Here is a 138,375-nt window from a genome sequence, read left to right as displayed (position 1 = left end):
TTCTCAGTGTGTTCAGTGTAGTGCAGGCTGCCCTGAAGCCAAAAGTAATCAAGGGGGTTTATTGGAGCCATCGGTTATAGGAAGGAAAACACTGAGGTTAGAGGGGACGCTTGATGCTCACGTTACATCCAGGTGAACCGGCCGTGGAGCGAGCGGGGTGTGATTGAGTCCATGTAAAGCTGCTGCTCTAAAGAGTCAGAGGAAGCAACACGTTTTGGTTCAACTGTCACGTGTTATTGTGGGATGCTTTTTATCTTCTTCACTGAAAGAAGTGTCTATTGCTGAGCTGATAAAGTGAACAGTAACAGATTTGGTGGAGAGGAAGACAGAACTGGAGGAGAAGGAGGACCTAAAAGAGCAGAAGACAAAGACAGCATGGCCTCCATTACTCCTCTGGGAGTAACAGAGAGAACAGTGAGGAGTAGAATGTCTCATCTTCTCTCTCCTCTTTATGCTCATCCCTTTATTTCACCTAACATTCTTCAGTGTTTTAGACACATGCTAAACACGTCCTGTTAGCTCTGATTCTTCTGAGCAGTGACACTAACATCATCAATGTATTAAGAAGTTCAAATATTGTCAGTTTTGTCTGTTTATCCTTCAGGCTGAATGCATAACTAAGGCATTAAGCACAATGAGTATTTGAGCCTCTGCAGAGCTGTGAGCGGAGGCCAGTTCATTAGTGAGAGGAGACGAGAGATGAAGTGGCTGAAGGAGGGAGGTAATTATGTCATAAAAGATTTTGAAATCGTTGAGGGGCCTTTCTCAGCTTCATCAGCATATGATCTGTGCATGCATGACACAGACAGCTGTGTCAGCGCCGTGCTTTAATGGTGGTGAGTGCTGTATGTAGACAGTTTCGTCTCTCTCTCTCAAACTTTAGTGCACTTTTTCATAACACTCTATTAAGGCGTGCTGTCAGAGGCGAAGCAGTGAGGTGGCACCTGGGAGTCGGGCTGTTATGGAGCAATGTGATGAAGATTGTCTGATAAACTGTTGCAGCTCCATGCTGTGTTTTCAGCTGCACCTGTTCCTGAATCATGTTTTCTTCAGTGGGCTTGTAAAGAAACGTGTCATCAAAATACAGCTGAAGGTTTCTGTTTTTGTATTGTTCAGGTTGAGGTCAGAAGAATTAATTCAACACCACTTCAAAACTCTGCTGTGATGTGACACAAAGACAACATGACCGTGACAGGGAGCAGCTTATTCTGCGCAGCATCAAGTGGAATTTCTGTGGCTGATTCAAAGCTTTTACAGGCTCTTTACTTCTGGCTAACCCTCTGCTACCACATCTGTACTCGTCCTTATCAATCATGCAGATGCAACCTTTTAGAGCAGTGGTTGATGCGTCGATGTCAGGACTGTTTCCATGGATACACTCACATCCAATCCACCTCTCTGCTTTTCCCTATTGCTGGTCAAAAACCCAAACATGTAGAGACCAGAAGTGGCATGAAGAACATGCAGCACTCCCCTGAAGGGAGGAGGCCTGAACTCTCTTTTTATCCAGGTAATTTCAGTCCTCCCATTTCCCAATCTACTGGGTCAGACAGCCATCTAGGTGTCATGCACATTTCATTTAGAGAAGAAGATTGTCTCTTGCATAATGTATAATGAAATCTGAACTTATTGCCAGCAGAGAGATATTGCTGTGAGAGATGTGGCATCTTTTTTCATCTTGGGGCTCAGCTTGCATTTCTCCTGGAAGATTAAACGACAACCGCTCAATATCACAGCTATTACAGTGTGATGTTTGGAAGGAGGAGGCGGCAGGAGACGTGTACATGTGTGCACATGTGTTGTCTCCTGTGTGCATGTGCATGTCCTGCAGCCTGTGTGTGTGTTAGATGTGCAGGTTTCTAACAGATGAGATGTTTTGTTTTTCCCTTCGTCGCGGTGGACACGGTGCAGTTTTCGGGCCTGCTGATCATCCCCTGCTTGCAGCCAAACCGCTGCTTCTCATGTCACTATGGAGACACTGGTTGCTACACATCAGCCAATCAGTAGGGACGTTAAAAAGTTGTCAGTTTAAAGAGTGTCTGTGGGGTCTGTCTGTCTTTCCCTCTACTTTCAGTAATGATCTTATGAAACTTACATATGCTCTGTGACCAAAAGTATATGGACACCTGGTGTTTTGTTTTTGTTTCTGAAGGTGGAACCATCAGTAGAACATTCTCCTGGATCTGAAGCTGATGTTTGCATTATTGATTGATTGCCTATGCATAAGAAATCAATGTATTCTGAAATTTTACAGTCAAAGCACTGGAGAGAGTATTCCTTTATCCGGACCAACCTTCGAATCTTCCATTTCATATTTAGATTAGAGCGTATAATGGATGATTATTATTTTGTTTCAACGTGGTACAAAGAAGCTCAAAGGAATCATCTTCTGGGTTTAATGCAGAAACATCTGCCTGTCCTGACCTCCCGATGACCTCATCACTTTTCACAGACTTTACAAATGCTTAACAGGCAGGACAGGGGGAAAAGGAATGAGTTCCTGCCTGTCCACATCCTTTTGTCCATATGGTGTATCTGTCTTATTCCCCTTTTAAAGTCACTGAGAGATGAATTCAGATCACTTAAGGACAAGTTGACATAATCACAATCCCATCAAGAATTTAACCTGGCACCAGATTGGGACTTTTTTTCTCTCAGAATTTAAGCCATGAATTCACATTGTTTCTCAGAATTCTGACTTTAACAGCACCAGCTCTTCAAGGTACTTTGTTTTCTGTAGCACCTCTGGAGAGCATCAACACATTCTCAGTCCCAGACAAAGCCATGCACGACATACTGGGAACATTTAGGAAGGGTCTGTCTTCTCATATCTGTTTTATGGACAAGCAGCTGTGTTGCAATATATATATATATATATATATATATATATATATATATATATATATATATATATATATATATATATATATATATATATATATATATATATATATATATATATATATATAATTATGATATGAAAGAGAAAAGAAAAGGAGGGGGGGTGAAAAAGGAGGAGTGGGCAGCAGATGGAAAAGTTGAGTTAATGATCTTTTACATGGAGGCTAATGAGTTCATCCGAGGGCTCTAAGGTGCTGTCTAGACTGTGATGAAAGTCTCACACACACACACACACACACGCAGCTTCATTCTCACCTGTGGAGTGTGAACAAAGACACTTCATGAATTGATGATCTCCCCTATGCTGAGAAATATTTCACTTACAATGCATGCTTCTCTGCCTCACTTCCATCATATGTTTCCTTAGTGCCGTGTAGTGAGTTAATTTTCACACTGTAATTGATTTACAATGAAACAAAGTCTTAATTCTTGTGAATAGCAGATGAGGAAATGTTGTGATTCGCACCGCTGATCTTTCCTCTGCTTTCCAATTTGCCTCTGAAATTACATTTGCCAGTATGGAGCTGATGTTGCAGGCGAACGTGGGTGATGGTGTTGGGTGGTGCTCTGAAGTCACCCCCTCATTGTAAATGCTTTGTTTGTCTTTGATAGCCGGGCTCACTCACCTGAGTCAGGCCCGAATGTGGCAGATTAATAATGTAGGTGCTTAGATCTTAGATCCCCCAAGGAACAGCAGTGATTGAATGGAACTCACACACACACACACACACACACACACACACACACACACAGGCTGCCTTATTTGTAGTGGAGATCTATGAGTCTCTTACAAGTCTGATCATTCAGCTTGTCGCACATGTTAATGTTCTAAGTCTATAAAAAGGAATTTTATTGCAAACTTTCCTTTGACATTTAAAATAAGAAAAGATTCACTGGCACGGATTTTTTTTGAGGCTAGAGAGTTAAATTGCACAATAGTGAGTTAATAGACTCAACCTTTGAAATCACCTTGAATAGGCAACGAGACAGGTGGAATTAAAGACATGTTAAATAAGAACATGGGCTCATACAGCAGCGCTCAGATCTATGACGCACAAACCTAATGCAAATGAAGACAAAGTAAAAATAAACCAGTGTCCAAACAGGATTGATAGGTGGGCAGCATTAAGAAGCACAGCGGGACAGATTCACACTTTATTTACTGGACAGCAGCAACTTTTGTCAACCCTGAAACAACGATGCATGTTATGGAGGAAAAGCCCTTTAGCCATGGTTGTCGTGTCTCAATATGAGGAACCTGACGAGGCTGAAGGATGTCTAATAAACATGAGGGGAGCATGCCAAGCTGAATCAGCATCAGCTCCAATGAAACACACACACACACACCTCTGATCAGCTGATCGCAGGGAGAAGCTGCTGTGCTGAGTTTGTGGTTAAGTGAACATCTGTGTGTGTTTGGGTGGGTGGAGGTATCATTCCTACTCTCCGTCTGTTCACCGGCAACAAACAAACAAACAAACAACAAATGCAAAAACAATATTTCTCTACACACACACACACACACACCCAACAACAGCTCCTGCAGAAAGCCAGAGGTGACCCAGCTGTCGTCACAGGCCGCTGGCCGCTTGGCGTGAGCTGTTTCCTGTTCTGTCTTTCTTACTTCTTCTCTCTTGGTCACCATGGTGACTGTGAAGCTCAAACCAAAAAGCAAGTGTACACTGTTACGATGAGGGAAAAAATGGAATTAAGATTGAGAAAACTTTGGCTGTACTAATGTGCTCTCCTCCCACGTTGACCAGGAGTGAGTCACAGGGCTGCTTGATGGAGAGGAGAGCTTTTACAGAGCGTGTGAGAAAAATGGTCATTCTGCGTCATTCAAAGGTACAATTAGCTGTGAAGCACAGCGCGCAGCACCTGAACACTGCACGCCTGGTTCGTTTTGTTTTATTTTTTGTGTAAAATGTTATTTATATCTAATTTTACTTCTAAGACAATATGTAGGAGTGAACATGTATCCAAGAGCAATGAATATATTGACCATTAACAAAAATAAAAACACTCAGGGATGATTGTTGTTCTTTTTTTGGGTCGCATAAAACCTTCAAATTAAATGTACTGTTCACAAACTGTAGCAATGGTGGGGAGTGTTTTTGAGCTGATCTCTTGTTCTTGTTCAGAAATATTATGTTAGATAATTGAAATCATCATATGCCACAGTCAGAGCACATACAACCACATGTAAGCAAACGAATGTCAAGAAGCCTAATGTTTCAAATATTTAGGAACAAAAGAAAGTAAGAAAAAAGTAATGTGTGCATAATAAATTAAAAAACACATCAGTGCAATAAAATTAAAAACAGACAGAGAAATGACTGTTTGCCCAAATCTACTAATAAACACTTTCCCCAAACACATGTGGTCTGCGTGATTGCCCGGCGCTGCCGTCGTCATCCTGAGTACTATTCACTTCTTCTCTTCCTGTCACTGCTCCGCTCTTATATAACAGAAAAAACATAATGGCGGTGTTCAAATCTATTTTTCCACAGGGGCCGGACTGAACAACGCCTCCACCCTCATCAGTCTTAACAACTGTTTCCTGTGCGTGTGTCTGTGTGTTTTGGGCAATTACTGCCTGCCCTGTTCTTCCACCTCTCCTCCCTATTGATTGTAAAAAAAAACAGACTTGTATTAATAATTTAGAAAAACAGAAAAAAAAAACGGTGGGAGTTTTGATTACTCCCTGTTGCCCACGGCAGCAGCATCAGAGTGTCTGTTAGTGTGTCAGTGTCAGTGTGTACAGCTCGATGCAGCTTGTTTGTTGCAGGAAGCGTTAGCGTGCTAGCTGCTGGTGTTGCTGCTCTAATGCGTTCAATTCAAAGGCGATTTCCTTTGAACACTGTAAAATTAAGTATAACTGTTACCACATTTATTTTATTGACATGTCTCCAAAGGTATAAATGTAGTTTATTTTGAAAGAGTCTGCTGCGCACAACTTCCTGTGGAACTTAGCAGCCAGAAAACGTCAGGGATCATTTTGAAGTGACACACCACATTAGTTCATGCGTCTAAAAAATGTCCAGCAGACCCTGGAATAGTTTGTTTTTGGATGTGAGCATGTAATGCTTACATCTGCTTTACAAATCCACTGAACATCTCAGGCTGTCCTTGTTGTTTGATGACAGCCATTTTGTTCCACTCTCAGAACAGGTCACAGGTCACAGGTGTATGTAATCACCTTAATCCATTGATTGCAGGGTTCAAGTCACATATATCAACAGCTGTCAGATGCAATGAGCCAAATGACCGATTTTATAGACAGTGTGATCGGCCTGAGTGTTTGGCTTGGATTTTAGTGTAAGCTCATTTAATGTTACAACTTAGACCAGACTCCTCCTTCAATGAAATCATGCTGCTTTTCTTTTCACTGTGAGAGCAGAAAACATGTGATTCAGAGGACGCTTCATTTCTACATATATGCTCCGTCAGCTCCTCTTCCTCTGTGCTGCCTCCAGGCCAGAGAGCAGTGTCTGTTACGTACTGATGAAGCACTGGTGGTACTTTGCACTCTTGTGCTGGGTTGGATTGCCTTATTACAGGTCTATCTCCTCTCAACAGTCACTACCGATCCAAGTCATTAAACAGCAGAGTGCCTGCTTGAGAGAGCGCTGGAGCAGAAAGATAGAGAGAGGGAAGGATGTGAGGGGGGAGGAAGAGAGGAAAGGCAGATAAAAAGGAGGAGCAGATGAACCAATGCCTCACTGTCACTGTCTGCAGAGGACGGCGTCAAATAGGGCAAAACAAACAGAGGAAAAGGGGAAAAAGAGATTGAAGCCGACTCAGAATAAGGAAACACTGAACACTTACTGAAAGAAATACAGAGGAGAAGAGAGGAGCATGAACTCCGGCCAAGCAATAAACACAAAGAGATAAGGATGAAGACAATAGAGAAAAGGATCAGAAAACAAAGATGTGAGATGGGAAAATAGGACAATCATGGCCGAAGAGCAGGGTGGACAGATGAAAAAGACACCGGAACCTCATCAGGAAAGATGGCAAAAAAAACATCTTGAGAGAGAGAGAGGAGCGCTCAGGCTCAGCTGAGTGCTGCTGGGTGTGAAGGCACGTCCATGTCAGGGTAGATGGGGAAATCTTATGTCCCAGCATTTAGATAAAGATGTCAGAAAATGTAAGATGTTTTTACATCCTCAGCAAAAATAAGAAAAATCAGTTTGTTTTAGATTCAGTGTGGATCTTTGTGTAAACGTTCTGAACTTCCGCAGACGGTTGTGGTTCACCGTTAATGAGGTTAATGTCATTATATCTCTTTAGAGGGACAGAGGCTGTGTGGGAGTCTATAAGCTGCGTGGACATCTATCACTGGGACATGCGTGCATTAATAGGGACAGCCTGTCACTCCCACAAATACATATACTGTGTGTGAGTCATTGCAGCTCAGATGATTTGTCAGAACAAAGAATGATCCGCAGGAAGTCTGCAGAAAAACATGTCACCTAGAGCACAGAGTCTACTGGTGTCAGTCTGATGTCATGGATAATATAAGATAAATCATGGAATTAATTTAGTGCTGAAAGGTTCTAATGAAGGAGAAAACTCTAAGTGATGAATAATGGGAATGCATGTAAGTTGTGCATAAAGGTTCACCCACAACATCACAGCACCACAGCACCTCCTGCTCCATGAGTCTTTGATGAGGCTGACGTATTTCCCACAGGTGTGGAAATCTTTTTGAAGAGCTCTATAGAATGACATTCACATGTAGACACGTGGAGTGATGTGTTATTACCAACAATAAAATAAATATATTAGTTGTAAGAACAACTCCACTGACTTTAATCTCATTGTACTTGTGTATAGTGACAATAAAAGGCATTCTATTCTATTCTATTCTATTCCATTCTATTCTATTCTATTCCATGTTTTATTTTGTCATTTTGTCTAAATGGAGGTAGTACACTTCCAGGTCACTAGGTGGTGCTGTCTTTTATTGTTGTATCTTGTATTGTTGGGAAGAGCGCATGCGTTGGACGCTACCGGAAGGCCTGCGTAGCCCCAGACGTGCGTCATCGTCCGACAGGTACCATAAAACATAAAACAGAGTGAACTCGCTTTAAAGGACCACGACATGCAGCTTGTCTTTGTCATTTTTCTGTGGACCTCCTCATCCTCATCTTGACAGGAGTTGTTTACAGTTGTGCGCTGTTGGTTTACAACCACATTTACGTGTTACTACATACCCGCTATGTGATAAATAAATGTGTTTAAAGTAGTGTTAGTGGGTCGGTAGCAAGTCATTGTGCGAAGGGAAGTCCCGAGTTTTCACTGGTTTCATATTTCCCGCTGCTCGCGGACGCCATGTTGTTTCCGGTGGTGTGGTAATCAGCCGTGAACGTGAGAGCTGATTGTTGTGATTGTAAATGGTTGATAATCAGCTTGCTAGGGGGACGTAGCCTGCTTTAGCTGTTAGCTAAGCTACCTACGGGTCTTGTTTTCTGCACAGCAGCATTCAGGTGACTTTTCAACACTTGTGGTGTTGTCCGTGTGTAAACACTTCACTGGTGAGACGCTGGAGTTTCAGTGTGATCAAACATAGCTTTGGATTTTGTCTGGCAGAGCTTCACATCTCTGCAGAGTGTGCCAGTCAGTCTCCACAGCTTGAGCTAATCTTTCTTTTTCAGGTTGCTGTATGTTTCTCTGTGTCTTTCTTGTCTTTATATCTGTGTCTTTCTTGTCTTTATATCTGTGTCTTTCTTGTCTTTGTCAATGCTTAGTTAAATTCCATGTTATTTTATTCCATCCACTTGAATTTGTAAGAAGTCTAACATGGTGGTTATGAAGCTTTTTAAGCGTATTATATTTTCCTCAGAGGAACAAGGTTGAATGGAAAAAATGCTGTGACTGTATTGTGTGTAGAGAATAGTAACAGCTTTTGATAGCACTCAGTCAGAGGTCAGCAAAGGACCGACAGTTTACATTCATGGCAGTGACTCAAAGCATCGGATGACTCCTGGAAACTATCAGCTTCCTTTGTCATCAAAAGGATACAAAGGCGAGACAAACCAGGGGTATTTAGTACGTCATATATATATATATATATATATATATATATATATACACGTAAGGCACAACACATGTCTTATCCCTTTGATTGGCTGCTATTCACACATATGGATCATATGATTTGTTGTGTCAAAGCAGGTCCAACTGACGTTAAACAAAATGTGGGGATTCTAGGAGTCCAAACTGATGTAGGCTGTAGAAACACTGTCTCTGTGCCTGTGCTGTTCTCATGGCTCTAAGGTAAAGGTCTCATGAATGATTTAAGGAGCGCTCTGCATCTATTACATCCACTCCTGGAAAGCCTTGACTTGCAGCGTGTAAGGTCTCTGGAGCATTTCCAACAGGTTTATTGCTCAATTCAGCCACATTTTCTGGTCGAAAGGTTCCCTGGACTGAAGTGATTCTGTGAATATAACAGCATTAAACGATGGCATGAAGGCAGTCAGATTCATGGTAAAGAAAGGAGTTTTTATTTATAAATGAACAAGCATTCACATGTCGCTTCTATCAACATATTACCAAACATAATGCAGGACCCTGATTTGTTATTAGTTATGGGAAAATAACATGATGTTGGACAAGTGATAAGGAATGTGGCAAAATAGTAGAATAAACCATAGAATCAATAATAGTTCAAATTTATTGCAGTCATTTGAAAAAACGCACATATCTGAGCCATTAGAAATCCAGAATTGCAAACGTTATTTACACATATGCTGAACTTTGTGTGGGGCATGTATGCAGCCTACTACATAGGTCCTATTAATTCATTTCAGATAACATAAAATAGTCAGTAAAATATACAAATATAACTCTGTAAAATGGCCCAGAAGGAAAAATGGAAATGTTCCTTTCTAAGGACCACAGAGCTAAACATAATCATCTATTAGTGTGTTCCTTTGTGAAACGGCATCATTTAGGGATCTTTGATTTCGCTGCACCCTGGATGGCTCCAGGGCTCGAGCGACTCACTGAAAAATAACATGTTAGATGGATATGTCTGCCTAACAATGTGTTGCATTAAAGTGCATTTAAAAAATGACTAATGCTGCCAGATGAGATCTGATTGTTGTGGTACTACTACTGCTAAAAAAGGTCTTCGATGATTTTAGATTGAAAGTAAATATATTTGATTTTGAAAGCCAAGTAAAAAAGAATGTTCCTCTTACATAGGTTTTTAATATGACACCAACAATATGAGCTACAGGAAAAAAATCTAAGCTTTAAGGTTCTATTACAACCAAAAGCAATATGTAAGCTACGCTAATATTTTATGTCAAAACACCTAAATTTTTTTTAAAAATACGACACAAACAGAGTAAATAAACACACTTTTACAACCATGAATCACAACTTCTTATATTTTACATTTCGCTGCTAATTTTAGGGATAAATTCTTTGAGTACTGCTCCTGTCTAACATGCTGAGAAACCATTATCTTGTTACCTGGTACCATACTGCTAGGAAGTGATTGTACAATTGTTGTGAGGTGTTTAAAATCTTTAAAGGGTCACGTATTTTATTTGGAATATGTAAAGCCTAACAGTTTAAGTCCCCAGAGGTTTTGAATCAATACCCGATGTCAACCAGGGAGTAGCAGACAAGTGGTCTCTCTCTCTGAACGATCAATGGCAAGGATTGATTGTAGAGAGTTGGAAAAAAGAAAAGACTGAACCCCATAAAAGCGATTCACTACTCCAGTTCAAACTAAGCATGGCACTGTTGAAGTACCTTTAGCCTGTAATATTACTGGTCACTGTGCTTTCTTCAGTGTTTGGATTTTATCACGTCGTTTGCATCATAGCTATGGAGTGTTGGAGAAGTTTTCTTGTAGCTTCGTGAAAAGGCTGATCTTTGTTTTGGTGTCTAAATTAAACCAAACAGGGTCTGAAAACAAAAGACATGAGACCTGAACCCCAGGCTCCTCCACACGTCAGTTTGGAAATCAATGACAGTTGACAGGCTGAAAAATGGATTTTCTGTCAATCATTCAGCAGCAGGCACGAGTCACATTTGGGAGAACACTTGAAGGCTAGTGGTCATTCATTTTTAGGGTCTTTGGGGACAATATGCAGATATCAACATGAATACATGACAGATTTTGTGTGTGTAATACAATACACATATCGCCCTTGAGCTTGTATCTCTAAACTCATAAAGTATTTCCTTTCTGTAACACTTCAGCCTATTTTGTGTGTGTTTGTTTTTTCATTTATTGTCTTTGTTACATGGTTGGTAAGAGAGCCACTGGAAGGTAGTAGGTAACAATCAAGTCTGAGCTGTTACCTAATTATTCACCTTAAAATATTACCTGCTTCCAACTGCTACCACATGTATTTAATATAAACATCTCTCAATGGGAAGCTTAAAAGCTAATATTAATATTCTACTAACATAAGCAGACCAATGGGAGGTGGGTGTTTAATGCTTAGAAATAGGTTTCACTGATAATAGAATGCATATCATCAGCTGTAATTGGGTGCTGATGATGATTTAAAAAATGTTGAACTGTTCATTCTTTTTCTGGCTATATAAGAATTCATTAAAGGGTTAAAATAAGATTGTTTTTGTTTCCCCCAGACATTCCTGTGGCATCGTCTTTGGCTAATCTAAGGTCTCTGGCTCAGCATCCATGCAAGTCTCCCAGGGGTTACGTGGCATGTGCGGCATGGAGATGAGGAGCAGGGCGACTCCGCTGAGGATGAGCAAGGTGAAGGAGGCGCAGGCACAGGTAAAAGACCAGGAGTAGTAGTATTCAATCCAGATGGTCTCATCGCTGTCAATCATACGCTTGACAGACTGACGCATGACTTCAACAGAGATTATGATGCAAAGGCCTGTGTGCCAAAACAGACAAGAATGGGTTGTAAAAACAGATCCTTCATTTGCATTCGTGGCATTTGTGCTGTCAAAATAGTTTTATCAAAGGTGGTCGCAGTTCCACTGTGACGCTCCAAGACTGTCGGTTTGTATTTGAACTTCTTGGAAAGGAATTAACACCAATCTTAGGTGATTTAACACTTCGAATTTTTAAATTGCTACATTAACTTTGTCATCTCTTCACACCCAAAGAGAATGTGAAAAATCCCCTTTGTCAGCTTTACTAACTCAGTTATAAAAGTAATAATCATCACCAAAGAAAGAACTGATGACACTGACATCTTATTTTAAATTGAGGTGTGAAATAAGAGACAAAGGCTGACCCGCAAATCCCTTTATCTGACCTGCAAACGCAAAGAACATCCCAGCAGGCCGGAGCAGGTAGTCCCGCCCCTTCCCAAAGGAGAAGATGACACACAGGGTGCCCAGAATCATGAAGAACAAGCTGAAGATGGCTATGGCTGCTGCTGAGATATTGTACTCTGGGGACAGAGGGAAAAAAGAAAAAGGAGGAGGCAGACAGACACAGGGACATGAATAAGAAGGGATTAAAAGGAAGATAGAAAAGACTGAGATTAAACATTCAGACAGTGGGTTGAAACAGAAGGAGAGGAGCATTATTGTTTACATAACAATTATTTCAGTATCATACTCAGGCAAGTGATGACACGGATAATTAGCCCCACTTTAAAAACAACAGTCATTTATCCAAACCGGCAATAATTCCATTTGCATGACAGATAAGATGCTGCAGGCTTATAACAAGATGATTAGAGCATGTCTCCTCGTCCCATCCCCTCCCCCTGTGTCTGTTTCTCAGATAAAGATAATCTAGTCTTTCCTTCGCTGTAACACTCCAGCTGTGACAGAAATGATCCTTGGAGCATCGTATTTTATTTCAGCACTTCACTGTGGAATAACACCAAGTGTAAAATAACCCCACACCCAGTCTCTGGGTGCAGGTCGGCCTCATTCTGTGTCTGAGGACTTTTGGTTTGTGTGAAAGTGTCTTTTCATACATTTTACATGTGTGTGATTTTACTCAGCTCTCATCACTTATCTCCATGTCACGTCGAGCGTGGAATCTGTGTGGTTCTTTCTGCTGTTGTGCTTAGTTTTGTTGTGTCATGTAGTCTGGGTGGTTGTGAGAAGGCACCCACCTTTCTGGGTCTTGACTTCAAAAACTTCGGCTTCCTCCCCCGATGTAAAGTGTTTGAAGTAGGAACAGTTCTTTGCTGCAGTATAAGACAGGAAAGGTGACAGGGGGATAAGAAGGAGGGGAGTGACACTAAGACAGAGAAACAGGAGATCAAGCTGTTAGTCCAAGCTGAATCTGTGTGTGTGCTGTATGGACTGTTAAATCTCTTAGAGGATCCCAATAGACATCTAAGCTATATATATGGAGCTTCCCTTATTTTACCCCGAGTTAAGTTACGCCTAACATTGAACTTAATAAACCCTGTTCTTGATATGTCAGAAACTTCACGTCTCAAGTTCATAAATATCGTTTCCTCTTAAAACTTTATGTACCACACTCTTCCCTAAAACCAGTCTGTATTATCAGGCTACATGTCTTATTTATTTATTGACATATGAAAAGCCCAGAGCTTGAGTAGTGCCAGTTTGGTTAAAAGACACTTTTTGACTCACTATGCGTTACAGTCTGTGTGGGTTAAAACCACCAACTCCAGAGTTCTTGTTCAAGAATCAGCATGCACCACCGTTGCTGTTCTTCTTTGGCTGTTGGATCACAGTATTCTTGTCACCCTTTCCAAATCACAGCAGTGTTCTGTGACTTGGCATCATCTCCTAAACTAAAACCCTTTACTGTGCTCCATGCTGAGCTGTGTTTACACCTTTGGAAATCTGTTTGCACCCATTTCTACACAGGTATTCCTGCACTCTGCCTGCCCCAAGACAACAATCTTCAATATGCCCTCATAGCTGTAGAGAAATGATTTGTGGGTGCAGTCATTTCCCACACATCCATCTATCTATTTGCTGCCTCCAAAGGCAGCTAGATGGAGAGGGAGGGTTGGAGAGGACCTAAAGGCCAAGTGAATGTCCCCTCTTTCCTCCACTTGCCATCCTTTCTCGCTGAGATTAAACCCATGAAGCAGACGGGTGATCTCTGTCCACACAGAGATGGACAGTGTTTGTGTGTACGTGCTCATAATGGGTGTGTATGTGTGTACCAGGCAACCGAGGAGCTGTTTGTTACCCAGGATGAGAAATAATCACTAAAAGGGTAACCTAGCAACAGGCTGCTGCAGGTCTTGCTAGTCCTATCTATTTACACATGCTAAAGCATATCAAGAGCACAGTGTGCATGCATAAGTGTGTGCATGTGTATGAAATGTTTTTTTTTTTTTTGAAAGAATATTTTCAAACATTTTGGCTAAAGGGCTGTTTGGGGGTTCTGAGGTTTGAGAATAGATGGAGAAAGAGAAGTGCATTATGTCATCAAGTGCACTGACAGTTGTATAGGATGTCTGTGATTCCACTCCCTGTCACCTTTACCCTAATGATATGTTCATTTTGTGGCTATAATTGTATGATTCTTATTGAAAGTCATTAGCTCTGATTATTTGAATGGCCGGGGTCTTTGCTGTGAAAGGGCAGCGAATAATATCACCACTTTATGGTTATAGGTTGAGGTGCTGCTGAGGTCTAAGCTTGGGCTGTGCCCTGGAGTAACCTGTGGAGGTGGCTTTGTAGGCCTTTTTGCACAGATGCTGATTAAAATGATAAACGTAGCTTCCCGGGCCTCGGGACAGTAATGGAGCATTTTGAGCCTGGGGTTGTGGAGGTCTTGGAGGATTAAGAATGTATTTCAGGTTTAGCCTTAAAGGCATTTTGTTTGTCCGGGTAAGGGGGTAGAGAGTGTTCTATGAATGAAAATCCTCACAAGGAAAGCTATACAAATGTGTGTGTGTGTGTGTGTGTGTGTATTGAACACAATGGCCTGTAGAGAGAGAAAAGTGGATGGGCTCACAGTGCAGCTTACATCTGCAAATATATTATTTTCATTAGTCTTCTCTCATTAGGTGTCTTTACCTCTGGGGCAAAGCTGATCTGAGCTAATGTGTGTTTGGGTGCAGCAATAAGATTCTCTCCAGTCTTTATGAAGATCATTATCAGCCCATCACACAAAGATGACAAAGACGGTTTCAGGAGGCTATTACCGTCTGAATTTTGGAGTGATTTTTAAACACGTGGCCTTGGAGTTCACATACATAGAATATTGATATAGGGAGAATATTAATGGTGCATTCATTGTGTCTCATTTTTGTTCTGCTGACCATCGGATCAGTTTGTAAAGACTTGGCAAATTAGTAAGGAGAAATTAACTTTTCTTTCTGCCCTGCTTTGTCTTAGTAAATACATGGATGACAAGAAGAGCTGGCTTTGCAATGGTGATTCATCCAAATTAATTAATCAGGAAACTTTTTTATAATTACTATTATTATTTTTAACTGTATGACACACCGTACTCGTGGGATTACTTTTAGCCTGTTGTGGAACTGCAGTATGAATACATGTCACATGCTGCCAGGAAAAGGTTACTAACAAATCGTGCATGATTGTAACATTGGACTTCACTGTGCAGAAGAACATGTGGGTGCATATCATTGACCTTGCGGTCTGCCTAATTGGGAGATTTAGTTCCAGAAAGAGAGTGATTAGAACGAGGCATCGCCTGTCATTTTAGTTTCACCTCCATTTTAAACTCTGCTGCCGCCTTCTCTCTCTTTAATGTTTTACGTCTAGATTGCCTTTTCCTTTCAATCCTCCCTGTTCTTCTCTCTGCCCTTTACTTGAGTATTCTTGTTTCTGTTGCCTTTTACAGAACCTATGTTCATGTCCTCTTTCATTGACTCATGATTTCATTTGGAATCTTCTTGAGAATAAAAACTAACTTATTTTAGTTAAACTGTGATGATATTTGATGATGTTATAAAAGAATACAGAGCCTTTTTCTCTTGCAGGTGTGTTGTAGTAGATTTAGTTTATCTCAGTGTGGAGGAGACGGCTTTTTTCTAGCCTCACAGAGTGACCGACTAATTCTGGGTCAATGTGAGTAGGATGGTATTTGAATGGCTGTAAGAGCTCTGCTAACTGGGATGTACAGTCCTCGCTGCCTCTCCTGTCTGTACATGTATGTGTGTGACTTGACCTTTATCTTCAAATTCTAGTCAGTTCAGTTTGATGTGTTGAACACCTAATCCAAGCTGCACTTATTTTATTTATGTCTTTTTATATATTTTTAAATGTGCGTAATGTGGAGTGATTCATTTGAGTTTTTGAGCACACCTCCACAGTTTTGGCTGTACACCCAAAGTGGCAGACTAGAGAAAAATGACTGAAAATAGTGGCTCAAGGTGACATCAGTGCTTTTAAGTGTATGTATTTGGGGCAACAGCAAAAAGAGAAGCATGGGGAGGAAGGTAGTATATTCTGAGGTGTGCTCTGGGTGTAATTTCTTTCCACTGAAGATCTGGAAAACATCCTGCGTGACCACTTGGAAGCTCTGAAACATCTCTAATATTGGACTCCTTTCCCCTGCTTCTCTACACACATGTGCACACACACATATGGACACAAAAGCACCGTTTCTACTGTTTATTTCCCAGGCGAGCTGCTGAGATGCTATCCATAAAGGGTTTGTTAGAATTTTACAGCACTCAAGCTGTCATGCGTCATTTGTGGGAAGCTAATTTCAAAAGTCATTTGGGTTCAGTGCTTAGCTGCTGTTGTTATGCAACCACTTTCAAAAAGCAGTGTAGTTGTGTCTGAAAGGTGTTTGTGTGTGTTCCTCTTGACAAATAACTCACCCCCTCCCCAACCACCCCCCCTTATAGAAAATGCAGATTTGTGTTATTAAGTTAAATCACCGCTGCTTGCTTGGGTGTATAGTTCATCATGGATCTGTTCTAGTGCACTTATGATCAACATTTTTTTCCACACAGCACTGTGGTTTGCTTCCACAAATGGAAGATAAAGTTGTGTAGGGGTGTTAGTCAGTCTGTCACCATGTACGTCTCTAAAGCTGCATTAGACTTCTGGAGGAATTCAGTCACTTATAAATAAGTGTGGCCTAAAATATAAAATCTGTAAAAGCAAGGTGTCCATGTCTGTGGTTGGCTGCATTGCTGTTCATAAATCTAATCTCTGATTTTGAATTCTGAATTTATGCATTTTTCATGTAGCTTTTAAAAGAATGGAAAATGGAAAATAATATTTTTTGAGTGATCATAGGGAGCTCTTAGAATGCAGCCTGCTTCTTGTGCAGTAACACTTAACCATGTGTACTTTGATATAGTAAAAATCCCCAAGATGAAAGTGCTCACAGGGTCTTTGGATTTTGTGGTTCAAACACTGGCCCTCCTCCAAAAAAAAGCTCATTATCACAGGTGAACTGAAGGCACACATACATTGTGCAGTCTAACCAACCTCCTGATAGCACTCAATCAAAACTCAAGCACACTGCAGAAGGCAGCAAATGGCATCATTTCTCTCTTGTTCACTCTATTGTTGAACTACGCTGACCTGGCAGATTGACCTGCTGGATGCCAGGATCAGAAGCACGTCTGTGATTAGTAGGAGAAGAACTCTTTTCTGGACTGTCAGAGCAGGACAATCAGCCTCAGCTGGTGGGGACAGTTACTGAAACTGAGTTGTAAAGGGCACAGAATGAGCTGACCAATCAGTCTTTCAGTACATCGCATTAAATTTACCAGCACCTGGGTCACTAATGGGGAGAGATGGGCTTGTGTAACTAAAACCACTGAGCCTGGTGTGGGAGTAAAATGGCAGAGCAGCCACACACCAACATCCCTAGATCTTTGTAGATGATATGAGATAATGACTTTTTTTAGTAAGTAGCAGCAGACCGAAGAATAGAGAAACTAAACTCCCATTGCTGCACAGACAGGTGAAGTTCTGACACGTGGCTTCTTTGTCGGTTCCGTCCATTACAGGTTGTGTTGAGGTGTTACACAAGCTGTTAGGATTCTTCACAGATATTTGGCAGTTTCATTGCTTCTGTCAGATTGTGGAGGTTGTAACTGAATCATTTGTCATACTGGAGTTGGAGTCTGTCAGCTAGAATTCTCCCCTTGTAAATTCCACAGGTGACTGACTTGTCTGTGAGAAACATACCTTGAAATGTATCTCTATTTTTAAGTTGTTGCCTTTTATGACAGACAGTTTTTTACTTCTGTCATTTTTATGTGGTTTGCCAACATATGATACATAAAAAATAAAATCGCACAGTGTCTCAGTGTCATCTCACCTCACTGAAAGCCACTATCTCTCACAGAGGCATTCCTGCCTATGCACAACTGAGGCAAACATCTGCTTTCTTCCCTCAATCCCTTTCATTCCTCCTGAGTCTCCCAGGTGTACTCTAACTCATGAGCTGGAGCGGGAAGCCACACTTCATTAAGGCATGTGCTGATCCTGAGGTGCTGGAGCCGGAGGCAAAGTCAATGACAGAGCTAGAATGAAATCTCTGTGTTAAGCTGCAAGGCATGCACACACAGCCAGAGGCCAGCGAGACACTGCTTACCCCCTGTTCATAGAGAGCCTGTAATTAAAGCTATAAGGCCAGTTTTGAGAAACAGCCTTTTAAAGAAGCAATAACACATTTCTTTATTATGAATGAGTGTATGCAGGGTTGTGCAGGGGTAAGAGCTTTGCAAGGTTTACTGGTAGTGTTTCTTAGAATGGCTTTTTGTGGTCTGATCGAAGCCAGTCACAAACCTGCTTCAACACCAGGAAGCACGAAACTTATACAGCATCTTAAAAACTTAAATACCAACGCAGAGGAAATCACACAACATGCTGACACATTTGATAAAACCCTCAGAAATATGCTCTTTGCTCTGAGGCCAACAGGGTTTTATTTGCCTTTGTCATGTTAACTGTGAAGTATGGCTGGTAATACTTCACTTCAGCTGTTGGAGTGTGCTTAATCGGCTGTGTGTTCCATGGCTTCTTCTGTGATGATAATGATGGTTCATTGAGAAGATGGCCATAGAACTGTTAAACATTTCAAACACGTGTGTAAACGCACATGCCAACATATGTGTTGCCATGTGTGCTGTTGTGTATGTGTGTGTGTGCTTGCATAAAAGGAGGAGGGAAAAAAGAGGAAGGGACGGATACACAGTTAAATTCAGACCACGTTGAATGTTTTGTATTAAAACGCCAATATTTCATGTTCCAGAATAAATGAAAAATGAACTCTGCTCTTACAGCTAATGTTCTTTAAGGTGAACTAATTATTTTTACCAGCTCTAATCCATGTCTGTCTTTCTGAGAGTGCCAAGAACCCAGACTCTAAAGAACAAGATTATCACCTTGATGTGATTCTTAAACCTATAAAACAAAACAATCAATCAATAAAAAAACAAACGAAATAATAACTATAAGAACGTGCATACCTCCAGGTAGGCTGATGGGGCCGCACCCTTTGCCTTGGGGGTCCTCCTCCACTATGAAGATGCTCTTCTTGCAGAGCCTCCAGAGGCCGAAGTGGGCAGCCTCGCAGGTGGCATTGAGCTTCTCCACCCGGGGGCTGAGCACTGCCCAGTGGTCAGTCACCACCGCCGCCAGCATCGCAGACATGCCGACAATAATCACCACAGATGTAATCTTGACCTTGGTAGCCTGCTCCTCAAACATTTTTCCGAACGATGTGTGTGTGTGTGTGTGCAAAGGCTAAAGAGGTGTGTGTACACGTGTGTGTGTGTGTGTAGTAGTGTATAGGACTGTCCAGCTTCCTTTGTCTTGTTTGTCCTCAGGTCCTTGACGTCAGATGTTGACACCAGAGGTTCCCCCGTCTCCTGTCTTGTGTACAGCTTCAGTAGTGTCCTCTCCTCTCTCCTGCCTTACTGTCCAAGGCTCTTTCTTTCTCTTTCTGTGCCTTGTGCCTGGTGGTTGGTAAAACGGGGCCAGATAACAGTGCCCTAGTTTCTACCTCACTCGTTGCTTCCTCTCCCTCCCTGATTGCTTTTGGTGAGCTGAGAACATTTAGCTACACAACGAAGGTATTCCAGGAAGTGCTCGCACCTATTGACACTGATGGATCATTCTGATGATGTTTCTTTGTTATGTTTTGCCTCAGTATTAGACATGTCCCTTTAAAGTTTGACACATGCTATCAACGGCATGCTTTGTATGTGATGTATCCAAACCTTCGGCCAATTTTGACAAGACCATGCAACGTTTTGCTGCTATGCCAAAAGCAGATCAATCCATCATTTATCTAGAACATTCTGTCACATCTCTCTCATATTCTTATTCAGTCCAGTCCTTTTCTAGCTCTATTGTCTCAGGCGCTGTGTGCCAGGGGACTCCTGAGGGGGACGATTTCCTTTATTAGTTGCCATCTGAATGAGCTGATCTACTTACTCAGCCAATCAGAACTCACGGTTTGAGACAAGAGTCCCACCTGATACCAGCAGCTGATCCAGATTCAGAGTCAAAAAAGAGCTTAGATGTAGAAATGATCAAATTTGAAGTTAAGGTTTAAGTGTGCATTTCTTGGCTGGGCTTGTAAGATTTTGTCTTGTGAGCTTTTCCAGTGTTGGAAGTCTACAGGTGGCTGTGACTGCCTTAACACAGCTCATCAATTTCGCTTTTCTTTTTAAATACAAATCCAATTTAGCACACACATGATTGCACACATTTACAAATGACGCCATTCAAGGAGGACAAAATGCTAAAATGTGGAGCATCTCAAAGGCACAATCAACCTTTTTCCCTATGAAAAGCATAAGTAAATGGACATGCTTTTTATAAACCACTGTGCCCCACTTTAGACAGGGCTCTGGCCCATTTTCAGCCCTGATAACAGCTCACACTGCTCTGGGTTTTAAATGGCAAAAAAGCAAGAGCAAGAGGTCTTTAAAGAGGATACAGGACACAAAGACCAGAACGTGTTAGGACTTTTTTTATGAAAACCATCAAAAACTAAATGAACCAAGAAATTGATCATCAAAGATAAAAGCATCAAACACTGTTTAAAGAAAGAACCCCCACAGTGGGGGCTCGTTCATTATCACATTCCATCTTGATGCATTTTCAACAAAAACTGCTGTCTTCTTCCAGAGGGCGGGTCCTTGCCAGAGAGCAACCACTTGTCTTTGTTATGTAAAAAAAAAATGTCGTTTAGTGCTGTCTGTCTTACTGGGTAACCCTCTGACCTGCTTCATTTGCTCAGGATCCCCTGGTGACAGTGGAGAGACCAGGCACCTCACAGCTGCATAATCTCTAAGCAACAGCCAGCATGGACGACCGTGGCAACACGTCACCCACAGGGGAGTGTGTCATGCTGGGGGGGATCACAACTGACCAGGGAGGAGGGACACTGAAAGAGACAGACAGCATCTGGCAAGAAGGCATCTCTGACTCACCTGTGAGTGCCACTCAGTGGGTTGTTATAAAGATTATCAAGCATAGTAGTAGCAGCGGTTTAGTGTAGGACACGTATAACATCGTTTCTGCTGAAATCAGGATTGACGTTTCTAAACACAGCAGTGATTAACTGCGGCTGCCAGCTTCCCTGTTAGGATTTTTATTCCGGGATGAAAAACAACCTTAATTGGTGGCTAATTTTACCCATAGCAGACTAGATTGCATATCCTTCAGAGGGACTCAACTGTATTCATTTGCTAATGACAGGCAGCATTACTCAAGCTAAATTAGATTACCCATGCCCCGAGGCCATTTCTATGAGGGTCATGTTAATATTCTTTTCTAAAACAACAGGATCAGTTACAATACATGTGGCGTCGTCCTCTGTCATTTGACCCAGGCTAGCAAACACTCTGGCCATCCATCTGTGTGACGTGGAGGTCGGGTGATGTGGGATGGTAATTTGTGAGGTAATGAGCATAAATGAAAGAAAAATTAAATTAGATGGAAATTACGTTGGCATGTAGCTGTTGTAGATATTACATCATGTATTGCTATGAAAACATAATTTCCCCAGTTAAATAAACAGCTCTGATATCCCATGTGTAAAAGATTATAGGTATGCAAACAGCAGCTGCAGTACCTGGGGTGTTGTGCTTTTCTTTAGTACTAAGGTCTCCTAAACTCTCTATTCCCGTCTGTTTTTCACACACTGAGGCTCACAGATTGAATCGTCAGGGTGTCTTTAGAGATAAAAGATGGCCTCATTTGGCAAGGTGGTATCTGTCTGAGTGAAAGTGACATTTTTTTAACATTTTGATCTATGAGCTTTTCTATTAGTGTGATGCCCACTGATTTATTTCCTTTGCCAAACAATGTGGAGACTTCAAGGCTGAAGTGGCTCATAGCTCATTCGGAGATGACAGTGATTCAGTCTTATGCTGCTGAAGCTGAAAGAGGCATTCAGGACTCTGAGAAGGTCAGCCACAGAAATGTGAATGAAGCGTTGCAACCAGAAGTCTTCAATGAATATCAAGCTACACTGACATAATTTCCAATACATTTTGTTGTGCACATGTGCATGTTGCATCTGCAGCACTAACAGGTAGACATCTTTAATTGATATATTTAAAAGTTGGCTTGCTATATGCTAATCTGAGATGGTAAATATGATAATATGGCCATGGTGTACAGTTCCAAATATAATAGAACTTGTCGCCATGGCAGCCTAGGAAAGAAAGCTTTGAACTTTTCATAACCAAGTAGGTTCGTTGCCTAAATATAAGCAAGCACTTAGTCATAGAAGACTGTAAAACAGTAAATGGCAATTGAAAACTAGGATAAATGTTTTGCTGGATCCCCCACTGTCCCCTGACAGCCCCTAATGCCAACTTTTGTCAGCCTTTGTATTTGCTGGCACTTAGGTCAACACATAAAAAAACGAGACAGACTGAAGATCCCACTAGTTCTAGGAATCCAGCTGCTTCGGAAAGTGTATCAGCATTACCACCGTGAAAAGGTTAGCACATTATCGTTAGCATTCAGCACACCACACGGCACGCTCTGATGCTGTGTCTGCTTCATCAAAGAAATCACCACTAAAAACAACTTTACCCTGCTTTTGTTTATTTGTCTATATGCAGTATTTTTGGGGTAGTGCCTAAAAAGGGATGAAAGACCATGGAAGTATATTCAAATGAAAAATAAATATGCTTTAAAGATTGATTTGAACAATAAAAGCAAGAATTACAGACCATAAACAGAACAAAGGCACTGAAAATACTTTTACAAGCTGTACGTTCGGTCTTCAACATACTACAACAGGACGTTGTGATACAATAAGAGGGTCTCCTCCACCTTGTGTTCAGGACATTCAGAGTCAAATGTTCTTCATGAATGTGCCTATTTTTAGAGTAAGTCATAAATCATAATAAGCACATACAGTAAAGTACAGCAACCACAAACACATCAAAGTAAAAATAATTCTGTATCATCGTAGCATATTTACTGCACTTTTCCAAACAGAATATTCAACAGATACACTTTTTTGGACGGAGAGAAACCAGAATGTGTTCACCTGAATATAAAAAGGTAAATTGAATTGAATGGCCTGATGGTCAAGGCGTTGTTATTGAGATATTCTTCAGTCAAATAATGCTTTCAGTTCTCTGTTCATGTCTTTTAACATTCAGCGTTTTTATTTTACTTTTATATACAATTTTACAGCTTTACATTACAAACAAACACTAATATAAAAGTGAAAGATCTACACTCAGAATTGATTATACTGATGGCTTTCTTTTATATGTGCTCAGCTGTACAATGTTTTTAATTGAATAATAATGGAATGTTAAACGCACTAAATGCAATTAAATACTATCCGGTAGTTGAGTGAGCTCACTCCTATACTCCCACAATATGTGGTTCTTAGAGAAGTCTCACACACTCACAGTATTTACTACATACAGCAATGGCCTTTTTCTCAGATTATGCTCACCAGATCTATCTTTGTCACTGGCCCATTTTCCTGCAACAAAGCAAGGAGAGAACCTCAAAAGTGCACAATAAAGGCGTGTTTCCTGAGAGGACTAAAGAAAGAGCAGTGATGGACTTGCAGACTGAAACAAACACACGATTCGTTATTAGACCCAAAATCTTTCAGGGAAGGGGGGGTGGGGGCGGCCAGATGGACTCACAGACTGTGTGACAGACAGACATGCGTTCCCTGCTTGGCTTTGATCCTTCTCTGTCGAACACTGAATGGCAAGGCTACATTCTGAAGAAAAGGATGTCCTGACCTATGGTGGATTTCACAGTTCTGAACACCCCACCCCCCTTTTTTTTGTCAGTGGCTCTTTTGTTGTGACAGGAACATCACAATGTCCCATACAGTACATCAGGGGCTGAGATGGATGACACACTGAGATGGAAGTGAATAAAAAGAGACCACTGAACTGACAAAAAGGACATTTTGTCCCTTCTGACAAATGTCAGAGAAGCATAGGATTAAGGAAGAGACAGCAAGTTAGACAAAACCTTTCATATTGTTTTAGGGATTTGATGACTATACAAAACATTCAAAACATTACAACTCTTCAACTCACTACCAACCACACTCTTTTGGGAAAGAAATGGTGAGATATAAAGATCGATAGTTTTAATTGACTCCACATTACAAATGTGGGCCTGTTGTCCCTTTCAAACCTATGATTAGTATAAGGCAAAACCAAATATGAGGTCACAACACAAATCTAAGAAAGAGGTCTGGACTTCAACACCACACACTAATGTCACACTTTCAAGTTTTCCATTTCATTTAGCACCTTTAAACTTTAGTGTAAAAAGAAAAACTGTTTTCTTTGTATTTTGACTCTTAGATTTAACTTGTCTTTTTTTAAACTCCTAATTCAGAGAAAGATATGAATTCTGATTTAAAATTCAGACCTTCAAGAAATATCTGAAGTCAAAAATCTTTTTCATTTTCTGTTACTTACAGGTAGCGTACCTGGCACATCTTAATGCTTCACTTATACATTCACTCACAAAGTGTAACCATTGCACAAACAAGGGTCCACACACTGCTCATTTAAGCACACTTCATCACACTTGAACGATAACACTAGTTTTGGACTGGCTACAGTCAACAGTAGCTGCTTTAAAGCAGATCATTAACTCAGGTTCTGTTGGCTTAGCTTCTGTCTAGCTTCTGGTCTTTTTTGGTCCTTTTAAAATGGACAGTGTCTGTCTTCAAGATGGCCATCACATCAACGAGTCAGCCCTCTGTTTCTTGTTCATCCTTGTGAACTTTAAGTTTAGCAACATTCCACTCACACTGGTGTGGTCCGGCGATTCACCCCATCCTTTAAATCATTGGGAAAACAGTTATGGACCTGGAGGAACTCAGCGGCCGACTCATGTTCTGGGCTGTACGTGTTCTCTGTCACACTGTCCCTTGCCAGGGCATACATGGACAACTCATCTAGCGGTGCACTGGATGAAGGTGCCCCCTTCAGACCGACCGGCGAGTTCTCTCTGGAAGCCTCTGTAGAATGAGAGCTAGCGTGCGATGTCCGCCGGCGGTAGCGGAAGCTTGGAATCCTTGAGTACGGGGAAGAGGAAGAGAGTGAGCGAATAAACTCACGCCGTGCCCTCCAGCGAACTTCCTTGTTTTTCTCAATGTAGATGTTGATGGCGAGGACAGCCACGGTTTCGGCTACTATGAAGGAGAGGGCACCAAAGTAAAAAGACCAGCCATAGGAATATGTGTACTTCCTGTCATCATCACGTTTGTCATTGGGGTCTCCTGCGTTGCTGGAAATGTAGACGATGATGCCAATAATGTTGCTTAGACCTGTTGAGTAAGAAGAAATGAGACTCAGAAATAAGGAAATATGAACAGGAATAAGTACAGAGGAAATGTGAAAAGGAAGAACCAAGACAATTCAATCCTTCATGACTTCACTGCCAACAATGATGAAACGCATGGACTCACGCTGTGTCCATCAGTCAATGATTACAGACCTACTGAGGTCCTCATCACTTGTGTGTGATGAATGGAGCTTCTGAAGAGAATGAAGTTTATGATTGCACCACTGATCAAGTATATTGTACAAGCTCCCGAACTACAAGCCACCTTTCTTCATCTTCCATATGTCTACATGATTACTCCTTGCTGGGAGCATGGCTGCTTCATCTGGCTCACCTGCAGCTACAAACAGAATGCCTGCACTGAGGAGGACGTTGTTTGTCTTGTTGTAGAGTCGTCCCACCCCGACACAAAGCCCGCCAAGCATTAACAGGATGGTGCTGAGGATGGGGAACACACTGGAGGCTCGAACAATACCTGAAGACACAGTTTAAGCACAGTTATAATACAATAATCTGGATGTCTTTTGTTTTTTTTTTAAATCATTAACCTTTTCAAGTCCTTGTCTGTCTAGTCCCTTATTCACTTTTCCCTTTTTGTGGAACTCCATTATCATTTATACCTCTGGTGCTTATTGTGACAAACCTCAGCTGTGGGTTGCAACAAAAGTTTTTCAAGTTTCGAAGCACGGATTAATTAAAGTTTCAGTCTTTTATCAAGCCAACGAATGGATTGAGTTTGAGGTTGTCCAAATGCTAATAATTCTTTTTTTGTTCTTCTGTACATGAATCAGCTGTACTTTAAATGTACTTTAAAGGAAGGTCTTTTGCTGGTTGAATGTTCATTGAGTCTAAGCCTAAGCTGTTTTTGGCCATTTCTAACAGAAACACACTTTGAAACTGAGAAAGAAAAGGCTGTTTTAGACTACCTTGAAATGGATTTTATACAGCTGCATGTTTTTATTTCATTGCAGATGAAAAGTAGCAGAGCAATAAGCTTAATAATAATAATAATAAAAAAAACTAGTAGAGGATTCATATGAGCTCCTGCTGGTAAACCAGACATGGTGAGAAATGAATAAACAATAATCTTCAAGTCAATGTCAACACATTTTTCAGACATTTGTAACTGTATTTATTTGATTGCAGTTTAATGATTCATTGGCTTTGTCCTGCACTTTATGTCTGTCTTTGTAAGAAAGAATGCTGTTTAGAGACTCCTTTCACGATCAAATAATAGGCTGTTGAAGGTCAGCGGATTTCCACTTGGCCTTGAAAAAATGAACGTTTTATCAATGATTGAAGAGACCACTGTGGAGCACTCACGTAGCAGGTATTCAGAGCTGTCTGTGTCGTAGTCATTGTCATCAGGGAAATGGTTGATTCTATAGCAGCTGCCTTGATTGATGCCTGTAGGACAAACAGAAGAGCAATGAGTTATTGTTCATATCTGCATTACATACTGTGGGATGTGGGAGTCTGACTGTTACCACCCTTTTTATTTACACAGTGGTGTTCATTAAGATTTTATGTATTGCTTAAACTGTTTTAAACTAAGAAACGACCTCGACCTAGATCATTAAAACCTAGGTAAAGTTTACTCATCTTTAACAAGCACTTTGCGCCACTGTTTTCCATTCAACTCTGGGCAGCCCACATTTTCCTGGATTACCTCATTAATTCCTCACTTTCAACCATTTTTCAGACTGGCCTATTGTTGAGAGCTCACTGATTCAGCTGTGGATACTGTAAAACAAAGACCACACTCCAGTGCACACATATGTGAAGAAGCAAACTGGCGGCGCTATACAGTGCTGTGATTAAGATCACATTTCCCGTAGGAATTTGATGGGTTGTGGTGCGTGTCCAAAATTCAGCCCAGATAAATGATTGAGCGACAGCAGAAACAAGAAGTCTATTTGAGCAGCACAAGATTGGGTGCTGGAAGCTTTTAATGCCAAGGTGAGAGAGCAGGAGAGAGGGAGAGATTGTAGCTGTAATTGAGCAGGAGCATAAACAACACTTTGTCTGGAGAGAAAGGGGTTTGGGGTCGGGTTAATGGATGTGCACAGGGCTGTGGTGGTAAAGCCGGGAGCTCTTTAGCCATTCATTCAGCGTTTGAGCTGTGAATGCCCTCCACACAATTTGCAAAAGTCATCCAAGGTATTAAAAATGGGTTTTCTGCTGTTAATTTGCATATTTTAAAATGAGTCATTACATTTTTCGGCACCAAAGTTTTATATAGACAAAAAGCAGATACAGTGGGGCTTCAAGTTACAATTTCATACAGTATGTGTCTTTTCCCAGCAGTCCAGTTAGTGTGCTGCCACCAGCACATTCCAAAAAGACGTGGTCTCACAGTATCAGAGGCCTTTAGACTTGTGAACACATTCACAACAGTTTTCAATTATAGTATTTCTTCAACTAAAGCGCAGTCTGCCCTGTAAGAAGTGTGAATGTTCAAGAATCCATGCCAGCAGGAAACAGCATCTCTTACAGTAGTCAAAAAGCCCACTAAGACCCTCTGGCATTCGGCTTTCAGCAATCAGCCTTCATTCCAAGGGCAAAAGACTCTCTCACAGGCACTGGTGTTTATGAGCTTAGGCTTTGATTGGCAGAGATTTTTTCTTTATGAGGTGATGATGCTCTTGTTTCCATCTGCAATTATACCCTTTAATCTTTTCCTTTTAACTTTGAAAGGCATAAAAACACTAGACTACCACTGCCTTACTGCAATTAGGTAATTACTGTAAGTATATGTGCCCATGTCTGTCCACTGTTCATCTCTAAAAGGTAGCGGAGATTAGAGCTGACCTGTTGTATAAACATCAACCTTCCCATTAACACAATACAGACAGATACCTGTCAACTCCATTCCCTGGGTGCCCAAGAGTGAGCCATACAGCCATCATTGTCTGTGGCACAGATTTTAAGGGCATGCTAGCTTCCATTAACTAGGTCTGCTGCTTAATAAGGGACATCAAATTAATTAGTGTCAAATCAGTCAGTGGAAATGGAGCACAAGTTTCTGTGTCTAGTCACTGATGGAAAAAAGGGCTTTGGACTATTTTAAGCAGCAATATGAGACGTGCCCTGTAGAGAAACAACACATCTGGCTCACGTGGTTAGATAACATAAAATACAGACACCTTTGCCATCCTGTTAATTGCTGTTTAAAACACCAACTTGTGCGATGTCAGGGCTTGTAGCAGATTTAGCACAGGATGTGTTTTCAGCTAAATGTCTGGTTGATTTTACATGCTTCTAATGATCCACACAAAACACACCTTTGACTATAAATCCAAAACTGTACTGGTAATATCTGCCACATTGTCCACCTTCTGGTCCAGTCAACCTCAGTCTGTCTGACATGTCTCTCCTGTTTGTCTCTGTACGAATGGAAGACATAAGAAAACACTGCAACTGTTTGGAAATCTGATTATAAGTGGACACCTTGAGGCTTGTGATCTTTAAGTGACAGTTATCAGCATTTAGTTTGTGTGTGTGTAGGAAGGCTGTGTGGCAAACCCCTCATGAAATGAAATGAATTTTGAATACTGACTAGGCTGGGAGGGAAGGAATGAGAGCCCTCTGAGGTGTGAGGAAATGGAATGGAAAAAAGCAAAGGGGGAGAGCAGAGGCCACAATAAAGAGGATCTGGCCAATGAATCATCAGAATTCATGAATAGGGTGTGTTACAGGACAACAAATACGGTATGATAAATCAAAGAAAAAGCTAATTACGGACGTTACCATGTGATTGTGTTGTGACAAACGGAATTAATCTTACACAGTCAACACATTACACAGAAAATAATAGGTTGCCTCCACTAGCCTGACTGGAGCTGCAAAGCCCCACGCTGAGCATCTCCTCTTCTTCTCCATGGCAACCCCTTGTAGTCTTTAATAAGCTCATTTACATAAACAATCTTCAAGGATGCTTTTGACATTTTCATTGTATTTTGATACCCATTAAATAATATACAACACTTCCCTGGCCCTCCCACTTCCCTTTTGCAGATCTGTGGTGATACATATACCCATATCACACAGGCAGCAGGCACAGCTGTAGCGCCATTGGCAACAACATGATGTACACTGTCATTATTTTGAATTACCGCAGCTCAGCCAGTGGCCAATAAGAGAGAAACCTCAGAGGAATACTTCAGTTGTGTTGTCGTTGCATCATGTCACCTCTTGCTCATTCTGGTGTCTGCAGGCCTACAGTGTGTAATAACACTTTACGTTCTTTTTTCCCAGCCCTGCCGAACAGATTGATGAATAAACCAATCCAAAGTGACATTAATGTTGCATTTCACTAGATCTGAGTAGCCTCCAGTGGTTGATTTACTTTGAATAATGCTTCACATAGCAACGCTACAGCAAACAGGGAGAAGCAGCACCCTGCCCTGCATTTACTGTTCTCCGTGTTTCTTACAGATCTGCGGTGGAGAGCGTGAACACTGATGACGGGGACCGCTCTGAGCTTTACAGGAGGTGGGATGATTACGTTTTATAAATGCAGACATGCACACACCCCTGAAACACAAGTATAAAAACAGTGCATATTACTCTGGAAGCTGGGCAGAAAATAAAAGCATCTGTTTAATCAAACACCCCCCCCCCCCAACTCTTTTTCATTTTTTCAGTCCAAGTGCAGATGAAAGAAAAGCAATTTGGCGAAGACATCAGTGATTCAGTGTTGATATGACTGACAGTTGTTTAATTAAATTGTCACCAGGCTGCAGTTTCTTCAAACGCAGCTCAGCTTGGGTTCGAATTTGCATGTGTGCCCAAGTTGTTGGAAAGAAAACTGAGATCTAACGCCACATGGAGTCAGCTTTGGCAGCTGTTATGCATTGTCACCTGCTTAAAAATCCATAATGGATTCTCAACATGATGCTTTAAAAAGTGCAGGAAAAAGGGAAAAATCTCTTTTTCTTTTTTTTTTAGCACTTAAGACTTAACAAACAGTCCTACACTCAATACATGCTCCGACCTCCAGGGGCAGTGTTATGACTACCAAAACAAAACCTCAGCTTTTTATGTGCTTCAAGTGATTAATGCAGGAAAACATTAAGATATCAGACCACAATTACTTTTCCTATCAAGAGATTGGACTGGGTGGTTTGGTGGGGCTGTGGATATCATTTGGAGTTATTGGTCTAAACCTGGCAGCTGGCTGCAGCCTTTTTGAGCTTACATATCTCTCTTTGTCTGCGTGAGTCTTCTTCAGGTACTTTAGTTTCCTCCCACATTCCAAAGATGTGGATTTTAGAGGTGATGTTAAACGGTGATCATCTTTGAGAGTTAACATCTAATGACATTAACCTGAACCCCACACGATACACCACCACCATGGAAAAGCACCTAATGAAAACACCACCAGCAGAGTGGAGTCTAGTTGCATAGATAGAAAGCCATGATGTAGAAAAGACTGACGTGTGTGTTTAATCTATAAAGAGAGTGCCGGAGCAGGGGATGGGGTGAGAAGGTGAAAGTTGTGGCCTGCTGGCTAATTAGTGCCCCCGCATGGCTCCTCAGTTGTTACACTTTAATTACAGACTTGTGGAGCATGGTGAGAAATGCCAGTTACCCCCCAGCCCCCACCAAAGCTAACGCCTACTCTCAAACACCCTAACATCTAGTGACCCTCCAAGAAAAACAGCTGCCTCCCTGTTCAACACCAGTCCAGCACCTCCAGCTGGGACATTTACTGTAAACATATACCTGCTAATTGGCCTGTTTATTTGGTTATATCTCAGTCTTAGGGCTGGTTTTATTTACTGGAGTTGCACAGAGTGCCTCTGATGCCGATTTTGATGCAAATTAGGTGCGCTCAGTGCACTCGTGGGTGCTGCCCATGGCCTCACAATATTCATGGGGAAAACAAACAATGATGTGAAATGCGTGACTCCATAAATGAGGGGAGTGCTGACCTCACTCTAAAGAGGCTTCATTTGATATATTCCTGTCAGCTCCTTAATTGTCATTCAGGCATGCTGGAAAAAAAGGGTGATGAGCAAGAGGCCCAGAAACACAAACACATTTGTTATCAGGCTCCACAAAGACAAATAAAGGGGCTGATAGTGCTGAGTGGCTGATAGAAAGACATGTCGCTGTGATCTGTTGAGCAGAACGTGGTGATGTTTTCCCCCTCTAGGTGTGATACACACCGAGCCAACCCCGTCAATAACCCAGTGTGTTTGTCGTTATGACCAGAGGGGTGCGTGTGGGTGTGTGGAGGGAGGGCTGGGGTGAGGCTTCCTCTCTTGTCTTCTCCTCTACACTTATGAGTCTCCATGACAACAGAGCCACAGAGCAGCAGCTTGTAGTTTAAGCTAGAAGCACAGAAGTGAAACTATGTACGACCGCAGGACGTTGTTCACATCTGCCTAAAGAACAGCAGGCCACAAAAAAAGAAAAAAAAAAACATGGACGCCTGTTTGACGAAATCTTTTACAAAGCTGTCTTGTCTCAATTCACATCCTAGAAGTCATTGTGCACCAGTAATGTTCAGGAAACGTTTGCTTTAACAACCAAAGAACACATTTCTATCAGCTGCAGCTGTCATGGAAATGCTGGTGTCAAGCAGCGCTTTGTCACAGAGGGTGATGTAAATAGGAAACTCCCCGTTTGTTTAGCGACACAGACACCTCTGTGTCTGTTTGTGGAAGGAGCCTTCAACATTGTTCATTGCGATCACGAAAATGTCTTCAATTGCAGCACCTAAATTGAGACGCCAACGGCTATGAACAACATAACCTTCAGACAAAAAACAATGTCCTAGTGCTGCAGCAAGGAAAACTAGAATTTATTTCCATTGTCGAGTAGCTGATGTTTAGCACACAGACCACTCAAGCATATATTTAAAAAATACTTTCAAAGTTATGATGTGTAACTGCATTACAACATAGGAGTGCACGATTGAGCGTTTCAAAGTGCATGCATTCCAGACCATGAGTAGGCTGCACAGGCCAGATTGTGATCATCTTGGAGAGTAAACCTCTCTCTCTCTCTCTCTCTCTCTCTTAGATCCCTTTAAAACTAATTAAAAAAATATTCCCTCATTTTTAATAATTACCTCTGCTACAGCATTGTGCTTCAGAAATGACACAGTGTGCTGTGTTTGGGGTGGACCCTGCTCCTGTAGCCTGTACATCTCTGTGAAGTGCCAGATCCTGCAATTTACTACAGATTTCTAAGATTACAAGAACTTTGAAAATTGTCTGTACAGATTGGTTTGAAAAGTGTGTGTGTAAATGCTAGCAGTGCATGTGGAGAGTACTCATTAACATTTATTTTATATATGAGTTATCTGCCTATGTGTTTTCATCTGGCTTTGCGTCATGACAGACCATGAACCAATCTATCCAGTTCCATCGACTTTCTCATTGATAGCTGAGGCGAGAAGTCAAGGGGTGGTCAGAAGGAAGATTGGTCAATGAATGAGTGTCTGTCTGCCTCTGAAATAAGACGTCACAGCCAGCGCACCTCCTATCTTCAGATCAAATCCGTAAAATCACTGAAAGACGCTTATTCCAAAATAAGGAGAATCATCACCTGACCTGTTGTTCCAGGAGAATATTTATTTTATTTTGCTTGGACATGACGTGAACTCAGAGTCATCTATTTTTAAATCGTCGGGCATGTTTCCATAGCAATTTCAGGGATGTTGCCAAGCAACAGCATCGGATACAATAAAGACATGAATGAAAGTAGACTAATCGCGCGCACATTTCCTGGCAGCGACCGGCTTAAAAGTGAATGGGTTCAGACGCGTCTTGGCATTCTTTTGCAGTTTATTGTGCTTGAGCCGTGTGTTAGTGGGACACCTGCATTTTAAATCTTGAGTATATCATCTCTGCCTTACACTGTCCCTTAGATATTGCTCTGCAACTCCGATCTTTTTCATGTTGTGCGCATATCGGTCAACAGAGCTGCTTGCCGTGCGTAAAAGGAGAGCGTCCTTTTGTGGTCTGTGCGCACTAGGGATCCAAAAAATAAATTTCTATGGACATATTAATGTGGCTCATTATTGATTGCACAGGGACCTCATATGTGTGTTCCATGCATTTAGGTTAGTAAAACTTGGGACAGGCTTACCTTCAATACAACAGATTCTCCACAGTCCGGAGTGGGTGAGATCTCCTTTCTTACTTTTGGGTTGTGGCTGGGTCTCGTCTGTGGTGGCATTGGTGCCGTTGCAGATGTATGCCCGTGAATAGAGCCAGTAGTCAGTGCCAATGGCAATGGTCATCAGGCTGAAGGCAGCGAACGCCCCCACTGTGGCCAGCAGCGTTTGAACCCCGCGGTCACACCAAGCCATGGCGCTTCATACTAGTCCACACGCTTTACCGGTCCAACATGCACGCACAGCGCGTCAGGGCGCGGAACCTTTGCTCATACTTCTTTGGGTGCGTCCACGCTCGCTGCTCCTTTAGTGAAAGTGGAAAGTGCGTCCCAAAAAAAAAGATGATGAATGGGGAACACACACTGAAGCGTTCACCTGATACTCAGAACCCACTGGTTGCTGCTTGCAACATGCAGCCTGGACACCAGTTGTGCCCACTCCTGATGCTCCACAAAATTTTGAAGCGCACTGGAGAGCACGAAAGCAGCATCATGCAATTCGAAACATTCACGTCTCACTCCCTTATATCTTTGCCAGACACTTTTTCTCTGTTCCTACACTGTCTGCGTCTCTGTTAAAACCTTCTGCCAACGAGGGCTACGTCAACAGGCTCTTAAGTGAGACCCCACCCTCATCAACTCGAACCAATAGAGGGGACGCGCTTTTGAATAAATACAGAAAAACTCTTAGTGGCATTATTTGCAATTGGAGCGCTCATTTTGTATGCACTTTGGACATGAATACTAAGTAACCGAGACATTTCAATGCAGTTCACTATTTATGGATATCAGCTCTAAACTCAGTGACAGCTGAGAAATACAGACAGACTTTAAACACAAGGGTCTTTGTCAAACATCAAAATCCCCGAGGAACAGACCATTCAAAAAGCAATTAGATGCTTGACGAACATTAATCACTCAGGTCTGTCAGCTGTAGAAAGGAGACCTGTTGCTCAGAACCAGAATTGTGTTTATTGCCATGTTAGTGAAAAGGTTTCACATCACTAGGAATCTGCCTTGGTGATGTGTTGCACACATGAAACATACAACCAGTAGCATATAATGGTCAGCTGTGATGCGACCTGCACGCCTCAGAGTCCAGGAGATGTACAGGTCACACTGTCTGTGCCTGCAGTGGCCCCTGCCTCCTCCATCACTGTGTGCACCAAAAATAAAATAGAAAATTGGAACCAGGAAGAATTGGATATACTAAACAAACCGGTTCCTCCTTGCTTCAGGCTTTTATCATGCAGACAAATTGGTATATTAAACAAACAAAAGGCATGTGAAATCCAGATTAAAGACATGCTGAATGCATCTCTGAGCCAGATGGAAGGGTTCATATCCGTTGGAGCATGCTGCTCGGATGGCTTAAACTGGGTAACAGCCTCATGCTTGTATATAAAACAAAGAAAACAAACTTCGGAAATCTGGACAGCAGAATATTTCACTTCTGATCTGACAAATTTACCGATCGAAGTCAGAAGAAACCAAAACAATTCAGGTCATATAACAAACCATTCACCAAACAAGGAACACAAGTACATTAAATACCAAAAAATGTCAAATGTTCAACTGCGACATTATCACCAATACAGCCAGCCAGCAACTTTTTACTTTATTGTTCATACAAGACAACATAAGCAACATAAAACCTTTATCTTTTTAATAGATGTATGTGTTGATTCTGCATTAATATATCTGTCTTTATGTGATTACATCATTGATGGTCTTTTAATGTTTTAATTAAATAAACATGTTTACTTCCGCTTCCTGGTGGCGGCGACTCTCTGTAACTTTGGAGAAATTGGATAAATGAGGAAAAGTGCTCTCCGCCAGTGTTAGTAAAACTTACAGGGGATCGACCGTGACGTCACAGAGCCAGTGCCCATGTCTGTTACACGCATGCGCATTGCTTCGCCCTGCTCATTTTAATCGGTACGGGCAGATCGCCTGTGCGCATGTACGGAAGTAAGCGGTGACGGCGTCGTCCACTCCTTCCTCGTTTCCTGAGCAACATCCGAACAAAGGCCTGCCCCTTTTTTTCATGAGGAGTTCTCTGCCGCCATCGTTACTTTACGTGTAATCACGATTACTAAATCGGATTACGATACTTTTATCATATTTCCAGAGGCTAATAACAGCAGACATGGCGTCCGAAATTGATGTGGATCCACACGAAACCAGCGGCGAGACTAAATCGGCCATTAATAGTTGGCGTTATCGCCACCATTTCACGTACAAGGCAGATCAAGGAAAAAATATCATCGTCCAGTGTAATCTGTGTTTGCCGAGGGTTAACCTGCTGTCCACATCGAAAACCTCCACATCAAACCTAAAGAAGCATTTAGACGTAAGTTCTAGAAAGTCCTGCACTGTAACGGTCTCCAGCACACCACACGTTAATGTTTGACAGTCACTGAATGAACAGCTACCCTCGTGATTGATATCGTTACATCCCAGCTGCATGCTGCCGCGGGCTCCTCCACGTCACTGAAAACCTGTTATTTTACATTTGTTTTATATTTCCCCTCAGTGCATATGCAAGTTTATAAAACTCCAAACATAACAAATGGTCTGTAGAGCAGACTGAAGCGAGGCGTCTGGACTTGTGGAGTTTTCTTGAAGACGTTTCTCTGCTCATCCAAGCAGCTTCATCAGCTCTAACTGTTGGTGGGAAACATGGTTTATATGTGGTTACAGACCTCAGTGGGTGGTCTGGGTAAAACTTACAAACAACAGCACTACATGTTTCTGTAAGTACCTGTGGTGATCTGGCTGCCTGGGCCAGGTCTGTCTAACAACTATGAGGCTGCCGGAGGGGGACTGGGTAACAGCCCTCGGTTCCAAACAGTTAGAGCTGATGAAGCTGCTTGGATGAGCAGAGAAACGTCTTCAAGAAAACTCCACAAGTCCAGACGCCTCGCTTCAATCTTCTCTAAGTGTTATGACCTGGATGACTGAGAATCTTCATCAACATAACAAACGGTACACCTCAGAGATCCCTTTGTCTTTCCAGAGAACACACTTGGGCTGTGATGCCAGGCCTGATGCCAGGAGGGGAAGAAAGAAGGAAGAGTACAACGGGGAGGAGAGCAGACACTTACAACTCAAAAAGCTCAAAGCAGAAATCATCTCCAAGTCCTTGACCCAGGCAAAGATAGATGAGCTGATCTTCAACTTCATTGTGGAAGACTGTCAGTCATTTTACGTGCTGGAGCAGCCTGGCTTCAAGAAGCTGATTGGGGGTTTAACTGATGGGCTCAAGTCCATGGACAGGGTGACCTTGTTTACCAAGGTGGACCAAGGTTTCTCTAAGATGCGGGAGGAGCTGATGACTAAGCTAAGCAACGTCCAATATGTGTGCACCACGGCTGACATCTGGACAGCCACCAGCAGAAGCTTCTTTGGAATGACCTGTCACTGGATTGATGCAGTTTCTTTGGAGAGGAAATCTGCTGCTCTGGGGTTTGCACGGCTGCAAGGCAGGATCACATATGACACCATAGCTGGCAGAATACATGACATACATGTGGCATACAATATTGAAAGCAAAGTTCAGACCACAGTTACTGACAATGGCAGCCCCTTCGTCAGTGTTTTCAGAGAGTTTGCGGTGGACAGCCAGGAAAACGATGATGACATTGGGTTCTATGAGAACGTGGGCTCCATTCTTGAGGGTGAGCCGGAGCAGGATATGCTCCTATTTCTGCCTACAGTACAGCGCTGTGCGTCACACACCCTGGAACAGATCGTTACTGAGGACTTTTGGCAGGCGGTGTCTCAGGGGCCCATGTGCCAGCTACATTACAGTGCAATGGCTAAAGTGTATGCCATATGGAGCAAATGCCACCATCTCCAGGTTGGGATGGACGCAGCAGAGGAGATAGGAAAGATGGCCCTTGTCGTCCCTGCCGTTATACGCTGGAATGTAGAGTTCTGTGCTGTGCAGAAGATCGTCTCCCTCACTGAGCGGGAGCTGACGGAGCTGTGCGCCCGCCTGGAGGTCCCACGCTTACAACCTGAAGAGATGGCCTTCCTGAAAGAATATGTGACTGTGTTCCACCCGCTTGCTTTTGCACTTGAACTTTTTCAAGCAGAACAGAAATGTTACCTGGGCCTGGTCATCCCAACTGTGCTCAGTCTTAAGAATAAGCTAGACGAGCAGAAAGACATGGCAAACTACTTTGGTGATGTCATCAATACAATTGTAATGGCTATTGATGTGAGGTTCCAGGAGCTCTTTTCCAGCACAGAAGCAAGGATTGCAACAGCGACAACTCCTCAGTTCCGCTTGTTCTGGATGGCTGCCTCTGAGAAGGAAGAAATGTGCTCCCTGCTGGCCACAGAGGCATCACAGATAGATCCATGCAGTGTAACTGAGGCAAATACAAGCCGCAATCCGTCCACCATTGAATCTGAGGATGACTTCTTCAGCTATGGGTCCCCGAAGCCAGCCACGCAGATGCAGCAACGGGGAGTGATGGAGGAGATTCGCAAGTACGTTGAAGGAACAGGAAAGAGCCTCGAGTGCCTGCAGGATTTCCCCCGGGTGAAGCAGCTCTTCCTCAAATACAACACCACCCTGCCGTCCACGGCCCCCGTTCAGCGCCTCTTCAGTCAGAAAGGCAACCTGGTCACGTCGCAGAGAAACTTTCTGACCGATGACTACTTCGAGCGCATTCAGCTTTTGAGATACAACAGCAACGTGTGCCCTTTGTTCACTGAGTGAACTCTTTCTTGATTCACTCTCAGCCTTTTAAGTGATGTAGAATCAAACTATTATGATATTGTGCTAAAACCACGACAAGAAAACCCAGAGTACTATCTGATATTAGGCACTTTATTTTACGTTTTCTAAAATCCCTCTACTACCTGTTTGATTGGCATGTATTCCCCACTCCAGAATAACCTGCTGAAATTATCTGACAATCATAAACAATGACATTGGGCCTGAATAGACTGATGAGGCATCTGTCTGTGCTGTTGTTGTGATTTGAAGTAGCCACAGGGTTAAGCTGAAGTGATGTGTGTCTTTCAGTTATGCTCGTCTGTTTTTTCTACAGCTGTTCGGTGAGACTGTTTCTCCTGTCTGTTCATTTTATAATATATAAAAAAGCCAAGAGACCTTATTTTTGTTCATGTCTGTCCTTCCTCCCCATGAAGTCAGGAGTAATTAGATTAGTGATGGGATAGGATGTGCATGCAGTCCTGACTGCATCAGCAGCCACTGACTGCTGTTTGAAAGGTGTCTGTGTGTGTTTGTGTGTAGGATGGAGAGTGAAGTGCCAGAATTCCATTGCAAGCCTGAGTCCCATGTGCATTACTTGCCATGTGCCCAGATGTCAGTGACGAGCTTTCATCTTGTCAGACAGCTGCCTGGAGACCAACGGAAGGCTGTCAGAGAATACAAACACACATTGATGCACGGGCTGTCTGGATCCGAGCTGTCCAGAAAAATGACGTTTGTGAAAATGTAAAACCGACCCAGAGAGCGCATGAAAAACCCAGGGGGTCACTGCTGCTTCTCTTCATTTTCATCTGTCTCTAAAGAGGAGTGCAGTATATTCTACTTAACTGATTCTTCTCTAAGGTTTCAGGGATCTACAGACACACAAACCTTACTGGCAGTTTGCTCCATGTGAGACTGAAGCGGGATTCAATGGTAAGAAAAAAAAAACCAGCCTGAACAACTGGAAATGAACATGTTAAACTTCTGCAGGTGAAGGATTGCTTGACTGTGTTCACATTTGCAATATTCAACCTATATTCAAGTTTGCAATTTCTACTTTTTCCCTAGATTAAAAAAGCATTTACTGAACTGATATTTAAAAACCCTGATCAATACAGGATGTTTGAAGACAAGTAACAGCACCGCTTAGTGTCTTGTTTAAAGGTGTGACTAATAACTTATCACACTCTGAATCTTGTTTCTTTGTAATTTAGCAGATGATTTTGCTAAATGTTGTTTAGTAGTACAACTGATAACTACACAATTCTCCCAAGCAGTGTGATTATGAGCCTGATAGACACAGAGGTCAGATCTCTCCGACTCTGGATAAAATCAAAAGCTGGAATTTATCCTAACCTGATAAGCAATCAATCCTGCCATCTGTTGGCTGCAGATGTGAACTACAGTAAATGACACTTGCTAGGTTGTCTAAGATAAGGAGCCAAAATTCAAAGTCTGATCCAAAGTTTTAATGATTTCAGAAAAACAAATGGTACAAAGTATTACTTCTGAAAACACCCAGTAATACCCATCACCACACAGTTACACAGGTTCAGAGCAGGATCGTGTTAGGCACAGAGTGGGTGAAATGTGTCAGTGTGTTTGTCGACCTCTGTCAGTATCACAATTTATCACCAAGCCGTAAAGTCTTCTCATGCTTCCTCCCGTACACAACAGGAACGCTTTAAGTTTTATGGGTACGCTTTATTATCTCTGTTATATTAAAACAACAGGGTAAGGACAAATTAGCAGTCAGCCACAGTGCTGCTTCTGAGTCTTCTTCAGTTTACTGTCAGTAAGGAGTGTAGCATCAGAAGGTGTTCCTGCCATGGCCGGGATATTTTATTATTCTAAAGCCCGTCTCTCACTTTGCCTTCGGCGTCTGGTCCCAGGAGTGCCTCGTCACTGCAGAAGTAACTTGGCGGGGCCAAAGTGGCCCAGGTTCTCACAGGACTTGATCCAGCGTTGAACGTTGGCGGGAGCAGAGGAAGTGGAGCCTCTTACCAGGATGCAGCAGTAGCAGGCAATATCAGCCAAGGAGAATTCTGGACCACACAGCCAGGGGCTCCGGCCCAAAGCAGAGTTGAAGGCCCGCAGGACGGCAGCTTGCTCCTTGGCACCGCCTTCTGCAAGCTGGAAGAAAGCGGTGTCCACCCAGCTGTCCACCAGCGTGGCTTGAGCAGGGTCACTGGGGTAGGGAGTCAGCAGCTTGAAGAGGAAGCGCGCTACATTGGCCTCGCCCTCAACGGGACACATGCTCTGCACACTGAACTTCATCTGCAGTTTGGGAACTGTGGAGAGGGCAGAGAGATATATTCCATATAGGTAATTTAACAACATTAAAAAGTGTATTTTGATCATTTAATTACTAACATTAGGAACAACAGTATAGTAGCAGAACACCTACTCAACTGGCTTTGCATTTGTTACTGTTTGTTGTGATTCCTTTGACATGCTAATTAGCTCTATAATATCTGAAAAGTAGCAGGCCGCCCACACACTTTAAGACGCAGGAAATTCCATTGAAAGTAAACTGCACAGTCAGTCTATTCTGATCTTTCACCAGCTTTCAGCGTGGTCTTTGCTTTACATTTATTTAGGGCGATCATAATCTAGTTTTGATATATATACACTTTGAGTTCTGTGTGTCAGTCTATTCATATTTTAGTCATTTTGAAAAGACAAACATTAAAAGTGTGTCTGTTTTTTTATAGTACAAACTGGATTATTATGATAACATGACAGTCCTGAAATCTTTGTAGTGTGGCTTAATAACAGTGCGTGACTATGAGTTCCTGTAATCTCACCATCTTTCCATATCAGGGTGAAGCCCAGCTGGAACAGGTGGCGGGCGTAGCTGTCTGCATGTCGAGGGCCAAGGCAGGACAAGAGCTGTGGTGGCACACTGGAAACTGAGGAGTGGACATGGACGGTGGAGAGCACCCTGTACCGCTGACACAGCAGGCTGTGGAGCACCAGCAGGGTCAGGGGTGGCTGTGCCGGGTTGGCATTTATGACGATGTCACGGAGAGCACCGAGATCCTGGAAACATAAAACAGGTAAGCACTGTATTACATTTATCTGCCGTTAGCTGCATCATGCACTGTCGGCAGGACCACATGCTCATACCTGCTTCAAGACATATTCATAGGTGCATAGGTTATACAGGACACCATGGTATTAACTGGCAATGACATCAGACAAACACATGCTGCTGCTACCAAAGGAAAACCAGTATAACTAAGTGTAGTTGTAGCAGTTACAGACTGCAGTGACAGTCATCAGTTCCACACCTTGCCCAGCAGTGTGTCCAGGTCTGTGGTGCCTCTGAATGCTGTGGAGCTTTGGGAGGAGAGGCTGCTGCTGACTGTCAGGTCCAAATCTGCATCTGGGGTTAATATGGTCTTGGCCAGGCCGTCCACCACTGCTTTCATCTCATACAGTTTTCTCATGATCTCATCCTGCCGGGCCTCCAAGGCTTTGACGGCTGGGTCCAGCTCACCATTCTGCAGTGACAGGGAGAAATGCAGAGTCTGGCTTTACTCTTCAAAAGAGCATCACAGTTCTCAACACATGCTGTCAGTCCACGCTTCAAACCACTTTACAAAACAAACATTTGGCATGTGCCATGCATAAAATATCCAAAATATTTAACAACAATGGTCGACAAAGGCTTTAAAATGAAAAATAATTCAAAAAACTGGTGTGCTCATAGTGTTTGTGTATAAGTAAGTAAGTAAAAGTATTTGTAACACAGTGATAACTATGGCTGATAATGATATTATAGTGTTATTCTGTCATATGTTTTAATAATCTTCCAATGATGCAGCGGGGACTTATAATAATTGTTGCATCAGCCAGAATTCAGATTGTCCTGTCAAGCTACGTTAGCTAGCTAGCTAGCTAGCTCCGGCTAAACACAGATCCGATCAGACACGCGCTGCTGTCGATGCGTGACCAAACAAAAACAAACTGCGACCTGGAGACAAACTGGAGACAAGCTGGAGACAAGCTGGAGACAAGCTGGAGACAAGCTGGAGACAAACTGGAGACACCTGCCGTGTGGAAGTGAAGTTAGTCCCAGTTACCTGCAGCGCGTGCTCGGCGGTGCAGCTGTTCCCCTGCTGCGCGTGGACATTTGGTAACTTGTACATGCAGGCTGGCAGATCGAGCTTTACGTCACCCCCACAGACCGGCTTCACCTGGTACATGGACATGATGGAGGGCGGGTGAAGCACTGGCGACAGACAAACGACTAAAAAAGAAAAACTCAAATCCCCGGACACAGAAATATGGCTGTGAATGTTGACAGGCAGCAGCAGCAGCGACAGCGGCTACCACAGAGCAGAGTCACACCGGAAGAGGCCTCGGTGATGTCACATCCGGTGAAAGTACCCACAAATAAAAGCCCATTTATTAGTTTGACTGCTGCTAGGCAACAATCGAACTCTTTCTTCTTCTTCTTCTTCTTCTGTAGGTTTTGTGGCGCACATTCAAAGCACACAGCCCGAGCTTCTTATAGTCTGATGGTCTCATTCCAGCCTCAGACCTTTCATATGGTTTATTCACAGGCTGTTCTTTCTGTTAAACTCAGAAGAGACCTCAAAAATCACTTCATCTTTAATCCCCTGCCATTTGAAGACGGTGCTGAATTTCCAAATTGTGTATACAAGTTTTGAAGACCAAGATGTTTGAAGTATTTTAAGCTTTCAATGGTTTCTCTAGGTTGAAATTTGTAGGAGAGCATTTTGCAGAAGACATGATTTGAAGGGCTCTCTCATTGACTCCCATGTTAATTTGAGGGTGGAAAATGTTTAATATTTTGAATATAATATTTGTAATTATTATTGATAATTACAAATATTGCTTTGCTTTGCAGCAATCAAACTAATAACTAGAAAAGGGCAAACTGGAGACATCTGCCGCGTGGAAGTGAAGTTAGTCCCAGTTACCTGTGCGTCTTCGGCGGTGCAGCTGTTCCCCTGCTGCGCGTGGATATTTGGTAACTTGTACATGCAGGTTGGCAGATCAATCTTTATGTCACCCCCACAGACTGGCTTCACCCGGTACATGGGCTTGATGGAGGGCGGGTTAAGCACTGGCAAGAGACACTAAAAAGGGCACAGACAAAGGGCATTTCCTGAAGCAAGTTGGATTGCTGCAGCTGAAGCATGGCTTTGATGTTAATGATTGCTCTGAACTGCTGGAGAATCAGAGCAATCCAGAGCTTTGTGTGCCTCTGTGTGTCAGCCTGTCACCATGGTAACAGCAGAGGGGACCTCAAAAACCACTCCAACTTTGAGAGCCTGGGGAACCCAGAGCCCAGAAACGATTCAGAATTAGAAAAGTCTGAATAACGGTTTGAAAGAGCAGCATCTAATGAGCGTTTTAAGACTAAACTGGAGTCTGTAGCTTGAAATTTGTAGGAGGAGATACATTTGGCAGATGACACCGAAATTGCTTAATATTTTAAAAACTATGATTTTTTGAGAAAGCATTTTGATAGTTGAATGGCTGAAATCGGTCAATGTATGCTGAAGATACGCTGCAACAAAAAAGAAGACTGACTCCTGTGATTCTTTGATGACTGACTCCTGTCTGCAGCACTTTGGTCAACGAAAGTTGTTTTTATAAATGTGCTTTATAAATAAACTTGACTTGACTTGACCTTATTTTATCTTATTTACCTTATTTTTATCTTATTTCCTGTTAATTATTATACATTTTATGTAGAGCTGCAGTTAGGGGCAGAAGATAAACATTCAGGTTGCCACGGATACAGGAAAACATTGGCAATCAAAGTCTTTGATTGTACATCACATTGTTGCCTAGCAGCAATCAAACTAAATATGACTACAAATATGGCTGCTTTGTGTGTCAGCCTGTCACCATGGTAACAACCTGAATGTTTATCAGAACTGCAGCTCTCTCTCCGTCCCCTCCTAATGTTTCCTATGTAAAAACCCTTTGAACAACTAAAAAATAAGGACACTGTGAGAATCACAAGAAATTGATCTACAACAGGGTATATATACGTCTTCAGCAGTGTCTCTTTCATATCTTCCTAATATTAAAATATTTTCTACTTTTCAAAATAAGAGCTTTTTTTTAATTCTTAACTGTGTTTCAGCAAATCAAATTCAGATTGCAGATTCCCCAATTCAGAGCAATCCTTCACATCAGCGTTCAAAGCTTCAGCTGCAGCAGTCAGACTTGCATTTTCTTCAGGAAATGCTTTTCTGGTTAGTTTGATTGCTGCTAGGCCTGAAAAAATCCTAGAAAATGTCTGTAAAACAGTCATTTTTAGTAGGATTGTTCTTATATTTGAACTGGAAGTAGGAAACGTGGTATACTTTTCATTCATAATGTTATTTAGTCCACGACACTTATGCAGCTAACAGATAACCTTATTTTCACGTAAAAAAATGTAGGCGAGGCAAGATTTCTGTGTGTTTAAACCTCACTATCTATGTACCAGTTACAGTCAACATGAAATCAGACACTTTTGTGTGCTCCAAAGGATCTAAGAACAGGATTTAATCAAATCTTTGACAGGCGTTTTTGGAAATAGAACCTGTGTACGTAAAAGGTTAAAGCCCGTTTAGCCTATTTATTTATTTATTTATTGTTTTCTGTAGTAGAGAATCCATCAAATACACTTGTTTCACAAAATGGCCTTTTGGTGAAACATGTCTGTATTGAAACGTCTCATTTATTGTGGAATTACACTAGAGGGCGCCACTGCACAAGTTCTCATTCAATCCTTGCATATCCATTGCAGGAGAAGAGAAGCCAATAGAGGAGTTCCTATGTAAACTTAAGCCAGAATGTCAGATAATCATGCAAACATTAGAAGTAGGCTGTTACCTATATCAAACTGAATGAAATGTATCAAGGTGCAGGAAGGCTTTGAGAGTGCACAGACACTTTTATTGATCAGATGTAACTTTTTAAATGTTTCTTCATCAACCAACTTTGTTTGGTGTAAGAGGAAATATATGGTGAGCAAGAGAGTTCGAGCTTAAGAAGATGCAAGCAAAACAAGCAAATGAACAAGTCCTAGCCACATTCATTACATTTTTGGGGGTTCCTTGCACACACAGCACACCGTCAGTTACTATTTGCAGCATGCCTGTATTTGCTTATGTGGTTGATATTGGCAAGCCATTTTATTTATATCCCAGCCTAATAGTAATAGAGTAAAAGTATTTTGACTAAATGTAACAACATTTTCCTCACAGAAATAAGGGACATGTTTACAAGTGTCGTGGCTTCTTTCCATGAGAGTATGTCTGATTGCAGTGGTGTTTTTTTTCTGTTTCACCTGACATCAACAACATTGGTTTCAAATATGCATTTCAGCTTTATTACTACAGCAGCCGACCTGCAACACCGATCAAAATCAATGACTTCAGTCTAGCTGGTGTTACTCAATCACAAGTGATCTTTGACTCAATCAAATCTAGCAATACAATCCGTTTCCAGGAAGAGGTTTGAAAGGCTGTGGCTCCAGATGACCTCATGCCTCTGCTCTGCTGTCACCTTCTCCTCTGTCACCTCTCTGTCAGAAGATTGGGCTTAGTACTGTTTCATGCTGTGGCCGCATCCTTTCCTACTTATCCACTGTAGCCGGAGAGTGTTAATGAAAAATTGCGCAATTGAGGTTAATGTTGCCACTGCTTGGGAATCCTGAATAATTCACTGTTTGCTGACATTTGCCAAGACACAGAAGGATGGAGGAGTTGGAGGTGATGGTGGTGGGGTGTTGAGGCCAACCTGGCAGGTCTGCTGAGGTAATAGTCGGATCTGATGGCCAGTAAGACCTAAACTAGAAACTGAGACTGCACTGCAGGGGGAGCTGAAACCTGACAGTTCACAGCATTTCTTTAAGTCATGTAGAACAAGGGAGTCTGTCAAGCTGTAGGGTACAGGCGTGAGGGTGCTACCTTACACAGGTTCAGTCTTACTGGGTTGCTGACACAGTTAAACAGCTTGTGAACTGAGACGGAAGGCAGTGAATACTTGGCTGTGCTTACAGTAGCAGGGTTAGAACACAACAGGGCGAAATAATATGAATAACTAGACTGTTCAAGTTACATAAAATGCAGTAGGATTACTGCTGTTTCAAACCATTATGGAGCACTGAAGGCTTTATGAAAAAGGAAAGTTTTTAGCTTAGATTTAATTATGGTCCGAGTCAGGGCTTGTCTAACATCATACAGAAGGTTATTCCAGGTCTTTCCTGCATGGAACTGAAGTACCGCTTCCCCATGTTACTCTTGGGATGAGCAGCAGGCCTGTCCCTGATGTCCTTAGGGTCATATGGCAGAAACAGAATTTCAAAGTCAGAATTTTATCTGGGTGCTGATTAGCAACGTTTGTAAGGTCAAGTTTTTAAGAAACAGGCAGCTGACGTTGGCAATACCTTTAGGCGGTAGAAAACCAGGAAGTTATGGATGTAATGAGGCAAATTTAAAGGAGAATTATCTCTGAGTCCATGATGATGTCTGGACTTACATGACTCTTAGTTTTCAAAGAGAGGGAGGCGAGGTGAGAGGTGAAGGGCTGCTCCACACTTTCATGACCAGCTTTATCCAAATGTGTCCCTAAATGTATACGGGTGACCAAATTCTTCCTAGACAGTTTGCCTCCATTATTCAGCTAGTCAAATTGAGTTTGTCCTAGATGACACTTGCCATCTTATCTGATGGCTTATCTGTGCCTTCTCATTTGGAAAAGTCTGCAAAGTACCCGTCTACCTCTTCATGACAGCCATTACTCAGTCTGTGGCTGCGTCAGCACAGCTGCTCCGGAGTGTAAAGCAGGGTGTGGCTTCTAGGTCAAATTGCAAACTTGCATTAGTTACTAGTTAATGGACAGCTCGAATTATATTTGAAAACCTATCAATTAGCGTCGATGTAAACAATAGGCTCAGGCCAGGGTGAGAATAGATTTCAAACAAGTCGCCTTCCACGGAATGACCATTGATATGTCCATGGCCTGCCTATCATTCATTAATGAAGGGAAGCTGCACACAGACATCGTACTGTAAGTAGAGGCTCCGGACTAAGGCTTGTTGGGGAACAGAGGCAGTGCTGTCATCCCCTGCATTATGGATAGAGTTCCTGCACAGAGCTCACAAAGCCCATTCAGTCATCCTAACACGGCAGTTAAATCTTTCAGGACGTTCCTCCCTCTTCAGACTATCATGTAGCAACATCACCAATACCGTTAGACTCCAAAAGACTGGGAATGAGTTCAAATATGATCGGCGTCCATCACAGTGTGGCCCCTGGACGTCCAGTCCTCTCTGGGTTTGACCGAGCACATCACTTTGTTATCAGTTGAAGATGGGGTCCACATTAAAGTTTCACACAGACTTAATCAGTAAGGTGAGCCTGACACTCCTTTCTTGATATGAGTTTTTGGTGACAATGAAGGCAGGGCATCAATTATTGAGGTGCCATACAGACAAGCAGGCTGGGGCTGTGTGTCCATCCCTGAGGGCTAATCTTCACATACTGCGTGACGCAGTCGTTCCAGTCACACAAAATGACGTTCGCTCGTTATTTCATGACTGTTTATCTTTTCTTTGGCACCTAATGCTTCTACTGAATTCAGCCCAATTAACATTTCCCATTTACAGTGTTTTGTTTTAAAAGTATACTAACATTTAAACAAGCTTTAAATTTAAATATGTTTTATGTGTTCAGCTGATGAAGCTGTCATTTAAGGGCAGTATTGTGAAATTACAAATAATTATCAAATACAACGTCCTCTGCAGTTTCCTGCAGTTTCACTTTTCCTTTTCGAGACGCGGAGCTGCAGCCCCTGTCTTTATATACAGGTAATCTGCTTGTCACGTTATCTTGTACCACTGTCCCACACCAGCACATCCAGCAGTTAGTGTCAACCTGTTGGCTCACATTTCCTTCCTGTTTACCACTCGCAGGCTCCTGACCCACAGGGGTCACAGCTCCATTGTGTGTCCCCTGGCTTGTGTTACCTACTGGCTTCCCCAACCTTGTCCCGCTTTCATCCATGTAGTCTGCCCCCACTCTGCCCCTGTGCTCATTCCTCCTCCACCACCCCGTGTCTGCACAGATGAAGATCAGAAACAGATAACAGCAGACGGATACATAATAATGTAATTAGTCCTGTCTCTCTGAGAGTTTGTGTCTTGCCTGTACAGTACAGCGTATGCATAAGCACATTTTAGGTTTAATTATGTGTTAAGAATTAATATCTAAGTGAGGAATAGCTGAGGAATGAGGAATGGCCTTAGTTTTCTCAGGTGGTAAAGCTGCACACTCTTAGGGCAGCAGTGGCTCAGTGGTAGAGCAGGGTTGTCCAATAACCGGAAGGTTGTTGGTTCAATCCCAACTCCTCCCTAGTCACTGTTGTGTGTCCTTGGGCAAGGCACTTTACCTGCATAGCCTCCAGTGTACTCACTGGTGGAGCTCTTTGCTGGGCTGCCTGAAGCAATTTCCCCATCGTGGGACTAATAAAGGTTTCTTTCTTCTTTCTTCTTTCTTCTTTCTTCTTCTTCTGGGAAGAAGTCTGTAGATTCTGTTGTCAGTGAACTTTTGAAAGTCTCAAGGATAATGAGGACTGATGGCTCACCTTCACTGATGTGTCTACTTGTGGCCTTGTGTCGTCATATAGTAAAGTCTAAGTGTGTATGCAGTTCTTTCATGTGCATTTTTAACTTTCAGGATCTGAATGGCTGAGCAGATACTTAACTGTAAAGAATTACTGACCTCACTTTATTTGACGATGACATTTCAAAATGAAAAAGTACCACACAGGTATATATGGGCCCAGCAAAGGAAGGAGAAGTTCTTAAATCAACCGAGTCAAGCAGCATTTGTGACCATGACCTCATCCTAATTCCAGGGTATGCCCCAAACACTGTAGTTCTGAGTAGCAGGTGTCTGCTGTAATAGCCAGGTTCTCCCTGTAATATGCAGATAATTAAAACGACACTAAAGTGGAAGCTCGGAAAAAACTCATCTTGATGCTACTCTGTATTTTGGCACTGCCTGTGGGTGTGCAGTGAGGTGGTTGTTAATGTTAATCCCAGGAATCCTGTAAGTGCAGAGAATGAGTGCTATTTAAAGTCTGCTGGTGTTGGGAGATGGTCGACTGTCTGAGAAAGTGTAGTGTACGCTGTGTTCTGAACAAACTCACATAGACTTAATAGAGAAAAATGACAAACGACAAAGGAACTAGTGGTGGATCTGAGGAGACCAAAAGGCTCCAGGTACCCCTACCAACATCAAAGGGGTCAGTGTGGAGGAGTACGAGTACTTGGGGGTGTACTTGGACCTTGGACTGGTGCAAGAACGTGGACACTGTCTACAGGAGGGCCAGAGTCGCCTCTACTTTCTGAAGCAGCTGAGGTCCTTCAACATCTGCAGGACGATGCTGAGGATGTTCTCTGAGTCTGTGGAGCCATCATGTATGCTGGTGTCTGCTGGGGCAGCAGTCTGAGGGTGAGGGACATCAACAGACACAACAGAACCTTCAGGAAGGCGGCCATGTTGGGAGAGGACCTGGACTCTCTGACAGAGGTGTCTGAGAGGAGGACGTGGTCCAAAGTAAAGACCATACTGGACTGTCCCTCTCACCCACTCCACACTGTGCTGACCAGCTACAGGAGCTCGTTCAGCAACAGACTCTGACTCCCACGATGCACCACTGAGAGACACAGGAAGTCATTCCTGCCTGTCTCAGTCAAACTACTGAACTCTGAACTGTAACAGTCACTCAGACACTGTACATGGGTAATACACACCTGCGTGTTCTTTATATCATGCTCTTTACTATGTAAAGGTGTGAAACCCAGGGATTCAGAGGTTACTTAGATTAGTTTCAGCTTTATGCCATGTGCCATGGGACTCTTCTGTAACCTGTCTGTAACAAAAAGAATCCCCCCCCCCCCCGAGGATAAATAAAGGAACTCTGACTCTGAGGCTCTCATGAGTGTTGTGTACGTTTTAGTGCAGATTTAAAATGTGTGTGTTTGCATGGTTTGCCCCCTGAGTCTGATTCCATATTTAATTTTTGCAAATGCATTGGTTTTTCTGTGTGTGTTTTATTTCCCAGGCCCGAGCGGCACCGAGGTTCAGCTGGGTTTATTTACAAAGCTGAGGTCAGGTGTCACTCGATCCAACCACAGTGACATTCAGGTGGTCATCAAGGTCACCTCCCCTCTAATACTTTCTACCTACACACACAGAGTCCGAAGCCCTGTGTTTGTCTCACCTCTTTTACCTGACACTGTCTGACATTCAATCTCATTTACCACTGTGCTGGATAAGGGTAAGTGAAGATTTAAGGACACTCCAGAACTGTAAAGGAACCTTTGTGTGTCTGTGTGTGTGTATACAAGTCCCCTTTGCATTAATCAGACCATTACTTTGTGCAATGCACTTTAAAATCTGATCTAATATTTGAGCTGTCCTGGTCTGGTAGAGCAGCACTCAGACTACATTTAGGTAAACACTTGAACAATAGACCGTACCACATGACATGGGTTTTTATTCTTTTATTTTCTCAGTAATTTGGTACATTTACTTTGGGCAATACAGTTACATGATCTGTCTAAAACATATGAAAAAGAAAAAAAAAGCATGTAGTTGTCTGTGGACCAGAGCGAGTCTTGCAAAATACAAAGAATCAAAAGGTGTTATCTACATGAAAAATGAACTGACTAAACTAAGAGCCCTTGATTCAATTGGGTATAAGGGTGGCCAGGGGGTGCAGACTGAGTCCTGCTGCTTAGGACAACACCATGGCCTGGAACTCTGTGGAACAAATGGAAAAAGAAAAATAGGCTTGTCATTGATTCTTAATAAATTAAACAAATAAAGTGCCTGCCTTCAGATTCAGGATGTATGTGTAGGAAGTGTCCAGAGACTTGGAGGTGAGTCACCTCTCTGTTTGGCATTACTTGCTGATGTATCAGTACTAGAGCTACTGTAACTCCACTCTAAAATCACAAGTGTTGTTTAAAACTTTAAAAGAATGGATCTTCTCACCCTCTGCTCCAATTCGGCCATCGCTGTCATCATCAGCAGCGCTTAGGAAAGCCTTGGTCTCCTTGTCTGTCAGGACGCGAGCCCCAGAAGAGAACCTCTGGAGGAAGAACCTGAAACACAGCAAGGCGCATACAGTTATCCTACCTCTTAGTAATAACTGGATAAGGCAGACATGCAGAAATCAGAAGATACCACTGAGTTCCAGGCAGTATGTGTGTGAAGCCTTTATCTTTGGTTGGGGTCTACAGCGTTTTAGATCTGTCATTTCCCGATGACTGATACTATCTACATGTGATAACTGTGGTGTTAGTTCTTCTAGTGTCACCTTTCCAAAGTTGGATAAACTAAAGTTGAATGAATTTTGTTTTTCAGAAAGACGCCTGTGTGTCTCCGGAACCCATATTGGAAGGACCAGCACTAAAACCAGGCACTATGAAGAGTCTCTGTCTCACTCACTTGAGCTCTTCCTCCTCAATGAAACCACTGGCATCGTTGTCCAAGATCCCAAACACCTTCTTCACATCCTGAGGGCTCTTCTTGGTGAGGCCACATATTTGGAAAAACTTCTTTGCGCAGAAGGAGTCAGGAGCTTGAGGAGAAATGAAGATCGCACACAGTGAGTGTCTCATGCATCTTTTTTACATTTCATGAGTCATGTGTGTTTGACTAAGGTGCATTTAAAGTAAACTATAATATCTGGAAAGGTATAAACAAGTTCAATTATAGAGGCAGGATAACACATAACTGACAGTATGTCATTAGGTGTGATGCAAGCCCCACAATCTTCATTCACAGGATATATATGAATGTTTTACAAATACATAGGCCAGTTTTATCTACATATAACCTCCAGAGAAATGGTTATAAGATCCAATCTGAATTAAAATGATTGATAAACAATTATTGCTCATAAACAGCAACAAAATGCCCTTTGTGGAGCATGTTGAGATATGTCACATTTCCAAAGTTTTGTCTGGCAGCTCCACGTTCTTATATAAAATAAAGAGCAATAATGATATTAGTGGAAAACGATACCTTGGCAGTCCTTGATAGCACTGTCGATGGCATCAGCAGAAAGGACAGATGAGAGCGCCATTTTATTCCTGTGGAAGGAACAGTCACTGTGAATTATTAACACATTTAGAAACCTTCTGACACAGAGAGCAGAAGCTGTCCACGTTCTAAAAGTCTTTCAATCTTGGTGTAATTCAGAGAAACTCCTGCCACAGATTCACACAACAGAAATAACTTTCCCCGTTCCTGTTCCGGCTTCTGGCGCCTATAGCAGCAGACAGTCTCACCAGGAGCCCACGGAAAGTCTAAAATCTCAAAGCAGTCAGCCTTCATCCACACGCACAGCAACTTACCGTGTTGGGGGGGTTCTCGTCCAGATCGCTGATCCAGCAGAGAGAGGTAAGGCTATGTGGTGACTGCTGTCCGTCAAGGCGGATTTATATAGGTCTGATTGCTGTGACAATGGGGATTGCTTGAGTTACCTGTCTATGGATCAAATTCTAACTGCCCGCCCCTGATCCAATTTCTCAGCTAACTAATTAACCTTTACTATTTATAACGCCCAGGGGCAGAGAGACCGGACCGTGGACATCTGTAACGCCCTTGTAAATAGCAAATTAAGTTCCAAAGCGCGTTCTTCTCCCATCCTCCACCCCCTCCTCCTCCTCCTCCGCTTCTCCCATCGAGAATTATATAGTGCAGTAAATGCAGGTATTGTAACTGCAGCATCTCTCTCTCTCTCTCTCTCCCACTCATGCTGCCCCCCCCCCCCCCTTTGATGCAGATCCTTTTACATGCAGCATTCAGCCACATATATCCACACATCCCTCTGAATGACGCTCTTATGCAGTTTAGTTCAAGTACTGGAGATGATGATGAGGCCAGTTTTATTGTATCTTGGAGGTGAACCGTGCACCGTTTATTTTCATAAATAACATTGGGTGATATCAGGGGGTCAGCCCACCTTCCCAAATCTACTACATCTGCGCAGTTGCAGCAGATGGGTCCCGGTTATATCTCAAATCTATCACACCCTCATCCCGGAGTGTCAGAGGTACCGGTGCGTTCTAACCTTCGCTCTCTGGTGCTGACAGGGGTCAGGACTCACTAAATTGCTTTGTCAACTGTGCTGATTAAGAGACACGAGGTCACCCTCTGCTGCCGGTGTCTGCTCCCGTCATGATGGTGATGATGATGCGTAATGTGCGCACCTTTAAAAGCAGGTAGAAGTCAACACATTTTTTGCATTTTTTGTGATGTGTCCCATCAGGACACTTCCGTTTTTCTAGAAAAAGTCAAACCTGAGTTTTTTCTGTCTAATTTGTCCGGTGGCAAAACGACCAGTTTCAGTCCAGGGTGTCTTTTCCGAGGGCGTTTGTGGCCCCCAGCGATTCTGACACACAAACAAATGAAGGGGTCATTAAGCGCGTTCCTGTGAGAGTGGTCACTGCAGCAGAACACGGAGAGAGAAGGTTGTTCCTCTCCATGGTGTAAGGGTACAGGCAGTGTTGTGGGAAGACAGGTGCACACAGAGGCTGCTTTATTTCATATAAAATGTTTCCATGAGAAAACATTAAAAACCAGAGCAGAGTGCACCCAGAGTGAAATTTGGACTTCCGAGTGCGACACCAAAGAACCGCACCTTTAAAATACCTGAAACCTGATACTCCGGGATATTCCTAATCATCGCCAAAGGAACACCATAATCAGCCACTCACTTCAGGCGTGTGCGTGTTTACAGGATACGCGGAGCAATCTTGGCACAGCAGCGTCCTCGCACGCGTCAGCTGGCGAACGTGAGCAGCAGGCGAGTGGCCCTGGAGCGGTGACGTGACCTGTGCGTAAAGCTCGATCCGAAGGCCTGAAGCGCGCGCGTGTTTTTTATTTTATATAGTTTTATTGGAGGAGATATGAGGATGTTTGTTCCTGTCGAAGCTGACAGACGTGCCTTGGATGTGAAGTTTACGCACGGGATGCGCTCAGCAGCGGTTCGGTTGAGTTCTCTGGCAGCACCTGCCTTCTTACATTATTGAATAAAACCTCAGTGGTTTGTCACCGTCAGCCTTTCCTAAACCCAACCCAGCTGCCAGCTTGTTAATGAGGCCCCTCAACAATTGATGTCCACCACTGTGCTGTGAAGGACCTGTGAACATATAGGCTGGCCTGGGGAGGTGAAGAGTAACTCAATCATCTCATGCAGACTGTGCGTGAAAAAGAGAATTAAGACACCGGATCAAGCGCAGTGGTGCGGCTTTACGCACACCCGGTGCATGATGGCATGCGCCATGTTGATACCGCGCAGACTATACAGTTACTGGGCGATCATTTATTTATTTACATTTGCTAATGCTTTACGAGCCTCACTCCTCCTGAACATTATAGAATAGGAGAGGTGCTGGTCTGAGGCGTTCTCACCACACTGGGGCGAGTGTCTTAGTTAATATTAAATAGACTAATGTGATCCTACAATCCAAAGAGGGATTTCATTTCAATACGGGTTTTGCACGTCACCTATAAAGAATGTGTAGTCACCTTTTAAATAGTTGGTCCAGAGTATATGTAAATTAAAACGAAACGACACAAAAACAAACAAACAACACACAGAGAACAGAAGCAAATAAAGTTTAACAGCGGCGTTATTGACCTCTGTATCATCTCCTTCAGATCTATATATGCTTGACAATATACATCGTGTCCAACTGCAACAGTTGATTTAATAGTTAGCTGGTTTGCTGCGTCCCATGTCTGGGCTGTAGGCGTTTGTTGCATTATACTCAATGAACATACCTCCATCTAGTGGCCAAAGCGTGGAACTGCATAACTGTACTCACAGCAAAGAACATACGTTTTTTTAATACCCTGACCCTTGATAAGCATCCAACAGCAGACTAGTGAAGCATGCAGAGCAGATACCTACTCATTCTAAATATTTAATAATTCTTTTAACCACTTGGAAGGAAGTGACCCTCGGCTCAGGCAGCCAGGGAAACACAATTAGACTCATAAGAAGCAACAAGACAACAATTTGCCAGGGAATTAAGTGTCATTTGGCACAAGAGAGAGAGAGAGAGGGAGAGAGGCAGATTGCCTGACCACGTTCATTAACAAGTTGGCAACTGTAACTAGAAGTCTACCCACAGACTACAACAACCCAAAAACCATGTTTTCACTGTTATATGTATTTATATATTTATTTATATTTACTAAACTAACTCTCTGTTTCTGACAGTTTTCCTGTTGATCTGCTGTTTTATTTTATCTTTGCTTTAAAGACCATTTCATTTGAATTAAGTGGAGCCCAGAGAGAAACAAAACGGGGGAAAACAACAATTAGACCGTAGCAAAAGAATATTTATTCTTTTTTCGTTCGTTCCTGGAAAGTGCATCATATAGATTTTACAGTAAGCAAAATTCATATTTAAGACATGAACACAACCGAGCGACATTCACAATCATCATGTTTGGACAGTGTTTTGCATATGAGGAAACGTCCCTTAAGCAAATGTATAAAAATTATTTATATTCAAATGAACAGATGGGAGGTCGATGTGGGCATTGTTGTTCCATCAGGGCAGGTGTTGGTCTGTTGCCATTTTTATGCCTTAACCAAGGCGGTGAACTCTGCAGAGGAGACAGACACACGTCAACAACACAGAAGACTGCAGTGCATGAGAAGCAGCGGGTCAGGGTCCTCACCATCAACGCCGATCTTGCCGTCACCGTCGGTGTCACCGGCCTTGAGGAAGGTCTTGGTCTCGGCGTCGGTCAGTGCGCGTGCACCTGCGCTGAAGTTCTGCAGAAACAGCCTGCGGACACACAGGGAGAGGCGGGGGCGCGCTTCATGTAGGGCTGGATATATGAATCAAAATAAGCTCAAACGCTGTTAACACCGTGAGGAAGCCCAGAATAAGCAGCGCGCCGGTTAATGACAGCCTGACCCTGGCTCCTTCATTCCTCCAGGTCTCATAGCCCGGGTAAACATATAGCCTATGTGATGATGATTTATGCATGTCAAAACAAAAGAAGGGAAATATCGTCGCGTCTTACTTCAGCTCATCCTCCTCAATGAAGCCACTCTTGTCCTGGTCGATGATGGCGAAGGCCTTCTTCACATCGTCGGCGCTCTTGCCGGACAGACCGCACTCCTTGAAGAACTTCTTGTGGTCGAATGTGTCAGCGCCTGATGTTTAAGGCGGGATGTTACTAAAATCCACACAAAGTAGCCAATGGACAAACAATGGGAATGGAGTGTGTGATCACCTTTGCACGCATCCAGGGCTGCAGTGATGTTTGCATCAGTCAGTACACCTGCGAAGGCCATTTCGAGCTGCACACATGAAGTCAGATCCATCATTAGAGTTTGAAATAGACCCACCTCTGAGCTGGGAAGTATCAGGTGACTCCCTTTGGCTTGAATGTGCATTAAATACCAGACACATTGTTATTAAGAAAGCCTGTGCTGCGGTTATTAATTCACCTCTATCCCTTTCCAAAAAAAATAAACCACATATTAGATAATAAAGCAGGTGAAAGCAGAAGGAGTCCGGTCCACCTCTCTCTGAAGGGCATGTGGAGCTGCATCCGAGTGGCTGAGCTGAGATTGACACATGTTCACCGCTGCAACTGTAAAGATGCTGAGCAGTGACCCAGCCTCCGTGCAGCTCCACAGGAAACAGACGCCAAACTCTGTCTTTAGATGCTGCACTGCAGTAAGAATCCTTATTATTATTATTATTATCATTATTTCCCTTAAAGATGCTACGCGTGATGCTGCGGCTCTGCCACGGCTTCTTTTCTCCTTTTGTTCACTCACCTCTGTCGTTGCTTTGTAGGGCACAGATGACACAGACAAGACTCCACAGTCCACTGCAGTGATCGTCCCGGGACTCCCGGTGACCTTTTATAGTTTCACTCCATCGAAATCTGAAGCATAAGGTAACTGACACCGAGAAGGGTGGAGGGCGGAGAGGGGGTGGCGAAAACTCGTCCTGTGGCCAGAGAGACGGTCTATTTTAAGTTTCACAAATGAAGACGCTTAAAAGGTGCGTTTGAAGAAGTCTTTAATATCTGCCCCCACCGCCTCTGCTAAGAATAGGCCTGTGCACTGCTGAGGAGGGCGAATTGGAAGTGCTGCTGGCAACACGCAACCATATCCAAGAGGGTGGATACTGAGCATGCATGCGCTATAGGTGGCGTAAGTCCGACTAATCGGTGGTTTCACCTCTTTTTGTGGGTTTAGCAGGCATGCAGCATACTTTATATGATGAGACACCTCCACATCGACTTAAAAAGGAGTTATTCTGGAGCATTTTTATACTTTTATAATCTGTGAAATGTGCAAGAATAAATGAAAACCTCTTTTGTAGGAAGTGTTTGCATTGTCTATCTGATATGTTGGCATAGCTGCATATTTGTAACAATGACTGAGCAAGAAAACAACTTTGGAACATTTTTAAAAGTCAGATTTACCAGTTTTTTCACCCAGATTTTACTGTTTAGTCCCATATTAAAAGAATTGTTGTTCGCAATAGTCAAAGTGGATCTTAGAGAGCTTTCCTCATTTTACTGGATCATTTAATCCGCCGTTTAATAGCCACGCATTCAGAAATCTCATTGGGTGTGCCATTAAAATGTCAGGCTCCAATCGCAGTGCTATGAAGTGTAGCTTTGGCCTGTAGGTGGCAGCACTATTCTACTGGGTGAGGAAGCGCCACTGTTCGGCGGTAACAAGCTCAGGGTGTCACTGAATAGCACTGAGACTTTCCATATTGCTGACTTGTTCTCTTCGCGTTCCAGACTCAAATTGTACTTTGACTTCAGCTGCTTCCATTCCCTTCTTGTCCGATGCATGCATATAGATCGTTTGGAAAATGTGATACTTTCCAAAGACTGCAAATTGAATAAATAATGTGTTAAGAAGCCCCTTTGACCGCTGCAGATCTGTGGGCTTAGCCTGCTCTGAGGTCCTGCTGATGCACCAGAGGCTGTTAATAGCTTTCCTGTTTCCACAGCACATCATCTAATTGACTATGCAGCAGTTGATGGAGGAAAAGACTTCGGAGCAGGCCATCTAATTACAGGAAGCGTGACAGCTATCCATTTGCACAAGTCTGAATTCAGGAAGCTTGTGAGCGATGGCTATTTCTACTGTGTTTCCTGGCCAGAGTCCAGCCATGCTCCCCCTTTTCTCATTAACCAATTATTAAAACAAGTGCCCTGGCAGACCAGTCCCCCCATCCCTCAGCACCTCCTGAGTATTCAAAAACCCTAGCAAGGGGAGACTCATGTGAGACCTCCACTTCCGCAGCCTATTGTGTTTACTTAGCTGCAGCCATGTGAATACTGAGGGGTGTTCACCGATGCAAAGACGACTGAGCGGGATGAGATGACTTTTACACCAAAAGAGTATTTATTGCTGGTTATTCACTCTTCCTCAAAAGTGCAGAGGGTGTTGTACAATTTGCACAAGTCATTTCTTCAGAACATATAACACATTTGAGTAACATTAAGCAGTAATGTATGCGTTTCATGTCGAGAAATATTCCGCAGGCAACTCATAAATAAGGTATAAAAAATATTCTTTCAGCTGATGATTACTGAATCTTGAACGGAGTTCGCAGTTCCATGAAAAGAAGTGGATCTTGGTCAATGGAAATTTATGCCTTTACAAGGGCAGCAAACTCTGTGAAAGTAGAATGAAACTGCCGTTAGTAGTGAACAAGTATGGAGGCAGGTTTTCAGGAAATGATGATGGAATGTCTGTGACCAAGGGTTCGAATTGTAATGTAGGTTCTGCTGGACGTTGCCTATGTTCTGCCAATTTCAAGGAGATGTAGCCATGAGAGTGTGCCATGCTCTGCAAAGAACTCTTACCATCAACTCCGATCTTGCCATCACCATCACTGTCACCAGCGGACAGGAAAGTCTTGGTCTCCTTGTCAGTGAGTGCTCTTGCACCAGCAGAGAAGTTCTGCAGGAACAGCCTGACAGGTGAAGAAAAACAGCAGCTTAGAAAACAGCAGTCCACGTCTAACGAGTAGAGCTTTGGAGCTTTGGGACAGCCGAACTGCACTACTGGGGGCTCCTCTTTTTTAAACATAGGATAGTAACATTAGATCTGCTGCATATTTTGGGCCTCTGAGGCCTAAGCAGTGTCAAGTGTCAAGCTTCAAGTGTGAGTTTCTGGAATGTCTTACTTCAGCTCATCCTCCTCAATGAAGCCGCTGTTGTCCTGGTCGATGATGGCGAAGGCCTTCTTGACATCATCTGCGGTCTTGGCAGCCAGGCCGCAGGTCTTGAAGAACGTCTTGTAGTCGAAGGAGTCAGCAGCTGGAATACACATTTTGAACACTATTAGCAGCCCGACAAGGCTGCATAAGCAACAACACAGGATTTCAGTGTTGATGTAATTTGAGATTCGGGTGTGGAAGCTTTATGTGACACATCCTGGAACTGAGAGTTAAGTACATTCTGATCTCAGCCAGCAATTTGTGTCAGTGGTTTAGTTTTTTTAAAACTTACATTTGCAGTGAAATTTTATCATGTGCAAACAATAATCAGCCCTGTAATTTTACTGTGTGGTAAACTGTAATTGAATCTGTAAACTGTGAGTGATGAGGCTTACCGGCACAGCCGTCCAGAGCTGCCTTAATTTCAGCTTCCTTGAGGACACTAGCGAAGGCCATTTTTTATTCTGACAGAGGGAAGAAGAGAGAAACAGCGTTAGTAATGCAGTGCATGTTGGGGAAGATTCTCTTTGACTCTATATTACTTATATTGCAGCGAGTCACTGAACCTGTCTGCACAGGGTTTGAGGCGCTTGTGTTCCCATCAGGCCAGAATCATGCACCAGTGGCCAGACCTAAAGTCTAAGAAGCTTTTCCTGTTCTAGATCAAATCAATATGAACAATACTGAACATTTATAATCTACCACTAGCCGCTCAGTTTTTGAATCCTGCCATGCAGCTTTACCCAGCATCAGCCTAAGGAGCTACTCTTTGTCTCCAGGTATTTGGTCACATCACTGTTTATCCCAAAGTGTTTTGCTGCTATGGCAGTAAATAGATGATGCTCCCACTGGGGAGACCAAATCACAGCAACACGAATCACAGCAGCAAATTGCTAAATAATGCCGCTGTGGAAACGCAGTGATGTCAAACGACTTGGTAGCTATAGCTTTTCATCCCATTTAAAAGACGTCATGTAAATAATGCAATTATCATCCACAAACGTTGATCCTCTGAAATCAGGTAGCAACATTTGGCCTCCTTTTCGCACTAATTCAATCATCTTGTGGTCCATGTTGGTTCCATTTCTCTCTATAGTTTATAGTCCACAGGGATCTCCTTGTCTAAGTCCTTTTTCCTCCCAGTCTGACCTGCAGTAGTCAGTCAGTGTAGCATTAGCAGGGCCCATATCCCACTCACCTTTGCGCTGCGTTGAGGCGAGTGAAAACCAAGGCGGACTCGGGTGAATGCCACAAGCCCCTTTCCCTCGCTCTTATATATCCTTGTGCAACACCATTTACAGAGCTTTGGGTCTCAGTATCAGGTACCAAGATGCATGGGTTTCAAAAAAAATGTGTCTAGTAGTCTAGACCTATTTTTAGGTGAACAAATGAGGATGCTACCATGTGTGCAGAGGCCTATAGCTTGACGTGTGGAAACCCGAGCAGACCTGCTGCTCCCCGACATGCTGCTCTCAGGATTTATAGCCAACATTTAAGATGCTGATTTCAATCTTACAAGTTTCCTCTGAGGATATAAATGAAATGAAATGAATGGTTATATGTGAGAGTGCAGGCCGTGGTAATACTTAGCCCTGGTTTGTGAGGTAAAACTTGAATGAGCACCAAGGACTCGCAGCCAATGTAGCAGCTGTTCATGTTATTACTTAACAAAGGAAGGGATTAATTTGTGGTCTCAAATGTGCATCAACACTCAAATGAAATAACCTGCTGGGCTTCTCAAAAGCTGTAAAGACATGTAGGGCTGCTTTTATCCCCCTTTGATACTGAATGTTGATTGTGCAAAATGCATTTTTATTCTGTCTTCTGTTCATATGTGTTGGATGAACCTATATGATGACCCTGCCCTACTTATTATATCATATATTATATATGTGAGCTTTATGCAACAGGATATTTTTAATGTTTTTCTCAATTTTATGATGAGTGCATCAAAAGTTTTAGCCATCAAGCTTTCTATTTTTGCACCTGAAGGTCTGGAGTTGCAACACCATCTGACATGGTCTCAGATGATAGATATGTGCAGCCACTGCCTATATGCTGGCCTGTAACATTAACTATCTATACCCAAAGCTTTGCAGCATTACCATGAACAGCACATGCAGTGTTGAGGTTCCAAACGAACCCTTCGCCCTAACAAGGGCAAGGATTTGGGGCATACATATACAGTAGCCATCCACCCATTAGCTATACCCGCTGTATCCTGTAGAGGGTTGCCCGGGGCTGGGGGGCCTATCTTGGCTGGCATTGGGCGATCTGGTACACCCTGGGCAGGTTGCCATGCTTACACTGAGGCGATTTAAAATGACCAGATAATTAAGATGTAAAACATTTGTGACAGGTAATGTGGCCTATATGACCCCATTATGACATGTAGACTTCAATCGCTCAGTCCTATAATCTGTTTAACACGCGTAATTACGGAAAACTTCTAACTGGATCAGCAGAAAATGTTTTAATTCTAATGTTTAAATAATACGTTTGACAGGGCTTTGTTGGGCCTTACTTTATCCTTTATGAGGCTTTATGCAGCAAATCAGCGGCCTGTTCAGAACCATCATCATTCAGGAATTTCAATAGTTTGACCTTGCACTAGTATATAAATTGACAAATACAAAAAAACACAAGGAGCCAGTGATGTCACATCATAAATACATTTATTGGTCCATTCCAGGTAACCGACTAAATACACACCCACATCTGAATATCCATCGCCATCCAGCTTATATGCACTATTCTATCACATCAACAGGGAGAGCTACAGGCAGGTATGGAAGTTTTTTTTGGTCTTTGCATCAAACAATCTGGAGAAGGATCTGCAAGACTCCTGTAATAAAACTATGATTCAAACATTGGGAAGGACAGCGCTGCTTGTTTATTCTTCTTATTTCAGGAGATCACAGAACTCTGCGGGAGAAAAAGACACATGAGTCACAACCAGCATTCAGCAGTCGGTGCCATGCAGCAGGATGGTTCAGCAGGATGACTGAACAGACAGCATGTTAGCTTCTTTCAGTGCAGGGGGCGATTGTCTCGTTTTTTATACAGTATGTTCTTTTTATAGTCTGCATTCAGCACTGAGTGGTGGACAGCTCCTCCTCCGGTTCTCGGCTGTCTTCAGGCTCTCACCTTCTATGCCGATCTTGCCATCACCGTCCTTATCTCCTGCGGCCAACAGGGACTTGGTCTCTGCCACAGTCAGCTCCCTGGCCCCTGGAGAGAAACTCTGGAGGAACAGTCTGAACGGAAGACAAAGAGTCAGTGAGGAGTTTTAAATGATCTAAGACTCGTATGATGTTTTTTTTCCTCCATGTTTTGACCTTTTTGAGCCGTCACCATCTGCCCCCCTGCTCCTTGTTTTTTTACACATCCCTCAGTGATTCCTAATGGACATTATGTTCCATTCATGCAGTGACTTGTGCCTCAGGGCACACAAACATCCTTACTTGAGCTCCTCCTTCTCGATGTATCCACTCTGGTCTTGGTCCAGGGCAGTGAACACTTTTTTCCTATCCTCCTCAGATGAGCCGATCAGCCCCACTTGTTCAAAGAACGACTCAAAGTTGAATGTGCCTGGAGCTGCGTTGGCACGAACAGAGAGAGAGGGCGAGGAGAATGGGACAGACACATGTGGAAGTGAGAGGTCAGTCGAACTGAAGTGTAGTAGGGAGGCTTGAATAGACATGTCGCATTTTCTCATTCGCTCAGATGACTTTCATTCTTCAACCAATGACATTTAACAACACACACCCTGTAGCGCATCACTGCCTTATAACATTATAGGCTGTGTCATAATGACATTGAATAAGTCAAGCACTCTGAGTACTGCTTATAGGTCTAATGTCAATGTGATGGTTAAAAAGCCTTTTCTTTATCAGGCTGTTCAGAGAGGGAATTCTTCAAATGAAAACTTTACACTAATAATAAAACTAATAATTATATTGCATGTAAAAGCAGAGTATGCAGGACAAAGTTTGTTTTGCCTCAAACAATGCTCAAAGGTATGCGTTCTTGTATAAAGGGCATATAAGCACTGACATTTGATTTCCATCAGAGCGCCTGAGCCGTGTCCTGCCCTGTCATGCAGACATAATTGGTAGAGATAAATAATTAAGTGCTATGGGATGTGCGAACTATAGCTTGTGTGATTCTGCGTGTGAACCCTCAACATAAACACTCCGGTATCCGGGTGGCGACTGCTCTCCTGCCACATGGCTGCCTGGATACCTGCATCACCCTGCCCCCACTGTAAACAACACATCACACAGGTACCCCCTGTGGGAGCCGGTTTAACGATGCCTCTCTGGTTCTGTGATACGGCTGATGTTCCCTTACTGTAAAGTATGTGGTCCTGAGTTTATAATACGATGCTGTGTTTCCTCCCGTCCGTGCAAGTTTGTGAGGTTTGGTCTGACTCACCTTGACAAGCCTGGACGGCAGCCTTGATGTCCTCAGTGCTCAACATCTCTGCAAATGCCATGGTCCTCTGTGATTGCCTGAGGGATACACACACACACACACACACACACACACACATGCAGGGAAGAAAATCAAAGTGACAGTAACTGAAACTGGTGCAGGTGTTTTCTGCTGTCAGATAATAGTAAGCATAATTTCTCCTCTGTGGGTAGTTTTCAGGATGTGCCTGGTGAACACAGAGCTGAGTTTTATCTGCAGGTTCCATTAAACATACGGTGCCACCACATAACTCTTACATCTACACATAATGTGCTTTTAGTCAGTAGGATGAATATTTCATTGTGACACTTACAATCATAAGAAAATCAAACCATTTCCGTTCCCACAGAGAAAAGTTGGTGGGACTTAAAAGAGGAATGTTGAATATTGATTGAAGATCTTTCTAAATTTTTATCATGCATCCCCCGTCTCAGAGCAAAGAAACACACAGCTACCATCACATAAACACAGCTGTGCAAGAAACGCGGCTCTACTCACTGTGCTCCGGGTGAGGTTCGCGCTCTGTCAGTAGTTGATGTGCAGATCTCTGCCTCCCTTGCTTTGTGCCTATAAGCCACCGACTCTGTCTTCAGCTTTGTGATCCAGAGTGCAAGAAAGCAACCTGACGTATCTGTCCTCAAACCCTGGAGACTTCCTCCACGCCACAGATTGCCTCCTCCCCCTTCATCAGTTAATCAGAGCAGATAATTTTCCCATTCATACTATTTTGTAAACTGGCAGACAAGAAAACAAGAAGAAGAAGAAAAAGCGCTTTAACATCTGGACACTACATTTATTCTCATTTAATTATTATTATTATTATTATCAATATTAAGAAGGATTGATACTTTATACTTATTAAATGCAAATGCTGATAACTGCTAATTATCTTTATATCTTTATTTACATATCCATGCCTTAAAAAATATAAAATAAAAAACACACAAATCAAATTGTTATGTGGGGTTAAACAACAGCAATGTGAGGAGCTTTGGTGTTAGTAAATTATATAGTTTTAGAGGGAAAAAACACATAAATAAGGTAATAGGTTGACAAATTGACACTATTCCAAAAACAAGTTAAAATAATTTATAGAGTTTGCTGTTTGCTTTGTGAGTTTGTCTTTTAATGTAACATTCGAATACTCTTATAAAAGTCCCAGGGGGGAAAAATCCACATAAAACAGATGATGCTGCATCAGTGGATCAGTCAGATGACCGCCTGTGTAGAAGGTGTAGAGTTTACGCTCAGGTGTAAATCCATAAACACAGATTTTGTAAACACGGTCCTTTTAGAGAGAGCTGTTCTCCAGCTTTGGAGCAAATCACGGGATTTACATGCCTGATAATAAAGCTCGAACCTGATTGGTTCCGTAAGGGGTAACATGAAGGTGTTCTACGCTGTGATTGGCTAAGGCGTCTGTCAGTCATCTGAAGCTTTACGCCTCGTTCCGCGACGTGACGTTAAACAGGAACATGGCGCTTTTGGATGAGAGGGGTTTCATGACAGTCGGGGCTATCGGTTAGATCATCAGTTGCTGTGTTCGTTTGAAATATCTTTGACTAAAAGCTGAAGATGCCAGGCCGCGAGAGGTGATCGCTGCTCCCGTCTCCATGGACACCGCAGCGCTGCGTTTCGTAGCTGTGTTTGCAGTCGTCAGCTGAAACTGGTAGCATTGATATGCTAGCTGAAGCTAGTTAGCTGTCGAATAGCAAGACGCAAAACAGACAAATAATGCGCTTCTATATAGTCTCCGCGGACGTTGAACAGACCGTCAATGATTAAACAGTTCATTCTTCAGCAAATCAGCTATTTATTTAGAACAACGAATTCGAACTGCTAACGGTTTGTTGGCTAATCTAGCAGGATGGAGAGCCGCCGTGGATATGTTTTGTTGCTGGCTAGTGGGATTTTTCTGTCGGCGTTTCCGCTGTCTGGATGTGCCCCCTTTCAGTACTCTCACAGATCAGGTAAGACAACTGACTACAACTTAGTTCAGCGCTATACAAATATTCGCTTACTCGCGTTTTTGTCTATATAGTATGTTTCTGTTCGCTAGCATCTGCTAAAGTGTGTAGCTGTTGCTAATGGCTGCTAAAAGCTAACAACAACAAGCTGTGTGTATACTCCCTGTGTAGATTGTTGTCATTATGTGTGTACTTTTAACCTGTTTGCGTGGACAATGACAGTAAGTCTCCCTGTCTAAATGGATGCTGATAATACTGGTTATTAATAATAACTTAGAGTATCTGCATCTTGCTGTCACGACTCGGCTAACTAGCCAACCGGTAAGCTAAACATAAACAGTTCCCCGAGAGCTCACCTCTCAGAAACACACCTATTAACGCTGATTCTGACTTCTATTCAACGCCAGGTCACATTTTCTGAGTTAATGTAGAACAGTTAATTTTAACTGTGAACATGTTGTTGTTTTCTGTGACGTTGCTCCAGGTTTTTACATAGAAAACACTTTTATGGCTGCTGGCCCCAGCATGGAAACACTGTCTGAGTCCTACGGTGAAGCTTTGATGTTGACTAAGTGCAGCATTTACAAAACATAAGAAGTCATGAAAGTGTCTTTAGACAAAGAGAAGTGTATCCACAACAGAAACTGGGACCAATCATGTCAACTGTTGGTTTGATTAAAAGTCCAAAGACTTTCATTCAGGACAGACTTTCACATCAGAAGGTGATTAGGTGACAATAATTAAACCCTAACAGTGATGGGACTGTTTTGGTGGATCATTTAACTAATGTATTGAGTGAAATGCTTTGGAGTTGAATGACTTCACAGTACAATGTTCAGCACATGGTTTCACTGTACAGACAGGATACAGGTAATGGTCTCCAGAAGGAAACGCTCGGCCTCCGTGGCTCCTCTTGGTACTTTATAGTTATATAGTTCTTCCTGGTAAGAAATGAATAGATGCAGACGTGAGACTGGTGAACATTGATAATGTATAACCATAACGCATTCCGATCTTATCAGTACCAGTCAATGATTAGCAACAAGGTTCGTAGCTTAATTATAACCCAGCATACAGGAGAGTGTGTTGCAATAAACACCCACATTTTATGTTTTTATTACATGGCAACCAGCACATTGCCCCACTTTCTTTTACAGTTCACCAATCATACAGATGTGGTTCCTTAAGTCTGGATTCAGGGATTGTCATTGTGGCCCACGCCTAAGAATGTCACACAGGCTTTGCTTGGTTTACACACATCAAACACTGGGGAAACAGTATTGTTTAGTCTTTCCAGAAATGTTGATGTGTCAAGATAATGGCCAGGTGATACTGGCATGTACTGGCAAGTCTGTTAGTCAAGGTGGACATTGGCCCTCACCTTCTATTCACAGTGATTGAGTGACTACCAACAACCTGCTGTCGGCCTGTGGTGAATGCTTGTTACAAACCAGTTTATCCTCTTCCTTGTGTTGCTATCAGAGCTGAGGCGCCATCTTTTATGTACATACCAGTGTTGTTTATTATTGTTTTAAATATGGACACTTCGAAGGGAAACATGGTCACAGCTTCTGGGCTTTCCCTTACCCAGTCTCCTCATTTGACTGATCAGAACTCTTACATGAGTCAGACAGCTCTCCATCCTGTATGTTACTCAGAGGGCAGACATCCACTGGTGGGTGAAATCTGCCAAAATGGGTCAGCTCCTCCTCTGTGTGAACGCCTACTGAAATATGCAGTGCACCCAAAATAAGACATGGCAGCTCCCTACGGTATTGGTCCCAAAAACTGGTTGACTCATTTGGAGGGGGGTTCCCTAGTCATAATATGAACCCATGATTCAAATAAGGCCCCACTCAGAACTGATCCCCGTGTACTGATGCTCGTCTGACTGCTGTTGCTCTGTGGATACACACAAAGGCTTCTATCACAAAGCTGCCAGCAATTACAGCCAAATGTAATTTCACAGTATTGTTGTGATTTAACTTTGGGATTAGTGTCATTTGAAGTCCTCTTTGAATTATTACTTCTGCCAATGACAGATAGCATTTGTAATCTAATTGAAGGAGGAGGAGGTGTATGATACTGGAACACATCAATATGTCTGGATGGTTCCTCCTCCTTCTCTTCCTTCATGTGGACTGTGCACAGTCATGTGTTGAAGCATGTTGTCTGCGATCATGACTTGTTCATTTTGATTGTACACTTTTCCTTACAACAAGCTTAGTATAGAATATTTATAATAACTGAGTCTGAAACCTTTTCTTTTCCCCGCTGGAGTTAAGCTTTGGTTTTATTGCATGATGTGACCTCGTTTTTAAAAAGAAATCCTTCTCATTTAAATTTTTATGCACTCAGTGGTTTTGATTTATCCTTGTTGCAGAGATTCTATCAAGTCAGACTGTGCTGCTCCTTTTAATAACATCCAAGACCACAAACCGTCAGACATAGCAAGGCCCCGTCACTGTTCTCCTGATGTTGATTATAAATTGTGAGGTAGGCACTTAAATTTAACATCTTCAAGCACACGTGGCCATTTATAACTACATCAACCGAGCCGGAGTCTGGACTGCGGGCCTGTTTAATCTTTAATTCCTCTTCTCAATATTTTACTACCGACTCCTTCTCTGTTGCAGTCTTTAGCACGGAGGAGAGGTTTGTGGAAGCAATCCTCCTGAAACAGCCATTAGTAAATAACAGTGTCCATAAAGGTGCTGCTAATATACTGTTTGGATTCACCAGAAATCTAAAAGATATATTAGGGGCAACAAAAAGTATCTGCAGGATGTTACTTCAGCTGTTCTGGAGCCACAGTTCAGTACAGCAGGGAAAACATATATGTTTTATTTTCATCATAAGTTAAAAGGAGAGGTTAGGCTCCCCTGTCTGTTATTGTCAGTGATGGCCGGGCTTTCTGTGGGAGACATGAAATGAATCTCGGTCATGGCTGACACTTCGGATCATATCTGTTGTTCCCCATGGACGTGAAGTGATTGCTGCTCAATCTCCTCTCCTCTCTGATGAGCTGTGCTGTCTGGATACAGAGCAGGCTGTTAGTGAGACCACCGCTCATGTCTTAGCTCAGGTGTTTTTGACCACACGTGTGCATGATTTTATCTTAGACAAGGTTGTTTATTTCTGTTCTTTTTTTCAACTTCTCACAACTCGGTCATACTTTACCTCCAGCCATCTGTTAAGCAGTATGACAGACTCGTTCTGTTTGAAACCTTCATTCTCTTCACTCCGACCCTTGGTATTTCTTCAGGGCATAATGTAGATCCTAGCATTTACGTTCAGATCAGTTCCTGTTTTTTTTACAGGGCATATGTAGGTAAAGATGCTGTAAATCTTGTGGCTGCTATAGGAACAGACCACAGCTGTTTGGTTGTAATAATCTAAACATACAGGGAGATTAAAAGTGGCACCTGTATTATGGGATGAGCTACATGTCATTCAAAGTATGTCATCACAGAGATGTTTGAAGATAACAGGGCACATTTTTTTTAATATCGTGAGACCAGACTTTAGTCTTGTTTCTCATCTGTTCCAAATGCAAGACTATGGTGTTTATCATTGAGGTTCTTATGCTGGTGTGTAAACATGAGGAAACTCGGCTGTGGGATTGGTAGTCTGAGTGTACTCGATGCAGTATTTCTTGTCAGAAATCTGTAGTTCAGCAGGAGACTTTGTTTACCTGGAAGCTACAACCAGCGGGAGACAGAAAAAACATGAGAAGGACCAGTGGTTCACATAAGTTTCCACTGTTCCTTCAGCACATGCTCTCCCCAGAGTTTCCCCTAGGTTTAAGTAGCATGTCATGAGCAACGGTGAGCAAAACAACACCTGTATGTGTGCGCATGTGTCTGTGTGCGTGCATCGGGTTTTGATTGACAGTAACTCCTTCTGACTGCTCACTTACAGTGGCGGACGATAACAACACGACATGCAGGGCCAGTACTCATACCTTTCAAATCAGCAGTTAGTAACGACCGGTGACCTTTGGGAAACAGGACACAAACATGGTGAGAGACTCACACTTCCAGTGAGTCAAGAAACACACTGTAGATGCAGAATGAACATGACATGGAGTTTATAGATACACGTGTATCGCTGTACTTTGGCAGGTGAATATACAGTATATCATTCTGAGGTACTGCATGTCAGCCTGGGATGTATTTTTATTTTGCTGTTTCCAAAATGCTTCAGTTTTTTGGATGAAAATATGATTGGATAAATTTGGCCCCTGTTCTATTATGTGTTTGGAGCCCAAAGATGTTACACTGCTTCTGTAATCTGTGCAGAAATAGAAAGCTCGTGGGCTAGCATTGGTGCAGTGAGTGAGCAGCAGCTGAGCAGCACAGTGGGTGGGTTGCAGTGCTGCTGTCAGCCCTCACACTTGAACTGCTGGACCAGCATCATCCTCACCAGAGCAGACCCACATCTGCTGTCACCGCTGCTGCACCATCAGCTGATAATTGACCAGCGGACACCCCTTCACAGCCGTCTCTCTGCAGGGCTGATGAGGGATGGGGGCACTGTTCAGAGGGAGACACAGCTATTGTCACATCATGTTTGCAAACTCTAAAAGATCACATTTCTTTTTTTATACCCACTGCTCTGGAGCTGCTGAGAAGTGAGCAGTGTGAGAAATGTTGTTGTAGGAGCTCTGTGCAGTTTATTTTTGTTGAGTACCTTTGTCGGAGGTGGATTTAGAGGATGAGCCAGTACACCCCCTGTGTTCTGTAACACTGTCAAACAGACTGGTGCTTCTAACTCGACACAGCTGTCAGATGTCCTCCTTACAATGATTGTAGAATCACAGTGTGAGTGATTAAGCACATTTTTCTCTCGTTCAGGTGGAAGAACAGGGGACGATATATCCGTGTCTCTTTACCTGACACTGGTGCTGTCCTTGACGGTGCTTGTGGCCTTGGTGGTGTTGCTGGTGAACTGTGTGACCTGCTGCAAGGAAAGGGAAATCAACTTCAAGGTGAGTTATGCCAGGCAGGCGGCTAAACGGATCCAGATCCAGCTTCCTCCATGCAGGTCTGACAGAACACGGTCACAATAATAATACCTCTGCTGATGTAGGAGTTCGAAGACCACTTTGATGATGAGATCGACTTCACTCCGCCAGCAGAGGACACGCCCTCTATGCAGTCCCCAGCTGAGGTGTACACCCTCGCTGTGTCCCCTGTGGCCCTTCCGGGACCCCCTCACCTCCAACCTCCCGCCCGAGTTGCAGGTTAGAAACACACGCACCCACAGACAAATGCAGCGTTTTCATTTTTCAAAATTAAAATCATGAAAAAATGTGAGCAGCCCGAGTACAGTGTTTGGTCTTGTTTTATTATTTAAAATCACAGAAGGACCTTCAGGCTTCCAGGTAGCACGCCACAGTCTGAGCTACATCCAGGAGATTGGCAATGGCTGGTTTGGCCAGGTAAGACAGGTTTCTGTAATGTGAAGGAGGAATATGCACAGATCCTACCTGCTCATTCCATCTCAGCTTGGAGTGCTTTCTTTGCTTCTTGGTTAGTCTAAAGCATTGTCTTGTGTCAGGTCCTTCTGAGTGAAATCTACACAGACCCTGGTGGAACCAGAGTGGTGGTGAAGGAGTTAAAAGCTAACGCAAGTGCAAAGGAGCAGAATGACTTCCTGCAGCAGGGGGATCCATACAGGTAGATACAGATGTTTCTGCTGTCTTTCATCTATAGAATTTGATTAGAGTTTTTTTAGCAGCACCCCCTACCTTTCCTCTAAGACATTACATCAGACGTTCAAAATTCATAGAGTTTTCTCTCTCTTTGCCTTTTGATGCCCTGATCGATATATAACCCAGTTTCTGTTATGTCATGTTGTCTTCAGAGTGCTGCAGCATCCAAACATCCTCCAGTGCCTCGGACAGTGTGTGGAAGCCATTCCCTTCCTGCTCGTTTTTGAATACTGTGAAATGGTGAGTGCACAAAAAAATGTGGTTAATGTTAATATGAAACTACTGTTGTGATCTTCAGGTCGGCGTACAGTCTCTTTGTGCTTGTGTTGTGTTAGGAAACGGCTCTGCTGCTATTTTCAGCACTTAGAAGGCTTCATTATCAGAGAGGGCTGAGAGTTAGCTCTTGTCAGTCTGTTAAGCTCACAAACCCATAGGGCAAGACCCCCCTTAAAAGCTGTCTGTCAAGCATGCGTTGGTGACCCGCCTTACTAAGCATGTAGACTGAAAGCTTACTCTCTCAGTCCCAAATTAGCCCTTCCATTTATCTACACATATTGAAGTGACTCAGACTCCATCACGGCAGCTGATTTATTCACTGTTCCTCTTTATCTATTCTGGATGGCCCAGTGGGCCCTGACTTGAGGGAGCTCCCACCCCTCCCCTCCTTCCTCCTCCTCTTCTACTCCCCCGCCGGAGCCCTAGTTACTCCAGGGCTGGGACTTCTCACATTCCCACCTCGCCCAGTAAAGCAACAGGCTCCATTTACACTCTTCTCCTGTCAGCTCCACCAGTTGCTGTGTTTGTGCATTTTTATGGCCTGCACCTTGTGTTTGTTGGTGGCCGTTCAGATACATACATACATAGATACGTATATATATATACGTATATATATAGATATATAGATACATAGATAGATACTTAATTGATCCCCGAGGGGAAATTCAGGTATCCAGTAGCAACAGCATAGGAGCAGACAGCATAGCATGCATAGGTTACTAATAAACATAGGGTGCAGTTTAAAGAATCCAAGCTGCTCCTAAAGAAACCTATAGAGTGGCCGAAGCAGTGAGACAACCGCCAAGGTGTCTAAAAGACCGATTAATGATTAGGACAGATCTATAGCGATAGTAACTATTCATCTGCTTGTTTATGGAAATCTTCCTGCTATGTGGGCTGTGTGCCTCTGTGCAAATATGTAGCCTGAGCCCTGGTATAGGATTGACATTGGTGCTTCTTGATGGGAGGGGAGGGTGAATACACTTCTGCTGACAAGAGGATGCAGGTACTGTCTACATGTCTCACTTCCCATTGTTCTGACTGTGCGGCACATCCAGCAGAGTTTGGTTGGTGTTTATTTTGCCAGAGCCGGGCCATGGTCAGCTGCTCAGACCTGGCAGATTTCCTGGCATTGTGGTCTTTCACTGCCAGCTCTGGAACCGTCTCTGACAGTACATGGAAATGAGTCAAGGTGAATGACTTATCGCAAGTGTGTGTGAGCCATTAGGGAGGATGGCGTGATGAAGAGTAGGGCCTGTTTGTTGAAGGTGATAATGTGTGAGGGTAGCACAACTGAGTGACATCTATGCTCGTTATCCTCGCCGGATAAAGGGTTTTAAGGCCTTCGTCCAAGTGGGGTCTGGTCTTCCCCAATATGATTTTTCCTTTCTGTCAGTGGCTGCAGGTCAGTTTGATCTTCTGTACGTACACATTGGCTTTCATAGTAACGCTGAACTCCATATGTCTGCATTTAAAGAAAAACACTCCTTGGCTGTGTCTTCTTACAACTTGATGCAATGTCAATCATCTACTGGATGTCGAAACATGAAACGTGACACTGCAGCTGTGCAGCGGACAAGGTGAATCCCAAAAAGCCAGTTTACTGTGACGTTCCCTCTGACAGTCTGTTGATTGATGGTAGTTTTTCCGTCCTGTATCACCCGTGCTGGGTAACCCTGACTCAAAGCATTTTAGACATCGAAATACATTCAGCAACTGGTGCAGAGGCCAGAGAATGTCACATACCATAGTGTGACTGACAGCTTCTAATGCACGGATCGGCCTGGTGCCTGCCCAAGATGTTAGTCAGACACTTCTCCGGTTCAGGGTCTCAGACGAGAGCTTGCTGACTTTTGGCTTTGGAAAGTCATTAATCTTTGTTTATTGCCGTCACTGCCAACACAATCGGCATGATTGCTTTTGCTTCTTGTTGTCATGCCATTTGGTGTTTGCATTGTAAATTACGCAGCGTGGCATGTTCCTCAGCACGCTGAGCGGTATGATTTCACCTTGTGTTGCCCTTATTTTTCACTTGTCTAAGCTAATGAGCCACTCGGATAATTGCCTTTATGCTATTTCACTGTTTTATTTTAAGTTCTTGAAAACAAGTGTAACAAAGGGACTCTGGTGACATTTGTTTTTGGCAGCTTTCAATATTTCTTTCACTGTGTTCAGCTTTAAATACGTACGCTGACGGTGATTATAAAGTTCTTTAGCTCCACTACTTGCATAGAACACAGCCACTTCAAATGTTGTTTTTCTTTTATGACTTGGTCATGTGGTCCCTGAGCACCGTTGGTGCTGTTAATCATGGGCCAGACAGAAAACCTAATTGTTTTGACCTTTCACAGTTAATGTTATTTTATTAACAGTACTGGATCCCCCTACCCGGAACCCAAACCTGATCACCTGCTGCAGAACCTTCACAGATAAAGACAGGCGCGCGGTGTCACTTACCATACATTGAATATAGCTCTTCAGTGAAGCCCACTTCTTAGAGCCCTGCATGTGTATTTGTTCTGTGTCAGTGTGCGCCTCGAGGTGAATGTGTATGAAGCAGATAAATAGTGCTTACATAAGACGACGGATCTAAGCTGCTTGTAGGGAAATTGCTCAGGGAGAGGAGAAGTAAAGCCCAACACACACAGGATCAGTAACTGTGTGCAAAAACACTACATGTCAGACTCCACCAACACACTGTGAAAGTCACAGTTAAATAAATCCGTCTACTTCAATGTTTAAAGCTGCTGAAAAATAACCAGAAGTAAGTTGTAGTGGGACATAATAACATTCAGTACAATGTGTAGTGTTCTTCTGACAGTGCGCCCACTTCATGCTGTTATGTTTCTTGGATTGATGACCACAGGTGTTGAGACGTTCCCAACCACCCCCGGTTTGTGAACTTACACACAGCTGAGTGCTGGTTGTAATTCAAATTTACAGTCCCTTCAGGATAGAGTCTAACCTGCAGGGACCCCTGTGGCTCTGTGAGCCGAGCAACTCTTTGTTCCAGATTTAATTACATGTATGAACTAGTACTCTGATCACTCTGATAAGCTAACTGCCTTCATCCACTTAATGCTTTCTCTATGTTTTCCACATACAGTCTCTAGTGTTTCAGTGTAGATCAGTGGCTCAGAGTCCGTTCCCTCACAGGACTCACTGCTTCCTTCTCCCCTCTACTCTTCGATTCCTTACTGACACTGTATATTTCTCTTATCTGGGCTGCTTTTTATTTATAAATCTCTGTGACACAGCATAGTGGTCTATTAAACAGTGTTATCCTTATTTGGTTCTCTCACACATCAGCAGTGAGACAGGAAGAGGGGAGTCTGCTGCCTCCCTGTGGCCATCTCTTCACATTGCACTTAATTAGGCCCGCTTGTTAAATACTTCCTATAACAGAAATAAATCACTTGAATGTTTATGGTCGATGTTGATGGGCTAATGAGTGTGTGTGTGTGTGTGTGTGTGTGTGCTTTTGCAGGGGGACTTGCGGGGCTATCTGTCTCAGCAGGATTGGATGTTCCGAAATGCTGAGTTGCTGCAGCTGCAGAAGATGGCCTGTGAAATTGCTGCCGGCGTCACTCACCTTCACAAACACAACTTCCTGCACAGGTAGCACTTCAAAACTGCAACACTTCAGAGATTTAATCCACTAAGCACTGCGCTTCTTTGACATGCCGGATACAGCTGCTGTTTAGGGCAGGAGCAGAGTGGGAACATGTCTGAATGTATATGTACTTTAATTTTTTTAATAGAAAAACATTGTTCCACATAACGAACATGGGAAGTTTAAAGCTTTTGAAAAGGTGGCTAACATATTTATATTCTAAATTTCAGGGGGTTGAAATGACACCTTCCATTGCCATTCTGTTAATTATCTGTCATATGATAACAAACAGTAACTTTACTGTGTATGTAAAATGTCAGTCGGTGAGTACACAGTCATAAATATCGTGTGATATCATTATAAAGATGTAAGTCTTTAGTGCTGATTGTCTGACCGGTTGTAGGAGTACCAGTGTTTTCCAAAAAAGGTGCGTGCAGCGGAGAGGCTCCGTGTCGTCTTCATGTTTACCCCGGCCTGTACGACCTGTCTGGCCGGCAGCCAGCAGGGGTACACGGGGCGCTGGGAACTCAGGGCCTGCGGGCAACATACGATGCTCAGCTCATCAGCTCTATTTTGCATGCTCAGAATAAGCTCAGAGGGTTCCAATTACACAGCTCCCATGCATTGCCACAGTGTCAGCTGTCCGCTGCCAGAGGGATATGATGATTCTGCTCCTTGCATGTAAAAGGATAGCCTCATATCGGGCGTTTTGTTTTAATCCTTGTTACAACCGAAGGAGAGTTCTACAGGCTTCCCCTCCTTGTAACTAAGTTAACTTATAATCGTAAAAATATTTGTGTGGCACTTTTGACCACAAAAATAAATTAAAAAAAAAAAAAAAAAAGTTAATGCAAACTGCAGCCACCTGCAGGCAAAAACATCTGAGGCCGATGATGGTGCAGCGTCATAGACACGAAACCCTCGGGGCAAGCGCTCTGCGGGATAATATCCAAAGCTGAAACCTCAGCTTTGCTGTGCAAGGGTGAGAGTAGGCCGGCAAAGGGCGAGCGCTTACTGTACTGTGCACTACAGGGTTTTTCTTGTAAATCTCACATATCGCATTAGAAATTAACGTGTTTAGTTTCATTCTACTTGTAAAAAATGAACACTTGGTCAAAGGATAACCACACAACATGGTCAAATATATTACATCTTGGCCTCATTATTACTGAAGATTCTGTTTCATTTTGAATATTGTTTTAAAAACCTCTCCTCTCTCTTTATTGGCTGTGTCTTAAATGTTTTGTCCTTGCTACCAAATGGTTTAATCTAAATTTACAACAATACAGTTCATTCAGTTTTTTTTAAAAATAAATGACGTTCTGAATGGCTGTTTTAATTTCCTCCAGTCATGTTAACAAATTAAGTCTATTAACTGCACAAATGTAAGTAATGGATCCCTGCCACGCCACGCCTTGTAGGGTTAAGGTGTTGGACATGTTTCCCCACTGCTGTGTAACTGTATGTTGGACCATCAGCCAGCAGCAGAGGACAGGGGACAGAGGACAGGGGAGTTTAAAATACATCTCCATTTATCTTACAGGGGTTTCATTGGGTCTGACAGTAGCTGTGCCGAGTGCACGCAAGAATATTTGTGTCAGCAGTGTTTGTCATTGGGTGGGTAAAAAGGACTCGCAGGCAGGGAATGCCGCTGGGCTAAAGGGAAACCAAAGCCCGTCTCTTCACTTACTCTGAATATACTACCATATGTCTGCTTTATGTGCAGACAGCACCTCGGAGCTCGTTACGCCCTCTCCTGGCAGACAGACAGAAAGTTTGCATAGTCCATTTCCCGCTAGAAACCATATCCTGCTGCTGTGTGCACGAGTCAGAAATAGCTCCTGTAATACTGTTGTTGCAGAGTGGACAGCAGAGGAAAATGAGCAGACTCCATCCCATCATTTCCTGTAGATTCCTAAATCACTTGTGATCCTTGTCAAACTCACTTCTGTCACGTGTTTCCTCTTTAACAGATGACAATGCAAGAGTACTGGTAGTTGTGAGGATGATGAACACGACCTTCCCCTGAGCCTCCGAGTTTAAGCATGCTGTTCAGTCTGTGTGTGACACTGATGTCTTTAATGTTCTCACAGTGACTTGGCTCTGAGGAACTGCTACCTGACGGCAGATCTTACAGTAAAGGTGGGGGACTATGGAATTGGACCGTACAGATACAAAGTAAGTAGAAAGTAGATGTTTAGGAACATAATAATTACCTTGTCATTTACACTGTTACACAAAGACACGGTACATTAAGTTACACATGATCTAATGGAAGCTGTAGGTCACAGTAGAGGTTTTGTCGTTGTGCAGTCAGCCCCAGATGACCTGACAGAAAATAAATCCTTTTTATCAGAAGCTGCTCAAGTGCTTCCTTTGATCCGCTGTATGTTTCACTGAAGAATTAAAATCATCCTCTGGTGTAACTCGACATGCTGCATATGTCCTATGGCGGTTCTGTCCGCTGCATTCCTCAAATACTGCTGATCTGTCAGTTTGGCTGTCTGAATTTAATACTCATAAGATAAGGTCACACAGCCAGTCTATTTCTGTGTAGAAAGGGGGAGGCGGTGTGAGAGTGCTCTGCCTCCATGAGAGCTAATGAACAGCCAGATATTTATTGTTGTAGTGGTTTCAATTAGGTCATGGAAAAATGCACGATCAATGTCTGACTGAGATTTTCTGTATGCTGTGTTACTATAGGAGGATTACATCATCACGGAGGATGATGTGTTTGCTCCCCTTCGCTGGCTGGCTCCTGAGCTGGTGGGTGAGCGCCATGGGGGTGTAATTACTATGGAGCAGACCAAGCCCAGCAATGTGTGGTGGGTACCAGATGTCACTTGAGGACATTTTTTAAAACTCTTAACACAGAACGAGTACAGGCGAACCTGGATCTAACCTCAGTATATTCGATGTCACTCTTGGAGCAGAGGAGAAGACTTTGAAGCTAATATCCCTGAGCCGTATAGGCCAGTGTGTAGACTGTGCTTCCACATAAAAAAATACATAAATAAATCTGTACCAGAAAATTGTGCTGTTGGTAAAGTCCTTGGAATTATGGAGCGATATTGACATAGCTGTCTTCCTCTAATTACTAGGTCCTTGGGGGTCACATTGTGGGAGCTTTTTGAAAATGCCTCTCAGCCCTATCCTCATCTGTCTGACCGGGAGGTTCTCAATCATGTGATCAAGGAGCAACAAGTAAAGCCGTTCAAGCCGCAGCTTGAGCTTCCTTATTCTGACAGATGGTGAGTCTTGTTAGAACAAATCAGCGTCGTCAGAAACATCCAGTTAGTAGCATTTGTAAAATTGATATTGCCTGAAAACTCTTGATTTTGCTGTGACTGCAGGTACGAGGTCTTGCAGTTCTGTTGGCTGTCCCCTGACAAGCGGGCCACAGCAGAGGAAGTGCACCGTTTGCTCATCTATCTACGCATGCAAGGCCAGAAGGACATAGAAGAAGATTTTGAGCAACGCTGGGATGCACTCAAGCCTAATCCCTCCACACGGCAGACCACCGTTAGCCATTCTTCTTTCCCTATCTTGGAACAGTTTGCCGATGATGCCCTACGACAAGAGATAGATGAAGTTCTCACGGTCACCGAAACGAGCAAAGGTCTCAGTTTTGAGTACGTCTGGGAGGCGGCTAAGCACGATCACTACGATGGTAACCATGGGCGTGCAGGCATGGACACGACATTGAACTACCACAGCATGTTTTTCCCCGTTTCCAGTGAAGACATCCAAGCCCATTTTCCAGAGCCTTTAACCAGAGCAGCAGGGGGAGAAAGTGGCCACACTCCCTCTGGAATTCCTGGCATCGTACCAGTGTTTGATGCACAGCAGCCATCTAATGGAAATGAATACTATATACAACTAGAAGAGCAAGGGGAGAGCACAGCTGGGGAAGATGCAAACAGAGAGCAAGACATGGGCTTCAATTCAAGCCGGCAAGACTTTGTGATTCTCCAAGATGTCCGTCTTGATGAGTCCAGCACTGATGCAGATTTTTTCCACCAAAGTATTGACTCAAAAGATTCATATTTACCAGACAGCCACATCTGGTCGTCTCTTGAAAACGATAGTCCATACCACACTAATATTTTCACAGAAGGGGGGGCCAAGCAGGACGACTCTCCTTCTTGGAGGGAGAGTTTTATGGAGCTTCCGGAGCGCAATGGGAACCCTTTCCATGACGGTACACCTTTACAGGTCCAAGAGTTGAACAGCGATATCAGCTACCAGGATTCTTTTTTAGGGGCCACACACCTGCCAGCTTCTATGGAAGTGGAGAACGCAGACGTGAAGAGGTTTCTGAACACTGAAAAACTGTCTGACAACTTTTTGTTTCTCAAAGACCAGGGCCTCATGAAAGAGCACTCTAGCTTCTCAAGTCCCCAGCAGAATTTTCTTTCGCCCGGCTTAGTCCACGAACCAGAAGAAGCATTTAAAATGAGTTCTTGGGACAACCTTGACTCTTTAGGCAGCTTAAACACAGCGGACTATTTAAAACCTGCAGCAAGTAGCACATCCTCAAGACACAAACCTTTAGACTCTCCGAGCACCAGCTTGGGGGAGTTGTGTCAGTCTCTGGTAGAAAATGAAACACTGGTGCCTTCCATAACAGTGGTCACAGAAGATAACACAAGCAGCCGGCTGCCAGTTAGAAGTAGTTCTTCCACAGAAGACCTTGGTCTGCTGCAAGCCTCTGATAGAGGTGTAGACTCTGGTTTTGATTCTACCTCAGAGAGGCTTACGGTTATCATTTGTGAAACTGAGGACCACACCCCCACTCTCTCTGACAGTGCCACTACAGACTCATTGTGCACAGATGCCAAAATTCCCAGCCTTGAAGATGACCTCGGAACCTCAAAAGATATTGCTCAGTCCATAGGAAATAAAATGCCTGAACACCTGCAAACTCAGGCATTGTCTTCAGACGATGGACACAGTGAGGATCTGACGAGTAACGATCTGTTGAGTGAGTTTATTGAGGATGCTGATATTGAACTGGAAACCACTCTGTCTGATCATGAAGAATCCTTCACAGATACCAACAGGCGTCCTCTTGGCAGGTCTTCTCTCCTGGTGTCTGGTCCATCTTTGGACCAAATCAGCCAGGACAGTTTGCTGGAAGACAGCATGTCCACCACTGTTCCGACTGTAGATACTTCAGCTGAAACACCCGACTCTTTAGACTCACTGGACATACACAGGCTGGGAGAACAGGGAGAGGAGCTGAGCGCTCAAACCGCCCAACACAAACTCCAGCCTCCATACAAAATATCCGACAGTGGGTATGAAACTGAGAACCTGGAGTCCCCTGAGTGGAATTCTCAGCCGGATGTCCAAGACAGCTCCCCTGTAAAAAATGGCACTCATGTTACCAAAGAGGAGGAAGAGCTCACAACAGCAGCAAATCTTGTTCCACCAACAATCATCATCTCAGAGGTGGAGGGTGTGCTGGAGACCCACGGTGAGGATGCCGGTGAGGGCCAGCAGCCAGATCATGTAGCTCCAGCTGAGGAACCACTCATTGGCAGTAATTACAGAGACTCTGCCTACTTCTCTGACAACGAATCAGAACCTGAAAAGAAGTTTGAAGAAACAGCAGCAGAAGGTTCTGTAGAAGTCTCTTGGCTGAGGAGCTCTACTGACAGTGGGGCCTCTGCAGGTCCATCCCTGGAGGTTTGCAGAGAGAGAGGTGTTGATTCTGCAGCAGAAGCTTCCGGTGGTGAAATACCTGATGCTCATGCTGTGGATGAACCTTCAGAGGCAGATATCACAGAGAGACCTGAGAGTGAGGTCACAGAGTCTAACAGCCTCAATGACAATGAAAATCAACCAGAGCATATGAAGGACTCATTAGCTCCTGACCAGCTGGGCCTATCAGAGGTTCCAGAAAATCCTTTCCTACCAGAGACTGCAGTCCATGCTAAATTAGTCCGAACGTATGCCAGTGATGGTAGTAAAATAAAAGAGCCAGATGTGGAGGGGCGATACTTAGGAAGGAGGGACGGCTCGGGGTTAAATGGACAGGAAGATGGCGTGGATGCAGACGAGGAAGATGAAAACAGCGACGACTCGGACGACGACATCCGTGCGTACCAGGTGCACAGTTCCAGCTCTGAAAGTGAGGACGAAGCCGTCCACACAGTGCCACTCATCGTCTCGGACGACAGCAGGGCGAAGAACCTGAAGAGTTTGTTGAAACCCACAACGCTCCACGTTCAGGCATCATCGCCCCAGGTTTCTGGGCGGAGCAGTGCAGATAGCAAAAGAGCGGTGTCTTTCTTCGATGATGTCACCGTCTACCTATTTGACCAGGTAAAATCATTATCACAGCTTAATAAGTCCAGGGAGACGTGTCTGTCTGGTCGTCTTCTAATCAAGTTCCAATGCATTGTATTTCAGGAGACTCCCACCAAGGAGCTGGGCGACCACTCCTCAGGCTCCAACAGTCAGGTACCAGAGTTCAGCAGTCCAGTGGCCACGGCCAGCTACCTGAACCGCTTCACAAACTCTGAAAGCTCCACAGATGAAGAAGGTAAATGAAAAAATCCACTAGACGAACACGGCGGCTGAATGTTCTCCTGACACAGTGTTCTTCTTACAGGCGGTGGTTTTGAGTGGGACGACGACTTCTCCTCCTCTGTGCCTGCCTTCCTGCCCAAGAAGGATCAAGACCCAGTGTCTAAGGTTCTGTCCTCTGCAGCATCACGCTTCTCCTCTCCGACCCCTGCGGTGGACCGCGTGCTGGAGCCCAGCTGGACCAGCACTTCAAACTACTCCCGTTTCTCCATCTCACCGGCCAGCATCGCCAGCTTTTCGCTTACTCATCTCACCGACTCTGACATCGAACAAGGAGGCAAGTTGAGCACGCAGTCACACCGCTTAGCGACACAGCCAGTTGACCTAGCTTAGCATAAGATGATGTTTCTGCTGGGTGCCCGTCGGCATCATTCTCTGTTACATCAGTCTGTGGGTGTGTTTACCTTTCAGTGTACAAGTATTTATACAGATTGAGTCTTATACCCTAAACACTTTTTTCTTGTCATGGCCATCAGGCCTGATGCTCTCAGTGTCACCATTACCAGATGTTATATTTTCACTGTGTCATTTCTCTTCTCTCTTTTGTTTTTCACCAGGAAGCAGCGAGGATGGAGAAAAAGACTAGTGTGATGAAAGAAAGGAGCGTTTATCATCACACTACTGAGAAATGAAGCTACACTCGCACTTTTCACAGGTGGCCAAATAAACAGTTTGTCATAAGCGGTTGTGGGAGAACTGTGGATGCTTCTCTCAGGCAGAACTGTTCTCTGTGGAGAACAATGACTTTCAGACAGGCCCAGTCTGAGCCACGTCGCCTCTCCAGCTCCTTCAGTGTGTGTGACTTTTTTTTTTTAGTTCAGTGCAATGGGAAGAAAAATAATAATAAAAAAATTGTAGCTTCTAAATGTTTGCTTTAAAGACTCATCATGCGCATTCCAGGTGTTTGGCTGCTTCTTTTCAACGTGTGTCAAAGTGCACTCCTTTTCCAGGACTTTTTGCTTCACCAAAAAAAAACAAAAAAAAAAAACACTTTATATTCTTAACAATGAATTCAACACACTCGGCTGGGGAACAGCCCAAAAGGAATAAGCTCTTCAGTTCCAGCTGTCCTGATCTGGTTCATTGTTAAATTTGCGCCTTCATGTTGTGCGATTATTTCAGTGATTGCCTATTTTTGAAAGATTTTATTTTTACTTCTCCTAAGTGGAGAGTGTGGTATCATTCTGTAGCAACATTTGAATATTAAAAAAAAAAAGATGGTGGAGGCACCATCCCAGACAAACCATCCCTCCTCTGTAGAGGTCACACACTGTATGTTCCTGTATGTGTAGGAAAGGAACGTCGACACTAAGCCAAGTTGTGTTGTTTTAAACATCTCATTGTGGGTGTTGTGGTAGACGAGCATCGTCGGCTGACCCAGCTGTGAAACAGTTGTTAGGAGGAAGTTGCTTTGAACTTGTACAGTCTCTGTTTTTTGTCCTCTGTAAAGTGCAGGAAGCTGCTTGGATGCTTTCGTCTGATTTGTCACTGGGTCTTATCGCAGTGCCTGTTGATGCTGCACTCCTCCATTTTTTATCACTACATGATTTCCAATCACATGTTTATTAGTGAGATTGTGCAAAAAAAAAAATATTTTATTTTAAAAATGTTAAGCGTGGTTTGTAAAGAAATGTGCAATGAATTTAATGATGTTGGAGTTGATGGGGCGGCCTGATGAACACGGAGGCGTTCCTTCAGTAATGTGCAGGGACTTTGTGCTTCACAACAATTCACTACTAGAACAAAAAAGAGACATTGCTGCTTTTCTAACCTGGAGTGTGACGGACAGAGTCGTTTGCCTTTATTTTATTTTGTGTCAAACTTCATTCACCTGTTCAGAAGGTGTTTTTCTCCACAGCTGCAGGTGAGGGCTCCGGGCTGCACTGGCCGGCCACATGCTGTCTCTGAGGCTGTACAGGATTGTTCGGGTATGTGTGTCAATAACAATTTCTGTTTCGAAGCCTAATGCAAACGGTTATAGATCAAGATATGCTTTCCCCATTGATGTTCTCATGTACAGCAGTGAAATTTGGAGGCGTACGCTACAGAGCTGCTTCCCTTTTAAAGACTCGAACACCTCTCTGTCACTGTTTTGACCGGCTGTACTTGTAGTGTATAACCTCACCTGCTCCATACAGAAGACACTGTACCTTTGTTAACCTCTGTTTGAAACCAGCAGCCTGTGCTTCAGTTAAACTTGAACATCTATTTAAGCAAACCGTATTTTATTTGACGACAGTATACATTTGCTTAATCTTGCACATTTGAGAAATGTAACTTAATGTTGAACTGTACTGATGTATATAAATGTTAATTTTTTTGTCTGTAAATGGGAAATGATGTAACTGAGTTGTAGGTATAAGGTTTCATTTTGTAACTTAAAGCGGACTTAAATCAGAGGAACATATCACAGTCATCAGCTACAAGCAGTTAAATTAAGACACACGAGCAGAGGTGGAATCATTCTGTCCTTTAAACTTGTAGATTTTAAGAAATATTTTTACTTCATATTGATCATGCTTAGTGTAATTGAATGAAATGTTTATAATTACACTGTTTAATATGAAAATAAATGCAAATGGACTTCTATGTTTGAGTTTATACATGGATGATTAACAGACCTGCCATGCTTGTACAGTACAGTATTTGTGTAATTACTCTCACTGCCAGAAGAGGGAGACAGAGCTGCACGCTGTGTCTTTAAAGTGTCTTATTTTGAAATGAATGTGAGGACGTATAAATGTATTTTTAGACTTTTATTTCACATTTCAATGCCCTTGTAAGAGGAATGTCCACGTGACATTCAGACCTGCTGCAGTGTCAACAGTCATGGTCATAGCAGTTGTGTGAATGGGTTTAATACTAACAGGAAGAACTTTTTTTTATTGCAGGATAGAGAGGGATTGTCTGGAGCCCAAGAGCAACATGAACTCACAGCAGTAGCTCAGAACTGTCTTTTTGAAGTGTCGCCGTAGCAACAAGGGCGGAAAAAAACACTCCATTGCAAACAAGGAATAGGCCAAAATAAATAAACAAAATCCAACGTATGCAAAGTAAATAAATTAAATCACATGCAAATGTGTGACAGGAAAATCAAAAACAAACATATTAAAGAGTCTACGAACCAATACAGTTAGGGTGTAGTGGGGGTGTGTTCATTTGGTAGCCAAGCCTTAGCCCTTCACCAAAAGCCCATCTTCTCAGGTCCTCACAGGATACTGTGTAGAAGAATTAAAGCTATTGCTAAATCCCTTGACACCCAGTAGCCAAAGACTTCGAGGAGCAAACACATGCACTCGATTATTGTAACTATTTGTCCACTATTGGTTTTTTTTCTGGCTCTGTTTTGTCATTGATTATTGACGTGATGATTCCTGCCAAGGAGTAACATTCGTCCATCGATCCAGCTTCAGATGCAGTCTGAACTCAGCATGATTGTGCATTCCCTTTACATGAAGGGATAAGAGCCTGTGGGAGTGGTCTGAGGAGACGGATGCAGATCCAGGCACAAACAGGGATGAGAGCTGGAACAGATGATGGGAGGGTACTACACACCCGTGGCGTTCCCGTTCACTTGAGTCGGAGGCCTTGCTGGGGGACCTGGGCTGCGGGAGGGTGCAGCAGCAGTAGCAGCAGCAGGCGTGGGGACACGAGGAGCCTCTGCTGAGTTCCCTCTCACACTGATGTGCTCCCATCCTCCCTGGAGGCCAAGCATGCATAAAGGATAAAAGAAATGATGAAACCTGCCACTTGCACTGCCTTTCTGTAGTTGACGATTTGGGCACTAGAGGGCACTGTAACAGCCCACTACTCATGTTTAGAGAGGCCTTGACCTGTCATTTATCCAGATTTTATTGATGGCAGCTGAATTCTCTTCTTCTGCAACCAGCAGGGATAGCCGGGGCTAAAATGATCAGGGACTCACCCCTATGCCATAGTCCCAGGACTGGCCCTTGGGTTGCATGGGTCCTACACCCAGCCTGTGGCAGACAGCTCCAGGAGTCTCAGTGGGGAAACCTGGAACACCGTCTGCTATGATCCACACCTGTAGAGATCAACAGTGTGAGCATCAGGTGATCTGACTGGTGTCTCTCACTGTGCTCACAGCTGCTAATGGCTTTGTTAGACACTGTGTTCCTGTCCTGACCTGATCCAGCGGTCCCACAGAAACCTTGGTGGCGTTGTTAGAGATGAGCTCCCAGGCGGAGCCCTGAGGGTAGCTGGGGGTGAGGCCCTGTCTGTACCACAGGTTACCTGAATGACATCATAGAAGATGAGCACCACATAAAACATGTTATGTGTACATATGTATATTATTACTCACTGTTTTCATCCACAGCAAACACAGACGTCCGGCCGACAGACAGCTGCCTGAGGGTCTGTCTCACTGGAGACGGGATGTGGTACCAGCATTCTCCTGCAGAGGAAACACAAGTCTGGCTCTGCTGGAACTCACAGATGAGACATTAAGAGTCCCACATCTTGAACTGACCTGCAGGGTTTTGTGGAGACACCGATCCTCTGTAAAACACTGCTCCATCCCTAGCGATGGCCCACACCTGATTGGCCCCGCCGATAGAGATGGACTTGAAGGGCTGGTCTGTGCCCACGTGGAGCCAGGAACTGCCCTGTGAGACCACATTTAGCAGAATCAGTGATGAGATGCAGAATCCAGACAGATGTCTCTAAGCGTCTTCATTTCTCACCGCAGGACTTTGGGAGCTGACCCCCAGCCTACACAGGACGTCCCCCTTGTCACTGATGGCCCAGACAGGGACCTGCTCCATCTGGCTCTGGGCCAGGCATGGCATCAAGGAGATGTCACTCAGACAGATGGGCGGGACCTGCTTCCACGGACCTCTGACTGTGATCTTACACTTCCTGTGCACAGGACATGTCATTGGAATGATGACTTTGCGAGTTGCAAACCGCAGAACGGTGAGTGCGTTTACCTCGTCCACCTTCTGCGCCTCACAAAGTCTTTCATGGTTTTGTGGCCATGAAACGTCCTGCGGGTTAGAGAAAAGAAGTCAGACCCAGCTGACACAACTCTAGTTCAAGACAACATCCTCAGAAGTACGTACATGGGAAAGTCTGCGGCGTACTGCCAGCCTTCTTTGTCTGTCCCCCCGGGGACGTTGCAGTCCACAGCCCACTCCGACACCTGGAACAGAAAGAAAACAGCAAAGTAAACACAGGAGTCCTGTTTAAGACTGATCTTCAGGATTCACTGTACCCAGGACCACTGAGGGGAGGGTGGGTGTGTGGTGCCTTTGGTGCACTCCTTGAGTCCACTCTCATCGCTCCACATAGGGCGGTCAGTAGGAAGTCCTCTGTGGGTCAGAAAAGTTAGAAAGACACAAACACAGTTTTATGGCGTGATTTTTTTTCTTTCCAAAAACTGCTAAAAAGTCTCTACTCACTTGTCGGTGTATCCTGTCATAGGGTTCCATCTTTGATTCTCATACACATGAACACTCCTCACATCGGTCTGCTGCTGCATCGGAGCGCCATTCCCTGCTGCACAGGGTGAGATGAGCAACTACACGTGCATTTTTTATGCATTTAAAGGGACAGTTCACACCAAAATCAATTATTTTTTGGTAAAGAGACGTCATGTATAGAAGTCTGCTATATAAGTGAAGCTAACCCTTGCACCCCCATGGTTACAGTCTACAGGACAGGCTTACCCTGGTCGGACTGCGGCCGCGTGTAGACCCAGGCTGTGCCGTCCCACCCGATGCCCCACACCAGCCCCAAACTGTTAGATTCAACACAGCGCAGGTGGCCGGGGATCTGCCGCCAAAACCTGCAGCACCGCAGAGCGGGAGCGTCAGGCGTCAGCAGACATTTTAACAAACACAAGCTGTACCTATGTTAACACGACAGTGCTTCATGTCAGCACGTTAGTGACATGTTAAGACACAGAAATAAGACGAAACAAACTTGATGGGAAACTATGAGAAGGTGGTGAAGAATCCACAGCTTATTATCAGTCTCACATGAGGTCACAGGCCATAGCGTGTGCAGGGGCCTCCAGGGAAAAGGACGGCTCATGAACCATGACGTCTCCCTTTGACGTGGCGGACCACAGGGCCTGTCTGGACGGGGGACCTGTGATCCCTCGACACTCACAGCAACAGTCAGACAACAGGCACAGCTGAGCAGACAGGAAACAAGTGACAAGGATGAAGAAGCGTCTACAGAACATGCAGTGGGACATTCACCTAAACGCCGGCTGTGTTCGCTTGTTACCCAATCATTCATGTCCTTTTCAGTTTGTGCGGCCAGGACCAGGGGCCACCTCTGCTTGGTCCTTTCTGCTGTGTACACAGCAAAGGCGTAGTGGCAGTCCATGGTGACCGGAACCAGCGCCGTCACTTCGCTTATGAACACATGAAGGTACTGAGAGGAGGAATGAGGACAGAGTGACCAGCAGACCAGCAGAAGCAGACATTTATGTGACTAAACCAACCTTTTTCTCGTCGTACTGTGTGTAGTAGACAAAGAAAATGCTGTCCTTCCTGCCATCGGACTTGGTGGACTGCTCCAGTGCGACACCAGCGTCGACCCAGCGCTGAGGCTTCCAGTCTCTCCACCATCGCAAAGCACCTTTACGCACCCACACCGACTGAAACAGACGTGAAGAGAAGGGAGGATGTAACCAAAACAGGAAGCAAGTGGAGAGCCGATCAGAGCCAGTCTTACGTTGCTTCTCTCCAGCGGTTTCTTGCTGATCTCCTCTCTGTGCTCCTGCTGCGGCGGCTGCTCGCTCCAGGCTGCCGACTGAACAGGGGTCAGGGACAGGGAGCTGGTGAGAGGACCTGACAGACAGACAGACAGACCCGCAGGACCTCATCAGCCACAGGACACCTCATCAGCCACAATCTCATCTACGCTTGCAGAGTTGATGTTCATCTACCTGTAGGACTAAGCCAGCTGATCTGTGAACCCGCATCCACATCACAACCTCCACCAGAAATCCAAGACCACACAGGCCAGTCCTCCTCACCGACACCCTGAGAGTTGTCCAGACTGCCAAGAGCGTAAGTGGCAGCTGCGCCGCTATCAGCCACTGAAGGCCCTGATGCCTGTGCACTCCGAGCCGCCTCTGCCCCCTCCAGGTCCACGTTCATCCAGGGGACGTCCCGTCCTAGGGCTTCTGGACTCGGAAGTATTGGGACTTCTGGCTTTTCCTCAAGTTCTTCTTGCGTTATCTCCATGATGGACTCCTGTGGCGTGGACGTTTTGCCGCGGTCAGACACCAGGCTGTTGATGAAGCTGTCACTTGCAGGAATGAAGGGTTTGGGGGCCTCCTGCTGGGGGGCTGAAGGAGCGTCCTCTGCTTCCTGGGAGGTTGGAGGTGAGTCGGTGCCTCCTAAGGGCACTACAGAGGGAGCTGCTGCCTCCACAACTGGGGTGTTGGTGGTGGTGGTGTTTCGAGGATCAGCTGGACCGAGGTCGGAGTCGGAGTCAGTGCAGCTCAGAACTGAAGCCTGTGAGGCCTCTGTCAGATGTCCACTGAACTCACCACCACCCCTGTGGAAACAACACGCGCACAAAGATCAGAGAGAACTTCACAAGAAGGAAACAACAGAGATTCATACAGACCTGGGCCGAATAACCTTCTCATTATGGCCCCATTGGGCAGAAACAGGGATCCAACCATTTCCACTGGGTTCAGATGGTGTCACGCCGATTCTGAAATACAGACCACGATCTTCACCTACTGCCCACACCTGGAAAAAGACAGTGACACACAACATGCAGCTGTTTAAGACGTTTTTCAGCCTCTGAGCACAGAGGACACTGGAGCTCCTCAAACCTTTAATCACACACATTTTCCTGCCGTTTCTGCCGAAATCATCTTTTGTCTTTTAGTCCTGTGGCATCAGGAAGCACGAGAGATACAACATACAAACACTGCAGTACTGGCACGATTCTAAGGATTCAGGAAATGCAAAGTTTACCCATGTTATCTCATTCGGAGGGGGGGTTAGCTAAGAAAGCAGACCATCACATTATTCATTATTCATTATGTATCTCACAGTGAGGTAACAAGTCATTGTTTTTATATATCTGATATATTACTACAGTGAGTCGTTTTGTACATTCATTGCAAAACCACATCTTTACACTAAAGCGGGGAGGGAGGCCCAGCTGATGGTGACCTGGCGCCGTAACTGTCGGACCAGGAAGTAAAGTTGATTGCTAGCTAGAAGCTGTTACGCTAGCTAATTGATGAAAGTTCTGTTGAATTGTTTGAGCACACAGCTCCAGCTTTTCAAGTCGTTCTGATGGTGTCCCCGGTTCCGGGTGCGTGTAGAAACATTTTTACGGCAGTTGTAGCGTTCATCAGACTGTAGGGGGACCCCGCGAGCAGTTCCTCCCAACCCGCCATTTAACACGTGATGTGTTTTATCAACACCGCTCAATATATTCATTTTCAGTAAGTCTGGCAGTATGATAAATGTAAACTAAACTACGATCAATCGTCTCTTTTTTCTTCAAAGACATATCTGAGCTACTACCAGGCCTGTTACTTTATAAGGCCATATACAGTAACAGTGGCTCCCACCACCTCACACTTCACCATGCCCATATTTACAACCTTGAAATATGAAATATGGGATATGATGACGACGGCTTGGCCAGCTTCTAATTAGGGAGTCTCCCATATGTCAGGCCAGTGGGAATCTATCTGGGGATATATAAGGCTGCTGCTGCTGCCGGGACATTGGCTGGAACGTCTGGCTGTACTCGTGTTACAGGGCAGCCGCGGGGCAGGACTGGAGGCTAGAGGGGGGAAATGGGTGAGAGACTGAAGGGGAGGAGGTGTGAGATATGGGTTTGCAGCGCTAAGCAAAGTCTTCAGCAGTGAGACACAGAGGGACGGGTTTCTACCTCCACCCCAGCTCTGATCTGGCTCGGCCTGAAACCAGATCCAGAAGTGAAGCAGCTAGAAGTGCTGAAGCTGTGAGAGAAACCGGTCACAGGAACGTTTAAACCAAAGGCTAGGAAGTGAAATGTATGCTGTAATGTGATTACATTTGAATCATATGGGGCTGTGAAGTGTCTGATGATGTGTAACTGTGTGAGTGTTTGTGCTGTCAGCTCTTCAGCTCTTGTTGGTCATCACGCTGATGTGTCTTTGAGGTGTGTTGCAGTGTCTTGGGATGGATCTTAAGGATGCACTGATTGTGGCTGAAGTATGGTCACAAACTATTTTTCCTGTTTAGAGATGGTCGTTTTGCTCCATTCTCTGGACAAACTATGGACACATTTGTCCTCAAGAGTGGCAATTTGTCCTTTATGTGTGTAGACAGCATCCTGAGCCCACCATGTTCTTACAGTGGCCCGTAAAGGACAAACCAGACACTTGCTTGTATGTGTATAGCTTTGGAAAAGGACAAGTGAGCATGGGGATATTCAGTTGGTTGTAATCTCAAACTTCACCACTAGAGGTCCCTAAAAAACCAAGAAACTACTTCTTCCTCACCTGGTCATTGAGTCCAACATCCACCATCATCATCTCCCCTCCAATGCTGATCCAGCCTGAGCCACAGGGGTTGTGGGAGTTCACACCACGCCTGAACCACACCTGGATGTCCACATGAATACAGATGTGTTAACCCCCACAGCACAATACAACACATCTATTTCTCTCTGTAGTATTGACTCGCCTTGAAGTCCTTAGTGACCACCCAGACCACACTGACTCCTACAGCCACAAGAAGCGCTTCCACCTCTTTTCCTGGTGATTCCACCTCAACCCACGATGTGCCTGATAGAACGAAAACATGAGAAAAAACATGTGTTTACTGACACAACACAAAAAGCTACACAAGATAAAAACATGTAAGAGAAAAATGTGGCGAGAGCTGATGGAAACATGCTGCATGCTGACCCGTCGGGCTGTCCAGGGTGAGGCCGGTACGAACCAGCAGGTTCCCATCCCACAGCACAGCCCACAGCAGGTCTCCAGGTCCAGCTGAAAGCTGCGCCACCTCTTTGGGCACGTCCACCTCCTCCCAGCCGGAGCCCTCTGGGACACGAGGATGGATGCCTTCCCTGAACCACACCTGCAGGGTTAGGATAACATTAGCACATCAGACAATAATATGCAAATATGTTATTGGTAAATGCATCAAGTCAGGATTGCTTCAGAAGGACTTTCAACTCTGCTAATGTAAAATATATGAAATCATGCTGCCCTCTTGTGGCCAAAATGAAAAGTGGAAACCTGTTTCTGCACCACGGTTATAAATTCTTAGTGGAACAAATGCTAACGAGGGAGGGGGATCTGGATCTTTACACAGACCTGTCCTTGTTGCGACACGCCCCACAGGTAGGGATACCTTCCGGACTGGTCGCTCATCTCCCAGCCGCCACAGCTGATGTCGCTCAGAGGCAGCGGCGGTTTCCTTGGATTGTCCAATGGGATCTGAAGAAGAAGAGAAATGGCTTGAATCATCAGAGTGAGTTGTAAACACATGTTCACCCCAGAGAAACAAGCAGGATTTTACAGATATGCAAAGATTTTCAAACCTTTGCCCAAGTGCCTTGTGCTGTGTATCTTCTATAGCGGATCCATCTTCTACGGCGAACACAGGAGTTCCACTTCTTGTCTGGAGAGAAGTTGGCAGGGAAATCGACAGCGTACTCCCAGCCCTGAAGGGTCCAAAGAGGCGACCAATGTGACATCACAGAAGTAGAAAACAGGAGACGGGAAGGGGGAAAGGTGATGTGGTTTGCTTCTCACCCCAGTCTGGCTGGGTTCTCCTCCACAGCTCTGATCCACATACCAGTCTCCCTCCCACTCCCAGCTGTGACAGGGCAGCTGGAAGCTGTGCAGTGGTTGAGGATTCATTCCGGTGACATCGCTCCATGGCCAGCGGTCGGTGGGCAGCAGTGTGTCAGTGAAGCCATCCACTGGGTTCCACCTCTGCACTCACACACAGAGCAGAGCTGTGAAGCATCTGTTTTTGTGGTGCAGCTCCTTACAGCTGGCTGACGCACTAACCTGGTTTTCATAGGTCTCCTCCCTGTAGCGGATGGGGGTCTCGCTGGGCATCATATTGAGGTAAATGTGGTTGTCGCATCCGACGCCCCAGCAGCGCCCCTTCCCCGCGCTGACGCGCTTCAGCTCCAGCAGCATGTCATCAGCACGCTCCCAGCGCTGGCCTGCTGTGGAGAGGCTGTACACCCGGCCGTACACGTCCACGGCCCACAGCAGCGTGATGGGCATGATGGCCACTGAGGAGGTAGGAGGACAAAATTACAAACTGCCTGATATGGTATCACTATAAAGAATGTGTCACTTATAGCTTGCATCACCATAATGTACAGAATCCTTATTAATTAATGAGTTGGGCTCAGTGGTAGAGCAGGGTTGTCCAATAACTGAAAGGTTGGTGGTTCGATCCCCGCTCCTCGGTCAGTGTTATGTGTCCTTGGGGCCTCCAGTGCACTCACTGGTGTGTGGCACTACTTGCTGGCAGCCTTAAGCAATTTCCCTTCTGGGATTATTAAAGTATTAAAAAATGTCACAGGTTTTTGGGTCAAATTTCTGCTGAAACAAAAACAAGTCAACAGAGTTTTAATTTGAAAGTCTGGGAGGAAGTCTCTGTTATGACCCGCTGACTTCACAGTGGCTTTATCGACTGGTACTAATCCGCTAGAATAAGGACTGTTACTGTGCCGTTTGGTGGAGGGCTTTATTCCCCTCCTAAAATAAATAAATGAATACATTAAATAATTCATAAGCAATTGATTTTATCCAAAGAAGCTACTGATACTTTATTTTGAAATAGAAATACACTGAGTCACAGCTGTTACAGAGGGAGAACAGGACCTGGAGGCATCTAGCCTGTCACATCAGATCCGTTTCTGTTAGACTGCAGCTTTCTGGATTGAAGGTACTATGGCTTTACGCACGGACCTTTACGCGCACACACACACACACACACACACGCTACAGTAAATCCAGGATCAGAAACACTGTCCTCTCAAACAGCAGCCTACCTGAATAGCCTACTGGTATCCGATCCGCGGTTGTCAAGGGAGTATCAACAGACGCGCCATGACATCAGGTGTAACAGCTGATACCTGCCATGTCCGAGGCCCATGCTACAGGACACATCCAAACCCCATGTTAAATACCCTCAAGTGTTCGGCATATCACACACAGGGCTCTGATGGTACCATATGCCGCAAAGTCGGCTCTAAGCTGTTTACATCTCCAGAGAACAGGCGTCAGTGCTGCAGCCCTCACTGAGGGAACACAGCGCGTACTTACGCATGAGGCGCTGTCACGAGCTGCACATCCGGCGGCAAAATAAAAAATAAGAAGTCCCTCATGTACACACAGAAGTATTAAATTCACATTCTGGACCAGTGGAACGCTCTGTGCAACTCCGAGTCCACACGACAGGAAATGGAGGAAGTGCGGCTCTGATTGGCTGAAACGCGCCAGGGCGTGTGGGATCTCCTCTTCCCATTGGTCCGACGCAGGAGCCCCTGATATTATTCTCCGACTGCTGCAGATTAACGCGCATATTTCAATAATTTATTCACCGTCACATGAATTATTGATGCGAGAGGTCAGCTGTGTGCGGATTATTTTACCACAAACCAGGATACAGACCGAGTTTGTCTTTCCTTTAACGCCTGACAGCACAGAGCGGAGAGAAATGAAAAGCCCGGAGTTTAGAACTGCAACAAGTCAGAGGGCGAAGGATCGCTGTCTCCTTACAGCCATGTTTTGTAATGTGATCAACCTGCAGGACAAAGGTGGTGACGCTGTACGCATGCACCGTAATCCAGACATCCAGACATCCAGAGACCGATTCCACTAATGGCTTCTTCTCCTCTGTTCGACCAGCAGGTGGAGTCCTTGTGTAACATGTAAACTATCGACACACAGAAGTAACACACTCACGCACAGCTGCAGTACACAGAGGTCCAGTGGTTCAAACAATCACAATCTAAGGGGGTCCCAGGATCATAAATGAATAATAATCTTTTAATCTCATTATTTTTCTGTATAAACAGCTGTGTTGTGTTTCAGACACAGACCTGAGGCATTGATGCTGATGTCCTGCAAAGCTGCAGGTTAAAGGTCAAAGGTTAAATCGAGGCAACTGGACTCAAGGATCAGAGCCTGAAGAAGGTGGTTCTAAAGCTTTAAAACATTTTATGTAATGAGCTCGGTCATCATATTACAATAACATTTCATAGCTCACTGTTTTGAAACGATGGCTTTAAGGGGAACTACTTTCCACTGTTGTCCTGTCATCCAAACAGATTATGTAACATTCAGGGTGACCTGTTGGTGTAAACAGGTCCGGCCTCTGTCCAAACCCAGAGGCTCTCCCATGACTGCGTGATGTCTTCTACAGTTATATCATTAGGTTCCGTCGGCCCAGTAGGTGAGTAACTGTGTCATCTGTGTGATGGCGCTGCAGCGGCACCGCATGCGGCAGCCGCAGCAGCGGCAGCCAGCGCCGCTCCAGCCGCTGTTTTTATGCACTGTCGCTTTAAGAAGCCTTCCACTGGCGCAGAGGCTCCAGCAGCTCATCACATGATTCTTCTCTTGTGACAATCCAGACAAAAAGGAAAACGCTGCTCTGACTTCCAGCTGAAGTCCGCGGCTGTGATGACAGATGTGTGTTGTTTTGGTGCCAGAGGACCAACTTTGAGGAGGGACATGGAGTTCAGTTAACTATTAACGGGCAGACGTGGACCATTCCTGTTGTTAGAGTGGACATTTTGGTCAATATTTTGGGTTGTTGCGCCGACGGGGACAAAGTTGGCGCATGGAGAGGGACGAAGTTTCATTTTTGCGCAGCGTATTTTGTTTGTTTCTTGTCGCCACTGCGTGTCAGACGACGGCGGGCAACAGCAGCTAAGTGGCCCGGATTCAGCTCGGACCCTTTTTACTGAAGAGCGAAGACTTCGCGGGCACAGAACGAGACAAGTTGAGGACGCGTTACGTCGGGTGAGATGGTGGACAGCAAACCTTTACTTCAGGACAGACCACCAGCCTACAACGCGGTCCCCGGGGCGTACGAGTACGGCCCGCAGCAGCAGCAGCCGCCGCCGCCGCACAGTTATGGTGCCATCCCGCCCGTGGCCCCGCCACCCTACCAGTACCCCGATGGCCAAGGTATGTGTGTCCCCTTCCTATCACACACTTGTGCACGTAGGCAGATGTCTCACTCCTGTCCACTTCCGTTTTCGCCTAAAGGAAAGCGCGTCATTTGTTTCAGGCCGGAGTGGACGCGTCATGGCGCATTTTCAACATGTGAAAGATTTAATCTGAGAAAAAACTAGTTTCGTTTATCGTGTGCTCTGAGGATGCGCATGCGCAGTAGGCCAATAAATTGTCGCGTTTTGCCCACCACATTTTTCTTTAAATAAATATTTTTAAATGGTAAAATATGCGCAGTGGGAGGAACGGTGCAGTAAGTGCGCACAAAAAGGCAAAAACAAACAAAAACCATCTTACAGTCAGAGGATTTACTGCGTCAGCAAATCATCAGCTGCTGTTTTTACAGTGAGTTGGTGTTGACAGCGTGGAGCCCGCAGCGGCCTCAGTCACCTGACTCAGGCTGTATAAGGAAGGAAGTTCTGCTTAAATCACGTCTCAGTTCTGATCGCTGCACTTCCTGTTTCCTGGGTGTTCGGTGAGGTGTGCACGCCGCCTGCAGTCAGGTGAGGCGCGCTCCTGTCAGGAGTACCCGCCGTGGCTGATCAGAGGCGCTGCTGAGCATTTCCAGGAAACGTGGTCTCAAAGTTCACTGTGCCGCACAAACATCCGCACACACGTGCGCAAGTGGAGAAAACAAGCCAACATGGCTGCTACGCGGCAGTCAGCACACTCCCGCCCTGCGTCAGTTATTGTTATGATTATCCTCACAATCATCTTTTATAATAAGAGGGTGTTGCTTGATGGGTCCTTGTCTTACAGGTCTGAACACACGTGACGTATTTACAAAGATTACACGTAGTGATACATCATCATCATCATCATCATCATCGTCATCATCATCACATTCTTCCAGATATCCTGGTTTTTGACGTGTTCCCTTCGTCTGACCCACAGGATTCCCCTCGGCCCAGATGGGCCCCGCTGTGTCCCAGCAGCCCTACGCTGGAACGTACACCATCATCCAGCCCTCAGTAGTGGTGGTGGGAGGCTGTCCTGCCTGCAGGTGAGGACACACACACACACACACACACACACACACACACACACACACACACACACACGCTGTACATGCTTAAGTGTAGAGAATGATCCATACATAAGGATGTGCATCAGCCTGCTCACTGTGAGTCGTCACGTGGTGTGTGTCCCGTGCTCGCTGTGATTGACCTGGTTTCTGAGAATAGTTCCCTTTCAGGGTAATGTTCTGTGTTTGTATTTATAAACGGTTGTTTTTTATATATAACTTCAGTGTATGTGCTGTACATGCTGACGCATGATGTGACTCTCGGCTTTGAAAGAAAGTTTCACATCAGTGATGACTTGAACATCCTGTTGGTCAGATGACTCAGCCCAGTGGACATGTGACGGGGCCAAAGGTGGCTGCACGCGTCACATCAGAGTGGAAACGAGACTGAGTTGAATTTTATTGTCTGTAACATGAAATGAAAGAAGTGAAGCAGACGTTTTATTGTGTGATAATGGCTGTGTCTACACAGTGAAACCTCGATGAGGGTCAGAGGCCGTCGCAGTGCTCTGATAAGTTGTTCTGTTACAAACACATGGCGCCACAGACCAAGCAGCTTCGTTTTAAGCTGAATAAAACGATGTTAGGTCACTTCAGCATGGCAGGACGTTGTTTTGATGAACATTAATAACGTTAAATTAACGTTAATTCCTGCCTGGGGCCTCCAGCAGATTTACCGGCCACGCTGGTTGGCGTGCTGCAGTCATGGGACCACTGTTAGCACTTTGTTTACTGTCACTCTGGATTAAAGCTGCCCTGAGACACGGCTACAATAGACCCCCTTCAAAATAAGCCGCTCATGTTCTGACAGTTATTCAGCTGTTTGTTGACATGTGTTATGTGTGTGACTGCTTTTTAGTGAAGAGTCAGGGCTGCTTCAATATTCTGACAAATAAAGTCTGAATTCTAACTTTATTATCATGAGAATAATAAAGACTTCAGCTTCAGAACCTGAGGGTCAGAGTTTCAATTTTTTTTTAACTTATAAAATGAAAATTAAGAAATCTTAGAAATTATTTCAGAATTTCTTAAAAAATATTTTGATTATTATTTTTAAAGTCAGAATTCTGAAGAAAAAAATTGTAATCTTGTCTTTAATCTCAGAATCTTAGGCTACTTTATACTTATTCTGCCTCAAAAATAAAAAGTAATGAAAACTTAAACCCCAGAAATCTCAGCAGTTCATTCTTCATCATGGTGAAGTTTGACAGACACTCAGCTTTTCTGTGTTCAAGTGACGTGACACCTGTGTTCTAGCAGTGGGAGAGACACACAGCCCTGTTTATACATTTTCAAGGCTCCCCTCTTTTTTTGTTTATTTGATTTATTTTTTTTTTTACAGTAAAAAAAAAATCTATTTTTCTTTCATGGCTTCCACATCATGTGACCGAGGGGCCCCAAACCTACTAAAACTGTTCCACTAAGAGACAAACACGACGCACCCTGTGTGTTTTCAACACTCCTTCTATTGCTTCTTTATAAATTTTATGAAACTATATATATATATATTTATATATATATACACACATGGGTCACATGATGTGGAAACTATTAAATTAATATAGATTTTATATAGATTTTATTATTGTAAAAAAATTTGTAGAAAGATTCTTCAAAACAAATAAAAAGGGGCGTGTCTTGTTTTTTTGGTCTCATGAAGCGGAAGCTGAGTGTCTGTCAAACATCCAGCATGGAGCGGGACGTGGGTTTAAAGCTTTAAAACGGCATGACGATAAAATTACATTCACATATTATTTTTTTTACCAATATATGCTATTTATATAACCTTAACTTTAGCCCTAACCCGAGTTTGAAGCCTTTCCATTGATGTCTCCAGTCATTTTCCGTGCTCTGTGTCCCACGGTTCTGACCGTCCCTCTTTCCTTTGTTAATGCCTCCTGTTGTGTTTCAGGGTGGGGGTCCTTGAGGACGACTTCACCTGTCTTGGCATCCTGTGCGCCATCTTCTTCTTCCCTTTGGGAATCCTCTTCTGCTTCGCACTGCGTCAGAGAAGGTGTCCCAACTGTGGCGCCACCTTTGGCTAGAGGGACCAAACTACAGCTCACGCACACACACACACACACACACACACACACATAATCCAGCATTTTTTTTGTCATTTATGTCGTTATCTTTTCTTAATATTGCACATTGCTGTTGCCATCATGTTATGTACAACAAATGATTTTTATTAGCTGCACATGTAGAACCTTCTGCTCATCTGCTAGTGTGGGATGTCGAGTGTTCTGTTGTCAGAGTGCCTTCACTACATGCTCATCACTAGATTCCACCAGTCACGGTCTCTTCTGTAGGTTCAGCTCCGTCATCAGAGGAGCTGAGCGGATTCCTTCCTGTTCTGTCCCGTTAGAGTCGCCTGAGGCGCCACAGGATTTATTTTGCCAGTTTGTTTTCCTCTCTCTCGTTTTGTATCGGCTGTGTTTGGTTAAGCATTGCACTCAGAGATCACTGAAATATTTTTAGGAAATCCAAACAATTTAGTTTCCAATGTTTTGTTTGGCTCATTGAATAACATGTGGACTCTGGAGTGGACGGATCCGCCTGAACAGATGGACTGCAGCCTGTGTTGTTATTATTTCTTGGGGCCATATTTGCACTGATGATTTTTCTGTTGGGTTGTGCTTTTTTTCTTTTGTTTTTTTTTAGGGCCAATGCAGACCTCAGGTAAATACAATCTGAAACGCCCTCAACTTTACAACCTCAACCACTGTTCGACTTCTTACGTTCAGAGGACTCCTAGTGTCAAACTGCAGCCTCCCTCTGTAAGATGAGGTTGAACTTCAAGGAAGCATGCTGAGTAAAAGCTGAAGAAAACTTTCAATAATGTGTGTAATCTCTGGATTTTTAATCTTAGGACTCTTATGACAAGTCAGCCTGCCCCTTCTTCCCAGACAGACAATCAGTCGAGAATGTCTTTGTCCCCGTGTCTCCATGTCTACGTCTTCCATCGCAGCGAGCTGTTGTGTCTGTGGCAGAGGAAAAGGATATATATCTGGGTGGGAGGGATTTTAAAAAAATAATATATAAATATATATATTCTTGCTTTAGAAAACACACTACGCACGCTGTTATGATTGAGGTTCTTACTTTTTATATGAGTTACTGTAATTAAAAGTGAATGCTGTTCATGTTTTTGGGCTTTTGCTTGTTTCGTTTCCCCTCAGACGTAGAAGTGGGCGTCACGGTTTCCTCCGGCCTTCTCCCACGTTCTAAGGACGTGCTCGTTAGGTTAATTGACTCTAAATTGTCTGAGTGTGAGTGTTTGTCTGCCTGTGATCGACGGATGACCCGATAAGACTCCAGTTCCCCGGCGACCCTCCACTAGAACGAGCATAGGTTATTATGTGTGCATGATAACATAAACTTGAAGAAATAAATCTTTATTTTTCATACAGCAAATTCTATGAAGGGTGAAAAACAGGTCTTACCATGTGTAGTGATTAAAGCAGAAATGATTGCACTGTAGGTTGCAGGTACATCATATTTTACAGTCGGTGTGTGTGTGTGTGTGTGTGTGTGTCTTTAAGGCGGAAGTCCTGTCTCTCACACTACAAAAAGTTACATTATATGATCTGATATACAAATATATATATTTATATACAGGATATATATACTTTGTGCCGTTTGGGTTGAAGCGCAGCGAGTCAGTGAGACATTGTCATAAGGACCTGAAGGTGAAATGCATAGGTCCCCTACAGTATTCTCTTCTTCTGTCCTATGGCAACAGAAAAGATTTCTAACAGTCAATCTGACAATGACAGCAACATTAACAGCATAAATATGTATAAATGTGTTCTTTGCCCATTTGTACTCGTCTTTTTCTCGGTGTGGCCGCAGGCAGAAGGACAAACACAGACGTAGAAAACATAGATACACTTATATAGATCATAAATATATGAGCATCTGTTCGGTAAATTCCAAAAATACTTCCTCATCAGAGTTTGTAGCAGTGAGAAGTCCCACATCACAATGGCATATTTTCCCTTAGTGCTAGCCAGCCGTGTTGGTTCTATCTGATCCACAGCGAGGACAGAAGCTGAACTGCACGTCCAGCGTAGGCGACACCAGAAGCTCGATGAGGGGCGGACGCGTGCACAGATCAGATGACCGGTGCAGAGCGGTCGTTCGTGACGGTTGGACGTAGCCGGACTGTGGCGAATGGGTTCCCTCCCCTGTGGAAACACGGCAGCAGACATGAGCGCACATCTGAGTTAAGAGGACAAGAAAAATCAGTGTGTGACTTACGCCAGATAAGCGGGCGGATGTCTTGAGACGCCGTTAGGTTGGGTCACCTGTGGGGAAAACACAGACGTGTATAATGTCACAAGGCCGTGTATGCAGTATGATTCACAGTACAGACAACGTGGCACATTTACTCTACGTCCATCATCCTTTTCTCTTTGGTTTAAAGTGAGTCTGATCAAATATAAACCAACGCACACACACACTGCTGATGGATCAGTACCCCCTGGGATGTGCCAAAACATGAGAAAAAGTGCTCTGTTATATCACGAGACAACGCGTGGGACCTGGACCGTCTGGAATTTCAAGTCTGCTTGAGTTTTCTTTTGATGAGCCACAGTGAGTCGTCAGAACAGGCATTCTGTGCAAGGCAGAGTTCAACAGTGAGGACGTCAGAGCGCCGTCTGTTCAAGACAGCTGCTATTTTTAACAGGAGAAGCTATTTTCATTGAATGTGGATTAAAGCAGGAGAAGAACACATTCACACAAGAGAAACCAGAAAACTGAGGAAAAGAAATGTTAAAAAAACACACACACAAAACTACACTACAAGTTTACACACACAGAACTTACAGCTCACGATCAAATATTTCGTGTGCATCATTAACACAGGCTGCAGGCCTGGCCACAAAGCGCTCAATGAAAAGCCACTGCCCTCAGGTTGAAGTGAGTTCAGCCTGCAGTACACCAAACATTCCACAAGAGGTCAGAAGTGGATTGAGTTGTCCAGTGTTCACAGCACAGCCCCTCTCCATGTGACCCTCCTCTGGTTTCCCCACATGATCCCAACAGTTGCACATCTGCCCGCCCCTGGCAGATGTTTGGATTACAGATCATGTAGCAATAATCATGGCTGGGAAAAGGGACATATTATAGCTTTATTTTAATAAGAAGTTCTCTTTTTTTCCTCCTAATCCAGGGCTGCTGAGTGTAAGGACAGACAGCCACGCCTCCTTTGAAAGGTTGTGCCTACTCTCCATTTATTTTGAATGTTGTGTATTTACAGAAATACTGATGTATTTCAGTTTGTGTCATTTTGCTCAAAGTCTTCATTGAGATTCATTTCTAGCTCTTCAGAGGAAAACAATGTGGAGACTCTGTTGACCCAGGCTGCAGATGAATATATACATAACCAGCATTCAGCTCGGTCGACACGCTCGCTCTCACACCTCTGATTCGCTCGGCTAGTGTTTGAGTCATTCCTGTTGATACAGGAATGACTTTTCTTCCCTCTGCACTGATACCTGAACCGTCTCTGCCCCTTCAGCTTTCTCTTTAGATCTCAATCTCTTCTTTCTTTGTCTGCTTCTAAATATATTCATTTCTCTGAGCTGTTATCTTATCCTACACACAATGCACCAAACCAGTGAGGGTGCATTTTTTCTGATGGTGACACAGCATTCCAAGCTAACGCCACCTCCCCCTGCTCGTCCTTCTCTGGACAAACTGCAAAAAGCCTTTGCTGATTTCCATCAGTTTCATGACACAGACACACACTGCACAACATGACACAACCTACTGCAACAACGGCTGAATATTCATAAAGACTGCAGCTACAAGTCACCAACATGCACGCTCCCACACAGAGGCCTCAGCTGCCCACTCACACACTGAGCCGAACACAAACCGGAGTATTATAATCTGACTGCAGCGGTAAAAAAACTTTCCCCACACGCAGCTCTATTCTTGGATCTGTGCATACAGCATGAAAGGAGTCATGGCAGCAGTTTGTGACTCACAGGAAGGAATAAACTGCGCTGAAAGTTATTTGTCGTGGAAATAAAAGAAAAGGAACGTGGAGGAGGCCGGAGAGACGAGAACAAGGAGGGGACGCAGGTTTCAGGTTCCCCCAGAGTGATATTCCACCACGATGCTGAGCCAGTGATTGGGAGATGTCCACCGGATGTAGACTGACAGGCCTGACAGTGGAACACACACAGACACACACAGACACACACACTAGAGGTTGGCTCGACTACTGTAAGTCTGCCGGAGGCTGTGGACCAAATGAGTGGTGAATAATGAATACAGGCAATAAGGGAAAAGTATCACCATTTGCCATCTGAACCGCTAAACCTCACTATCTGGGTCAAACATCACAGCTGGCCAGAACAGCCATGATGTCTCCGTGTTCTTTTAGTTTGTGTAACTTCACTGGAAAGACGCAAAAAACTAAAATCTTGCAAGGCAGGTCTCAGGTAATGTACAGTCACGTTTATGTTAAACATAAACTTTGTTTGGACCTTCAAAATAAGGACTTACTATACTCACTTGACAATATCATCAATGTCAAGTGTCACTTCATTCCTGTGTGTATGCGTGTTCTGGACACTGGTCACAGGCTTTAATGTGCATAAAAAGAAATGTATGCAAAGTCAGGCAGACAAATAGGAGACGTTACCGTAAGTCTACAGGAAGCCAAACAAGCAGGGTCAGTGTGTGAATGTTCGGGGGTTGTGTCCATGTCGACGGGACTTGTGCATCTGACCCTGACAGACTGTAACACATTTACATTCATGCAGCAGAGGAACTAAAAAGCTTGGGTGGAGGGAAACCGCAGCTTTGGCTGACACTTTGCATCGCAGGCAAATGTCAACAGCATTCGTGAAGTAAGAAGTTCCAGCTAATGAGGTGGGAGACGGCTGAATATTATTCATACTATATATTTATCCACCTGGGTTATGGAAAAGCTTCTTCTATCATTGCATTAGCATGGTATGTGTGCACCGTCGCCCCAGCTGACCCGGGGCAGATGCTCTCATGCATATTCCAGAGTTTCTTCCTCTTAGTACAGCAGGGTCTCCTTGAGACCCATTATCAGCACACCAGGGATTACTGCAGCAATAACACTCTTTACAGCTGCGGCCTGCGTCTTCTTTCCCTACAACTGCATGAAGGTGAGTCCTGGGACTGCACATTTGAATAAACAGCAAACACACTCCACATTTATCTCCTTAAAACACTGCTGCTCCCTGACAATTCAATGTAAAGTCTGCATTTACTCCGAAAGCATCAGTTGCACTATGAATCCATGTATCTACCATCTAATACTGCTTATCAGACACACTAGCAAGGACACAGCATGCTCAAAGGCATCAACATGAACACCTACACCCACAGACGATAAGTCGGCTGTGTCAAGTGCTAATGCCCGGTCAGTAACACTGTCAGTTTCTACAATCAACAACAATCTCCTTACAAATCCCAATTATTGATTTTTTGTCAGCTGACACTGACAGTGTATCAGAGCGCGTTCAGGTTTCCAAAAAACTCATGTGACACCACCAACACACTGACAGTCACCAGCAGTCAGGATAAGGCTGCACAGCCTCGCTGCAGCAGGTATCGAGTGAGATGAACAGGGCTTCGCCAGCAGGGCAGTACAAACTTTTCTGGATTTATTATATTTCCTAGAAGAATAATTAAAAAAAAAAAAGCAGACTCACTGTGTTTTGATCAGACGAGGAGGAGGAGGAGGCCGCGGAGGGCGTGGGGGAGTGCTGCTGGTTGTTATTTGTGGTTCTGGTGGACGACAGGTTGTTCTTGGTGGCGTTGTGCTGCGGGGTGTCACAGTAGTCTGCTGGGGGGAGCACCATGGTGGCCTCATCCGTCTCAGTGTCCTGATGGTGGAGGTTGACCACGCTTCTACTGCGGTACGGGGCAGAAATCTCACTGGAGGAGGAACAGGAGAGATGAGGAGGCAGAAAAAGGAAGGAGAGGAGCAGACGACATGAAACAACTGGAGAACCTCTCCCGGCATTTCTTAGCATCCAGGTTTACTGACAGAATGAAAAGGTTAATCATAAAACGTATGTGGCTACGCTTGGAGGGACGACCATTAAAATGAGATAATGTGGTCAATGGAAGGTCCTGAAAAGGACACGGTGTGTACTGTTGTGTCCCACGGCGCTGCTTAGAGTTTAAACTTTCTCTTTCCATTACTGGTAGCACTTGGCTGGCAGCCTCTCTGTGGGAGGTGCAGCATAATAAGATCTAATAAATTAATCCGACAGGGATTAGTCTCTTTGAAGAGAAGCCTGGAGTCGACTGTCTTGAACCCCCCCCCCCTTCATCAGCACACAACATCCTGTTTCCTGGTGTTTTTGCTGGGCTTGAGTGAAAAGTCCAATTTCAAAGGTTTTATTCATCTGAGCAAATGATAACTTAAATGTTTATAAGGGTTTATGCATTCTGAAATATATCACAGCATTCTTAAATATTTAGTTTGTCAGGCAGCCCCAGCAGAATACAGAATGTGACGTTGGTACGAGAATCAAAGGTAGAGAGGAGCAGGGAGAATCCCCAAAGGTTTACAAAGGTTATCGCTCCAGCAGGAGTAAGAAGAGGAAACACTGCCAACAATACAGCTGGCTGCAACCTGAGACCGGCCGCTGCACTGGTGTGTGGAGTCTCCTTACCTGTTGTTATTCACAAGTGGCTCGGAGAACGCACGGCAGTAAGATGAAGGGAACCAGCCCCTCCTGAAAAAAGAGACAAAGACGCAAAGTTAGGGACGATTCCATCTGTGGATCAGATCTGATCAGATCTGTGGATCTTATCGGCTCTCACTGCACGGCTGAAGGTCTGTCTAATGACTGGTGAGGGGTTTCCTGCTCTGTGGATCCCTCCAACAGATACAAAGAACACACACACAACAACAACAAACACACAGTATATCATTACAATAACGTGGAGTGGCTCCATTTATAGTGTGAAGGCAAATCTTTTTCACTCTTTTTAACTGGAAAATGAATTAATTGGGCCTACTGGAGTAAATAATCTCGTGGTCAACGCTTTGACAAGGATTTGACACTATTGTTTGAAACTTAACAGAAGGTTTGTTTGGAACTTAAAACCGTCTGTTGTTTGCTTTGTTTTTCCTCCACACAGCTAGAAAACGCTACCCTTTGAAACCGGGTCCCACGCTGCATAGATTTAAAAAACGTCGCTTCCGTGTTTCAACTTTTCTCAAACGATGACGCCACAGCTCCGCATGCGCATGCGCTCACTCCGACGACAACAACAAACTACTGAACTTGTTGTTGTCTTTACAGCAAAGTCTTCTGCTCCTCTACTATAACACAGCGAGCAGCAAGTGGACAATAACTATAAAGTTTTCAGATCCACGTTGTTCTGTTTACTTCGCACAAGTGTTGTGCGTCTTCTTTGCTGTTTTGACCTGTGTCTGTGGTAGCGTCACAGCGCCACTCACAGGCCTGGCGTGTGTACTACAGCGTTTTACACACCCTACCTTTTAGGACAGTGGTCCCCAACCACCGGGCCGGGGACCGGTACCGGTCCGTGGGTCATTTGGTACCGGGCCGCACAGAAAGACTGAGCAAAACATATATTATTCATTATCTGAGTCTGACAGCTGTTTCATTTATAAATCGATCAGATTCATCCGCCTGTGCCTTTCAGCACCTGCCCAGACGCTTGTCTCGGTCACGGCATACGGAACCCCAAAATTAAGCCCACAAGCAGCAAAAATAAATAAAAAACAAACGTCTTTGGAGAGCTTCTTCGGAAAGGGGAAAAGGCCTAACGAGGAGACAGAAGAAGAGGAGCCTACCCCTTCAAAGAAAAAGAAACCCGCATTTAAAATACTATATCAGGAGTCCTATTTAAAATACGGATTTATTGCAACAGGTGATTCTCACACACCAAGTCCGCTCTGAGTGATGTGGCGACAGACTCGCAAATGAGGCAACGAAGCCTTCAAAACTGCGAGACCGAGCACCCTGCATTAAAAGACAAGCCATGGAAGAAAACATGAACAAGAACGACTGAAGCAATTAATGACGGCCAGAACAAAATTACGGAGTGGACTGGACATAAGAAACACACTTCGGGTGTCATGTCTCCCATTATCCCCAGATGGGTCCGCCTCATTGCTGAGAAAGCTCAAAGGCTCCCACTAATTAAGCATAAGAGTAAGAGTCTGTTTATGCACTTTTTTTTTTTTTTTTTTTTTTTTTTTTTTTCTGTGCCGGTCCGTGAAAGTATTGTTTTACATGATACCGGTCCGTGGTGCAAAAAAGGTTGGGGACCGCTGTTTTAGGACACACAAATTTACAGAAAACAATCACAACGTGATAAAGCTATTCCAGTGAAGCTAGTCCACACTTTTCACCTGGATTATTTTATCTTTAAATGATATTTAAAGGAGTGAAGGTAAAACATGAGTAACGGCTATGACAAGCTCAGACCAAGGACTGTGTGTCATTGTGCAGTCAAGGTACAAGATTGTGCGTAATCTCATTGTGGACAAATGTTAATATTTGCACATGTGGGTTCCTACATGTACCTGTGATAAAGACGTGCTGGTAAATACGCTTCAATCAGTCACACTTAGGAATTACTTGTGTTTGTTTAGGTTTCTACTGAGAACACATGCATGTGTCACTACTCAAGGACAGCTTACAAGTAGATTAGGGTGTGAACCCTCCCACCTAGTGACTGTTTCTGAACAGCAAACCACAGCCAGATGAAAATACATTCATAAGGTGCCATATTAATAAAGTGTATTATCTGCTGGGGGCATTAATAGATTTATCCTGCAGTCCATCAGCAACATGAGTGGGTATCTCATTCAGTCGATGTGTATCCTGCTGGGAAACGCAATCAAAGCCGATATTAAACAAAGGAAGAAACGCAGCAGGAGACCAAATGCATCAAAGTCAAACCTCCTGCGGGCTCATCTTGTAAGACGCTGTGCTCTGATAAACACGACGATATCCACTTTTAAGCCTTTAGGCGCTTCAGGTGGCCCCTCCTGCAGCAGTCAAAGTTTTACTTTGTGGCCACCTTACTTTTGAATGCCACTCAGAAAAGCTTCCTTTCTGCCTTTGATCAGTGTTTTTGGATATATCTGCAAGGTAGATTCCCTTGATAGCAATAAAGATGAAACCTGATGAATGATTAAAATTCAAAAATACACTTCCTCAGCTGTCAGATCAAGTCCCTGTTTAAAGGATCAGACATCAGAGACCCAGGGAGAGTGGGCTTGGTTGCTGCCTGTGGATCTGTGTGGGAGAGCAGGTGGTACCCTGAACTTCTGTCTCTGCCTCAATCAAGTGTGCTATCGTACATCCCGCCCTCAGGCCATACTTTACTTTGATTTCCTTATCAGCTCAGGCAGCATTTGACAAGCCTCGAGCTCCGTGTGTGTACACATACATGGTCAGCTTAACAATCAGGCCACAGACCATCTGGGTAGCAAAGACTTTAGATCTATAGAGTACTGTGATCTTTACACACACTGCATCACTTACTTCGCGTTCTTCTCCAGTTCACCGTACATCCACCCGTCTCTCTCGTCAGGGATGAGCAGGACGATGATGTCTCCCTCCTCAAAGCTAAGCAGTGTGCTGTTGTTGGTGGCAGCGTGGGGAAAGATGGTGCGCACGCGTGGCCTCTTGACAATGTTGTTGAGGCCTGTGGCGACAGAAACGGACCTGGCGAGATGGCTTTCCTCACCGTTTCCATGGTCTGAGAGGGACAATACAACAATGACTACAGTGTACAAGTGTATGGACACACAGTGCTGATATGAGGAAGGTGGGGAAGATCAGAACATATTTTTTAGCTATTATTCTTTCCAAATAAGCAGCGATATGTAAGAAAATGCATTGAAATAACTTTTTCAGCCATGTTCAGTCTGGAATGAAGCAGTGAAGAAGTGATATCCAGACCAAGGTAATGTTACAGTTCATACTGTTTACATTTGAAAAAGAACGACTCCTTCTTGCACTAACACTGGCTGTACTTTGACCTGAAAGCCACAACAGAAGGAAGAAGGAAATATTAAATGGAAATGGTGTGAAAATCCCTCAGTACCTGATGTGCTGTTGTTGGTGGTGTTGTTCTCATGGAACATGTTCACCAGAGGGCTGGTCTGAGCCTTCAGAGGGGGAGCTGGTGGAGCGATGTTCTGCCACAAGAAAATGAATGATAGCTTCAGCAGTTCGGCAAATGGGTAACTCCACATTTTTAAAAGCAGAAAAATGAATCCCCCGTCATACCACGCTGTGCCGTGACGGCGAGGGAGAGGGCATCGGTGTGACGGAAACTGGCGTGCGCAGTCCCTCAATCATGGACAACACGCTGTCGGGCATGTTGGTGGCATCGCTGCACTGGTCCTGCCAGCTGCTCAGCTTTGCCGTCAGTATGTCTTTGGCCTGTCCAAAAAAAGATAAAGACAACATGAGTAATCAGTAGGAACAGTGCACACACTCCTATCACCATGGTAACATGATGTGTTGTGGACTGAAAGATGAATAAATTGTTCGGTGGTGCAAACCCACATTAAGTCAAACTTATTGAAAAATCATTTTATCAAGGCAACAAAGCTGTCACTTTTATTCTGCACCTTGTCATGGAAGGAAGCGATCTGATAGGAGAACGTGCAGTGTTTGTCCACAAGGAAACAGAAGCGCCTCTTCTCCTCCAGCAGAGCCTCTTTACATCCGTCCGCAATGAACAACTGCATGTCCATCCGTCGGCCCGACAACGTCTCCAGACACTGATTGACAAAGAAAAAAGCAAACATCAGAACAAGCCCGACATTGTCACAGCGCCTTATCTGGCTGTCCACATGTTTGCAGCCATTCATTGATGATATACACAGAAACACCAACAAGGGCAGATAGAAGACTTCTCTTCTGAATATCCTAATCTCTCCTCTGCAGGGTGGGCAGGTATTATTACCTAACTGTGTTGACACACCAGGTGTTTTGTGAAAAGACAGAGTCATCATCAAGAGGGTCTTTCTTATCTTCCCTGACAGCCTGGGATTAAAAAAAAAGATGGCTACCCCAAAGAGAGAACACAACAAACTCTTATTTAATCATCCTGGTGAGGGTTAATTCTGACGTCCTCTGCAGGTATTCATTTTGTACATTTGTATTCTGACTCATTACAGTAAAACATGAACTTTTCTTCCTGATTATGAGGAAAAAAAAAAAAAAACTACTTCCGAGTCGTATACAAAAAAATCCTCATCCAACTGGCAGGAACTGGCAGGAACTGGCACGCCTGTAACGGCTCCTAATGCGACGACACACACCCTCTCTATTCAGGTGACGTCTGATAAATCCTTAAATGACTGAGGGCGTCATTTCTCAGAAAGCCGCAGTAAGTTAAGTGTGTTTCTCATTTAATGTGAGGTTTGAATGTGGACTCACATAAGGCTGTAAAAAATGTAAACTCATTAAAATGCATGAATCCATTTTGGACTGCCTGTCTGTCGGCTTCATTTCAGAAATCAAACATAAACTATATCTACTGAGACCTGTTGAGATTCCCCTCCACACCCGGCTCTGTGATCACAGCCTTACCTTTGTGGCTACATGTCAACGAGCCAAACAAATGCAAATTTCTGCAGACACACCTCCACTGTCCATTCGTTTTACATCCCTCTAACTTGGGGCTGTGGTTTTAAATAGTAATAAGAGAACGCAGGAACACAGAGTGAACATTGTTCCATCGGTGTTTCAGCACACAAACACACACACAAACTCTTTTAAGCACTTTACATCTGTCAACACTGCAGTGAGCCTGTTGCCACGGGCAACCGATGTTTATCCCAAGGTCTTTAGGTAAAGGAGAGCGAGGGATAGCAACAGAGAAATAAGAAACTCACAAGATAACTCTCACTGCTCCTCTTAGATACATATCTAATCTGTTGAGAAGAGAATAAACTTCTCCATCTCTAAATCTGCTGTTTGACAGCTGTGAGAGCTGAACTGCTTCAGTACTTTTTTAAATTCCATCTCTGTCCTCTAGCGGGCTTTGTTGTGTCTTTGCTGTCTGGTGAATCATCTACCGCTGCAAGCTCCTGTCTCTAATAAGTCCGGTCTGTTTGCAGACTCATCTGTGAGTCTGAGGGCTCTCTGAACCCTAATACCTGGCTTTAAATCAGATAAGAGCACAGCAGCAAGTGAACACTATCGTTTGATTTTCAAGAAAACTGTTCTGGGTGATGGCAAAATCCAGCTAGAAGGAAAAAAGCAGTCACGGTAGTGCACTCAGCTAAAGTGTTCTCTGTCGCTGGCTTTAACTGTGTTTGTGCAGTTGGACCAGAGATTGTGTTTACAGACTACACAAACCCTTACACACACACAGACACACACACTGGCTGACTGCATCAATGGTAGGCAGGTTGTGTAAGGTCTAACCTGCTGTCGCAACTTTGAGATTAAACTCATCTCTTAATTTTCATTTTAGTGGAGTCACTGTTTGCGTGTGGTGGCACCGTGTAATGACAACTTTAACCTGAAGCAATGACTTCATAGTGAGGTCAAATGCTTGTGGTGACAGACACAGTCAGAAAACCCATTTTAAACAATAATAGCCAAGTACTTGAACATGTCTGTTTATATGCGGCAGAACGGATAAAATTTCACATTTCTTTTGCTTTCTTCTGTGTGTGTGTGTGTGTGTGTGTGTGGTGACCATGCGGGTAGAAGACGGTGGAACAAGGAGGAGATGCGGGCGTATTCGAGGAACAGATAAAAGAACCCAACAACAAACAAGGATCCTCTCCTGCATGACTGCGCAGACTAGACACTTCACACACTATCCCCCAACTACTGTTACACTGACTCTGACGGTCTCAGGTGTCAAAGTTTGCAAATGAATGTTCACACAATTACGTCTGTGTGCATATGGACACGCCTGCGCGTGAGTCAAAGACAGAGCGTCGTGAGTCACGTGTACGTAGGTGTTTCTGTGTCCACCTCACCTCGCTCTCCTTGTTCTCGTACTTGTTGCCGTTCTTGCCTTGGCTCTTCCTCCTCAGCTTCTTCAGGTCTGACTGGGACCTCTCCAGAGAATCTTGTTTCATCTTGTGCTCCATCTGGTATCTTTTAAATGTGGCCTGCATCAGAGGAATGATTCATGTGAGTGCTGCAACACCAAACTGAATACATTTGTCAGGATCATGTTTTTGTAGCAGAAATAAAGAAGGTGTTTGGACAATATTTAGTGAGCAAAGTGCTGGAAAAACTGTTGACATCCATAGTTTACAGGTCAGTTATGCCCTTTCCACAGTCATGATTAACTGTTAGTATTATTATTATACTATAATAATAATACTAACAGTATTATAATAAATGTGTAGTTCTAGCACAATTCTAGCTACCAGTGCATTTTACAAGACCCACAATCATCAACCATCACAGTATATAAACAATCAGCCAACAGATAAAGCCTACAACCCATTTTCTTTAGTCAAAAAATGTACTGACGTAACTTGAAGGTAGGCTGCAACAAGTACTCGAGTAACATTCGAGGATAAAATGCATCGACAACTAATTTAGTACTCGATGACTTGTTTAGTGACGTCACGGGGATGATTCTCTTGTGGTGTAGCGGGATGATCAGCGTTTTGGGCACAATAGGTTGGGTTCGAGATGCGGGTGACACACACACACAAACACACGCGGTTTTGGTGCCAGGTATGGTAAGGGTATGGTATGTCACAGCCCTACTTGAAGGCGTATAATACAAATTCTTAAATATCAGTCACAGTCATTTTATATATTATTTCATCTAAACAAAAACTAAATAGTTGAAAGATCGTCATCGCTGCACTGCAGTGCCGCTGGAGAATGAAACCTTCTTCTGTGTTGTAACACTTAAATAATTCGTATTATGATGCACATTTAACACTGTGACAGTGTCATAGTGACTTAGAAGTGGAGTCCCGAACTCTCACACAGGATGAGCTCATGGCTCACGTGTGTTGAGTGTAAATAAAACACTTCACCCTCCATCCACCTGCTCATCCCGTTTGTCTGAAATCAAAGTATTTATTAAGGCTTTTTGTTCCACATTTGTCCTTCTTTAATCTTTTACTGCAGCCAGGCAGAGAATGATGACAACAAAAACATAACAACGCATACTGACTCGCATGAACATGCACACAGGCATGCACGTTACTCACCGTCATGTATTTCACATCCATGTCAGTCTTTTTCTCCAGCTCGGCTATGATCTCCCTGTGGAACCTCTTAAACTTCAGGAGGAGGAGGAGGAGGATGAGGAAGAAGAGGTGGAGGAGGAGGAGGAGGAGGAGGAGGAGGAGGAGGAGGAGGGGACAAAAGAGGAGAGAGTGGAGGAAGACACACTGGTTATTATAAAGAAGATGGGAGGATGGAAGGCTACAGTTTGTACAGTGATCATTTGGACTGTACTGGTGCACATGTATGTGTGGGGCGGTGAGAGCCAAGTCCAAGGTTGCGCTTATGAATGAGTCAGAAACAAAGCGTGGGAATGCCCACAGTGTTCTTTCACTTTCTCCCTCTCTCTCTCATTAATATCAAGGTGTCAAACCCCTCATCGCTACCTGGATGCGACGCAGTCTCTGCACCCACGTGGGCCGGAACCTATTATTTGGAAGACCCTCATTACAAAACACACACACACGCAGTCGGCCACAAAGACTGTGTCGTGTGCATGGCATCATCCACTGAAAGGGTTTCTCCCATCATTTTCTCTGACCTGAATTGATGCGGTGACTCACAAAATGGAGTCCATTAACAAGTCAACCCACCCACTGATGCTGTTAGCAACACTGTCTCAGAGGAGCCTCACAGCTGATCTGCCACCAACATCATCTTTAACAGGTTATTCTGATACGGTTTACTTCCTTAAACACTAAACCTTCTCATGGTTTAGAGTACTGTGTTTACAGCTTTTGCTAAATAAATATAAATATAAAGAATGGAAATTTCTTTATTTGCAAACCTACCCTGGTATCAAGCTACGATACCTTCATATTTAATGAACCAAACTGTTACAGCCCCAGCTGGTTTTTTTCCATGGGCCTATTGCAACCTGCCCCTGTTCTCAGCAAGGAAATCAACACACAGGTACTCCTAGAATCCAAACCTGTTGTTCCCCTTCCTCATCCAACCGCTGTTGTATGCTTCTTTAGTTGATGTAGTTGGGGAGGGAGGTGAGGGAGGTGAGGGAGGTGAGGGAGTGTCTATCTGTCAGCAGTAGGTGAAGGAGAGCGAGGGAAATCTGACTGCCAGTAAACGGTGCTTAGTCAACTGAGGTTTACTTTGTGGTTGTTTGGAATCATACACGGCAGCAGGTTCAGAGTGACAGTGTCTGACAAAGTGCATTGTGGGAGAGGCAACACAATTACAGAGCAGCTAGATGACAGAGGCATGTGTAAGAAGCATGTATGCAGGTGTAGCACTCACATTTTCCTCCAGCTCCAAGTGAACCTTCCTGTGCACCTCTGAGATTTCCATCAGTACCACACCTGCCACAAGGAGCGAGACAAAGATAAGTGCAGGTTAATGTCAGGAAGCAGCGATCCTCCACATGAGGAGCTTACTGAGCAACAACAACAACAACACTGTACAGCATAAAGAGAACAAGGAAGAATGTGTCATTCTAAAAAAAAACATCGATCCTTAGCACCTACAGACACGACAGGAGCATTTCCTTCATCGTCATGAAAGTAAAATATATTACATGTGCCAGAACCAGAAAAACTGGACCACCTACAGCTTTGGTAATCAGAAAGAGCTCAGCTGGCAGGTGGCCACAAATTATAACCTTCCGTCTTTGCATGTTGCCCACAAAAGCAATCAAATTAGGATTAAAGGGCACAACCATGGGGGTGGAAAAATGTCATTAAATATTCTCATACCAAAAACACACCAGCCTTTGACTGATCTACAATAAAAGCCAAACACCTTCCCAGAGCCCCCCCCCCAGGCACTGATGCACGTTGGGTTTGGATATGTGTATGCAGTATTTGAATGTTCTGTTTACAAACCTCTGCTTTATGGAAATATTTACTTACTTTACTTCCTGCTGCACAAGATGTGACATTTGCTGCTGCTAGTTACCTTTATGGATTAATGTTTTCTACAGATTGACAAACTAAAAGCAAACATTAAACATCCAGAGCACTGTGACTGTTTCTGACTTACAACTTGTACCTGGACACAGACCAACAGGCTGGTAGATTTGCTGGTGTAGTAATTGAATAATGTTCATTTAACAACCCTTGTCTTATTGTCAACAATGTTCAAGCACCGAAACCCACGAGTTAACTCTGATCTTAGTTTTTAAAGCGGGATGCTTCATGTTCGTAGCTATTTATTCTGCATAAAATAAAAGAAACCGAACAGTACGTGTTCAGTTTCTGTGTGTAATATATATGACGGCTACATACTTGTCTGTCAGGATTATGAGACGTCTGAGACGTGCCGATGCAGATTCTCAGAACAGACACTTGAGAATACACGCAGCATCTTTTCCCATGGGCATTTGTTTCCCATGTAGCAGCAGCTAACGATGCAGCTGCACTGCACACGGTGGTGTCAGTGATAAAACCCTGAGACATTTTTAAACACAGATACAGCGGCATCTGCTTCTGTGCACGGAAACACTGCAGATGCTATGAACCCTGATTGCAACATGTAAAGCTTCTGTTCTACACGCAGGCTTTTAAAACACGGCCCATCAATCTACAAGCCAGCTGTCTTTTTTTAACACTCCGCTAACATGTAGAAATCCACGCCGCCTTGACAGCTGATGTATCACCATGACCTGAACTTTCATCAGTATGTAAACACTGCCCCTCCCTGCTCTGTCTTTCCAGCCCCACCTTGCCTCACGGTGAGTCTGGATGGTGCAATTCAAACAGCTGAGGAGGAGATAAAGGCCATTAGATCATCCCACGAAATCTCCTCTTTGACAGAGCAGAAGAGGAGGAGGCTGAGAGGCAGAGCAAAGGGTGGGGTGTGGTGTAACAAAGGCAGAGAAGAGCTTTGATAAGTGTCGTAAAAAGCAGCAGACACAGCAGAGAAAAGAGAGAACGATGTATGAAAGTCTTCCATCAGGACGTACACACAACAAGAACAACCTTAAAAACGTCAGCAGGTGTGGTATTGAGTCAAATTCCTGACAGACTGGTTTAACACTGACTGTAAGTCATTAACACATTATCACAATAATGTCACAAAAAAGGTTCATTTCACTGTAACATGCCAGGCGTGAGCAGTCTCTCTACAAACAGGAGTTCACTCAGTTGTTGTTTATTGTTGTCGGCACAAAATGTTGCTCGGCAACAGGTGTGCGCTTGACGAAGCGGCGAAGTGTGAGCGGCAAACGTGTGTCATGATGGCGAGGACAACACCAAAAGCAATCCACCACCACCATAAACTAACAGAAGACAGAGCTACACAGCGCAGACAGGACACCTGCAGCTCTGTGTGCAGGCTGATGAGCGGGGGGTGAACACAGAGAGCGCACAATGAGAGCGTCGATTGGTGTTCATAAAACAACACACAAACAAAAGGCAGCCTAACAATTCAACGCAAAGTATCTTTTCACATAGATGTTAGAAGTGGATGAGCCATCGGCCAATGAGAAAAAACAGCATGAAAGTCATTAGGAACTTGGCACCATGTTATCACAATGATGGACAAAGAACCGACTGAAGTACTGTCGGGATGTTTGTGTAAAGGCAGAAACACATTCTGTTTCCAATGAGCACAGATTTAACATTAAAAAAAGAATGTTATCATCATGCACTTGAGCCAGTGTGGTTGTCATGGAGCGGTGATAAAGAAGAACAAGTACAAGGAAAATATATAGTTAAACAAACAGACACAAACAGTAACCTCCTCCTCCCTTTCAGCTGAGTTTGAATCACATCAACATTCTGCTGGTTTACAGTTCTTCCAATAATCCTGGCATCGCCGACAGCCACCTGACACACCATGCTACATGCGTGGATTATGTAAAGTGGGTCTGATGCCATTTGAACATTGGCCATTGTGTATTTGTGCACTGAAAAACAGCACAACACTCGATGGGATTAAATTCTCTGTGCCAACATCTATGCAATATGTTAATGTTCCAGTTTTATGGGCAGCAGTTGTGAGGTTCTTGTCAGTGTGTGTGTTTTGTTTCCAGCATCAAGGTTTAACTGCAGAGGATCACATGGAGAGAGAATTCTAAGCTGTAGACTTTCACATTTTAACTCTGGCTCTTTGTTTGATCAGAGAAGTCAGATACCCGAGTGGCCCAATGAAAGCAAGGCTGACATTTGAACTCTGGAGGAGGAGGAGGAGGAGGAGGAGGAGGAGGAGGAATAAAGGAATTAAAAGGAAGCAAGGTGCACCGGTCCTCCAATGCCTCTCAAGAGTATCTGGTTTCTGGCTACGTGTCACAGCAGCTCAGGTTTCCAACAGAACAACCGCAGATGCAGATGTAGAGACTTTCCTGTCCTTCAGGCAACTCTTCATCCTTCATCCCACCCTGATGTAAAGAGCTGTGATGCACCTACAGGCCTTGTTTATTACGGGATCGTTTGTTGTGTGTATTTAGTCGCCACTGCTCGACATAACCTGGCATAATGACTCAGACTACAATGACATGAAGCGTCTTTGCCTCCCTCCCTCTCCCCCTCTCTCTCCCTCATACAGGGATTAGTGAGTACTGGAGTGTGTCCACATGTCAGGAGGTGAGTGTGACTCAGTCTGGACATAATGACTCTACCCCACATAAAATTGTTTTGTAATGTTAATGCATGTCTGGGTCATCTCAAGGACTGCAGCTGTTATGTTTTTAATGTTTCTTTGTCTTCATTGGTGTCACTGGGTTTACTGATGATAATCAGCCGCCTGTTTGTGTCCCTCCCCTCATTTCCTCCTTACTTCCTTTAACAGGAAGCATATTTCACAAGAACGTGTGATTTACTGCTCTGATTCCGATCCTCTTTCAGCAGCAGTGGGCTGTATATTCCAAGTGAACAGCAGAAGCATGCCACCATTCAAAGGTTGCTGGTATTTTAGGAGCAGTGACTAAAGGAGAAAATTATTTTGTTGATGTTTTTGCAGCATGTTTTGCCAAAAGATTGAAAATCATATGTTTTTATTTAAATATTATGATTAACCCATGACACCCCAGGGCTGATTGTCTGACTGCAGACGACAGTGTGTCCCAATCCAACATCAAAAGTCCACGGTAACAAATCTTGGTGTAAAACTGGACTCCAGTCTGAAGCCTGATGCTCAGATCAGTGCAGCTGTTTTCAGCTGAGACAGCCAAAGCCAAACGTTCCTTTCTCGGCATCACTTTGAGATTTTAACTTATGCTTTTATTACCAATCGGTTCGATTATTGCAGTGCACTTTGTTTTGGGCTCAGCCAGGCGTCACTTGCACGACTGCAGCTTGTACAGAATGCTGCTGCACGGCTTTTAACTGGGACTAAGAAACGACAGCACATTACTTTTTAAAGTCACTGCACTGGCTCCCGATTCGTTCTCACATTGATTTTAAAATTCTCTTATCTGTTTTTAAATCCCTTCACGGTCTCGCCCCTCGGTACATGTCTGACATGCTCCAGCTCCACCGCCCTGCTCGCTCTCTCAGGTCAGCTGACCAGTCTCTCCTGGTCGTTCCTAAAACCCAGAGAAAACTCAGGGGGGACCGGTCCTTCTCTGTCGCGGGTCCTAAGCTGTGGACCGAACTTCCTCTGCACCTTAGACAGATTCTTTTATGTATTAAGTCATCACTTAAAAACACATCTTTTAACTTTGAGTTGCTGACTTCTATTTGTTTTATTGTTCTTACTCCTGACTGGTGCTTTTATTGTTCCGCTTTATATCCTGTGCTTTATCAATATTTATTTTATTTTATTAGTAATTGAATCCACTCCTGAAGGGCTGTGTACAGCACTTTGGCCGACCTTGTTGTTTTTTAAAGTGCTCTATAAATAAAGATGGATTGGAATCCAAACATTTTCCATAAACAGTCCTTCCACTGTGCACATCATCAACCTGTGTAGAAAACATGTTGTATCCTATGCTCACAAAGAATCTTCAATTCTCTCCTCCTTCAATACAGTTAGCTGCTCCATTGTCCATATTCTCATGTACTGCATATACTCTGCCATCTTAGCAACAAGCACAAAGGCTGTTTCCACCATGTTGAACAGACAGAGATATAAACAGATGACAATTTACAGTTGTACTGGTAATGGTCAGGCGGACCATCCACAGCTACCAGCTCAGCCTGCGCAGGTTGATTGCTACATTTCTTTTGGAGGGTGGAGTGTTTCTTTAACTGTGCCAGGAAACCGACACCAGGCAACAGGTGGCACTTCCCATTGTGCTGCTGAATTTAATTAGCAGTTTTGCCGCTAATCAGCAGGGGACATGGGAGATAATATACAGTGGTTAAATCAAAGTGTGCCACTGGTGACATGGAGTTAAGGTGCCAGACATCTTTGGACTGTAAATTAGCTTCTGGGAACTGCAGCCTGGGGAGTCGACTGGGAACAAACAGAAGGCCAAACAAACTCCGTGCCAGAGTATTCCCAAGCCCGCAGCATCACAAGCATGGAGCATTACTCAAAGCATTCTAACTTCTAATGTGTTTATCTGCAGAGCACACATGGAAGATTAGACATGACATTAACTTTAAAATCTCAGTTTACTGTAGGTCTTTATTTAAGTTTACGTTTCAGGATGCACACCTTACTCAGAAAAACTAAACGTCTTTTTACCCATAGAGAGACGGAAACTTACCCAGTTCTCTGGAGACCGGAGAAACTGAAGCGTTCTCACCGATCTTAGACACTGCATCAAAGTACAACCTCCCTGCCAGGGTCATTGCTGGGGAAATGATACAAAGGTCATCAATGTGTGTTAGAGGAGCTCCTAATGGCTGCTGGAGTCCTCCTAAACCTTCCAGAATGTGCCGAAGGAGCTCACCTGCCACTGACTTCTCGTAGCTTTTGCCCAGGTTGACCAGGTTCCTGAGGCCCGGGTTGAACTGTTCCATAACATTCTGTGTGGGTGGAGAAGAAGAAAAGTGACAAAGGGGCGACAGAGAGTAAAGTACAGGCGGCGCTCATTAACAGGAGGCAAAACATCATATAAAATGTGAAACAAAGACAAAAACAAGGCAGAAATGCAGCCATCATGGCTGCCGGGCAGGACAGGGTCTTAGCTTATGTGCAAACCCAGTGTCTAGAAACAATAAGGAAACTACTTCAGGAATAAAGTCACATGAGCCTGACATAATCAGCCACTTCTCATTCACACCTTGGTCAATAAACAACTTAGGGCTAATTCTCTGGGAGGCTTGTGTTGCTGTGAGCCAGAGGTGATGTCTGCTGAGGAACCCGCTGTATAATCTTACCCCACAAAACACAGCCCAGCTAAATTATTAAACCTGGAGTCTCTTTCCTGCATTTCAGCACAGCAATAAGCAGCCGGGGCTGCCCTGAGAGGCTCCAGGAGGCTTCATACACTCGGTCCACCTTTCACTGTGCCGCCTGTGTTGGCAGCTTGGGCTATAGGTGGGATAAGTGAAATATTCCAGGGTTAGGGAGTTCACGCTCAGATCAGTTCTTTACAATCACACACTGCAAAACAAATGATGCTAAAGCACCCAGGCAGCACTCGAATGGGGGATGACACTCCCAGGGTGGAGCTGCTTTCCTCAAAACCAGTGGTTCCACTCACTGATAGATCAGAAAGCTGATAATCAAACAGCAGCATGGGAACAGTTACTGAGCCTGGGCCAGAACTAGCTCAGGAGCACTTCACTGACACTTTCCTAAAGATCCACACTGGATTAGAACGTGGTGTTTATTAACCAATGCCTTAAAAAGTCAAAGCTGCCCCCCCTCTGTGAGATTAAACTTTACTGCTCAGATTAAGACATTCAAAGTCTTTAAATGGACATTTGAAGCACACGGGATCCATGAGGTTCCTACATGTTTCCAGTCGCACCTGTTGTGTTCCCAGCCTCCTGCAGGTACCCACCTTGTATGTGCTCTCCGTCAGCTTGTTCACCTCCTCCGCGCTCCTCGACATGTTTGCTTCCCTCGCGACGCTCGACAAACAGATAATAAGACTATTTAATTATTATTAAAAAGAAAAAAACACCTACACTAACCCCGCCACAAACAACACAACAACGTCCAACAGGTGACCCGGACCCTCCACGAACACACACCGCCCCTCAGAGCCCGCAGCAGGACGCGCAGGACGCGCACAGAGCAACACGAGCTAAAGAGGGAAGAGGAGAGAGGAGGAAGGAGGAAGGAGCTCCGGGAGAGGAGCTGCTGCTCTGTGTCCGAGCCGAGCTGTCAAACCTGCTGCAAGCTCGGCGGTTAGTTCACCGGAGGGGAGGAGGCCTCAGTGGAGGGAGGAAAGGTGCACAGGTGTCAAGTGGACCCGAATCAAATGGTAAACAGCACTTCCGGCTGGAATTTCAAAATAAATCTCGAGTACGAGAGAAGCTTTTAACTCCTAATACATAAAAACAACATCCTGTCACAATACAGATTAGATTAGATTAATTTGATTCATTCCCGTGGAGAAAAACATCATGTGACGTCAGAGCTGAGGCACTTTTCTTCACTTGTATTTTATTTCCATAAAAATACAATTTCTACATTTATGGGAATAAAGTCTTTAAAACCCGCAGCTTTTATTTTGAAGAGCGTAGTCTTAAGTTTTTCTGTTTGCCTGACACTTGTTGCAGGTAGAAAAGAAGGCGGACACCAGGAGGAACAATGGAGACGGGCGCTCCCTGGAGGCAAAGAGTCAAACCACAATAAACTTTACAACTTTATAAATGTTCAATGGACAGAAGACATTATGTTTTTATAATTTTCCAACTTTTTTGGTTTAAATGTTACAAATGTGCTGTGAATGCATAAAAGCTGTAACTGGATGATTGTACACTGTCACCTGTGGCTCATGATGGTGCAAAGTGGCCTTAATAAAGTCATTTAAATGCTTTAAACACGGGGTTGATTTTATTTGTATTCACAACAGGTGCCGTGCATTAAAAGCAGGAGCTGCTTCCTTCAGCTGGAAGATGAGGTTTCATCATTCACCACTAGATGTCTCTCACTGTCAGCTGATGTTCTCTCAAGCTGAGGAAAGTTTTACAACCACTGAGACACTAAACCAGCGTGACCTGCATGTCTGAGTATCCTCCATCACTGTAGTTTCTGTCAATAATTCTTCTGCTTTCACTTTGCATGTTCAATACCAACACACAACCCGCAGGCTACTTAATGTATCTGCTCAGGATTCTACGGTTTCTGTAGCATCAGACAGAGCAGCACAGCAGTGTGCATCATCTGTGAGTGTAAATATTCAGGCCCTCAGTTCTGTGTAAATGTCACTTGAATTTTAAAAGTTTGGAGAATTCCCCGCAGACACGGTGAGCTACAAAAGGAGCTGAATGTAGGATGAGATCGTACCCTCAGGCTCCGCACACATATCACGGCTTCCAGTCCTCAAAAATGTTGTTAAGTGACAAATACAACATAATTAGTCTCTGAGCCGCTGTGAGTTCTATTTTCTACCTCCCTCTCTCTCTCTCTCTCTCTCTCTCTCCAACCTCCTGCATCATGGCCGTCCTGACAACCTCCCACTGAGTTATGTTCCCGCAGGCAGGAATCAATACTTATAGAATGGAATGCTAAATAAAGTAACATGAGGGTCAATTATAAGCAGCCATTTGTGAGGGACTGAAACTCCAGCAGCATCCACAGTTAAGGATGTTTGCATATGAAGCTCAGATTTACCACTAAAACACTGGATTCAAATATTCACAGGTGATGTGAGGTGAACTTGAATGCAGACTTAACAACACCTCGCTCTCAACCAATCATAAACCCCCGTCAGGCGGTCAACCAACATGAAGGAATATTAGCAGTACCTGGGGGGGGGGCCCATTGTAGCACCAGAATAAAAGCACTGCACACTGTGTGTGTGTTGTCCGGCTGTATCATCCGCTGCAGCATCTCTGCTTCTTTGTGATGGTTGACCTATGTGTGACCCCTCATTCGGAGCCTCTATTGTGCTTGTGCTCTCAAGGACGGCTCGCCATCCATTGTGACGAACACCCAGGTGCGCCAAAGCATTCAAAAGACAGGCTGCTTATGTTGTGCCAGCAAGGCCACATCCTTTTCAGACATGCCGATTTATTTTTTTCTCTCCCAGTGATGCTTCGTAGATGTGGTGGGTAGACAATAGGGAAGGTTTAAGAATTTGCTTTCTGCCCTTGAAGACAGTGCACGATGCTTCAGCTTGCGTATTTATATTTCAACCCTCTTTCTCACAAATTCGTTTCTCTTTCATTCCTTTTTGGTATTGACGTCAGTCACGCTGTTACTAAAACAGGACGGAATAAATCCTGAGCAAGTTGAAGACACGAAGACTCATCATTATGCTCATCAGCAGCTTTTTTTCCAGAATCAGAATCAGAATCAGAATCGTGTTTATTGCCATGTAAGTGAAGGGGATTCACATTACTAGGAATCTGCCTTAGTGATTGGTGCACACATAAAACATATAATAATTAACATGAACTAAGATAAATAAACTAAAGTAAGGCTGTAAATGGACATGGCAGACATATAATGAACAGAACATACAATGAGTGGCGGTTGTAATGGCAAACAGACCCTTATATGAACGAGTGGGACAGTGTAATAATGTAACAGGTACCACATGGGTCGGTGAGGTGGTACTAGTGTGCAAGTAGTGCAAGATGGAGTAAACAGTGCAAATAGTCATCATTAAGCAGTGACTATACTAAAGTGAGCTTGTGAAGTGACAGTGCAGAGCAGTGCATTAATCACAGTTCAACAGTCCAACAGCAGAGGGGAAGAAGCTGTTCTTGTGGCGTGAGGTTCTGGTCCGAATGGAATGTTTTTGACCAACACCAGTGCACAGAGTGCAGGAGCAGCCTGTATGGAGCTCCTTAATATACTGAGCAGCATCATGAACCCAGCCCTGACCTGCTGGGCAAACTGAAGACCCATCACTGTGTCTTCAGCTCCATCACATGTAGACGCTGATATTTCAGCAGATTGTAGGTTGCATTGTATCATTTTTATTTTTCCCCAGAAGTGAAATACACTAATCTTTGTGCAAAATAAAGCTGGAACAGATGATGTGTTGGCGCCCTGAGGAGGCTGGAAGAGAAAAACAATTCAATATATGATTTTTTTTAAGACTAAAACTGTTAAACTGTGATTTAAAACTCTGATTTCAGAGCGCTGCGTACAGGCCAGGTGTCTGTTCTGCTGCTGCTCAGTGGAAGCATATTTCTAAAGTCATTGAAGTGGTAAGAACAAAGGTTAGACTTCCTATTCTAGTGTGGAGGAATCGCTGACTCATCCATTCAGGGATTCTTTAATATCATTCTGAGAAGGGCATGGACACATCTGATGTGCAGAAAATAAAACACAGCAGCTTATTGCACACTTTATATACTCCCCCCACTTTAACTCATCCAATAACAGCATTTGAAAGGTGAGCTGCATGTTTACCACCACAGGACCTGTGCTGACCTCATAAAGGGGTAAAAAATCATCTAAGCACCCACCTCAGGTGTCTGAGGGGGAAATAGTTTCACTGGATTTTTTTTCACCATCTCAGATAGAAGCAAACATGGCCCCATGGGAGGAGGTAATGCTGCAGCTGAGCGTTTGCTCCTGATGATATTGCGGTCAGCAGTGTGTGAAAATTTAATAACCGAGCTGATGTCAGGCGCCACGTCTCGCTGGATCAGCTGTGGCGGGTTAAAAAACGAGGTCCCATGCTACGTGTGAGCTCGCCATGCTTCACTGAAACTAAGGAAATATTTACAAGCAGCAAACACGGCCGCCGTGATCCATGGATCAGCAACAACTGGTGGTTCTTATCCATCAGAGGTCGCTCTAAATACAACCCAGCATTTTGACTTTTGAGGAGCTGTTACTGAAAGAATGCAATCAAAAAATGTCCTGATTAGAAATGTGTTGGAGAACCTTTTCTTGTCCTGCTGTAAAAGTGTTTTTGGTTTAATCAGTGTAATTTTTAAAAAACGCCACAGCTCACAGATGAGCCCTGTGTCTGATGCTCTGCCTGCAGGCTCATGCAGGGGGAAGATTCTCATCTAAAATCAAAAACACTATTTTTGAAACTGAACTTGATGCCTGGTAGCAGCAGGCATTAACATGAACATTGATCCCATAATCATTGTGTTTATACTGCAGTCCTGGAGGAACCCAGTCAGTTTTGATCACACCAAACATCTCAAAGCTGCAAAACGCTGGGAACGCGGCGCTGAGACATCTCGCCTACGAATCTCGTCTGAATGAGACAAGAGCTGTCATTTTTAGATCCAAAGCTCTGTGCTCAGGGACGCTGATTCACTGTGTTTGAAGGCTCTTCACACACAAACACACACACATCCACTAATTGCTGTCTCTGTCATATTGATGCCTCGTACTCAAGGTTTGCATGTGGGTTAATTACACCTTCCTAATCCCTGTGAATCTAAGGTGCGGTTAAAATCAAGAGAAGCTTTGTGCCGTTTGTGTTTTATTACCAGCCTGACATTCTATGTGGCACAGCAAACAGAACACAGGCAGCTCATGTCTATATGCAAACATGACACAATTTCCTAAGTGAGCCACACAGTACTTTTAATGCAGCATTCGTCTGCTGCTCCCACCTCCCCATTGATCATCAGCAGTGAACACAGGCCGGTCAGGCAGCATGTTTACTGCAGGTAAAGAGCGCTCACAGGTGCGCATGTTTCTGCATTTTTTTCCATGGCTGATTAAACATGGATGTGTAGTTCCCCCTTGAGTGGTCTCATATTTAGACAAGCTTTAAAACCCCCTCCTTGCAGGGCACTGCAGGCAGTGGAGATAATGTCCTGCAGCCCTGAGCAACATGCTGAATACAATCAATCCCACGAGAGCCTGTGAAGGGGTGTCACAGTGATGTAGTGGTTTCTAAAAGATTACTTATTAAAATAAAAATAAAAATAGAGAGAAACACAATTAGGGACAACAGTGGCGCAGTGGTGTAGCAGGGTTGTCTAGTAACCGGAAGGTTGGTGGTTCAATCCCAACTCCTCCCTAGTCACTGTTGTGTGTTCTTGTCATTGTATGACACAGCCGTAAAGAATTTCCCTCTGGGATTAATACAGTATCTAAAATAAAATAAAAAAAATCAAACGTTAAATATAAGGCTGCAGGTTTTTTCTTTTGTATTCATAAAAATTACAGGATCTTGAACGGTGTTGTTCCAGCAACAAACAGTAAAATCATGAATGATTTCTTTCTTGTTTTTATTTTTCAAAGACTCTACAGTACGATTATTTTCTCAGCCTGCTAACAGGTGGGTTAGCAGTGTTTACAGTAGACCACACTGTGGACAGTGGGTTAACAGATGTGCACTCACTAGAGATGACACTGAAACGGCGAATCAACTGAGTTAACCCTTTATGCTGCAGCAACTCATTACAGACTGCAGACTGCTACAGATTTGCTCCTCAGTGAAAGAAGCAGACTCACAGCTTGGTGTTCAACAGTGAGGAGTGTCAAAGGGTTAACAAATACTTCATCCATACAAAGATTCAGAACACAGTGCAGGTTATCCTAGCTGTCTGTGTCATGTGAGCATTTGAAACTATGCAATCTGAGGCCTGATATCTGGACCTCATGCTAAGCTAAGCCTGAGCCTCCAAGTTGTGAAATTGTGTGTCTGTCTGCTCCCTGCTGTGTCACGGCCCGACAGTCATTACAAGTTTTTGCATCAACTTCCTAACTTCATAAAGTGCCCATTTATATCCAGATGGATCACATCCAAATCTGAAATGCTGCTTTAGTCGTCCGCTGGCTTGAGAGAAATGACTTGTATAGATGTAGCCTGGTATCAATTATGCAAAATTTACTGCTGCTAATGCGAACAACCTTGAAAGTCTTGTGGGGCGTTGGTACAATGAGTCAGTCTAAGCTCTCATCGCAATCAATCATGGCCACTGTAACTCAGGTGAAGGATGGGCTGCCGGGTGCCTGCCTGCCCCTAAATCTCCCCCAGCTGTTCAAATCTACAGCATTTCTGCAAAATATACAGAATTTAATGGTGTCACCTGCTATTCATGATGCATGTTTTCATTTCAAACGGAATTTTGTAAGAAGGTTAAGACACAACCACTCTCATCCTTGGATTCATGGCCTCTTTGGCTTTATGTCTTTTGTACACTGTTTAAACTTTAAATGAATATCCTGCAGCACTGCCACCATCGTTTGAAAAGCTCTCTTTAAACAGCCAGCACGTTTGCATCTTCTGTTAACGACACATATGAAGACAGTGTACGTGCTTCAGCTTCACCCGGCGCCGTCACGGCCACACAGAGCGCATCAAACAGGAGGAACCGTGTGATGACCCTAACCCCGGCAGTCGAGCCGCTGGTCTCGGCTTCCTCCCTCTTATCGTATCATAACCATTCACCTCACACTGCTCTCTGACTCACAGATGCTTATTTTTCATGCTGCTGGTCTGATCCTCTCCCTCTGTGTGGAAAGCTCAGACATCTAGATGCAGCTGTGTTCCTCATCTGTCTCATCAACCTGTAGAAAATAAACTATGCTTTGCTTTGTTGCTCGATCCAAAGCAGGATGAGCTTAGTTTGAGCCAGTGAGAACAGGAAGTTCACACACAAAAATAGTAAATAGGGATGCAGCCTCTATAAATAGAACCTGTGTGGATTTATATGTCTGAAAAAAAGGTTTAATGTTTTTTTTTTTGTCCTCAGATCCCTTCCTGATGAAAGCCACATGATCTGCTAATGTCAGTAGAGAGCAGGGCTTAATCACGTCAGGAAGAGAGCGTGTGTGTGTGTGTGCGTGTGTGTGTGTGCGTGTGTGTGTGTGTGTGTGTGTGCGTGTGTGTGTGTGCGTGCGTGCGTGTGCGCGTGTGTGTGTGCGTGTGTGTGTGCGTGTGTGTGTCAGCTAGTCGAAAGGAGGACGGACTCATCTCTCGGGTAGGAAATGTTGGCTGTTGGTGATTTCGTTAGCAGTGGTGGAATGATCTAGATAATACACTTATCCACAGCCCCTCTGGGGGGAAGGCGAGCGACCAACATCTGATTAGATTCCACAAAGATAAAAGGATCATGAAGAGTCACATGTCTGCTTTATTACTGGGTGACTTTGGGAATCTATCTCATGAATCAACATCAGATAATAAAGCGATGTGTAACTGTATTTCCGTCAAGAAGTGATGATTGGTTTATTGCACTCGTGTTCCTCTCTTGAGTAGCTGGAAATGAGCCCCCCCCCCCCCAGGTCTTCTTTCACACCTGATCACACCTGATATTTGTTCATCCAAAGAACTGAGGAAGATTGTCATTATTGTCGGTAGCTTATCGAGGAATATGCAGATGCACGCTGCGTGTGCATGAATCGAAGCTTTATTACTGAGTCTGTTCTTATACTTATTTTGTTTATGGCTTAGGGGACGATAGCTCAGTGTTTCTGGATTTATAACAGGCTTTGCTAGATTTAGATGGGAAGATTCTCTCATGCTTGTGCAGCAAATTAACTACAGCTGGCAGCTACTGTTATCTCAGCACAAACACAGACTGACCAGAAGTGTTGTTTTGGTGGAATCTGAGCTAATGTCAAGAGTCAGTCTCTGGGTTTTTTGGTGTCATTTTGTGCAGTTTATTTCTGTTATTTGGATGTTATTTATTTAATATGTTCTAGCAAAGTTTTTAACAAGATGAAAGCCATGGACAGGGTTCTGAATGAAATGGTGCAGTAACAGATTGATGGGTTTGTAGTGAAGTCTGCACTGTGTTAACATGCTGTGTGTGTTCACATATATGGAAGTGTGCCCCTAACATGAAGTAGATGCCCCTGTGGGCCGGCAGGCGGGAACGGCCCTGGGGTATATTAATGTGTGAATTCCATGTCTAGTGGTTGTTGGTTGTTGTTGTTGTGTTGTTGGTTCTTGTGTTGTTCTTGCCTTGTTCTTTGTGTTGCAACAACCCAGAGCTCCATGACTCAGAATCTGCCTCGTTGTTCAATAAACTCTAATCTTGAGACCAGAATTGATCCGCTCCTTCCTCATAAACCAACTCAGGGAGGTGATCAGAAGAAACAAGGAAATTTCACCGTGACAGTAGCTGCAGTGCTTTGCTGTTTGTTGCATGACAGACAGACAGGCAGAGGGCTACATCTGTAGTCCACACAGGTGCTGAAAGGCATGATCTAAGGAGAAGCATGCAGGGAGGGATTTAGGCTCTCATCTTTGGAGGCAGAAGGAAAAATACAATAGATTACGGCCTATTTTCTGGATTTTGTTGCAGACATTTTAGATATTGAGATGATGTTAAATGGCCTCAGTGAGAATAAATTATATCATCCTCAAAAACAGAGAAAGCATGACATTAGGCAATTAAAGCCGCCTGAGCAGAGGTTAAACACTTTATATTCCGGCTGTAACTCTGGCTCAGCCCACTCCCAGTTTTACAATCTGATCATGAAGATGTGTCAGATTTATGATTTTCTACGATGCTTGGAAATGCTGTGTATTACTTAACAGAATAAAAATGAATGAATATCTTCATCTTGCACCCACAGGCTCTTTGATCTTCAGACATGGGGCCTTGCAAAGTGTCGTGCAGCAGCTGTTTCCGCTCTTCTGCTGATTAATTTGTTCATCCTCCCTCACGTCGCTCCTGTCTCCACTTTCTTTTTATCCTTCTTCCCCCAAAACTACATTTAAGTTGCCTATGGAGTACAAAAAACATGTGTAATCTATAAACATTGTAATGTGTACTCACTAGACATTAGTAGTAGTCCTTTGTTATTTAAAGATGGCTGCCAAACCCAAGCAGAGATGGGAACAGAATGTAAGATGTTTGAGGCATAATTTTATAAAAGCAGTGGCACGGGCTGAGGGCGATTCTCATGTGTCTGTGACATCCAAGAAAACAGCGGTTTTCAAATGCCTGAGCGAGCGCAGCCTTCTGCACCGGCTTCTCTTCCATCAGGCTTTAATTACTCAGCCAAAGGACTTCTGTAGTCTCGGTTTGGAAACTTGTTTTTCCGAGTCTGTTCAGCTCTACCTCTCTGGGGCTCCGTGGGGACACCATGTGTGAGAGAAAGGGTGCACACCAGCACCATCATTCCACCGTCTTTCCCCCCCGCCAGGTCTGAGCGTGTATCCAGTGACTATCAAATCTGATTTTAATTATACGCTTTCTCACACTTTAATAGAACCTCAGGCAACATTGGAACAGCCACATCATCCAGAGGAGAATGAGAGGTTTAATAATAAAAAATGGGCCAAATAATTATTCACTGTCACTCCATCAAGTCAAATCTATCAAGACAAATACGCAGGCTGCCAACTGAGTGGTAATTTGCTTGTAGTGATGTACTGTTATCATTACATCTGCAGCTGCTGTTGAGATTATTTCTTCAAAAACCCTTAAGGATTTTCCTGGTTGGAGAGCTCTCTTTCAAGCTCTACCGCAGTGGGAGAAAAACTCAATAACTGGAACAAATCCTCTCCTCAGACGCCGACAAAGCTCACATGGCCACACACACACACACACACACACACACGCGGTTTATCATCGTGAATCATCGGACAGCTTTCTGTAAAATGTAAAGATGATGCACTGAATCCAGTTCCTGGCTCAGAATGCATTAGAACCATTTAACAGTTCTGACAAGGTGATTTATATCCACAACATATACAGCTGATAGTGAAGCCAGCACAGATCACATCTCATAAGCACGGGTAGATCCGTGTTTTGTGTTGGGTCTCCAAAGCTGGATCACACTGGGGATCACAGGCTTCCTGTCCCCACCACCACCACCACCACCAGCAGCACTCTAATTGGGTGTAGGTGGTGAGGCTGCCAACATATAGGCCTAGGAGATTGACCATGGTGACCCGGTGCGTCTAGTCACTGTGACAAGAGACAGAGAAGCTTCTAGATGGACTTTTAAATCAACACTACGGAGTCCTTCTCAAATGAGAGTTGAACATTACTCTGGTGAAAAAGAATCACAACAGAGGATGTTTGTGTGCCAGCTATAAAAGTTCACCCAGCCAGAGGCAAAGATGGTGCACCTCTCCGCCTCCATCACCGAGTCCATCCTGACTGCTCTGCTGCACAAACATTAGTTCTATCCAGAATGGTATCCATGTCCACCTCCAGGACCTGAAGGAGGGCAGGGATCCTCTGTGACCGACCCTTCCCATGAGCCAGAAAGACTTTATGAGACAATATACTTCTGCATTAAGAATATGTTTTGTGTGAGCAGTGGGGAGACGACTCATCCTTAATAATAATGTCTGACTCATGACGGACAGGTGGTTCCACCAGCCGCAGTTTTAACAATGCAACTCATAAACAGTGAGTTTGAGTTTAACGTGAGAATCCACAACACAACATTTTTAAGTTGTAATTTCTCCCTTTAGGAGATTCGTCACAGCAAATGAACGAAAGCAAACGAGTCTTCAGATGAACAGTTTTATTGTTTTCTTCACACAGCTGAGTGCAGAACGATGTGTCGAGGAGCCACATGTAAGTCAATAACTCTTTTGCTGCCTTTGTCTTTGTTCTTCAGACTTAAGAAAAATCCACAATGCGTTTTTGTTTTTTTTGTTTTTTACACCAGTGTAGCCTGTTTATCATTTATTTAAATGCACGTTGGTTTGCTTTAATAATTCATTTGTACTCAACATTTAAGAACATCAGGATGTGCAGTGTTAGAGCAGTGCTGCGATGCAAATTAGAGACACATCATGTTTAAAAAAACACTTAAATCACATTGAAATTTGTATTCTAGCAGCCTCAGGTTTTTTTCTTTTTGATTTGTTGAAAACACACACAGCCCCTTCGGCGCATCACTACCAGCACACTGGCAACTATAGCATCAGCACACAGCACTGAGGAGGATGAAGGCTCACAGTGTCCTACATTGTAGCAGCTCCCATAATCCGCATGGGCAGATTTTTTCATTTCCACCTGGACCTCTGCCAATCCAGAGGATTTCTCTGCTGCTGACAACATTTCATTGCCCAGATGAGAGGACGTATCCTTCCATGTGTATTATGGCTAGTCCTACAAATGATATGGCTACCAACTGGACAAACACCTGCATCCACATTAGAAATAACACAACCGAGATGTAATGCTACAGTACAAAAAATAAATACATAAATAAATAAATATGGTTTCCTCATTAAGAAATGACGACTGGTGCATGACCTTGTCAGGGGTACGCTCCACTCTGACTTCATCACTAATGCAGTGCAATGATAATTTAATAAAACATGCTTCAACTGTTCAAACAGCTGTTCAGTTATTCTGTCACAAGTGGCTTCTTTAATGATCATATCGGCTCTTGTTCGCCGAGTGCTAAAAAAGACATTCAATCAAGAAAAAATCAGTTTTACACGCGAAGGAGACTTTGAAACAATGACATGAGACACTTCTGTTTTTTGTGTGTGTGTCACTGTTAGCGAGCGAGTAGTGTTTTAAAAAAGCCAACAACAATTTTGAATTGTCCACAAGTGAAAAAAGCACATATGGTTCTCACGAAAAGGCCATTCACCATTTAAAGAAAGCAGTTTTTAGTTTTTCACATCATGTGCTGCTAATGGACAAAAATCATGAGCAGAAAAAAATACACGGGAGAAAACTGATTTTACATTAAACGTCGTCAACACAGACTCAAAAGGAACAATCACAAACGTTCACAAGTCTTTTGTTGTTTTTTGTTTTTAGCCAGGAAAGGCCTCTTTCAGATATACGATCTTTTCTTCCTTGTGCACCTTTGATTTTTGCAACATTCTGTGCTGTCCAGTCACCTCCTGCATCGCAGCCTCCTCTCTAAGGCTTTTATATAGTGTCTACTTGGTAAAAGAATGTCCACGAGGAAAGCTGGGATGTGATATCTTTGTTTCCTCATGGGAAGAAAGAAAAAACAAACAGCGTTGGAACAAATGTCCACCACAATATTAAGAGCTAACATTAATTAAGCTGGATCTTTATTCACCAAGCGGTCCATCTGCCCCTACATTAAAAAAAAACATAACATATCTGTGGATCAAAACGTCTTCTTTTAATCAAGAGCGAACCATCTCACAGCAACATTCAGAACGTCCGCAGTGTGCCGCTCTCATCTGACTTCCCCTCTACAGCTCAATATTTTATCAGCTATGACACACTTAGCTGAGACAAACAGCAGAGGACCAGGGCTGCTGCGCCACCACTCTTATTCATAAACATGGATAATTACTACTCAGATGAGGAATTAAGGATTGTCCTTGAGGGTCAAACTCAGACCCTGACCTCACTGAGCACTCAGCTGGCGTCACTACGGCTCTGTCAATATGCCAGCGCCGGGCAGCTGTCCGACATCGCTATTAACCTGAGCAGAGCCGGCCCATCCATAAAGCTGTTTGGGATGTGGCAGCTGCTCAAGGGGCAGTGAGGTATTAAGCATAGATTTACAAGAATGAAAATGTCCTCCCTCCCTCATAATCTCTGATTTTTTTTTTTTAAACACACAAGACAAGCCATACGCACATGAATGTACACACACACTGTTATGTAATGCCAGCACGCAGCATTGGCTTGTTGTGGACACACAACACACACACTCTGTGTATTGACAGAAAGCATGCACTGCCACTTCTGCACTGACTTCCATCCACTGCTCAGATTCATGCATAATATTGAGACAATCTGCAATGTTGGGATGCCTCAAAAATAATCAGCAGTGAGGGTTGTTCTCGTCCACTTGGAAATCATGAGCATCCACCTCCATACGCCGCAACTCTGCTTCAGCACGGGAGCTCACGGCGAGTATTCTCAATATCGTGTTACTCAGGAATGCTTTTCCAGCGCACATCAAAGCCTCACATTCACTATGAATACAATGCAGCATTGTCATCATAAAGAATGCAACCAAAGCGGAGTCAACGGAAAGCTGATCTACTGCAGAGAAAAAGACAAATCCACAGCAGGCTGATGCGGCAGCGTACAGCGTCTTCTTCAGGGGAGGAAGGAGGAGTCTCCCGTAACGTCTTCAAGGTTCAAATTGTGAGCCCAATAAACACTGCGTCTTTGTGACTACTCATGTAAAAATGTAAAAATGTTGCACTGACACCCTTGCTTTTGGGATTTGACAGAAGCAACAGTCAAAAAACCTTCCAGCGGCCATATTGAATTCCTTACATCTGATCCTTTAGGAATCAAAAGCACGATCTTCACAGATTTCCAGAGCAGCTTTACTCGCACCGCCAAACACTTCCACATTAGCATCGACCCACGGAACCACGTTTCCAGGCATGTAAGCCGAGCAGTTGGCCAGACCCATGATGTCCACGGGCCGCAGCACTCTGTCCCACATGTTGAACTGGCTTAGCTCGCCCACGAAGGCCTGGGTGGCGTCAAAGCGGCCTCCGACCACGTCCTTCAAAGAGAAACACCACAGTTTATTTCTGAATGTAAACACGCTCTAATTAAGACGAGTCTATTCTGTGTGAGTGTTTTCACTGTGCTGCCACTTTAAAAAGTGTTACGCAATCTTCAACATTGTGCAATCTGCAGCAATCGCACCTTGACTGAAACACAAATCGACGCCGCCTCCTTAGGCTCCAAACTATTGCAGTATGAGATAATGACTCTCTGTGGAGATTATTTGTACGTCAATGCACATTTTTTAGGTTTATGCATGGTGTTGTCATGGAGCTAACTACTAAAATAGCCTGTTCCTGAGGGAGTAATGGTGCAGTTTGGAGGTAAATGAATGAGGTAATACTGAAAGGGCCATGATAGCGTGAGAAGAGTCTGTCTCCCTCCTCGCCGGCTCTGTGCTCTGTGCCGCAGGCACTAAGCTTGGGGGAGAATGTACACAGAGACACAATAAAACACACACACACACACACACACACACACACACCTCTTCTCTACCATGGCTCTCACCTGCTCCTGGCCCAGGATGATCACCCCTCCAGGTTTAATTGGGTGCCAGGGGGCCAGGTTGTCTCCTGTGCCTAGACGCTCGCCATCCTGGTAAGCCTCCCAGAAACCATCTCTGGTTGTCCAGGTGATGCAGATGTGATGCCAGCGACCGTCACTCACTGACAGGGGGAGTTGGGCCACCTGGTTTCGAAGGCCAGAGAGCATGGAGCAGGGAAGAGGGTGAGAGGAGCAATGAGTTTAACTGTGGCATGTTAAAAACAAGGACAGCAATTATAGAGGTTAGGGCTTCAAAGACACTGCAGAGAATTGTCTACAGGAGCTGCTGTGACACATAAAATTTAGATTACCCAGGTGACATCAAGGGATAGAACATCCTTCAAAGCAGTGGGATAGCTAACAGCAAAAACAGCGTCCTCTCCTGCTTTAGCGCTTTGTTCATAGATCAAAGAAAAACAACCGGTTATTTCACCAACCAGTGATGTCATGATCCTCCGAGGATACGGCACCAACACATGAGATAATCAGTGTGCACTGTAACTCATTAGCCTTCTCCCTATGACTCCACAAAATGACTTCTCTCCTATCTAGTTGTAGATGTAGCTGCAGATCAGTGGCGGCCGCTGCTCTTTCAAACAGGAAGAGGCTCATTTTAGCGGTACATTATAAAATGTAGCCTGACCGGGACTAATAAAGGGAGACCTTAATTGAGACTGCTGCCAGCCACAGCCATGCCACAGAACTACAGCAACACACACATGAAAGGATTTCCAGGAGTAACACACACCTAAACTGTGTCTGTATAGACTAGCAGAACTTAGTTAACTTCAGTAATTTGAGCTAAAGGACTTTGAAGGAACTAACAAAACTCAATAACTTTATAGTGATTAGTGTTAAAGGTAGGGAGGAGATTTAAAAACTCAGTGAGAGTCAGCCAGGTTTAAAGTAAACACACGCCCCTTTCTCTCGGAGCTCACCCTGAAGCCACGCCTCCAATCACATGGACGCATCACCTGAAGACGAGCTGCGGTCTGTGACTTCGGCCATCATGCACGTACCTCTCTGGTGCACAGAGCAGGAAGAGAGTGACAACCAGCCAATCCTCCTACAGGGTCCACCCGGAGGATTGATGATGTTTTTATGTTTTATAGCTTCAGATGATTCATATTCTTCGTTTTAATGAGAAACTGCCGAACTAATCGGTTGCTATCGGACTGTAAAGAGAAGTTACACTAATTTAACACAAAGTGCATCAGAGTGAAATCTCCTACCCGACCTTTAATATGTGCTACGTGTGGAAAACGAGCAGACTGGACGGACAGCACGTTGTGACTTCACTCTGGGGAATCAGCTAGGGACTAAATTCTACTTTGCTCAGATGCCGATGTTTGTTTCCAAATCCCTGCCAATCAAAAAGGGGTTCAGCCTTTTAGACAGCTCCACCAATCATCGTGCAGAAGCCTAGGGTCTTGGCCCGCCCTCGGTAAGCCCACTTTCTATTCACCTGCAGAGATGCTCAGCGTCCGAGGAAATGAAGATTTTCTGCATTTTTCCAATGAACACATGGTCTTACTGCATTCAAAGTAAGAGCATCAGACGTTCAGCGCTGGACTGTGCTGTGCACTTAAAATCATATTATTAATCAATAATATTATTAATAAATAAACAGATTGATAAAGACATAAACACATTCTGATGCTTTTATTGTGTGAAATGTTAGAGGCAGCTCAGCTTCCTTTGTTGCCTCAGAGGAATCCACACTGCAGCAGATTATAAAATGGGAATAAAAAAAATAAAAAATAATTTCATTTCCAATTACAGATGAAACTGACCTCGCTAGGAATACCAGGTGCTACGCTGTCACCACTGGGAACACTAGCTGGCTGACAGGTTGTTGTAAAAGCTGTCTTAATTCATCCGCCTTCCATGGAGGCTGCATGTGTCCAACCTGATCCAATATTCAACACACTCCACAAACCAAGGAGGGGGCACGGTCTAAATCTGAGCATCAACTGTAGCTGTAGGTTGCTAGGCGACAGGGGCAGAGCCTCAGACATCCACTGTTAGCTTCTGAAGCTCACTTTGAAGCTCCGTGGGGTTGGGGACAGCCTCAGGCCGCTCGAGGAATTGCAGTTTTTTGCGGTTCCACAGTGGCTTCATTTCTCCGCGGTGGCGGTCGCTACCTGGGTGAACACTTAAAGGCCTTGAAGGGTCACACCACCATCTTTCGAAGGATGGTGCATTAAATAAAAAAATAAATACTGATGACCTCCTTTAGTAAGAGTAAGAATGAGGTCTTCTTCAACTGTTCCACCTTTTACTAAGCCAACAAGTGCCCTGACACTGCACACCTACAGTGTTAGTACTTGTATCTATGCTTTTCATGCAATAAAATGTCAAAATGTCTGCTGGGGAAAAGAACTCATGGTGCATTTTATTTATTTTTCAAAGGACATTCTGTTCTTTACCTCAAAAGAGGCACAGATCAGGCTGTTTTTAGAAGATGCTGTTCAAAGAGTCACTTACATCTCCTCATCCAACCAGCAGCTTTAAATCCAATGTCTGTCATTGTAAAAAGAAATGTGTCGCATGATGCCTACAAAACAACGCTGAAAACTTTCGGAATATACAATTCGGCCATGACGTGTAAGGATCATGGAATCAGAT

The 138,375-nt window shown here is 44.0% G+C and overlaps 13 protein-coding genes across 19 annotated transcripts in view; 3 read left to right on the top strand and 10 right to left on the bottom strand.

Annotated features, from left to right (window-relative positions):
- Window positions 1-11,547: 11,547 nt before the first annotated feature.
- cacng1b (calcium channel, voltage-dependent, gamma subunit 1b) lies at window positions 11,548-19,512 on the bottom strand. Its single transcript, XM_028411955.1, has 4 exons — window positions 19,272-19,512; window positions 12,984-13,058; window positions 12,168-12,305; window positions 11,548-11,780 (listed from the first exon to the last, which is right to left on the bottom strand). The coding sequence occupies exons 1-4, from the start codon at window positions 19,510-19,512 to the stop codon at window positions 11,548-11,550; spliced, it is 687 nt and encodes a 228-aa protein (XP_028267756.1).
- Window positions 19,513-25,073: 5,561 nt separating this feature from the next.
- On the bottom strand, window positions 25,074-34,067 carry cacng4b (calcium channel, voltage-dependent, gamma subunit 4b). The gene is made up of 4 exons (XM_028411954.1): window positions 33,718-34,067; window positions 26,938-27,021; window positions 25,949-26,089; window positions 25,074-25,597 (listed from the first exon to the last, which is right to left on the bottom strand). The coding sequence occupies exons 1-4, from the start codon at window positions 33,938-33,940 to the stop codon at window positions 25,074-25,076; spliced, it is 972 nt and encodes a 323-aa protein (XP_028267755.1). The 5' UTR covers window positions 33,941-34,067.
- Window positions 34,068-35,768: 1,701 nt separating this feature from the next.
- zbedx (zinc finger BED-type containing X) lies at window positions 35,769-38,876 on the top strand. The gene is made up of 2 exons (XM_028411950.1): window positions 35,769-36,097; window positions 36,764-38,876. Exons 1-2 carry the CDS (start codon window positions 35,894-35,896, stop codon window positions 38,474-38,476), a joined length of 1,917 nt encoding a protein of 638 aa, XP_028267751.1. The 5' UTR covers window positions 35,769-35,893; the 3' UTR covers window positions 38,477-38,876.
- Window positions 38,877-39,930: 1,054 nt separating this feature from the next.
- Window positions 39,931-42,851, bottom strand: aimp2 (aminoacyl tRNA synthetase complex interacting multifunctional protein 2). The gene is made up of 4 exons (XM_028413088.1): window positions 42,565-42,851; window positions 41,770-41,982; window positions 41,284-41,518; window positions 39,931-40,767 (listed from the first exon to the last, which is right to left on the bottom strand). The coding sequence occupies exons 1-4, from the start codon at window positions 42,691-42,693 to the stop codon at window positions 40,379-40,381; spliced, it is 966 nt and encodes a 321-aa protein (XP_028268889.1). The 5' UTR covers window positions 42,694-42,851; the 3' UTR covers window positions 39,931-40,378.
- Window positions 42,852-51,019: 8,168 nt separating this feature from the next.
- Window positions 51,020-53,016, bottom strand: pvalb8 (parvalbumin 8). Its single transcript, XM_028411561.1, has 5 exons — window positions 52,887-53,016; window positions 52,555-52,622; window positions 51,976-52,108; window positions 51,520-51,629; window positions 51,020-51,285 (listed from the first exon to the last, which is right to left on the bottom strand). The coding sequence occupies exons 2-5, from the start codon at window positions 52,613-52,615 to the stop codon at window positions 51,260-51,262; spliced, it is 330 nt and encodes a 109-aa protein (XP_028267362.1). The 5' UTR covers window positions 52,616-52,622; window positions 52,887-53,016; the 3' UTR covers window positions 51,020-51,259.
- A 2,847-nt stretch (window positions 53,017-55,863) lies between these two features.
- LOC114439596 (parvalbumin beta-like) lies at window positions 55,864-57,439 on the bottom strand. Its single transcript, XM_028411643.1, has 5 exons — window positions 57,347-57,439; window positions 56,794-56,860; window positions 56,581-56,713; window positions 56,230-56,339; window positions 55,864-56,154 (listed from the first exon to the last, which is right to left on the bottom strand). Exons 2-5 carry the CDS (start codon window positions 56,852-56,854, stop codon window positions 56,129-56,131), a joined length of 330 nt encoding a protein of 109 aa, XP_028267444.1. The 5' UTR covers window positions 56,855-56,860; window positions 57,347-57,439; the 3' UTR covers window positions 55,864-56,128.
- Window positions 57,440-58,919: 1,480 nt separating this feature from the next.
- On the bottom strand, window positions 58,920-61,052 carry LOC114439595 (parvalbumin beta-like). Its single transcript, XM_028411642.1, has 5 exons — window positions 60,961-61,052; window positions 60,158-60,226; window positions 59,730-59,862; window positions 59,407-59,516; window positions 58,920-59,215 (listed from the first exon to the last, which is right to left on the bottom strand). The coding sequence occupies exons 2-5, from the start codon at window positions 60,216-60,218 to the stop codon at window positions 59,190-59,192; spliced, it is 330 nt and encodes a 109-aa protein (XP_028267443.1). The 5' UTR covers window positions 60,219-60,226; window positions 60,961-61,052; the 3' UTR covers window positions 58,920-59,189.
- A 1,512-nt stretch (window positions 61,053-62,564) lies between these two features.
- Window positions 62,565-64,832, bottom strand: pvalb5 (parvalbumin 5). The gene is made up of 5 exons (XM_028411644.1): window positions 64,737-64,832; window positions 64,200-64,276; window positions 63,227-63,359; window positions 62,910-63,019; window positions 62,565-62,687 (listed from the first exon to the last, which is right to left on the bottom strand). Exons 2-5 carry the CDS (start codon window positions 64,258-64,260, stop codon window positions 62,665-62,667), a joined length of 327 nt encoding a protein of 108 aa, XP_028267445.1. The 5' UTR covers window positions 64,261-64,276; window positions 64,737-64,832; the 3' UTR covers window positions 62,565-62,664.
- An 868-nt stretch (window positions 64,833-65,700) lies between these two features.
- Window positions 65,701-84,993, top strand: lmtk2 (lemur tyrosine kinase 2). Its single transcript, XM_028411641.1, has 14 exons — window positions 65,701-66,208; window positions 71,062-71,195; window positions 71,297-71,450; window positions 71,572-71,648; window positions 71,768-71,886; window positions 72,074-72,161; window positions 75,685-75,815; window positions 77,904-77,988; window positions 78,514-78,635; window positions 78,912-79,061; window positions 79,164-82,140; window positions 82,228-82,360; window positions 82,430-82,681; window positions 82,962-84,993. The coding sequence occupies exons 1-14, from the start codon at window positions 66,106-66,108 to the stop codon at window positions 82,988-82,990; spliced, it is 4,554 nt and encodes a 1,517-aa protein (XP_028267442.1). The 5' UTR covers window positions 65,701-66,105; the 3' UTR covers window positions 82,991-84,993.
- A 152-nt stretch (window positions 84,994-85,145) lies between these two features.
- On the bottom strand, window positions 85,146-97,077 carry tecpr1b (tectonin beta-propeller repeat containing 1b). Of its 5 annotated transcripts, none has more exons than XM_028411099.1 (26): window positions 96,600-96,898; window positions 94,429-94,533; window positions 93,428-93,660; window positions 93,167-93,349; window positions 92,953-93,075; window positions 92,726-92,848; window positions 92,312-92,486; window positions 92,088-92,188; window positions 91,904-92,005; window positions 90,016-90,143; window positions 89,327-89,943; window positions 89,113-89,228; window positions 88,880-89,035; window positions 88,660-88,809; window positions 88,407-88,564; window positions 88,095-88,213; window positions 87,828-87,924; window positions 87,641-87,737; window positions 87,489-87,568; window positions 87,357-87,413; window positions 87,111-87,285; window positions 86,897-87,032; window positions 86,729-86,821; window positions 86,552-86,658; window positions 86,330-86,449; window positions 85,146-86,104 (listed from the first exon to the last, which is right to left on the bottom strand). In XM_028411099.1, the coding sequence occupies exons 3-26, from the start codon at window positions 93,650-93,652 to the stop codon at window positions 85,952-85,954; spliced, it is 3,591 nt and encodes a 1,196-aa protein (XP_028266900.1). In that variant the 5' UTR covers window positions 93,653-93,660; window positions 94,429-94,533; window positions 96,600-96,898; the 3' UTR covers window positions 85,146-85,951. The 5 variants fall into 5 exon arrangements, with proteins under 5 accessions (XP_028266900.1, XP_028266898.1, XP_028266901.1 ...); XM_028411097.1 differs by lacking the exon at window positions 96,600-96,898 and adding an exon at window positions 94,703-95,165; XM_028411100.1 differs by lacking the exons at window positions 94,429-94,533; window positions 96,600-96,898 and adding an exon at window positions 96,914-97,077.
- bri3 (brain protein I3) lies at window positions 95,957-100,786 on the top strand. 2 transcript variants are annotated; one of them, XR_003671035.1, is made up of 4 exons: window positions 95,957-96,571; window positions 97,511-97,619; window positions 99,553-100,420; window positions 100,513-100,786. XR_003671035.1 is itself a non-coding variant. In XM_028411102.1 (3 exons), exons 1-3 carry the CDS (start codon window positions 96,409-96,411, stop codon window positions 99,683-99,685), a joined length of 405 nt encoding a protein of 134 aa, XP_028266903.1. In that variant the 5' UTR covers window positions 95,957-96,408; the 3' UTR covers window positions 99,686-100,786. The 2 variants fall into 2 exon arrangements, 1 of the variants encoding a protein (XP_028266903.1); XM_028411102.1 differs by having other exon boundaries at window positions 99,553-100,786.
- baiap2l1b (BAR/IMD domain containing adaptor protein 2 like 1b) lies at window positions 100,294-122,087 on the bottom strand. Of its 2 annotated transcripts, XR_003671034.1 has the most exons (15): window positions 121,713-122,087; window positions 120,654-120,729; window positions 120,468-120,554; window positions 115,115-115,176; window positions 113,848-113,919; window positions 112,645-112,779; window positions 110,272-110,424; window positions 109,925-110,080; window positions 109,740-109,833; window positions 109,175-109,391; window positions 106,319-106,381; window positions 105,347-105,572; window positions 101,904-101,950; window positions 101,087-101,830; window positions 100,294-100,979 (listed from the first exon to the last, which is right to left on the bottom strand). XR_003671034.1 is itself a non-coding variant. In XM_028411101.1 (14 exons), exons 1-14 carry the CDS (start codon window positions 121,761-121,763, stop codon window positions 101,758-101,760), a joined length of 1,512 nt encoding a protein of 503 aa, XP_028266902.1. In that variant the 5' UTR covers window positions 121,764-122,087; the 3' UTR covers window positions 100,294-101,757. The 2 variants fall into 2 exon arrangements, 1 of the variants encoding a protein (XP_028266902.1); XM_028411101.1 differs by having other exon boundaries at window positions 100,294-101,830.
- Window positions 122,088-134,971: 12,884 nt separating this feature from the next.
- Window positions 134,972-138,375, bottom strand: part of nptx2a (neuronal pentraxin 2a) — a 9,047-nt gene continuing 5,643 nt past the window's right edge. Inside the window, exons 4-5 of the mRNA XM_028412537.1 lie at window positions 135,712-135,891; window positions 134,972-135,199 (exon numbers count right to left, since the gene is read on the bottom strand). Coding sequence (XP_028268338.1) covers window positions 134,972-135,199; window positions 135,712-135,891 — 408 coding nt within the window. The remainder of the gene's footprint in view (window positions 135,200-135,711; window positions 135,892-138,375) is intronic.

Source organism: Parambassis ranga, chromosome 8 (genome assembly GCF_900634625.1).
Source record: "Parambassis ranga chromosome 8, fParRan2.1, whole genome shotgun sequence".
NCBI classification, from domain to species: Eukaryota; Metazoa; Chordata; class Actinopteri; family Ambassidae; genus Parambassis; species Parambassis ranga.
This window is presented reverse-complemented; position numbering and strand designations above follow the sequence as displayed.

What these genes read in the sequence shown, in the direction of transcription:
- cacng1b (XM_028411955.1), bottom strand. Translation starts at nt 19,512, where the DNA reads ATGTTTGAGGAGCAGGCTACCAAGGTCAAGATTACATCTGTGGTGATT. An exon ending in CCCCATCAGCCTACCTGGAG is followed by an intron (nt 13,059 to 19,271) that starts GTATGCACGTTC and finishes CTTATACTGCAG; the next exon opens with CAAAGAACTGTTCCTACTTC. An exon ending in GATGTTCTTTGCGTTTGCAG is followed by an intron (nt 11,781 to 12,167) that starts GTCAGATAAAGG and finishes TTTGGCACACAG; the next exon opens with GCCTTTGCATCATAATCTCT.
- cacng4b (XM_028411954.1), bottom strand. Translation starts at nt 33,940, where the DNA reads ATGGCTTGGTGTGACCGCGGGGTTCAAACGCTGCTGGCCACAGTGGGG. An exon ending in GAGAATCTGTTGTATTGAAG is followed by an intron (nt 27,022 to 33,717) that starts GTAAGCCTGTCC and finishes TTTGTCCTACAG; the next exon opens with GCATCAATCAAGGCAGCTGC. An exon ending in CATTCTGTTTGTAGCTGCAG is followed by an intron (nt 25,598 to 25,948) that starts GTGAGCCAGATG and finishes CTTACTCAACAG; the next exon opens with GTCTAAGCAACATTATTGGC.
- zbedx (XM_028411950.1), top strand. Translation starts at nt 35,894, where the DNA reads ATGGCGTCCGAAATTGATGTGGATCCACACGAAACCAGCGGCGAGACT. An exon ending in ACCTAAAGAAGCATTTAGAC is followed by an intron (nt 36,098 to 36,763) that starts GTAAGTTCTAGA and finishes TTGTCTTTCCAG; the next exon opens with AGAACACACTTGGGCTGTGA.
- aimp2 (XM_028413088.1), bottom strand. Translation starts at nt 42,693, where the DNA reads ATGTCCATGTACCAGGTGAAGCCGGTCTGTGGGGGTGACGTAAAGCTC. An exon ending in CCGCCGAGCACGCGCTGCAG is followed by an intron (nt 41,983 to 42,564) that starts GTAACTGGGACT and finishes CTGTCACTGCAG; the next exon opens with AATGGTGAGCTGGACCCAGC. An exon ending in CACCCTGATATGGAAAGATG is followed by an intron (nt 40,768 to 41,283) that starts GTGAGATTACAG and finishes CCCTCTCCACAG; the next exon opens with TTCCCAAACTGCAGATGAAG.
- pvalb8 (XM_028411561.1), bottom strand. Translation starts at nt 52,615, where the DNA reads ATGGCGCTCTCATCTGTCCTTTCTGCTGATGCCATCGACAGTGCTATC. An exon ending in ATTGAGGAGGAAGAGCTCAA is followed by an intron (nt 51,630 to 51,975) that starts GTGAGTGAGACA and finishes GCTGTGTTTCAG; the next exon opens with GTTCTTCCTCCAGAGGTTCT. An exon ending in TGGCCGAATTGGAGCAGAGG is followed by an intron (nt 51,286 to 51,519) that starts GTGAGAAGATCC and finishes TTTGTTCCACAG; the next exon opens with AGTTCCAGGCCATGGTGTTG.
- LOC114439596 (XM_028411643.1), bottom strand. Translation starts at nt 56,854, where the DNA reads ATGGCCTTCGCAGGTGTACTGACTGATGCAAACATCACTGCAGCCCTG. An exon ending in ATTGAGGAGGATGAGCTGAA is followed by an intron (nt 56,340 to 56,580) that starts GTAAGACGCGAC and finishes GTGTGTCCGCAG; the next exon opens with GCTGTTTCTGCAGAACTTCA. An exon ending in CGGCAAGATCGGCGTTGATG is followed by an intron (nt 56,155 to 56,229) that starts GTGAGGACCCTG and finishes TCTCCTCTGCAG; the next exon opens with AGTTCACCGCCTTGGTTAAG.
- LOC114439595 (XM_028411642.1), bottom strand. Translation starts at nt 60,218, where the DNA reads ATGGCCTTCGCTAGTGTCCTCAAGGAAGCTGAAATTAAGGCAGCTCTG. An exon ending in AGCTCTGGACGGCTGTGCCG is followed by an intron (nt 59,863 to 60,157) that starts GTAAGCCTCATC and finishes TGTGTATTCCAG; the next exon opens with CTGCTGACTCCTTCGACTAC. An exon ending in TGGCAAGATCGGAGTTGATG is followed by an intron (nt 59,216 to 59,406) that starts GTAAGAGTTCTT and finishes CTACTTTCACAG; the next exon opens with AGTTTGCTGCCCTTGTAAAG.
- pvalb5 (XM_028411644.1), bottom strand. Translation starts at nt 64,260, where the DNA reads ATGGCATTTGCAGAGATGTTGAGCACTGAGGACATCAAGGCTGCCGTC. An exon ending in ATCGAGAAGGAGGAGCTCAA is followed by an intron (nt 63,020 to 63,226) that starts GTAAGGATGTTT and finishes TCTTCCGTTCAG; the next exon opens with ACTGTTCCTCCAGAGTTTCT. An exon ending in TGGCAAGATCGGCATAGAAG is followed by an intron (nt 62,688 to 62,909) that starts GTGAGAGCCTGA and finishes TTTCTCCCGCAG; the next exon opens with AGTTCTGTGATCTCCTGAAA.
- lmtk2 (XM_028411641.1), top strand. Translation starts at nt 66,106, where the DNA reads ATGGAGAGCCGCCGTGGATATGTTTTGTTGCTGGCTAGTGGGATTTTT. An exon ending in AAACACAACTTCCTGCACAG is followed by an intron (nt 75,816 to 77,903) that starts GTAGCACTTCAA and finishes ATGTTCTCACAG; the next exon opens with TGACTTGGCTCTGAGGAACT. An exon ending in ACCAAGCCCAGCAATGTGTG is followed by an intron (nt 78,636 to 78,911) that starts GTGGGTACCAGA and finishes TCTAATTACTAG; the next exon opens with GTCCTTGGGGGTCACATTGT.
- tecpr1b (XM_028411096.1), bottom strand. An exon ending in CAGCTGGCTTAGTCCTACAG is followed by an intron (nt 89,229 to 89,326) that starts GTAGATGAACAT and finishes TCTGTCTGTCAG; the next exon opens with GTCCTCTCACCAGCTCCCTG. An exon ending in CACAGTACGACGAGAAAAAG is followed by an intron (nt 88,810 to 88,879) that starts GTTGGTTTAGTC and finishes TCCTCCTCTCAG; the next exon opens with TACCTTCATGTGTTCATAAG.
- bri3 (XM_028411102.1), top strand. Translation starts at nt 96,409, where the DNA reads ATGGTGGACAGCAAACCTTTACTTCAGGACAGACCACCAGCCTACAAC. An exon ending in CCAGTACCCCGATGGCCAAG is followed by an intron (nt 96,572 to 97,510) that starts GTATGTGTGTCC and finishes TCTGACCCACAG; the next exon opens with GATTCCCCTCGGCCCAGATG. An exon ending in GGAGGCTGTCCTGCCTGCAG is followed by an intron (nt 97,620 to 99,552) that starts GTGAGGACACAC and finishes GTTGTGTTTCAG; the next exon opens with GGTGGGGGTCCTTGAGGACG.
- baiap2l1b (XM_028411101.1), bottom strand. Translation starts at nt 121,763, where the DNA reads ATGTCGAGGAGCGCGGAGGAGGTGAACAAGCTGACGGAGAGCACATAC. An exon ending in ACTTGGAGCTGGAGGAAAAT is followed by an intron (nt 113,920 to 115,114) that starts GTGAGTGCTACA and finishes CTCCTCCTGAAG; the next exon opens with TTTAAGAGGTTCCACAGGGA. An exon ending in CACCAACAACAGCACATCAG is followed by an intron (nt 109,392 to 109,739) that starts GTACTGAGGGAT and finishes TGTCCCTCTCAG; the next exon opens with ACCATGGAAACGGTGAGGAA.